Here is a 130,445-nt window from a genome sequence, read left to right as displayed (position 1 = left end):
TCGAGTAGTTTATTTTTGCTTCATGTTCCAGCATCTACAGTCTCTTGTGTCTTCATGAATTGGTAGATGTTTTCAAATAATTTATATTAAGATTTATTGAAGCATCCAAACACCTACTTGTCTAGCTCACAGGAATCAGTGATTCAAGCTCACATTACCTTCTCAAGGACAATTAAAGGACAGACATTGCATATCAGCCTTGTCATTGATGCACAGAGTTATCTAGGACTCAAAAGGTTTGTGTGTGGCTGCCTGACACATTCTCACAGTGAATTGTCACAGCAAGTATGAATTAAGTTTCCCTTTGCCTGACTTTTTTATAATCAGCTGTCTTAACTTTATGGGAATTTGTCATGTGCTGACAAGTCATCCCAAGCTGAACTAAAGGATAAAGATACATTAAGTCCTCTAGCCACTTGATGCATGTCCTGATGTGAAATTGTTACAGGATCAGAGTCACCCACTTCGCAAATGAAAGGGGGAATGTAAGCAGAATATTGTCCGTTTACCATGCACCTTGCCTGTGCATCAGATAAAGAATGAGTTGGAAATGTTTCAAGAGAGGTTGTAGAGCTCATACTATGTTATTGAGGTATTCATGGGGAAAAACACAGAATGAGTAAAGACTAACATTAGAGCTCCATATTGGGGGCAGGGAGTGGGGGGGAGGGGATGGATTTCTGCAATAGAGTCACTGAGCAATACAGCATGGATACAGGCCCTTTAACCCAACTAGTCCATGCTGACCACAGTGCCCACCCTGCTAGTCCCAATTTCCTGCTTTCAGCCCATATCCCTCTGGGCCTTGCCCCTCCATGTACCTGTCCAAGTGCTTCTTAGATGATACTATTGTACCTGCCTCAACTACTTCCTCTGGCAGCTTATTCATTATACTCACCACCCTCTGCCTGGAAAAAGTAGCCCCTCAGGTACCTTTTAAATCTTTCCCCTCTCACCCTAAATCTATGCCCCCTAGTTTTGGATTCCCCTACCCTGGGGAAAAGACTGTTACCATCCACCTTATCTGTGCCTCTCATAATTTTAAACATTTCTATAAGGTCACTCCTTATTGTCCTACATTCCAAGGAATAAAGACCTAGCCTGGCCAACCGGCCAACCTCTCCTTATAACTCAGGCCCTCTAGTCGTGGCAACATCTTCATACATTTTTTCTGCACTCTTCCCAGTTTAACCAAGTCTTTCCAATAAGTGGGTGACCATAACTGTACACAGTACTCCAAGTGTGGCCTCACCAACGACTTATACATCTGCAACATAATGTCCCAACTCCTGTACTCAGTGCCCTGATTGATGAAGGCTAGTGTGCTAAACGCCTATTTCACCACCCTGTCTGCCTGTGACGCTGCTTTCAATGAACCATGCACTTGTACTCCTAGGTCCCTCTGTTCCATTACACTCCCTAGTGCCCTACTATTCATTGTATACGTCCTACGCTGGTTTGACTTTCCAAAATGCATCACCTCACACTTAGCTGCATTGAAATCCATTTGCCACTCCTCAGCCTGATCAAGACAACTAATCTACAATAATCTTCTTCACTGTCAACAAAACACAACACCTTCTAATTTTGTATCATCCACAAACTTACTGATCAAGCCTTGTGTATTGGCATCCAAATCATTTATATAAATAACAAATGCAACGGTCCCAACACCGACCCCTGCAGCACACCACTAATCACTGGTCTCCATTCTGAGAAACAACCTTCAACCACCACCCTCTGCTTCCTACCTCCAAGCCAATTTTGAATCCACCTAACTAGCTCTCCCTGGATCCCATGGGACCCAACCTTCCAGATGGGACCTACCACACACTTCACAAAGCAATGCTTCCTTTGAATTGAAAATTACTTGACCTAGTCTTTTGTCCTGGCCAACCCCATTCTTTACCAGGATTGCTCTAGTCCGTGGTCAAAGTCAGCACTGAATAGTTAATAACTGAAATATATACAGTTGAAATTGTGTCTTCCGTAAAGGAACAGTGATGTACATTGCTATTCCTCCAGCAGAGATGTTACATTCACACTATTTTAGATTGTAAATGTCAAAGACAATGTCAAGTTTATTGTTGTATGTACAAGTGCATGCATGCACAGGTGCAATGAAAAACTTACTTGCAGCAGCATCACAGGCACATAGCATCAGATAAGCAGCATTCACAAGAAAAACATAACGTAAACACAATTTTTACAAGAAAGAACACAATTAGAACAAAAACAGTCCATTTTAGTGCAAAGTGATCGAAGTGATCAAAGTGTTGCTGAACTCTGGTGATATTGTGCTGGTTGGTTCAAGAACCAAATGGTTGAAGGAAAGTAGCTGTTCTTGAACCTGGTGTTGTGGGACTTCAGGCTTCTGTCCGTCCTGCCCGATGGTAGCTGCAAAAAGATGGCATGGTCATGATGATGGGGTTCTTTGATGATGGATGTTGCCTTCTTGAGGCAGTGCCTCCTGTAGATACTATCGATGGTGGGGAGGGATGTGCCTGTGATGTATTGGGCAGAGTCCACTACTCTCTGCAGCTTCTTACATTGCTGCACATTCGAATTGCCATATCAGACCATGATGCAACCAGTCAGGATACTTTCAACAGTACATCTGTAGAAGTTTGTTAGAGTGTTCGGTGACATGTCTCCTTAACCTCCTAAGAAAGTAAAGACGCTGGTGTGCTTTCCTTGTGATTGCACCTATGTGCAGTGCCCAGGACAGGTCATCTGATATGTCAAGGTACTGATCAATACCAACTTTTGAAGGAAAAAAGTAACTCTTTGGGCAAATGAATTTGGCCCAGTTCATCCTGATGGATTTTTTGTATGATGGAAGCAATAATTAATACTTACATAAATGTCAAACAGGAATCCCCCCCAAACCCCCCCCCCCCAAGGGCATTTCCTTGGTGCTGTGACCTTGATAAATATAATCCATATTTTCTTACAGCCACAAAGTTTAATATGAGGAAATGCAAACTTCAGATGAGATATAATTTCTAATGCTCACCACCAGAAAAAAGATGACAATCTTTAAGCGAGAGCATCTAGCAATCCATGGTAAACGAAGATAAATTAGAAATATGGTGACACACTTAAGTTATGGGGAAATGGTGTTTCCTCTGTTCCCCTCTGTTTTCTTCTCCTTATAGACAATAAGAATTAGTTATTTTGCTCAATATCAAATTGAAGCAAGTGTACAATTTGTTATCAGGAATGCACTAAAGGAAAGCTTTAATGAAGAAAATGTATTTAATTCTACTGAGTTTGCATGATACTAAAAATGAATTAGAACCTAGGATGATAAGAAATAGAAACTGTCCCTCACACCTGCTCCGCCATTTTATCTGATCGTGATCTGTTATCTCAACGCTACCTTCCCGCACTAACCTCATAGTCACAATCATAGAGTCATAGAATTATACAGCATGGAAATAGGCCCTTCAGCCCAACTCATCAATGCCGACCAAAGTGCCCTCCTGAGCTAGTCCCATTTGCCTGCATTGGACCCATGTCCCTCTAAACCTTACCCGTCTTTGAACCTGTCCAAATGTCTTTTAAACGTCGTTGTACCCACCTCTACCACTTCCTCTGGAAGCTTGTTCCATATACCCACCACCCTCTGTGTGAAAAAACTGCATAACAGAACCTTCACGTAACAGTATTTGATCTGCTTTAGTATATGGTTGTAGTTGTTTATTAGGCCCAACAATACCTTCCCAGAGCAATTATTTGGGAAATAAATGCTGGTCTTGCAAGTAGCACCTACATCCCAAGAATGATTATTTTAAAGCAAGCCTATGTCTCTTCCCTAATCAGCATGTTGTTTCATTGTTTGATTTAAACAATCTTCCTTTTTGGTTTCTCTCCACCACAAAATCTATTTTATACTTACTAATGAATTGTAGCTACTGCCCCAATAACTAAATAGATCCAATTTTTTTCTGGAAAAGGTTGAGTTCGCTGTTAATATTTTCTCTTCTTATTTTGTTTTTTGAACACTTGAAGATTTCAGATCCAAATTATAGTTGGCATCAGTTGATTCTGAATTGTAATAGTCTTGTCTCTACATCAACAGGTTACATGGTCGAGACTTACTATAAGCACATAATGGGCTATTAGCTAACTTCTGCGTATTTGAAACCTCAACATCCACTGTTCTTTCAACCCTCACTCTCCTTATAGAGCTCCATCTGTAGCTTGGCCATCAGCTTGTCTGGGTGTCCTGCATTGCATAGATATTAGTGCACAAAGACTATGTGCCCGAAATTCGTGCACACTGAAATAATCTTCATTTTTGCAGGCGATTTACATGAAAACTTTTGGTGCATTTCTTAGCTGTTGTTTTATGGGACAGGGGCTGCGTATGAGGGCAGCCCTGCTTTGCTCAATAAAACACCCCAGTGAGGTGAGAAAGCCAGGCACAGCTCAAGGACCATTCTGAAAATTCTGAGGAAGGAGGAATTTAAAGAAATATTCAAGCCTAGCTTCAATGTCCATTTAATTGCTTGTCCATACTCACCTCACCTTAATCAGCTGGTCACTTCCTAGTCTTCCCTCTAGAGATTCCCCACATGAGTTTCATATAACAACAACTGAAGATATAGTTAAGTTTCCTATCAACTGATCACAAACTTTACTTCAACTTAAACTATCACCCAACACAGACTATAACCCCACCCCCTCACCACCACTGCCATTCCTAGTTACAGAACAAGCCAGAGATACCTCCATGGGAGCTCAGTGGTAAAGCAGAGGAGCAACTTAAACTGTGCATGAGGCTGTTGAAAGACTGGAGAATCAAGTTGGGGCCATCTATCTTCAACCCCAAAAGCAAGCAAATACCAGCTAACCTGTCCCACTTCTCCAGTTCATCTATAGCATGTCATAAACTTAGATAATTTTCTTAACTGTCCACTACACCACCAATGTTGGTGTCATCCACAAACTTACTATAATTCCTTTATTCCTGTGGCTCCCTTCTCCCACCTTGATGACCTGCCCATCTCCTCTCCTCCCTTCCTCCATCCTTTATTCAACTGCCCTCTCCTACCAGATTCCTCCTTCTTCAACCCTTTGCCTCTTCTACCCATCACCTCTCAGCTTATTACATCTTCCACCCCCTTCCCCACCCACCTACCTTCCCTCTCTCACCTGGACTCACCTACCACCTTAACTCACCAATTACTTGCCTGCACGTGCTCCTCCCCCCATCTTTTTATTCCAGCTTCTACCCTCTTCCCTTCCAGTCCTGATGAAGGGTCTCTTCCCTCCATGGATGCTGCCTGACCTGCTGAGTTCCTCCAGTACTTTTTCTGTATTGCTCCAGATTCCAGCATCTGCAGAATTTCTTGTGCCTACTAACTGTGTTAACAACATTGTCATCCAAATCGTTAATATCGATGACAAACAACTGTGGACACTAATCCCTGTGGCACACCACCGGTCACAGGCCTCCAATCTGAATAACAACCCTCCACTACCACCCTCTGACTCCTACCACCAAGTCAATGGTGTATTCAATTGGCTAGTTCACTTGGGATCCCATGTGATCTATATTTCCAGATTCACCTACCATGTCGGACATTGTCAAAGGCCTTGCTAACGTCCATGTAGAAAACGTTTACTGCCCTACCCTCATCAATCTTCTTTGTCACCGCTTCAAAAAACTTGTATCAAACTTGTGAGGTACAATTTCCCATGCACAAACCCATGCTGACTATTCCGTCAGTCCTTGCCATTCTAAATATTGGTAGATCCTGTCCCTCAGAATAGTTAAGACTTATTCAGCTCCTGGTTAATGGCACTTCATGAGACATTGATCTGGAAACTACACTGATAATTCTTAAGAAACTAAAAGTAATCCTTTTGTCAAAGTCCATGTTTTGTGAAGTGATACTAAAAGGTTTTAGCTGAGACTGCAGATGCCTGAACCAACTTTTCGTGTTGATAGTCACTACTTGTAATTTATTTGCTAATTAGCCAATGCTTAGATGATATCCCTTTATGGCTTGGTAGGGGCATACAGCAAATTGCCTACCCTTGTAATGGGAGAAGACGGTGAAGCAGCTGAGGATGAATGGAAGTATTCCAATTATTGTACCTAGCTCTTCTGAGTTTACAACACCCAGGCTTAAGTTCTGACAACCATCTTCCTTTACGTCAGCTACCAATGGCAAAAAGTAACATCACACCCTTTTGTTGTAGTCATCCTATTGTTTCTTGGGTGATAATAAGCTGCTGTGGCCTACAAGTTATTCAGAGGATTTTGAGTGAAATGTGATTACAACTATTATTTCAAATATTCATTGTGGAAGTTTGACTAAATACTTCCAGGAGTGATTTCCCCCTTTCATAGACATAGTTTCAGTGTCATTTTGTTGTGGATGTCATCAATCCCCTTGTACAACATTCCTTTTGGAGAACTACAGTTGTTCAAAGTTAATCATCATCAATCACTCATACAGCTCAACTTGTCCACAAAGACCAAGATGCCTACCTGAGCTAATCCCATTTGCCTGCATTTGGCCCATATCCCTCTAAACCATTTTAAATGTAGTAATTGTACCCACCTCTACCACTTCCTCTGGCAGCACTTCCCATATACCCACCATCTGCATGATAAACCTGCCCCTCAGGCCTCCTGTAAATCTTTACCCTCATCTTAAACACATGCCCCCTAGTTTTAAATTTCCCTAGCCTGGGAAATGAACTGACTATTCAATATACCTATGCCCCTCATGATTTTATATTTAAGGTTACCCCTCAACCTCTTTTAAGCTAGGCAACCAGAACGGCACACAGTATTTCAAGTGCAGTCTCACCAATGTCTTGCCATTGACAATGCTGTAACAATCCACTGCTAGCACCCTCTGATTTCTACTGCCAAGCCAATTTTGCATCCATTTGGCTAGCTCATCTTGGATCCCATGTGATTTAACCTTCTGGACCAGCCTGCCATACGTGATCATGTCAAAGGTCTTACAGTGGAAAAACTTTGTTTTGCATGCCATCCATAGTTTCATCACATCAATGCAGAGATAGTACGAGGGAAAACAATAACTGAATGCAGAATATAGTTTGTACATTCTCCCCATGACTGCATGGGTTTCCTCCCACATTCCCAAGACATGAGTTAGCAAGTTGTGGGTATGCTATGTTGGCACCAGAAGCGTGATGACACTTGTGGGCTGCCCCCAACATATACCACGCAAAGACGGATCAATGTACACGTGACTAATAGAGAAATCTTAGATAAAAAAAAAGTGCAGTACAAGCAGACAATAAGGTGCAAGGCCATAAAAAGGTAGACTGTGCAGTCAAGAGTCCATTTCATGGTACTAGGGGACCATTCAATAGTCTTTTAATAGCAGAATAGATCCATATACTGCCCTGCCCCTCCTTGATCCTATTGGTCTCTGCTTCAAAAAATTCAATTAAATTCATAAGATTTCTCTTCCCTGAATTCCATAGCTTCCATGACCTTCTCCGTGGTAAATACAGATGAGGAATATCCATTTAAGACCTCACCCATCTCCTGTGACTCTACACAGACAACCACATTAATTCTTCAGAGCACCCATTCTCTTCCTAGCTACCTTTCTGCTCTTAACTATAGAACCTGAAGATATTCTTTTAATTTCTCAAAAGCTATCATATCCTCCTTTTTCCTTCTGATTTCCTTTGTGTGCTCCTACATTCCTGATAGTCAAGGAATTTGCTTGATCCCAGCTGCCTATATGCAACACAAGCCTTTTCATGATCAGAGCCTCAAATCCATTATTGTACTAGAAGGAATATTAAGACTAGTGCTGGATGAAACCACTGCTACATGATGTCTATTTTGACCATAGATGCCAACCCTCCCTGACCCCACTAACAGATCCCAAACTCCAAATGCACTTCCACACCCACTGGTGCCATTTGCCTCTCTACTCTCAAACCCTAACCCACTTAACTCCCAACTCAACCCCACTTCCTCCCCACTCCTTTCCAGTGATCACACACTAATCCTTTGCCTTTGGCTACTGGCCCACGGAAAACCCTGGACCTGGTCAGTCCTGAGTGACACATTTTGCACATAGCAGCAAATGTTAAGGCTTTGCAGAGCAGAGATGATGATTTGGCAATTCCCTTGTCGACCAAGCTTGGCAAACACACAGTATGCGGGAAGCTTGATATCAAACAATGAAGTTATCCTACATTCTAAGTTACCCTGCCTTTGAGAGATGAAGTTGCTGTAATTTGTTTTCTCCATACCTTTTTGGTTTACAATAAGGTCATGGAGCCCAATCCAATCTCTAACTTATTTGCTTATAGTGTTGTCAATTATTCTGTTCAGGTATCCAAGGTATTCATTTGATTTTCAGTATCAGTTGTTCAAAGGGGACTGTTGTAAAGATAATCAAGCACACCATATGTGCCACTGAACTTGATCAAGCTCCGTTACCTTAAAAGAAAGTCATTAAGTCAGATTAGCAAGGCTGCCTACCAATTCATATTTCCCTTTAAGTATGGTCAAAGTCAATTTCACGTTTCAATAACCATAGGAGCTGTAGTAGAAAGTCAGTGGTAGCATTCTTTAAACAATTACTCTTGGATTTATTTCATTGTGTACTGATGTTGATGAGTATGGTCCCTGCTGTAAACTAAAACCTTGTACAAAATGAGTGCCCAAGGCAATTTGGATTCAATGGCATGTATTTTTGTTTGTGGTGGGCACTTTATTTTTAAAAAATTGCCATTTCATTCAAACAAATAATGTAGAAGTATACTCTTCCTGATAAGTAGTTGTCACTTAAACCCTATTTACGCTATACACTAAGCTCAGACAGGAAATTCTGAGTTATGATTCCATCCTCTCCTGATCTGCTGAAGCTTCCTTTTCAGAATCCAATTTGAATGCTTTATTTCAAAGACATCAGCAAATGCTATCATCATTTCTGGAATACTCCAATTCTATTTATAATTCAGAATCCAAAATAAGAATAACAGAATTTAAAAAGTAACACCATGCAAAGTAAAATTTTGCAGTTTCAAGAATTTATTTTCAAAATAAATACAAATGTGCAAGTCATTGTCAATTTAACTATTCAAAACTGTTCCATGCTGCCCTTTGCAAGATCAAAAAGGATCACAACCTTTCAAGCCAAAATCTGTTGATAAATTGGATCTATAGATGGTGACATAAAACAGCAAGAAAAACTTTTTATTCAATATAGGTAGCAAATATGGCCTCAGAACACTGCAAGGCCAGAAAGAGCATTTCCCTATCTCTGATGCCATTCCCAAACTTTGGTGAAGCAAATACAGGTGGAAGGATATCATGTTTGCCATCTGATGTCCCAAAATTTCAGCAGTTAATATCCAATTTAAAGAATGAATAATAAAATTGTTGTAATACGAGACCCAACTTCCTTGCAGCTAAGACTGAAATGGCAAACCCAATAAATACTAATTGCAGTTTACCTTTGATGTCACTATGGTTTAAAATTAACATTGTGCAGCATTTATTCCCCTCCACCCCACTCAACACTCTGGTACACCTCTGTTGTAATTTTGTAATATTATTTCCAGTTAAGCTTGCTGTTGGAGGCAATCTTGCTATGCAAAGGAGGGTGTATGGTTCTGTGTAGGATAAACAAAAACAAGCTTTCTTGATGCAAGTGTTTAAGCAGGCCTCCAGTGTGTTCTCTTTAGGACACCACAATAAGTAATCACACTAGGACAGCATTCTATGATATGACAACTTAGACTACATAAAATTATAAAATTTAGTTCAAGAGTTATAGGACTTTTTAAAAAAAAATGCATCTAAAGAACATACATATACCTAATTAAGCAATTAGTAAAGTAATGAATCTAGTGTTTAATGACAATTTCACACCCCTATAAACTTTCTTCCACTCTTATTTGCAACTTCCACATCATTGATTGAACAAGATAAAGATCAGGAGGAAGCTCTTGTGTGGACACAAAATATCCATAGACTGCAGATGTTGGAAATCTTGAAATACAAAATAAAGTCTGAAAATAGCACACAGGTGACATCATTGAAGAGGAATTTGTCAACGTGGTATCTTAACCATTTCTCTCCAGAATTTTTTGGCATGGAATTTTACAGCACATTGAGTGGGCCTTTTGGCTAATAAGCTTTATGTAATATGCATCATCTGCTTCACTTGGAAATCAGGATCATAGGTAGCAAGGGAAAGCAAGATACATTTCTGGGCAAATAAATGCAAGTGTGGCAAACACAGCAGTACCATACTTAATGCTGTCGATATAATACATTTTCAGGTTATAACATTTATCTTGGTATTCCTATTTGTCCACAGATTTCAGGATAATGTAAACTGGCTACATGCTCAGAAAAAAATTCCAGTTGAAAAACCTTGGGATATGAAAATTTACACCGTATCACCAAGCACCCAATCAGAATTCATATTTTGGCTGCAACTCTAAGTACTACCTCAAAGCATTAAAAATTTGCTAGAAATCACAATGTCATTCAAAAGGAGACTTGGGAGGGAATCCAAAAATACAAATTTGCTGTAATATAAACTTCAAAATAATCAGAAACTATGAAGTAATATTCTAAACATTTTTTTAAATTTTTTTAAATCAATATTTTACTTGCCTAGTTCCAAATCTAAGCAGACTAAAGACAAGTTTGCACCAGGAAGCAACAGCAGCATTAAAAAAAAGCAATATTTATACTTATGGTTTAAAAAGCAACAGCACATCAAGGTGGAAAAGTCAGTCAATTAAAGTTTTACAAAAAGTTGTAGCAACTAAGATTTAACATTTTTCATTAAGAAATTAAACTATATACACATCTTAAGATTTAACTCTAGCTTCACATGACATGTGACCAATGGGCATGTTTGGAGAACAGTGTTACCCATAATGCACTGCTTCCAAAGAAAATTCAATTTCTATGCATTTTGTCATATCATCAAATTTTGGACCCTTTGTATTCAAATATGGCACCAATTAAAAAGTTCCAAACAGGAAAGTATGCACAAAAATTACACTTGCTGCATGTTCCCCCCCCCCCCCCCCCCATATGTATCATTTCTAGTCCTTTATGACATGCCCATAGAATGCATTGAGGGTAACTTTACAACAGGTTTGATTTTTGTTTAGGATGGTGGTCAGAAAAGGTTTTAACATGAAATCTCTGCTGACTGAGGACCAGAGTGTTCAACACTTCCCACATTAGCATTTGGGTTAGCATTAGCATTTGTGTTCTGGTGCAACCCCATAGCTGGATGACTATAAAACTTCGCAGCCTCACCAGTGTGAGCTCGGCTTCTATTACCCTCTGCAGATGCTACACTGGATCCTGACGCTGAACGGGATCTCATTAGTCGGGTCATGCTGGCTGCAGGCACTATAAATTAGTGATGGCAAAGAAAGAGCATTAAGTATGTGACAGTACAACACTGTTGAACCAAACTCAGGAATATTCATTCTACTTACTGTAGCCCATTCCTTGCACAAAGTATTTAAGAGCTTCTGTAAGTTTTGCTGGCTGTGAGAGAGAAAACGCTCGTAAATGTAACTGGTTTTAAATTCTGTATTAAAAAAAATCCATGTTAGTCATGGACTGAGTATTTCCATAATACTGCAAGTTTAATTTTGGAGAGAGAAGGGGTGCGAATCCAAATGCTTTAGCACCAAGGACACATTTCCAGGAATGAGAGTACTAATAAATAAGTGCAAAGGAATCATTATAAGTGTCAAGAACTTGACATGAACCACTGACCTCCCTTCTGTTGCACACAGCTATGTTGGGAACTCGACTGAGTGCTCAGCCCTCCACTGGCACTTCTGTAGCAATGAAATGGTGACCACATCACCGCACAGCTTGGAGTGGAACAAACCACTGAGGCAATATGCAGAGGCTGCATCAGGACTGATGTTGAGTGGGGTGGGGTTTACAGTACCACCACTCAATGCTCAGATGCAGGGCTCCGTTGTGCACTTTGATCAACCCAGTAAGAGTGGACCATTGCTAGGGAAGTAGTGGCTGCTCTGTGTTGACAAATTGGATCCCAAGGTCTTTCTCATCACCTCCTGTTAGACACAATAGAAGCTGTTGCTGTTTGGCTACACTACTCTCTTCAGCCCAGATTTCTCTATGGTAACAATCTCAACTGTGGTTGCTGGCCATGGAGCCAACCAAAGTGCAGCCCACAAGTCCTTAATCTCAACAGCGCCACTCACCAAGCTACCCAATACCACCAGCCCTCATAGGCAGCCTCTGTATATTGTGAAGTGAACCACTAAGGCATCAAGCCATGTGATGATGAAGGCACTAGTTCATTGCTGCAGGAGCACCAAAGAGAAAGGGATCAAGCCAGGTTCCCAGCAAAGCAGCACACCACTAAAGCAGATATCTTTCTTGAAGTATGGAGGGGTACATATCTGCATGTAAATGTTCAGATTCACTATAGCAAATCAACACTTCAGCTTTGTACTAAGCAGCATACTAGTGTACTTGCATCTGCCCATCTTCCTCCCCCAAAGAAAAATCTACTGAAGGGAGGCAAATCCATAGTGAATGCAGCCCTAGGGAGAAGGCAAAGAAACAAACTACAGGTCCTCCGCAGCTTATGGCATGGTTCCATTCCTGTGAATGGTTTGCAACCCAGAGAATTTGAAGTCAGAAAGGTGGCCGTGAGGCAAGGACCCACATGGATTTTCTGGCTGCAGCAACCAGCAAATCCATTCTGCCAGTCTCTCAAACTCTCATTCCTATGTATGGGCTGTACACAAGTTGGAGGACCTATATTACAACAATTATTTTTACAGTTTCAAACACACCTGAACAATTTGTGGCAGTCCTCCACAATCAGACATCTATTTCAAATGAAGAAGAAAATGGTTAAGCCAAAATATCATACCAAAATTAAAAGGGCTGATACAACTCAATTAGGTCATATTAATTACTGAATTAATGACAGGAGGGGGAATTGTCAGTGAAAAGCTGTTCATTTATTTAATTTGCCAGTCCTAGGACAATATTATAATCTACAAATATTTTACTGGACACAGTCATTCAATTTTAGATTCAAAATAATTCCACTTCGACGATTTACTTTATTTTTGAGAATCATTATTAGGCCTAAACAAAACATGCACAGCCATTAGGGTGATCAGTTGCTCAGGATGTCAGTATCACTCTAACCGATCATGACCTACATTGTTCCACAAGGCTTTTCTTCTGATAGGAAAGCCATACACGAAAAGGCAATCATATGGATATAGTCAGGAAAAATCTTATCAAAACTTGAATGAGCTCCTATAATATTAAATTCAACAATCCGCAGAACTACTTTCCTCCCTCTCTTAGTAATTGTTATCAGACTTGTGTGCTTTTGATGCCATTCATACAATACTGTGCAAGTATGGTTACTGAGAGTGATTTTTGTGTATTTTCTAACCTGTGGACAAAATCAACTTAAGGACATCTGTAAAAATTGAACTCTTTCATTACCCGGGGACAGTCTGTACTATCTTGTTCGCCCTGAAGACCAAAACTAATGGATGTGATTTTGAGATAAGCTTGAGACTTTAAGATTACAAAGGGAGACCATCAGCATCAGAATTTTGCTTTAAAAGGGTTTGTGTGCATTTTGGTTCAAATGGAAGATAACAATGGCTTTCTGTAAACTTAACTTTTGCAGCAAGGAAAGCTTTACTTATCTCAAACTAGTTCAGTCTAAAACCACAACTTTTTGTCCAAAGGAAGTCACACTGTTACCTTTAGCAGAGTGGTTTTTGTTGGATCAAGCTTAGTATTACAGTCAACCTGAAAACAAAACATTTCAACATTTAGCACTTTTATAAAAATGAACAGCACTACAAACAACCAGAAAAGGATCCCAATTTAAATGCATCTTGCCCAATATCAACAGATAAAAATAATGCACAAGAGAGGGATTACACTATTTTGTTGTGTGGGAAGGCATTTTAAAATACAAATTCAACTTGTCAATAGCCTCTTGCTAAGTTTCACTGCTCAAAACACCAGCATCATACCTTTGCACCGGTAACATCTGCTCTAATAACAGATTAAATATGAACCACGCCAGCACCTATTAGCAAGTTACCCAAACGATGAAAGGATAGCTTCAAACTCCAACAAAAGGAGGCTGAGAGGTGACCTTATAAAAGGTGTATAAAATGAGGGGCACAGATATGGTCACCGTCTTTATCCCCCCCAGGAGAGGGGAATCTAAAACTAGAGGGCATAGATTTATGGTGAGAGGGGAAAAATTTGAAGGGGGCCTGAGGGACAACTTCTGCCACACAGACTGTGGTGGGTACATGGAATGAGCTGCCAGAGGAAGCAGTAAAGGTGGGTACAATTACAATTATAAGACATTTGGACAGAAGACATGGATATGAAAAGTTTAGAGGGATATGGGCCAAACATCAGCAAATGGGACCAACTCAGGTAGGCACCTTGGCTGGCACAGACAAGTTGGGTCAAAGGACCAATTTTGTGCTGTACAATTCCAACTCTTGAGCATGCACAAGATGTCTCTTTGCATTCCTAACTGGAACCTTCTTAGTCCACTGGATAAGTGAAATGAGCTACTTAGTGAGGGGAAGAGAATAAATCTCAGAATTCCAAGAGAATCAGTGTTCAGATAAGGGGAAAATACAAGTTGCAGGATATATTCCTAAGAAAACAAAAATTAAAGTTTCTCAAATTTGTGTTTGAAACATTTCAGCATATACCTACTGTGAATGCCATCCCAGCTCAAGCCACTCACTCACTAGATCAAATATTTCAGTGACAAAAAGTATTGCGTCAATCTACCTCCATCCATGAGAGCCATTCTTGGCCCTGTATAGTTTAGTGAACAAAATTAGTTTCACCATGCTTGGTGAACCAAACTAATGTTTGACAGATTTAACACATGGCTCAAAAAACAGGATGAATCTATTTGGCCCACTGAGTCTCAGTCAGCTTTCATAGCAATCTCATTTCCCCATTACCTACTTCTCACAACTCCCCCGATTCTTCTACCACCCACCTACCATAGGAGTGATTTAGAAGAGCAAATTAAGCTACCAGAGTCTCTTTGGGATGTGGATGAAAAACAGATTACTCAGGGAAACCTACAGAGTCCAAGGGAGAATGTGTAAAACCACAGATGTCAGAATCGAACATGAATTGCTGGAACAATGAGATAGCAACAGCTATGTACCGCACCACTGAACCCATTTATTACGTGGCCACAATATTTCAGATATCCAAATGTGAATATTAAGGAAATACACATTCTGCCAAGAATTAGTTTATCTCCACAAGTAGCACAGGTTTGAACTACTATTTAAATGCTCTAATGAGTAAGTTATAAGACCATTTAAATAAATAGTTGAAAACTCTGGATAATCCCTCAAACACAACTTAAAAATATGAATGGGCTCCATTTCCTTTCCTAATAAAATAACTGCAGTGTATCAACATACCACAGCATCCACTGCAGGTGAACTGTCTCCAACCACCAACAAGGCAGGACATCTACAAGGAAAGAAAAAAATGTTAATTATTTCATTGACTCCAATAAAATCACTGTTTCATTAATACTTGATGCATTAAAAGACACTAAAAAAAATCCTGACTAAACTCTGCAATTAAGGTATGTCCTGAAATGTAACTGCATAATGCTAATTTTCTCACATTCCTTCACCAATCCCCAAATACAGACTGACATGACAGCAATATTTTCTCAGTATTGAGAGAGACGAGACTGTAGATGCTGGAATCTGGAGCTCAAAGGCCATCCATAAATTCGCTGATGTCACCACTGTTGTTGGTAGCATCTCAGATGACAATGAGGTGGTGTACAGGAGTGAGCTAGATCGGCTGGTTGATTGGTGTCGCAACAACCTCAACGCCAGCAAGACCAAGAAATTGATTGTGGACCTCAGGAACGAGAGGTCAGGAGAACACACAGTCTTCATTGAGGGGTCAGCATTGGAAAGGGTGAGCAGCTTCAAGTTTCTGGGCATCAACATCTCAAAAGGATCTATCTTGGGCCCAAACACATTGATGCAATCACGAAGGCAGCACGCCAGCGGCTCTACTTCAGTAGGAGTTTGAGGAGATTTGGTATGTCACCAAAGACTCTTGCAAATTTCTACAGGTGTACGGTGGAGGGCATCCTGACTGGTTGTATCACCATCTGGTATGGAGGCTCCAATTCGCAGGATCAAAAGAGGTTGCAGAGGGTTGCAGATTCAGCCACCTCCATCACATGCACAACCCTTCCCACCATCAAGGACATCAAGAGGCTGTGCCTCAAGAAAGGTAGCATCCATCATAACGGACCCTCACCATCTGGGACATGCCCTCTTCACATTACTACCACTGGGGGAGGAGGTACAGGAACCTGAAGACCCACACTCAACATTTCAGGAACAGCTTTTCCCCCTCTGCCACCCATGAATACTACCTCGTTATTCCTCTTTTACACTCTTTACTTTTGTAACTTGTAGTAATTTTTGAGGTCTTTATGATTTGCACTGTACTGCTGCCACAAAACAACAAATTTCACATTATATGTCAGTGATGATAAACCTGATTCTGATTCAACAAACAATGTGCTGGAGAAATTCAGCAGGTCATGCAGAATCTGTGGGAGGAAGGAAGTTGTCGGCGTTTTGGGTTGAAACCCTGCAGGATTTTCTCAGTGACGTTCTACGTCACTGCAGAAAACAGACTAGCCACAGGTCACCCTTGTGCTTCTAATACAAGTTCAACCTCAGCAGCACATTGGATGACATTGATCGCTGTGAAATGCTCCTTTTGGAGCATTGTTGGGGAACCTCAACCCATGTTGGACCCCGACATGTAGGTACAAGTCACCAGTTAAATCAACTATTTACCCAGCAGCCTTAAACATCCCCTACCCATCTTCATTAGCGTGCACTTAAATTTTTAACGAGCAGTTATTTTAGTCACAGAAGAAAAAGCAGGATATGTAAATGGCTATCCAGACTATGTTCATTTGTACCACTGACAATCCCAAATATCTAACACTACTATAAACTGAAATATACAAACCAACTTTCACCCAACATTTCTAAACTTAACACGAGATGTTATAAAATGACTTCAATTCAACTCACTTTAAAGTAACTCTTTGATGATGCTGTCCAGGAAGAGGTCGCTCAATTTCCAAGTCTCTTCGACTGCAGAAAAAAATTGACTGAGTTAATTATACAGTTAATGTATGATACAACATTTGATGGTTTACTCTCCCCCACCCCCACACCCCAAAATGGGTGCAGGGTAAAATGCATATACACTTTCTTCCCACTAAGTGATAGATAGACTTAACACAAACTTTACCTGTTAAAACATTTCTAGAATTACAGCATCCATAAAGCACCAACTGCATTGTACAATGTGCAGTCACAACAGAAGGACCTACAACTGAGTGATAAGTATCAACTAAAGCCAATGTTTTCCTTTAAAAGTAACTGATGCTGTGTGTTATACAAGAGGGTAGTAAAAAAGATAGAATGTTTTCGGACAATTCACAAGCCTTGGCAGAAAACGTAGAAAGTAGGACAGATAACCTGACATCCTAAGAGCGAGCATGCCATGCCCAGAGGTGGTCCTGACTGCAATGCTGCAAGTGGTTCAATTTCCTTAATGAGTGTTCATATTCAGCAAAGGCCTCATGAAATGTTATATCATACCAAGAGCCATGGGAACTGCTCATCTCATCAAATCCCCATTTTTGCCCACCAACCAAACTCATTCATGGGGGAAAGGAACTGTTGATGCTTTGGATTGAAATCTTGCACAAGGATAAGAGTGGAGGGGGAGATAGTCAGTATATATAAAAAAAAGGGAGTGGTGAGACAGGAGTCCAGGGTGATTGGTGGACTAAGTGAAACATGATAGTCAGATTGCACCTGTTAAGGAGGGGAGATGGGAGACAGTGACAAGTGAATGATAGATAAAAGCAGACAAAAATAAAAGACAGATAGAGCAAGATGTGGAGGGGGGTGGAGGAGTGTGGGGTTTTGACCCAAAACATTGACAATTCCTTCCCTCCCCCACCCTGCACAGATGCTGCTTGACCTGTGAGTTCCTCAGATAGTTTGTTGCTCCAGATTGCAGCATCTGCAGTCTAGTGTCTCCAAACTCATATTCGTGCCCTTTACTTCATTTTTGTATTTAAAATTGCTGCAAACATGACACCCACACCTCAGCTTGGGCATATAGGCAACTATGCAACATGACAGCCAATCACTGTTAGTGAGTGTTGTTTACATTTAAAGGACAAAATGGAGAGGGCTCAGGTGACAGTCAGGAAGACATGTCTCCAGGTCCTCAATCTCCACAAGTGACACTGCTGACCATTATTGTAGTATCTGTAACCAAGACCATTAAAGCATCAGAAGAGGTTGAAGCCAAAAAAAACTCATTTAAAAGCTGCAAATGCTAGAAATCTGAATTAACAACAAATAATGCTGGAAATACTCAACACATCAAGCAGCAACTATGGAGAGAGAAACACAGCTAAACTGCCAGGTCAATGACCTTTCATTAAAACTAGGAAAAGTTAGAAATGAAGTGTTTTAAACCACAAAGAGGGGTGGAGAGAACGAACAGAACGCCCATAATAGGTGTGGCAATCAAGAGAAACTGTCAGTGTTGGCTGAGAGAGGGTGGTGAAGGTTTCTCAGTCACAGTTACTCTGTCAGGAAGAGATACAAAAGAACAAAGGAGACAGAAAGTAATGTTGGAACTGTGAGATATAAAACACTGCAGTTACTGCAAATCTGAAATGACAATACTACAACTGTTCTGCATATTAAACAACCTCTGTAGATAGAAACAATTCAGTTGGTAACCTTCATCAGGTCAGAACTGGCCAGATAAGAACTGGAAAGGCTGGTTTTCTGAAACTATAGAGATTATTTTGAGCCCCGAGGACTGTAACATGCTTAATGGAAGAGACGCTGTTCTGACCATATGCTGAACTTTGATGGAACACTAGTAAAAGCCAGACAGAGGTCAGACTGGGAGTGGAATGGAGAACTAAAATGACAGGCAACTGCAAAGTTAGGGTCACCTTTGCTTCAAAGCATTTACTCAATTAACATTTAAATTCTCCAATATAGAGACAACATCATGAACATAGAAATTTGGACCAGGAGTAAGCCATTAAGCCCTGCAAGCTACTCTACCATTTAATAATATCATGACTGACCCAACTGTAACCTCAATTCCACATTCTCTTTCTTCAGTAACCTTTTATCCTATTGCTAATCAATTTATTCATTCGCCTTAAAAATATTCAAATACTCCCCTTCCATTGCTCTCTCAGGTAAAGTTCCAAAGACTCACACCTCTAAGATTAGCCTCATCAAGTTAAACGGGCAACTGTACATTTAAACAGTGACTTAGTTCTAGGTTCCCCACAAGAGCAAACACTCTCTCCCTATCCAACCTATCAATGACTCATCATCTCCTGAGGATCTTGTATGTTTCACTGTCACCACCCAATTAAGTACACAAGTGAAGCAGCATCTCACATGGAAAGATTATGTGGCTATTCAGATGGTGAGAAGGGCAGGTGTTGCTTTCCTTGCTGCTGCAGGTGCTCAGAAATCCTGACCCAGCTGCACCCCCTCTCTGGCCTCTTACTCAACCTACATTCATTCATTGCTAATTGCTATAAGTGAAATTTACTGCAATTTTTTTTCCACTGACCTTATTCTAACCTACACCTCTCAGGTCACAGAGGATCAATCCCAATATCATCATCAAGTCTGCTGACCAAGGTGCTGCTACTGTTCGGCAAACTGACCTCTGCAACTCATAATCACAAATACACAGCACCCAGTTTGTGAGAAACTCTGTTACAAGAGGGAAGCATGATCAAGTCAACAGGGTTAACTTGAGATAAAAGAAAAAAGTGAACTTACCTGCAATTTCACACTTGACTTTAAACCCGTGCAGTGGACCCCTTTGACCATTCTGCACTCTGCTGTGGCTCAAACTCTTGTCTGAACACAAACCTTGCAAGGCACTGAGCAAGAGCACAATGCTCAGGCGAAAGCTGTTTACATCACCTGGGTGTGGTGATTGGAAGCCTAGCTTGGGCGAGTTTGAAGTTTCTTTGTGGAGAGTTGAGCAGGACTGTGCCTGTTAATGCCAGTAATGTATCTGACCCTTTAAATTAAGCTGCCTTAGGGCCTTTAACATAAGTAAATTGTGTATGAAAAGCTCTAGCCATTGATAATCTCTCTGGAGACAAATGCTGAACATGACATGAATCATGATGTTATTTCAACATGCCAGACATCAGAGAGAGGAAAAAAAAATCAAGAACATTTTGCAGCATAAAAACTATAGGATATTAACTACCAGTGTTAACTCCCCAAAATGTGGGAAACAGTGCTTAATGCCCTGTAATACAGCTTTTTTCTATGCAATACCAGCTTTTCAGATGTTGCTCAGATATTTCTGTTCTCACATTTATCTCTTTGTGGCTAAGAGATATGAAGACTTGCAGAACTGTAACAATATCATTGACATCAAACATCAGTTTCTTTCACTACAGGAGCTCCAACCTGTTGAGTATTTCTAATATTTTGTATTTAATGTGATTTCCAGCATTCCTGTCACTTTGATTTTGTGGTGTCACAATTGCAGTCTCGAACTTAGTAACTTTAGGTCCACGTGCCTGTGCCTTCAAGAATTATGGATTTACATTAGATATATATTGAAACATAGAAAGGAGTATGCCATTCAACCTTTCAATCATGTGCCATTCAATAGGATAATGGCTGATCATCCAAATTCAATGTTCTGTTCCAGTTTTCTACCCATATCTCCTGATCCCTCTAGCTGCAAGAACAAAATTACCTCCTGAATGAATATGTTCAATGAATACATTTAATTATTTGGCTTCAACTGCTGTGGTAGAGAATGCCACAGGGTTTAGCACTCTCTGGGAAAAGGGTCCAAGTCACAGTCCAAGAATAAGGGAAAATTCTCAGCCTTAAATGGCTTATTCCTCATCCTCAGACTGTGCCCACTGGACCTGCACTACCTGGCTATCAGGAACACATCTCCTGGATTTTATCTGTTCAATCCTGTTAGAATTCTGTTGGTTTCTACAAGACCGTCCTCTCAATCTTCCAAATTCTAGTGAATAAGTGAATATAAGCTTATTGATTGATCCAATCTCTGTTCATAGATCTGTCGTTTCATCCCAGGAATCAGTTTGGCAAACCCTTCTTGAATGTCCTCCAATGCATGATCATCTTTCCTCAGATAAAGAGAACCAATACTGCACACAATATTCATGAAGCAAGACATCTCTGCTCCCGTGCTCAAAACCTCTCATTGGTACCTGATCCAGGTATTTGTACTGTTTCCTGTCAGCCAACCAGCTCTCTATCCATATAAGCATCTTGCCTTCAAACCCATGTGCTTTAATTTTGCATGCTAATTTCTTATATTAGAAAGCTTTACGGAAAGCTTTTTGAAAGTCAAAATACACCACATTCACTGGTTCTCCCTTAGCTATTCTGCTAGTTACAACCTGAAAAAATTCCACTAGATTTGTCAAGCCTGTTTTCCCCCTCACAAATCCATGTTGACTTTGTCTGATTCTGTCACTCTTCCCTATGTACTGTGCTATTACGTCTTTTATAATGGACTCTAGCTTTTGCCCCACCACAGATATCAGGCTAACTAGTCTATAGTTCCCCATTCTCTTTCTTTTTTTTAAAATGAGCTACCCTGCAATCAATTGGAACTAACCAAAGCAAATATAATTACTTGAAAATTAATGTGAAGAGAGATCCAGTATTACTTTACCTGTTGTACGAGTTAACAAAAAGCTGTAGATTGTGCTGATTAAGCCCAGTAGAAATGTGAGTACGGTACGTCTGGATCAAATTAGGATTAGAATTTATTTCATCCTAAAATCGGATTACATACATGTTAGGTAAATGCCAACTACAATCATAACAGTCCTAATCAAAGGATATTTTATTATCTTAGCACACAAACAAAGTGAGAAGTGGTCAAGGATTAAGAAATCACAAAAGAGAAAATGCAATTTGGACAAGTATTTGCTGTCAACAGCAAACATGATTGCTGTGCTGCCAAGCTTGGTAAAAATTCCACATTTAGCTTTGGTGATCCTCCTAATGGGAACTTTTGGAAAACATTTGGTGTATTCCCTGGTAGTGAAGCATAGTGTACTGATAAGACCTTGTTTGTCATAGGTTAGCCAAATCAAGTCATTCCCTCAGGAGGAGAAAAACTGACCGCCAGCCATGGTTCTTCAGTTTAACTCAAACCAGTGAATCAAAATGATTTTGAATGTCTCAAATAATTGAATCTGTTTAAAAAGTTAAAGGAACCAACAAATTAAAACCTTTAAAAACATTTTATCATTCTGTTCATGCAAATTTAAAAAGGAAAAGGGCAACTTTGGCACTGGAGAATTGCTGACAACAGTTTCCTGGTTTCCATGGTCCCATGGGAAGCCTATGTTAGTTACATAGAGCAGTGGTGTCAAATGCTCAAATCAGGAAAGTGATGAAAGTTGTTGTCAGTGCCATCAAACCTACATCAAAGAGCTGAATTCCAGAGTCAAGGAAAGAGTGACCTTCAACTTCAAGACAGCATTTGACCAACTGCGGCATTCAGACACTGGTAAAACAGAGATTAATAGCCATCAGTGGAAACAGACTCCTGTTGAAGTCACATCTTGCATAAAAGTTGGTATGGTTGTCAGCATGGATGATGTGGACCACAAGGGCCTACTTCAGCGTTGTACAATTCTACGAAATCAATCTTCCAACCCCAGGACATCACTGCAAGAGTTCCTCCGTGTAATGCGCCAGGCCAAACCATCTTCAGCTGCTTCAATGATCTTCCTTTCATCAAGGTCAGAAGTGGAGATATTTATAGTGCAATTATCCATTTTCAATTCCACTCACTAGTCCTCAGCAAAGGAAGCAGCATGCCTTTATGCAGCAAGACTGAGACAACATTCAGGCAGGACTGATATGTGGCAATACATGCCACAAAGGTCCCAGACGGTGATCATCTCTAATGAGTGAGTCTAACCATCTGCCCTTGATATTCAATGGAATTACCATCACCAAGTTTCCCATCAATAAAATCATGGGGATTAACATTGACGAGATACTTAACTGGACAGTTACACAAATACCATGGTACAAGAGTAAAGGAGATGCCCAGGGCAAGTTTTTTTGGTACACAGAATATTAGATGCCCAAGACTTGCTGCTGGGGAAGTGGTAGACAAATACACGAACAGGTAGAGAAGAGGGATATGGACCACATACAGGCAGATGGGATTTGTTAAATTGGCAATATGGTCAGCACAGACATGGTGGGCCAAAGGGCCTGTTCTTGTGCTTGCACTGTTCCATGTTCCAATGTGTCTGGGGGGAAAAAAAGACCTCACTGGCTGTCATTCCATTCTAAGGTGTGGCCTGCCAGAGAAGGCGCTGTAGCAATCTGGGCAATAGATCTGCTAGGAGATGATTCCCAGCTCAAAACTGCATCCAGGGACAAATGAATGAGAACATGCTCCAGGATAGGTCACCAGATTACCAGTCAATGGATGACCCCTGCCCCTCCATCACTGTAATAATTTCAGCAATGTTGTGTTGAATACTTGTACCTGGAAGTGTACAATGTATTTTTAAGAAAACTTAGAAGCAAATTACTGACATTTGGTTACCAATCCATATTTTGATTACTGCCAGGTCAGGTCCTGGAGCAGAGCAACTCTGGCTGGACTGACTGCTAGTGATCACGTGCAACTTGATTACACCTTCCATCAATTATACCCAGCTGAAAGACAAGCAGGTTTATTTACCCACTCTGCACTTGCAGCTGAAGTCATTGGTCCTCTCATTAACCTGATTTCTTGAAGCTCTTTTCCAAAAGGTTCTGCATTTGAACACTCTCCTATTAGTTCTCAGTTCTCAACTGAATGCATCAAACTAGAGATTTACTCAGATTCACAGGCTGACTGGGCCTTCCGCTTTCATAAAAATAAAAGCACACAGATGGTCTCACAACATAGCTTTTAGGATGGCACATCAGTTTAGGTATGCCCAGTGCTATTCTTCGCACATATTTCTGAAAACCTACTGGAAGAGCTTTGATCATGGAATCACTGGTGATGGAAGAGCAAAATGCTGGATAGTGGTGGTACACAGATGTACTGTCCCACAGTATCTCACAGAAGCTCAGCTTTGAGTTTCTAGGTGTGCTAGAGTGGCAGAGCTACACCAATAATAGTAGACAAACTGAAGACAAGGCAATATTTACAAGAACTGCTGCAGTCATTTCTGCTAAGCCATCAGATAGCCAAGTATGCAACAGATATCGGTGAGATCAAGTTAATAACTTCATATGCAGTGTCATTTATATCCTCCAGAAATCAGCTAATACCACAGACTAAAATCACAAAGCGGTTGTCCCACCCCCACCAGCTCCTCCTCCATACAAGGCCAGATAAGTTCCTGAGAATGTGTGCATTAAGTCCAAAGAAAATGACAATTCCCAGGTGGTTCAACTTAAGTAACTTCTACTCTACATGAGTAGAGACAAACTAGGCTAAAATAGTATCAGTGTCATGGTCCAATATTATGCAAATGAAATGTGAATACTTACCTTACTAAACAGATGGCTGATCACAACATCTGTCAAATTAGAAGTCCAACCAGTAAACTAGGAGAAAATTGAAATCAAAATCACTAACAAGTGAATTTACACCTATTACTTTCTCCTCTGAAAAACAGTTGAAAAATGTTTTACAACACCCTGTTGCTTATTATGCGAGGAAGACAATAGTAAGAGGATAAGGACCCTCATAGGCACAAATCCTTAAGGTTATCAGAACAAAGTCTTTGGCTTTATAAACTATGGCACAGATGACAAAACAGTTCATCCTTATCGTCTAGAAGTACAGCACAAATGTCATCCAATTTGCTATTTTTCCATTTCTCAGCACCAATCTTCAGAAAAATATCAAGTCTTGAAGAAGAAAATGATTTACCAGCATCGTGGCAAATACGAGTCATCTCGGTAATTTCCACAGAATGCTTTATTTAACAATTAGACGGTTACAATGTACTTATTGTAGATTGATAACACGATTCATCACAAAGCACACCTACATCAGACTGGACAGATGGTTGCCTTGCTCACTGATAAGCCTTTCACCAATTGCAAATAACTGATTTTGTTGCGTTACCTGTAAAAATTAGGTCATTGTCCTTCCAGTGAATCCCATCGCATTTATACACAAAAAAAATCTTTAAGTCGGAATGCTCTCAAAGCATGATTCAGATTGCCTTGTTATTGAACATAATTGGCACCTTCTGGCTTCACATTTCATTTTTTACTGTAAAAAGCATGAACCTTTACGAACATCCTTGAAGGATCTTCAACTCTTGAAGATGAACATAGTCAACAGATTATTACCCATCTTCCATCACGCTTGGATAACATTTAGCTTAACTTCCTTTTCCCTTGTGTCCCATTTATTACCATGTTCTCTTCCTTTACCATGCATTTGAATTACTTGATGGAAGGACCAATGAATGTGTAATGTTATCTTTCCTGGGGCCTGGCAAGTCAGATTATTGTACAAGACAAAAGCTTCAGGTTAAAAAAAAATATAGGTCATAGCCATTTTTCCCCTCCATCATCTCTCTGCTTCCATTTTGACCTTACTAAATATGGTGAAAGTCAAATGAAAGAAGAGCCCCAAATTTTCAACTTTTAGACATGGAAAGTTGAGCTGTCATCTATTTCATGATTTGGTGAGCTACTAACATTTCTAGATACTTCCAAAAATTAAAAACTTGTTTAGGAAAATGCTGCTTCTCAGCATTTGCAACTACTAATGATGTTCTTTAAGTGTGGAGTTCTCTAGTCCTAATGCAAACAAATGTACATGTGACAAATAAAGAAATCTTATACTAGATAACACAACTTTCAATAAAATTTGGTAAAATGCAAGTGGTGTCATAAAAGAATTTACTGCTCAAGGTCATATTAAACAGAAAGCCTCCAGTCTTGCATTACCTTGGTTGCTGCCCAGTCCATCCATCCTTCAGCATTGCAATTAATATTAATGAGACACAGTCCCTCAACAAGATCAGGATAAGTCAACTGGAAAAGAAAAAGAGATCAAGTTAATTATAACATCTGCATTTTTGTTTTACTCGATCACCGAAATGAGAAATCGAATAAATGATCCTATTTAAACAAAGTTTTAATGCTAGCACACAAGACTCAGAATCAGGTTTATTATCACCATCTTATATGATGCGAAATTAGTTGCTTTGTGGCAGCAATACAGTGCAAAGATAAACTACTATAAATTGCAAAATAAATAGTGCAAAAAGGTACAATGAGGTCGTGTTCATGGACCATCCAGAAATATGGAGGGGAAGCAGCTGTTCCTAAATCATTGAGTGTGGGTCTTCAGGTTCCTGTACCTCCTCCCCGAGAGCAGCAATGAGAAGAGGGCATGTTCCAGATGGTGAAGTCCTTTATTGATGCATGCTGCCCTTGAGGGTGCCCTGGATGGTGGGAAGGGTTGTGCTGGAGCCAGCTGAATCTAGAACCCTCTGCAGCCTTTTGCGATCCTGTGCATTTGAGCCTCCGTTACAGGGTGTGGTGCAACCAGTCAGAATGCTCTCCACTGTAAATCTATAGAAATTTGCAAGACTTTGGTGACATACCAAATCTCCTCAAACTCCTAACAAAGTAGAGCCGTTGGCATAATTGCATCAATGTGTTGGGTCCAGGATAGATCCTCCGATATGTTGATACCCAGGAACTTAAAGCTGCTCAACCTTTCTACTGCTGACCCCTCAGGACTGGTGCGTGTTCTCCTGACTTCTTCATGAAATCCACAATCAATTCTTTGGTCTTGCTGACATTGAGTGTGTGGTTGTCACTGCAACACCACTCAACAAGCTGATCTATCTCACTCCTATACCCCTCCTCGTCGCCTTCTGAGATTCTACCAACAAGAGTGGTGTCATCTTTGAATTTATAGACTGCATTTGAACTGTGCTTAGATACACAATCATGACTGCAGAGCAGAGCAGTGGGCTAAACACACATTCTTGAGGTGCGCTTGTGTTGACTGTCAGTGAGGAGATGTTGTTACCGATCTGTACTGACTGGTCTTCCGATGAGGAAGTCAAGGATCTAGTTGCAGAGGGAGGTACAGAGGCTCAGGTTTAGAAGCTTGGTGATTAATACAGAGGGGATGATGGCATTGAGCACCAAACTGTAATCACCATGGCTGAATACACCCATAAAGTTACTATTAGAGCATTTCAGAGGAAATGGAAGTTGTGTCACACTTACTGCTAATCTGGTCAGGATATATGCACCAGCTCCAACTCCTAATCCAATAACACTCTTCAAACTGGAAGACAAATCAGGCTATTTTAGACAAAATATCAGGGAAGATGTATGCCCCTAAAAATTGGTCTAACATTCTCTTTTATCCATACAAAGACTTGGTTAAAAATTGTTATCACATCAGTGATGTAGATAAATGAAAGTACATCTATTTCAGCATACTGATAAACACACAATATAAACAAGGGTTTAAAAGCAAGCTAGAATGACTTTTTGTGATTTTAGAATGAAAATATTACTTGGAATTGTGGCCACTTTGTTGATGGGTGATGGAATGGTTCAATGTATACATTAGCCTAGAAATTTGTCAACTGCTTTTCTAGCATTAAGACACCATTTTCCTGAATACTGCTTTAAAAGGCTATGAAAAATTTGAAAAAAAAACAAGTTAGCACCAATTGCAAGCCAGGACTAATGAACCTCAAAGGTTAACAGTACTGTTTCAAGAACACTAGATATTAGGAGTAGAATTTCCCAGTGGCATCCCTTGTGACAGCTCAGATTCAAGTAGTAACCCTCAAGAGACAAAATACAATCAGCCCTTATTCAACTCGTGGGGAGTATTGGCAAGGAATAAATGCATACAGGAAAGTTGGGAGGAGCTAGAAAGGAGAGGGAAGAACCTACACAGGCCAAAGAACATTTTGGCATCTTCCTTGTGCAGGAGCAATTTTGGCAGGGACATTTCAAGAGGTATCTACAGAACCCCCAATGAATGTCAGCCCCTTTGGAAGCCCCACAGTACCACCAAATATCTTTCCACATGCAAATACAAAAGTCACGACACCCATCAACTCTCCTGAAACGTGCACAAAAAATTAGTTTACGCTACATTTTGTCTTTGTATTGGCCTAGAAATGTTTTAGTGCATTTTCTCTTCTAATACTATTTTGTACAGACAAAACATTGCAGGCTTCATTTCTGGTTTCTACAGAGCTTAGCACACCTCTGCTACATCGATTTCAATGATGCCAGGCTTAACAATAGAACTGGGAAGATTATACCATGGGGAGGAAAAAAAAACAAACAAGGTCAATTGCCCAATTTTTATGCAATTGCTGTTCAAGGCAGCACTCATATAGAACAAGAACAGGGATTAGCCTCAGAAATTCATACCGTCAGGATAAGCAGATACAGCAGATACAGTTCCTCAGAGGAACACAAGAATACCAGGTATATAGGAATAACAACCCAAATAAAGATTCCTCTCCAAGGAACCCTGTTTGGACTTGGAAATATTGCCATTCCTTCATCACTGGGTTTAAAATCCTATCCAACATCACAATGCTTTCACTGTCTACAGGGACAATAAATGCCAATCTTACCATCTTTACTCTATCACTAGGAAAAGTGCATAAAAACAATTGCAAAGTCACATACCAGGGTACTAAATAGGAGTTTTTTAAAAAAATGAAATCTCACTAACACCGTTGAGAACTGAACGCGTTACTAGGTTGCTAATTACAGTAGTGATCAAATGCATTATGGACATTGTAGGCTTATAATCTTACCCAAAATGCTTTAAAACAGCTGGAATTAATTCTGCCATTTGGTCCATTGATGGGTATTCATATCTGCAAATCAGATGCAAAGTTAGAAATTATTTTTGGATAATTGTTAAATTATCCACTCGCATCTGAAACAAGGATTATGAAATGATCGGCAGAAATTATGAAGTAATTTGCCTTGGATGCACCAATTATGAAATATGCATCAAGTTAAAATGAGCTGCTTAGCAGTCACTGCAGAGCAGGTGACAATTCCCAGTCACCTGGAAATGCAACTTAAATTACTACAGTAAAACATGAAATGAATACATTTCACCCAATAAATATGCATTCTAAATGCCTAGTATAATGTTTTGAGCATTTAATTACTCAGCATTCTCCTTGGTCTAAAAAGGAAAGCTGCTTCACATTAGGCAAACTTGAAGTGAAAACAGCAATAAGCAAGCTTACTAGTATGTTGTGAAATAAAATTAGCTGTTGATATAACGGTTCAGGATTTTAAGAAATACTTACAGGTCCTCCCTGAATTACAAATGTCTGACTTATGGACACCCCCCATACATACGACCAAGCACTTGGGAGGCCAGTGGGATAGATTTACTAGCTGCTGTAGGCCCGCAGTGATCTTCTATCAGGTGTGAACAAGGTATTTACGCATGCTTTCTCTACCCTCAGTACCACTCCCCAATCCCCAAACCACAATAATTAGGGGCTGGATTGAGCCAAGCAGAGCTGGGAGTGCTGAGCAAACTCACTCGCTCACTCACTGAGCTGCTCTTCCCTCAAAGCTGTTTCTTTGATCCACCCCCAAACACTGTTTTTGTACATTTCCAACTACAGTTCAGATTACGAACAGTTCTCAGGAATGGAACCCTGGGCACTGTCTGTCTACATGTGAAAAGTTTTCAGCTTGAATATATTGCATTACTGCTTTATACCTATGGCTCAGTTACTTTACATAGTTGAAGCAAACTGTCATGCTAGCTAAATGACCTTTGCTCTAGTAAAGCAAAATACACCAGAATTTAAAAAACAGAAAGCAAGTCAGTTTCCTTATTATGTGGAGAAGAGAACAAGGCTTAGACTCAGAGTGAGACAGCATTTAAATGGGCCCTTCGGCTCACCACATTCATGTCAACAACTTCACCCATCTTCACCAATGTCATCTGCTCACATTAGTTCTGTATCCTTTCATGCCTTGCCAATTCATGTGCCCATCAAAATGCTTCTTAAACACAGTAATTTACCTTATTCCACCACTGCCTCTGGCAGCATGTTCTAGATAATATAATCACTCTGTAAAACTCCTTCCTCTCAACTTATAACTATGGCCTCTTGCTTTTGATACCCTTTCCATGAGAAAAAGATTCTGACCATCTACCCTATCTATACCTCACAATTTTATATACCATGATCAAGACAACCCCCAGCGTCCTTCGGTCCAGGGTAAACAAGCGCAGACTATCCAATTTCTCCCCACAGATTAAACCTTCCAATCTAGGTGGTGAATCTTCTCTGCACTGTCTCCAGCACAATCACATCCTTTCCATTGTGTGCCAACCAGAAATGAACACAATACTCCAAGTGCAGCCTCACCAGCTTTTTGGTGAAGTTGCAATAAATGTCCCAACTTCTATATTCTGTGCCCCAACCTATGAAGGCAGGTATACTGTATGCCTTCTTCACCATACTATCTACCTGTGTTGCTACTTTCAGGGAACTTCAATCCAGAGGTCTCAATTCATCAATATTCCTTAATCCCAACCATTTAGGGTACATTTTGATGTCCCAAAATGCATCACGTCACACACACATCAGGATTAAACTCCATTTTTCAATGCTCCACACAACTCTCCATCGGTTCTATATCCTGCTGAAGCCTTGGACAGTGTTCCTCACTATCCTAAAACAAAACACCAATTTTCGTGTCATTCAGAAGCTTACTAATTATACCTCTTACATTTACATCCAAGTTGCTGATATATTTTAAAAAATCCAGGAGGTCCCATCACCAATTCCTGCAGTACACCACTGGTCAGACTTTCAGAAAAACACACCTCTACCACTTTTGTTTCCTATGGAACCCTGCAATAGATCTCATCCAACCCTGGGCATCATTTTATCTACACTTACGCATTCCAATACATCCAACACCAGACGATCAATGAACACCTCCCCCGCCCAACTACCAACTCACTATCTTTTACATCCTTCTCCTTGTAAATACAGATAAGTATTCATTTAGGACTTCACCCACAGCCCCCGGCTCCACAGGTAGATCACCCATTTGATCCCCAAGGGGATATACTCCTTCTGTAGCTATTCATTTGCTCCTAATAGAATATCTCCTTATATCTTACCTGCCAAGAATATTTTAAGGCCCCTTTTTGCCTCTAATTTCTTTCTTAACTTCTCTCCTCCACCGTCTATCTTTCTCAAGGGACTCACTTGATTACAATTGTCTGTACCCATCATATGCTTCCTTTTTTCCCCCCCGATCAAACCTTCAATGTCCTTTGTCATCCTTGCTTCCCTCATCTTGTCATCTTTGTCTTTCACCCTTCTATGTACTGCCATACCAATAGCAGCAACAAATTCATAAACCAACAATTATATTACACATGTACAGTGGTCATCTTACCCAGATGGAAAAGATGGAGCACCTTCATGCTGGCCTGGTAAATCAATATGGTAAATTGCAAAATGCAGTATTATTTCTTGCATGTCTTCAGAGTTGAAAAGAGTGTCAAAACACGATTTATCTGCAAGAAGAGGAACATACTTCAATGGCTAAATGAGGTGGTCCGGATGATGCAGCCAATTTCACAAAGGCCAATTGCTAAGTGAGCATCATTCAATGCCTACATATAAAATGTAGGTAGAAAGCCACAAATGATTTCAGATTCAAAATTAATGGGCAAAGGAAATCCCCAAAGGCATTCTACCTGAAGTTTTCTTAAATGCAAAGCCAATTGAGACCACATTCATAAAAGTGAAAACAAGAAGGCTACTTTCATGAAGCTTCCTAAAGTTTAAAAACTTTCCAATTATAGTCAATTTTCCACTTCAACATAGCAATTGAAGAACAATGCCAAGAAATGTAAACAAAATCATACAACATGTTTGTTTTCAGGATTATCCTGCTATTTTCAATTCATCCTCCCCAATCCCACACAAAATAATAAAGCTATTTGCATCTTTCCACACTACTCTGCTTACTTAACCAAGCACATATTATGCTTGTGGCTCTGAGGCAATTCTCACACCATTCCTTATGCAATGCTCTGGAGCATTGGAGGTGGACATGAACTTTTGATGTTCTGGGAACACAATCATTGAGCACTCCTGGGACAACACTGTCATTATCAATTTGGATGAGAATGTCATTGATGTGGTTAGCAAGCTTGCAGATGACACCAAAACTGGTGGAGTTGTGGATAGTGAAAAGGGTTATCCAAGATTACAACAGGATTTAGATCAACTAGGAAAACAGGCCAAGGAATAGCAGACGGAATTTAACTTAGACATGTGCCAGGTGTTGCATTTTGGCAAGTTAAACTTGTAGAGTGAATGGTAGGGCTCTGGAGAGTGTTGTAGAACAGAGACACAAAGGGGTATAAGTACAAAGAGTGGCAACACAAGTAGACAGGGTGGTGAAAGCGTTTCACAGGCTTATCTTCAAGCAGTTACGGCATTGAGTACTGGGACATTATGTTACAACATCCAAGATGTTGGTGAAACTACATTTGGAGTATTGTGCACGCCTAGCTATAGGAAGGAAGTCATTAAGCTGGAAAGGGTGCAGAAAAGATTCACAAGGATGTTACTGGGACTGGAGAGCTTGAGTTCTAAGGAGAGACTGAATAGGTTGTTTTTTCTCCCCAGAGCTTAGGAGGCCGAGGGGTGACCATATAGAAATATAAATTCATGGGGAGCATAGATAAGATGAATGGTCAGTCTTTTTTTCCCAGGGTAGGGGAGTCTAATTCGAAAGGCATAGATTTAAGGTAAGAGGGGAAAAAATTTAAAGGGGACCCGAGGGGCATCTATTTCCACTCAGACGGTGGTAGGTATGTGGAACGAGCAGCCAGAGAAAGTAGTAGAGGTGGGTACAATTGCAAAGTTTAAGAAATATAGACAGGTACATGGGTAGGAAAGGTTTAGAGGGATATGGGCCAAATGCAGGCTAATGGGACTAGCTCAGGTGGGCATGGATGAATCAGGGTCATGTCCATTTCCATGCTTTGTAACTCTATGAACTCTTTCTATCACTCTGCAATCAATTGAGTCCTAAATCTTTTTCTATCTGCAGCCCCAAGTCCAGCATCAAATTAAAACTGTTAAACAGTTAATTGAAAACACACAAATATTGGATTTAAGAGGAGCATCTGTAAGATTACAGATTAATCCTAGATTAGCGTACTATTAAAACTATTCGATTGAGCCTAATGTGACCCATTTACTCCTATTTGAAACAGTAACCTGGCCAACAACTTACTGTTATAGTTTATACACAATACACAAGCTGGTTTAGAAACTTCCCAAAAAGGCCAGATAAAAACTAAAGGTTTAACGATTGGCTTTGAAAGTCAATTAGGATAGATGATGCTCAATTATGCCAACTTCACCTATCCCACCTTCAATCTGCTGGCCCTCCAGATTGACCAGCAAGGATTGGTGCATGGTTTCCCCAATTACACAATCTTCTACAGCAGTATTAGAACTCCCATGCACCAATCAGATGGTAAATGCAGCCAGGAGTGCATTCTTGATTCAATAGCAATGGTGTATGAAGTCCACTATAAAAAAAAGAGATCAAGGCCAATGGCAGACAAAAACCAGTGTTAGAAAGGGCAAGAATGAATGATCGATTGATCAGAGGACACTTGAGGATTCCAAGATACTTGAGGAATATAAAGGAAGCAGGAAAGAACAAATAAGAAATTAGGAGGGCTAAAAGGAGCTTTGAAATGCCCTTGGCCAGTAGAATTAAGGGGAATCCCAAGGCATTTTACATGTATATTAAGAGCAAGAGGGTAGCTAGGGGAAGGTTAGGTCCACTCAAGGTCAAAGGGAATTTATGCATGGAGCCAGAGGAAATGGGTAGGTCCTTAATGAGTACTTCATATCTGGATTCACCAGAAAGGGGGAAATGGACAATGGCAAGATTAGGAAGCGGTATGTTGATATTCTAGGGCACATCGACATTAAGAAACTGGAGTTGGGCATCTTGAAAAATATTAAAGTGGACAAGTCCCTTGGGTCTGATGGAATTTATCCTGGGATACTGAGGGAAGCAACGGATTGCTGCGGCCTTGATAGAGATCTTTCTATCTTTAGCTGAGGGAGAGGTGCCAAAAGACTGGAGAATAGCCAATGCTGTTCCGTTAAGAAGGTCAACAGGGAAAAACCAGGAAATTATAGGCTGGTGAGCCTGACTTCAGTTGTAGGGAAATCTCCCTTCGGGACAAGATATACTTGCATTTGGAAGTGTTGACTTAAGTATAGTCAGCATGGCTTTGTGCATGGGAGTCCAGAGTTTAAGAAGTGATGAAGATGATTGATGAAGTTTGGGCAGTGGATGTTGTCTACGTGAGCTTTAGTAAAGATTAAGTCACGTGGGATCCACAGTGAGTTGGTAAATTGGATCCAAAATTGGCTTGGTCATGGAAGACAGAGGGTAGTGGTAGAGGGGTACTTTTCTGACTGGGAAAGTGTGACTGTTAGTGTTCTGCAAGGATCACTGGTGGGACCTCTTGTTTGTAATGTATATTGATGACTTGGATGAAAATGTAGGTGGTCTATCAGTAAGTTTGCAAACGCAACAAAAATTGGCAGAGCTGTGGATATCAAGGAAGGTTGTCAAAGGATGCAGCAGGACATAGATCTGTTGGAAATTTGGGCAGAGAATTGGTAGATGGAGTTTAATCTGAATGAGTGTCAAGTGATGCATCTAGGGAGATCAAATGCAAGAGTAAAGTACAGAGGAAATGGCAAGACCCTTGGGAGTATTGATATATAGATGGCTGCAAGACCATAGATCCCTGAAAGTGGCAATACATGCTGAAGGATGGCAAAGGTAACAAGGTCATGCTTGCCTTCATCAGTCATGGCATTGAGTCTGAAAGTGGCAAGTCATATTACAGTTGTAATAATCGTTAGTTAGGACATATTTGGAATATTGTATGTAGTTCTGGTAACCACACTACAGGAAGGACACGTAGGCTTTTTGGAACGACTGCATAGGAGGTTCACCAGGATGTTACCTCGACGGGGGTTGCACAAACTTGTGTTGTTTTCTCTGGAGTGTCAGAAGTTAAGGGGGCAACCTGATAGACACAAATAAAATTACGAGAGACAGTGTAGATAGTCAATCTTTATCCCCAGGGTGGATAGTGTTAAATACTAGAGATACTCGAGGTTTAAAGGGAAAGTTTAAAAGGAGATTTAAGAGGCAAGATTTTGGTTGTTTTTGTTAGAAACACAGACTGCCTGGAATGTGCTGCCAGGAGAGGTGGTAGAAGCAGATATAATAGCAATATTTAGAGGCATTTAGACAGACATGAACAGTCAGGGAACAGAGGGATATGAACCACGTGCAGGTAGATGGGATTAGTTAAATATGGCATCATGGTCAGTGCAGACATGGTGGGGCCTAAAGGTCTGTTCCTGTGCTGTACTTTGTTTCTGTGTAATAGTTGGTGACAATTTGTGGGAACACTAATAGCAAGATTTAGTTCAAGGTTTTTGACTTCTCATCCTTAAGTAACTTGGACTATAAATGCAGATATAATTTACCACAAGTGGGAAGGCATATAGAAAAACTTGAATAATGAGACAAAGCTCAAATCTGATAAATATTCAGAGCTACCATTCTTAATGTTAAACAAATTCAGAAATATGATTTATCACTATGTGGACACATCTAAAGTATCATTTAGGACAAAATCCAACATTTCTAAACGCATTAAAAATTTCATGCAACCCATTGAAAACATTGCAGCCAGAACTGCATGTGGTTTGGACAGCCACAGTTAAAATTAGTTCATCCAAGAATCAACAGAACAACAAGACTGATCCCATGTTAGGGAAGAGCTAGTTAACATCTTAAACAACTAAGAGGCAATACAGTCAACATATTGGATGAGCAGAAACTGTTGCACTACTTACGATTCATTCCAATATCATGAACAGTGAGTATAACTGGCCGAGTTCCTTTAGATGCACCACGCACTGCAATGCGAATAATACCAAATGGCGTTTCAACATCATGCTCCTGCGAAAGAAATATGGATTAGCAGCCATTCATTGCATGCTTCTTCAATGTGTGTAAAATTCTAAAACAGCCAAAATGAATAAACTCAATTGTTAATAGATCACTATACTGAGAATTGTTCAATTTGGCCAATTTGTTTCTGAAGAATGAGCATATATAAATATGCAACTAAATTCACAGCTTTACAGCAATTTTCACAACTGCTTCAAGCAAGTACTGCAACCCAATGTCCAAGAGATGGTAATCAAAACCTCAAGGCTTATTACCCAAGTTTTTTTTCATTAAATTCAACAATAGTGTTGGCCACCTTGGTTTAATTGCTAAGCCAGAGACAAACTAATGATTCAAGTTCTGGACCAAACCATCTTCCCACTATTCTAGTACTAATGGAATGGTGCATTACCCAAGAGATCTCTTTTGGTTTTACTCTTGTAGATAAAAATTGAACAAACTAGTGTACATCAGTAACTCATGAAAACATTAACCTTACAAACAACAGCAGAAACTAGCTGGCAGATATATCTCTAGATATATTTCTACCATGATCCACCACCAACCCAACATGTATTCACTGGGAACATTAATTTTGTCACATACTTTTCTTAATAATGTGAAGTTACTGTAATACTACATGACAAGATCAAAATTTGCTCTAGCAATCAGTGAAAAATACTCCAGTTTTTTTTGTGGTGGAGAAAGCAGAATTTTATGGCTTACTTGGAAACAGGTACACAAATTCCAATATATCAAACACAGAAGTTCATTCCTGAAAATTAATTCTCCAATTGTATCTTTTGAAGAGATGTTTATTATGATGATTGAACATAGTTTTAAGTGGGATCTAACTAAAGCATTGTATAGCTATAACTATATATATCCAAAAGCTTTTCCGATATTGAATTGTGGTCTTCTCATATGAATGAAAAGGCATTAAAAAGGATTAGAGGAGAGTCATTACATTAACTTCTAGCTTAAAGAAAATGACCAACCCAGAAAGCAGGGTCATTTAAGAGTGGGTAGAAAGGACACTGCTGTTGGTCCAGAGGGAGTGTCTCTAAATAGGATTCACAGAATGGACATCAATGTGTTAACCAGAATGTATTCTTCTTGGGTTTGATGTGGCAAAATTCCTGCCAGTGTCAAGAACAGTTGCTTGCAGCCCCCTAGCAGGCAGCAAATCCATCCAGTCAGTCTGCCAAAGGTTAATTCAAGAATACAGGCTGTACTTAAGTCAGGTGTTCATAAACCTGAACCACTTTTGGAGCATTCCAGGAGAACTTTCATAGCCTGGGGAGCCTATTGTATGGCCTTTTTGTGAAAGCAAGGCTCTGCTCACATTGCACCAACTTGGAAGATTTCCAAGGCAAATAAGATGCATATCTACATCCTCAGAATTCAACCTGCCCTGTGCCACCTCCCCAGACCTCTCAGTTTCCATTCGTTCCCCAACCCCACCAATCTGAGCCTACACCCACCCCTAATGTGGGCTGCCAGTCCTCAAATCCCTCTTGCGAACCACCACTGGCTGCACATTGGGAAGTGGGGTAGGTAGGTAGGTCTCCAGACTTTCCCCAGCTGCCACTGCCTCTCAAAAACAATGTCCTCCACCCAGTGACCAAGTTAGGAAGGAGGTGGGAAGACATATCTCAAATGCAAAAATACGCCAGTATCCTGCCTCATCAAAACTGAATTTTGATGCATCTATACCTCTGGAGTGTACTAGAATTTCTAAGCAGCCATTCACGTGGACAAAATAATTAAGTATAATTGGAGAAGGAGTCAACAACTAAAGGGTTAAGAAGCATTTCCACCAAAAGATACATGGTCAGAATGTTTCATTACATTAAGTCAAAAAAAATTACATCACAATGCTTTTAGTCTGTGTTTTGGATTTTCTCCAATTTCAAAATTTCTGATTTTTTTTTTATTGTGATAAAGATTGCCAGTGCTTCACCCTGCACAACAACCTTGTCTAAAAAAAACTGTTCTACATTCAACTTCTTTTTGTTTATCACTTGTATTCTGCGTTATTCTTAACCTGAATTTAACTTAATGAGTTAACACTAGACTCTGCAGCTTGTTCCAACCTTCCATCCGCTCCTAGATCATTTGTTTTTCTGCTTCAAGACCACACTGATGGGAATGAGTATTCAGCTCTCTTGGTCTTACACAGCTGTGACCTGTGTCATTCTCATCTCTACTTCAAATGGCTTTGGTCATTCTCTTCCTGGACTTGAATATCCAAATGAAAATAAATAGTTGTAATTGGCATTTCTTGCTAAATGCACGATGGGCAGCTTAAGCTACTTACAAAGGGTAGTAATCACAAATAACAAGTGTTGACTGTCTGGGTCAATTAAGGATCTGTGGCTTTTGCTTCCTAATTCCTCTCCCAACTAACCATCTCATGAAATCAGCTTACAATATCCAATCTCATTATTGAATTATAGACTATCAAGTTGTGTACATTCAAGAAAGGATGAACATATGGTGGCAGTATCCAAATGTCAACTGTGTCAGGCTATACCACACTAATCAATATCAAGCATTATCTTAGGAGCAGGAAGTGTTAAGGGCAATAATCCAATGTTAAGAAAGGTCACCAGGTGTCATTAACCCACTTCCATCTGTTCTCAAAATCCTCAAAAAGTTAAGCTGCAGCCTGACATGTCGGTAAAGAATTTCAAAATGAGAACCAAATGGAAAGCCAAATGAACTGTAGTTATCAGCAAGAAATGGAAATTAGAATAGCCAAATCAGCCTCCAAAAATAAAATCAAAATTAGTTTCTTCAGCTTTTCCAGTGGCTAAACAGATGCAAAATTAAATATTTATCATCAGCTTGGAATCAGCAGTGTGGCTGCCAATATAGATCATATTTTTGCTACAACAGGTCTACAGCAGGTGCAATCTCACTGGCTCTCCACTCAGCTTTGGAGCACCTAGACAACAGTAAAACATACATCAGGCTTCTATTTGTCGATTACAGCTCAGCATTCAACACCATCATCCCCTCAGTACTAATCAACAAGCTTCAAAACCTGGGCATCTGTACCTCCGAGACCATGATCAGTGCAGATCAGTAGTAACATCTCCCCCTTGCTGACAATCAATACAGACACACCTCAAGGATGCATGCTTAGCCTACCGTTCTACTCTCTCTCTACACTCATCACTAAGCACAGTTCAAATGCCATCTATAAATAAACAACCACTGTCATTGGCTGAATCCTGGACGGCGATGAGGTGGTGTACAGAAGCGAGATAGATTAGTTGGCTGAGTGGTGTCGCAACAACAACCTCGCACTCAACGTCAGCAAGACCAAGGAATTGATTGTGAACTTCAGGAAGAAGTCACACACCAGTCTTCATTGAGGGGTCAGCAGTAGAAAGCTTGAGCGGCTTCAAGTTCCCAGGTGTCAACATCTCGGAGGATCTATCCTGGGCCCAACACATTGATGCAATTATAAAGGCAGCATGCCAACGGCTCTACTTTGTTAGGAGTTTGAGGAGATTTGGTACGTCACCAAAGATTCTTGCAAATTTCTACAGGATGTACGGTGGAGAGCATTCTGACTAGTTGTATCACTGCCTGGTACGGAGGCTCCAATGTGCAAGATCAAAAGAGGCTGCAGAGGGTTGTAGACTCAGCCAACTCCATCACGGGCACAACCCTCCCTGCCATCGACAACATCTTCAAGAGGTGGTGCCTCAAGGCAGCAGCATCCACCCTTAAGACCATCATCTGGTACATGCCCTCTTCATGTTACTACCATTGGGGAGGTGGTACAGGTGTCTGAAAACCCACACTCAACATTTCAGAAACAGCTTCTTCCCCTCTGCCATCAGATTTCTGAATGGTCCATGAATATGACCTCGTTATTGCTCTTTTGCACTATTTATTTTTGTAACTTATTGTAATTTTTGATGTCTCTATGTCTTGCACTGTATGCTGCCACAAAACAAATTTCATGACATATGTCAGTGATAATAAACCTGATTCTGCTTTGCTGTATTCCACAAGGAACAACAAATTTATGGTTAGTCTTTGCCACTTATCCCATCATTTCTATACAACAATCTTACATGAGCCCAGCAAAGCCCACTGCAAAAATGCAGCTAGCTAACTTCACACCACTTCATGAAACTGGAAGTATAACTCCTGCAACTCTTTCTCAGAGATTTAAAAAGTAGGTAGGAACAATTTAACTTGAGCTGCAGAAGGGAAGAATATATTCCTCCCAAAAAAAATGTCCAATAATTCAAAAGGGTTGAATTCAATGCAAAAAGAAATAAACTGGAAGTGGGCCAGTAACCAACCAGGTGTGAGAGAGTACAAAGACAGTTGGGCATTTGGATCAAGTAATAGTATTGAAATAAGGTACCCTCACACTTAATACTAGCACATCAAAACATTCCTAGAAAGAGAGACCAGCCATTTCTATTCACACCTACCAAGGAAAGAAGATTGACCTGATAAGAGGGATTGCTAGACAGAATTCTGTACACAAGCAGCAGAACAGTACAAATACAAGTGATGTAGAAGTAAGGAGGGAGGATGTCAAGAAAGACCTCCATTGAAGTACTACTTTGTTCTGGTTAGATCACAATGAAGCAACCATACCCTGATTATATCCACCAAAAGAAATATTCAAACCCTGGATGTCAGAAAGACCTTAAAGGTTGACAGTCAGCATCCAAAACTCTAAGCTACGGAGGGATTCCAAACAAATGCAAGGATAATTAGATTCAAAAGATCATCAACAACTGTCAGGCCAGGGAAACTAAAACTATAGAAGCATCAAACCAAGTGAATATGAGGCTAACTATTGAAGAAGAAACAGGGCATCATGGGTTTGAAAAGCAAAAAAAGTTTAAATTTATAATTTCGTTAAGTTGAGCCAGCAGAGAAATAGCTTTCAATTTTCTTGCAATCTTAGTGCTCTTTGTTGCACAAAGGGCAGAGTACAATTTTTAATGAATAGTGACCACTCTCAGCTCTACCTTTGGGAAAGCAATTGCCACTAAAATTGATACATGCTGCATTAAAATAAAATTAAATTCAGCAATCGAGTTAGTTTAAACAAAATAGGTCACATTTCCAATCTCAGAAACACAGGGCAGATCTTGCTCCAGCATTCAATAAGTTCATGGATCTTCCATCCCAATTTTCTTGATTGATCTAATAGCCATTAATCTACTGATCTGAGTTTTAAATGCAATTATTGACAGAGCCTCCACAGCCATCCAGGGTAGAGAATTCCAAAGATTCATCACTTTGTGAAGAAATTATTCATTAGTCCTAATTGACCCACCATTTACTTTGAGTGACCTCTTAGCCAGGGGAAACATCTTCTCATTTATCCTGTTGAGCTCATGTGCCACAATGAAGACATCTCACATTTTACTAAAATCTAAACAAACTTCAATACTTGATACTACAATGATTTTAGCAGAAAAACCAAGCAGCAATTTGGAAATACTCACGTCAAACAGCATCTCTGGCACAAGTTTCAGTTCAGAAAGTGGTCTTTCATCATGATTGTAACATTAACTCAATCACCACAAATGCTGCCTGAGAAGTTGAGTATGTCCAGCATTTTGTTTTCATTGAATCACCTTTATGAATGAAGTCACCAGCACTTGCCATTTAAGACCAACAGCATATCCTAATTGTTTTAAGATTTTGGGACAGAATAGATACAATAAGATCAGGATCCAGCAGTGTTCTCCTCTTTAAATTGATTCTCCCCTCCCCCCATACTAGATTTTGCAAATTTACAATCCCTAACAAGAAATCACAGAGCATTCTACAAATATAGAAGGAGATCAGGTGAAACAAACAAGCAGATCGACATTGGAATCAAAAATCCCAACCTCTTATAATGGAATAATTTCAAACATTCTGTACCAACCTAGTCAAACATCTAATCTGTAATTCAAATACAATATAACAGTGAAACTTCAAGCAAGGATAGAATACTGATAGACAATAGAAGTTTAAACAGAGACATTATGATGCCAGCATTTCTTTTAAAGTAGGTATAGTCCACAAGCTAAACAGATGTATTTTTCCTTTCTTGCTCACATTGCTGGAGGGATAAAAGCAAAAATCATCCAGATTTTCCTAATAGTTGCATTCAGTAATTCCTCTTACAGAAGCAACTTTAAACTGTAAAGGCTTCAATGGTCATCTCACCTGCTGATATTCAAAAATAATAAATATAAAATGCTGGAAACAAAACCTGATGCAGCCTTTTTAACCTGAAATGACAACTGTTTCTCTTTCCACTGATGCAGCCTGACAGGTTAAGTGTTTACAGCATTTTCTGTTACTATGTCAGATTTCCAGCATCTGCAGTTCTTTGGTTTTCATTCATAGCTGCTATTCAATTTGGGCTCATATGAGCCCAACTTAAATTACTGAATAAAGCCAAATATCCATGGAATCAAAAGAAATGAGTGTAATTCAAGTAAATGTCATTCATTGATTAACAGTCACAAACTATTGATTTATTCTACATTAGCCCAGGTTTTATAAAAATCATACATCTACTTCAAAGCAATCAACAAAAAAATTAAATATAAAGCAGAAAATGCTGGAAATACTCAACAAGAACATATGAAAAGTCATTAATTCAGTTTCACTCTGCACCAGATGCTTGCCTGGCCTGCTGAGTATCAGCAACATTTTCATTTCAGGTTTCCAGCAGCTGCAATTTTTTGATTTTCAATTATAGTACATGTAACTATCCAACTGATTCAAAATACCACATAGATTTCAAACATAAAAATTACCTTAATATCAAGTGCGTAGAAGCTGTTAGCATTTGCCTGTTGCAAGAGAAAAAATAAATGTAGAATTCATAAGAGGCAAGTAACAAAGCTCCTGGATGAAGTAATTTGGATATTAGAACCAACAGTCCCAGGTTCAATCCTGGTTTGTGCCGGTCATCTATGATGCAAATAGTTCTGTACTGGACCAAATGTGATTCTTGTTAGGTTTTCCAAGGCTGCTCTCGCCTACTCTTCAAAATAAAATCTTCTCCATTTATTTTCCAGAAGTACCTATCCTTTTGCTGATGGTTGTTTTCTACTTAAGATCAACTCATTGGATTGTTTGCTCTCCATGCTCACGGTAGTTAGTCTAGCAAAAGAATGGTAGAATCACTCTGTTCAAGGATCAATGAAAAACTAGTTTCTTTCAATTTGTTCTTTTGATGACTTAAATGAACGTACACATTAGGAGCAGTAGGAAGGGGCCTCTCAGCCCAGAGCCTTCACTATCATTCAATAAGGTCACGGTTGATCTGACTGTAACCGACACATTCCCACTTATTGACTCCTCCTTCCAGTAAGCTTTCAAACAGCTGGAGATTCAGGAATCAATCTACCTAGGACTTAAGTATTCAAAGGCTCTGCTTCCATCACTGAGGAAGAGAATTCAAAAGACAAGGTAATTTGTTGAAGAACATTCTGTCTTGCTATTTATTCCATCTTTAAAAGGATTCCCACCTCTAAAGATTCTTTCAAGAAGCCTCGTTTACTCTCAGCATTAATTCATGAAGAAGTAGGGCTTAATAACTGATCCAATTTGAAAACCTGTTCCCAGCCTACAAATTCCCTTTTAGCATCAGAAAACCAGACAAAGTACAAGCACCAAGTTCTCTGCTCCATTCCTTTTTCCAAGCTCTTAGTCTGCCTATTTTATTGTTAGTGCTTCCAAAGATTCTCTTATCTTCTGATCTTTAAATGTGATGTTCTACATGATCTTCACTCAAATTCCAAGTGTTGAAATTCACATTCTTCCACAAATTTATTCTCTTGGATATCAAAACAGCTGGATATCTTTTAGACTCTTCCCTTTTTATTAGTCCGTTTTGGTATCTTTTTTGAGAAAACATTATTACTTGTTGATTGAAATTTTCTCCCAATGGTGACGCTTTCAATTACTGCTTTGTTGTAAAATATAAATCCATCCTTCAAATATATCAAGGGCTTTCAAACAGAAGGCTTTTAGATGAGTGGCGAGTCATTAGACATTCTTAAATGATGAGCAAATCCAACATTTAAAAGGTTCTAGTTACAAAGCAAATGAACTTCCAGGTTAAGACAAGAGGTTTCTATCTGCCACTGCAGAAAGCTTGAAGAGACCCAAGAAGAAAGTCACAATGATTTCTCTGGATTTCTAGAATTTTGGGATTGGTCCACATTCAAGTGTCATACCTCGACTTATCATGTCATACTGCAAGCTTCATCAGCAGAACATATAGATAAGCACCAAGATCTCTAATTTAATCAATATTTGCAAAGAGTACAAATTGGAATCTTTTTCAGTGGGACTTTTAAAACAAACATAGCAGAAATATGAAAACAACAAATCTTGAGAAGCAATGTTGGATTTGTAGAAAAGGAAACAAAGATAAAGGATTGGCAATACTTAATGGCTTATTTCAACACAAGGGTTCCAGAAATAAAGATAGTGAGCAAGGTGCAGAAACACGAAGGTATGACATCATAATTTTCATTGAAAGTTGACTTAAAAGAAAGGATGGTAATTCAACCTTCTTGGTTATTTCCTCTCATTCTTCTAACTCAAGAGGTCTACTCAATCCACCCTCTCCTGATACAACAGTCCCAGCTATCAGTCTGGTGAACGCTCATTCTGCACCATCCATGGCAAGTATATCCTTTTCTTGGGCAAGGAGACCAAACTGCACACTTATAACCTAGGTGCAAGCTGACCAAGGCCCTATATAATAAATAAATCTCTTATAGGAAAGATGCAATATTACAAGGAGGGTGAAGAGCCAATTTGAGGATGTCGTTTCAAGTTGACTTAAGGTCAGAAAAGTTTAATTATCACAGTAAAGGATGGCAAGGTGGAGGTTATTTTCTTCAGAAATGGAGGCCGAAAGGGGTTTGAATTAAGGGGGACTAGATATCACAAAAATGAGAGACTATTTCCTTTTGCAGAGGGGCCAATGATTGAGGTACAGAAATTTAAAAAGGAACAAGGGGAAGGATTACAGGACAAGGAACTATTTTAACCAGAGAGCAAAGCTCTAGAATGTACTGCTTGTTAAAAACAAAAGTGTCAGAAGCTGAAAACACCACATTTAAAACAAGAACCTGAATGAGCATTTAAGGTTCTGTAATACCTTGACCAAGATCTGGAAAGCAGGATTAGTCTTAAAGCTCATTTTAGGCTGACGTGGTCCAAATGGCTTCTAGTGCCGCATGAGCCCAAGGCTCTCTACATTTTCCTCAATTTTAGACTAGTTTTTAGAAGCTCCAGTTGAAAAGCATTCATTTTAAACCTTAGGTAATACCACAGGGTATTGTACTTGGTTCTTGTTTCCCTTATCATGGAGGCACCAGGAAAACTGCAAAATTGATTTAAAACTACTCCAGTTGACAGCTTTCTGTCACATTTTATCAGAAAAACACTTACTCACCATTTCAGAGAAACCAGAATTCTCCACTAGGAGCTGTCTGACTTCAGAGAGGGTGATATCTTGTTCAGCCATCGTGCACACTTTCTGGAGGAACTACAAAAGAATCACAAAATGGATGACAATTAAATGAAGTGGAAATTTCTACAGTATTTTCATTCCTATACAAATTTTGTCATGAAGTTAGAGGTTGACCACTGCTACTTGTATCTAGCTGCAAGATTGTTCATGACAGTTATACAGAACAGTATAATGAAGCATAGTATTAAAAATATCACTCAAGTTTAGCTTATTAACTTAAAATACTAGGATTTAAAATATTGCTGCAAGCTAACGCAGTAAATAGTTTCAGAAAAATTATCAACCTCACCTGACACATGCAGAGCATAGAGATGTTTACACGAAGTTAGAACTGAAAGGACAAGACTTGAAGGCAATTTAGAATAATTATGAGAAAATGCCACAGAGCAACTCCAAATTATATTTAACTTGGAAGCATTGAGATGGCCACACCAGTTAGCCATGAAATCAAAATTTACAACTGTCCTCCTGTAAGAAAAGTGCAGAATCAATGAGGGCACCAGTTTTCCCCTCATAGTAGACACAGAGAAATTATAGCTACATTCCAACCTACTGAACAGCCTGCTCAAGTTGATGGAAGCAGTTTCTGCTTTATCTTAAATGGAAGCATGAAGGAGAAAACTGGCCTAGAAATTCACATCTACCCCTCTCCTCCAGAACTGTAATGCAAGTTAATTTTACCTGGGAAGTATCATAACTATTTCCAGATTGTTTTGCATCATTCCAAAAAAGTCACTCCACTTGAGCACTTGATACCAATTCCTTGTTCAACCACACTTGGGATGACATTATGTCCTGCCTAACACTCTTTTCTGAAGCACTGTAGGGCAAATTTGTCTGCTTAAGGACCACTGGGTACTCTCTGGAGAGCTTGGTTTTAAAAATCACAGTGAAGGATTGGGAACCTTACAAGCTTCATACTTCTGGGCTCTCCACTCACATCATCAACCATCACCCACAGGAAGCCCTTAGCTCCATAGTACACTACTCCCCAAGAACATAAGAGACTACAAGCCTCCCCCACCCAAACAATTCCCCCCCCCCCAACAATTAGTCCAAGAACATGACCGTGATTCGAAAGGCCCACTAAAGGAAGCCACATTCTCCACCACACCATGCACCAAAGCCACCGATTTTCCATCGTTAATCCTTTTTGAAGAACTCGACTCCTACTATAGGTCCTAATATCACCCCACCTCAAAATTCACACGCCATGTTTCAGAAATCCCAAAGACCATCCACAACATTCATATGGATGCACCAGGATATAGGCCATTTCACCCTCAAAAAACTTGATTTTAAGTTGTCTAGAAATTTAGTGCACACAAATTGGTGCATTTGATGAGCCATTATACAAAAGGATATTAACAACTATTTCAATCATGTCTTGCACACACCTCCCACGAAATCCTATGCTGTATTATTCTACGTTCTACAAAATGTCCAAATCACTGCTAATTGAAGAAAACTGACTGAGTAGATTTATTTAACTGCACAGAGGAAAATGATTTTAAGATAAATTTTTAGGAAAATATTTAATTGTGGCCTTCATTTTTAATTGGACCAGTCTGAATAGACAGTCTGTATCTACCAATGCATGTGATAAAAAGATAATAAAGAATTTCCTCATTTAAAATGAAAATGATTGTCATTTATTTTAAGTATTTTGACTGAAAATAGTTCAATAAATAAAACAAAAAACTAATTGTGACAAACAAGGAACTTTCAAACCCAATTTAGAAAGTATTATTAAGATTAGAATTATTCTTTAGTCAAAAGAAAATCACCTCTGCATGTGGCATGCACTGTCAAAACCAAAGTACTCATTGTTCCATCATGACAAAGGTAAAACTACAGATTAGTCAGAACCACCATACATTTGATTCAAATTTACCCTAAAAATTAATTTTGGGGCTCTGATTTCAGGGCTTACTTCTAGTTTGAAGTAAAAAGGTACAGATGTTCCTGGTGATCAAAGTAAGGCAAGAAAAACTGGTCTGTGTATAAAAACCTAATTGACTACCCATGATAATGTTCTACTGACACATTACTCTAACTTCTGCCAGCAGTTTTTGTATACAAAGAAAGAAAAATGAGGGTATAGTTAAAACCTTTGTTAAAACAGCAAAAATTTAATTATATAAAGAAAATGTCATCATACACATTACAACAATACTATGAATTACCCTTCCATATCAGTATAAATAGTCATTTGCTAGTCATGTACCACTGCCATAAAATTTCTTTTGTTGAATGTGCTGAGATTGCAATACCAAAAGTAGACACTGTAGATAGTAAGTATGAATTGCCTCTGAGAAACTAGATACATCCCCTGTTGCCATTACTGTATAGTTAGCCACAATGATTTTATCAAATGAAGTTTAGGAATACCACAATCATTCAATAGCTATTTGGGGGGGGGGGGGGGGTGTGGGAAGCTGTGGATAATTAAATCCTTCTGCAAATCATAAAACACTCAAACTTATGGGTCTAGAAATTATTTTACATCAAGCTATGATGCCATGTTTCATGTGCAGTGCAAAGGAATTTAATCCAAGCGTAACATTTAAGCGCAACTTGGTCCTTGTTTTTTTTTGTGAGGTGGATACAGGGGCTGAAATCACATGTTAATGCTCAAGTTTAATTAAAACCTGGTGGTCTATCACACTCTTGACTCAAACACTTCAATACCCAAACAAGAAATTCTCAGTCTGGTCCCATCTGACTCAGATCTAATAGCAGAATTCTATGGAGGCCTGCTTCAGGATTAAAATAGGCCACAATTACTTACCTTGTTATGCTCTGCTGCAAGTCAGAATATTCTTGAGTAGGCCAGCAAACAATTTACCTGTTTGCTTCCCACCTCTACTGATGTTGTTAACACCTACTATCCTCCATACCCAATTATGCATGCCCCAATCACACCCCTTGCCAACAACAGACTGATGATCCTTCCCCATTCATACAACTCCAGACCTAGAGCTTCTACTCACACTTGGCAATTTGCCCAATTTCCTTCCTTGAACTACAATGACAGTAGGCAGCACATTGAAAATGTTTTCAAATTGAAGGCCCATTCCATTGCACTTGACTCCTTGGGTCTGGAAGCCTTACATAAATATGGCATGAGCTGCCAGGATTGTTTTAATGTACTTTCCTGACACAGAAGAATCAATGTCCCAGGTCTCCCAAATTAGGTATGTATTGCAGCTCTGTTGCTTTGAAACTTTTGTTCAAAAAGAGATTTTACTACTTAAAATATGGAACATATTCCAAGTATTTCAATTTTAGCTAGATCCTGACAATTTATGTTGAGATGAAAGACATGTGACATTTTTCATTCACCCATATTTCAAGGTAGAGAAGCAAGAGTAGCTCAAGATGCATTAGATGGATGGTTGAAATGGAGATGGTTAGTAAATTGGTTTACTATTGTCACAGTCAGAGTACTACAGCCAGAAACAGGCCCTTCGGCCCATCCAGTCCATACTGACTGGATCTTCTGCCTAGTCCCATTTACCTGCACCATATCCCTCCAAAACCCCTCCCATCCATGTACCTACCCAAGCCTCTCTTAAATGTTACAATTGAAGCTGCATCTACTAGTTCTGCTGGCAGCTCGTTCCACACTTGCACCACCCTCTGAGTGAAGAAGTTTCCCCTCAGATTTCCCCTTTCACCCTAAACCTATAACATCTAGCTCTAGTCTCTCCAACCTTAGGCAAAACAGCCTGCGTGCACTCACCCCCTCTATACCCCTTATAATTTTGAATACCTCTTATAAAATCTCCCCTCATTCTCCTGAGTTCCAGGGAATGCAGCCCTAACCTATTCAACCTTTCCCTATAACTCAGGTCCTCAAGTCCCAGCATCATCTAAATTTTCTCTGCACTCCTTATTGATACCTTTCCTGTAGATAGGCGACCAAAACTGCACACAATACTCTAAACTTGGCCTCACCAACATCTTGTACAACTTCAACATCCCAACTCCTGTATTCAAAGCCCTGATTTATGAAGGCCAATGCACCAAAAGCTCTCTTTATGACCCTATCTACCTGTGATGCCACTTTCAAGGAAGTATGGATCCGTATTCCCAGGTCCCTTTGTTCTATTGCACATCTCAGAGCCTTACCATTCACTGTGCAAGTCTTACCCTGGTTTGTCCTCCAAAAGTGCAACACCTCACACTTGTCTGCATCAAATTCCATCAGCCATCTTCCTAGCTGGTCCAGATCATGCTGCAAGCTTTGATAGTATTCCTCATTGTCCACTACACCCCCAATCTTGGTGTCATCTGCAAATTTGCTTATCCAGTTTACCAAATTATCATCCAAATCATTAATATAGATGACAAACAACGGACCCAGCACTGATCCCTGCGGCACACTACTAGTCACAGGCATCCAGTCAGAGAGACAACTATCTACTACTGCTCTATGGCTTCTCCCACTAAGCTAATACAGAATCCAATTGACTACTTCATCCTGAATGCCAAGCCACTAAACCTTCTGGACCAGCCTCCATGCAGGACTTTGGGAAAGGCCTTGCTAAAAGTTATGCAAACAATGTCCACCGCCTTCCCTTCAACCACCTTCTTGGTAACCTCCTCAAAAAACTGATTGGTTAGACATGACCTACCACACACAAAGCCATGTTGACCATCCCAAATCAGGTCCTGTCTATCCAAATACTCAATTATCCTGTCCCTTAGGATATTTTCCAATAATTTACCCACGACTGACATCAGGCTCACCGATCTATAGTTTCCCAGTTTATTCTAAGAGCCTTTCTTGAACAAGGGGACAAGATGAGTTATCCTGTTATGTACTGAGGTACAGTGAAAAATTTGTTTTGCATGCCATCCATACAGATCATTTCATTACAACAGTGCATTGAGGTAGTACACAGAAAAACAATTACAAAACACAGAATAAAGAGTTACAGTTACAGAGAAAGTGCAGTGCTAGCAGACAATAAGGTGCAAGGTCACAACGAGGTAGATTGTGAGGTCAATCTTATTGTACTAGCAGGCAATTCAATTGTCTTATAACAGCAGGATAGCCGACCTTGAGCCTGGTGCACTTTAGGCTTTAGTATCTTCTGGTCAATGGGGGAGGGGAGTGAAAAAGAAGAGAGTATGTCCAGGGTGGGTGGAGTCTTTGATTCCGTTGGCTGCTTTACTGAGACAGTGAGAAGTAGCGACAGAGTCCATGAAGGGGAGACTGGTGTTCATGTGCAGAGTTGTGCCCACAACTCTTTGCAGTTCCTTATGGTCTTGGGCAGAGCAGTTGCCATACCAAGCCGTGATGCATCCAGATAGGATGCTTTCTCTGGTGCATGGATAAAAATTGGTGAGGATCAAAGGGGACATAGCAAATGTTTTTAAGCCTCCTGAGGAAGTAGAATCACTGGTGTACTTTCTTGGCTGTAGCATCTATGCGGTTGGACCAGGACAGGCTATTGGTGATATTCACTCCTAGGAACTTTAATTTCTCAACTTCAGCACTGTTGATGTAAACAGGAGCATGTGCACTGCCCCCCTTCCTGAAGTTAATGACCAGCTCTTTTGTTTTTCTAACATTGAGGGAAAGGTTGTTGTCATGACACTATGTTACTAAGCTATCTCCTTCTTGTACTATGACTCATCGTTATTTGAGATACAGCTCACTACAGTGGTATCATCTGCAAATTTGTAGATGGATTTAGAGCAGAATCTGGCTACGGAGTTGTGAGTGTATAGGGAGTAAAGTAGGGAGCTGAGGACACAGCCTTGTGGGGCACCAGTATAAGAGGATAATCGTGGTGGAGGTGTTGCTGCCTATCCTTACTGATTGAGGTCTGTTGGTCAGGAAGTCAAGGATCCAATTGCAAAGGAAGGTGTTGAGTCCCAGGTCGGAGTTTGGTGATGAGTTTGCTTGGAATTATAGAATTGAAGGTAGAGCTGTAGACAATAATCAATAGTCTAACGTAGATATCTTAACTGTACAAATGCTCCAGAAGAGTGCAGGCCAGGGAGATGGCATCCACAGTGGACTGTTTCAGCAGTAGGCGCGAGGTTGTCTGGGAGGCTGGAATTGATGTGTGCTGTGACCAGCCTCTCAAAGCACTTGATGGTGGATGTCACAGCCATCAGGTAAGAGTCATTAAGGCACATTGTCTTATTTTTCCTAGATACCAGGATGATAACACTCTTCTTAAAAAAGGTCAGAACCTCAGATTAAAGTAGGGAGAGATTAAAAATGTCTGCAAATACCCCTGCCAGCTGATCTGTGCAGGATCTAAGAACATGGCCCGATAAACCATCCAGGCAAGATGCCTTCTGTGGGTTCACTTGCTGGAAGACCGATCTGATGTCTACAACAGTGACTGTGGGTTCAGGTGCATTGCAGGCTGTTGGGGCAGTTGTTTCTGTTCAAATAGTGCACAGAATGCATTAAGCTCATCAGGAAGGAATGTGTTATCATGGCTCCATCAGAAATATCATGGCAATCAAAGGTTATACTTGCCTTGAGATTGCACAAGATAAATTCACCAGAATTATTCCTGGGATGAGAGGTTGTTCATATGCGATAGGCCTGGAACAGTCTGTGAATGTTGGAGAATATTCAAGGCTTAAACAGACATGTATTTTTTTTTAAAAACAGCAAGTGAACAGGGCTTGGAGGCAAAGTGGATTCAAGAGGAAAGTTCATGATCTTGCTGAATGAAGCTTTAGAGAGCCATATGTACACGCCTACTCGCATTTTGTGTCTTACAATATATTGAGTTTTTAATTTTCACGTCCGAAGGCAAAGAAATAGAATTCAAAGTGGAGCACAAGGCACAGCTGCTCCAATATGAAGAATACAAATTTGTACTTTGCTGTATTTCAACTGGGTAGTTTGCAGTTTAGATTCGTTTAAAAAAATCTACCACTGAATGCCATCATGTGATCTCAAAGAAGTTTCACTCAACAAACTCATGCTGATGAAATTAGGCTCTACAAGCAGCCATTATACAAAACAATATGTGCTTGAAATCTATATTTGAATTATGCTTATGCAACATATTTGATAAACTAGCAAACACAGTGTGGTGGTCAAAGCCTTTATAATTTTTCTGCACATTGACTTGGCTTCGTGCTTCCAAGATGATGATTCAACTAGTGCCTCATTAGGCACAAGAGACCTCAATGATTTAGCAGCAGAAGAATTTCCCTTTGCCCCCACCCATTTTATTCCAAAACAACCTGCTTAACTTGCAGGTTGTTTTGGTAACTGAGTAGATGCATTTAATTTTGCAGCTTTGCTGGAGCTTTATTGTTGAATGTACTGAAATTCGAGGAGTCCTGAAGAAATATATTCTAGGTGAGGGTACTGTTTAACTTGAGCACAGATCAGTTGCTCAAAAGGAAGAGCCATCAAGTCCACCACATCAGGCTGCACCTCCACATTTTTGGAGTAAGACAATGAATGCACCCTCGGAGCAAAGATTAATATTCTGATGCTGAATTGTAGCAATAGCTTCCATCTAATGAATCAAATCCCAACCACAATCCTTTGTCTCATTTGAATTTTAAGGTGCATGTTTTGGTTTCAAAACAGGAAAACAGTAATAATTAGTCGCAACCACTGCTAGATGTTCAGCTGAGGGGGTATCTAGGAAGGCAAAGGGAAGGCAATAGTGCTGGGCAATAAGAGTTATAACAACCAGACCATCGGGAAAGAACAGAGCACACTCATGTGGAAGTTGAAATAAGGAAAAACAAAAAGATAACATTCAAGAAAAAAAAGGATTAAAGAAATTAGGTCACCAAAGATTTTACTGGGATCAGTGAAAATGGAAATGAAATAACAACTAAATTTTGTTTATAATGCATGTGAATGTGCAGTGGGTGAACTACAGGTACAAATAGTCAAACATAAATATGGCATCAAGAGAAAAATATTCCTAGATGCAAAGTGTTCAGGATGGAAAGGAAAGGCAGAGATGTAACAGTACTGATTGAAGAGAATACTTATTTGCTGGAGAGTGGATGTCACAAAGGAGTCAAAGACAGAATCAGTTTGGTTCAAGCAAACTGAGGAAACATTACATTGCTGGCTGCTTTCAGTACCTCACCACAAATATAATGCTAGATTTTAATTACTCCAATGTAAACTGGGTTAGCAACAGTGTAATACTGTTAAGGGTAGAGAGGGTGAAGAATACCCAAAATGTACCCACGATAAATTTTTCCCAAAGCAGACCATCAAAACCATTTGGCAGATTGCCTCATTGCCAGAACTCAGTTACAAGCACCAAGACATCATTTGGTTGGCTGTTGAGACCCACCCTAACAGATCCTTCCTGAACAGTCAGAGTCTCACTCCCAATACACACTGCCCTCTAGATGGCTATGACGTGGAAGAGACAATTGTCCACCGCCTTAAGGACAGTGTGTTGCCAAGAACACCTGGAAAAGGATGCAAGGTCTTGAACTTTGCCCTGAGCATCTGCATAACAGAGGACGCTCTAATCAATGGACTGTTCTCAGGGAAGCACACCAAGACAAACATCAAGTGTAACACACCAAGAGCTCAAGGAACTCAACAGGTCAGGCAGCATCTATAGAGGTAAATGGACAGCTGATGTTTTGGGTCAAAACCCATCATCTGGACTGAAAGATAGAGGGGAGATAACCAGTATAAAAAGGTGGAGGGAAGTAGTGGAGCAAGAGCTGGCAGGTGATAGGTAGATCCAGGTGAGGAGGAGTGATAGGCAGATGGGGAAGGGGAGAGAGGGAAGAGCATCGAAAGCCAGGAGGTGATGGGTGGAAGTGACAGAAATGGCTGAAGATGATGTAATCTAATAGGAGAGGAAGGTGGGGGCATGGAAAAAAGGGAAGGAGGTGGTGAGGGCAGAGGCAAAAGAGACAGCGTGATGGGGACTGGGTAGATCAGGAGGAGAGAGAAAAAAAGGACAGAGTGGGAGCAGTTTACCAGAAGTTGGAGAACTCCGTGTTCATACTGCCAGATTGAAGACTACCCAGGTGGAATACAAGGTACCTGCCATCCTCCCACTGGTTCCGCTCCCCACTCTCCCCTATCTGCCTATCACTCCTCATGTGGATCCACTTATCGCCTGCTAGCTCTTGCTCTACCCCTTCCCTCCACCTCTTTATACTGGACACCTCCCCTCTATATTTCAGTCCAGGTGAAGGGTCTCAACCCGAAACATTAACTGTCCACTTCCCTTCTTAGATGCTGCCTGACCTGCTGAGTTCCTCCAACTTTTCAGTGTTGCTCCAGATTCCAGCATTTGCAGTCTCGTGTAAACACAGTGCTACTCGACAATCAATTTGTTGAAAGATGCATTTTTGTCTTCAGAAATTTGTTGGTTTTCCATTGCAATGAGATGTCTATAAATGAATGCTGCCGACTGGCACATTCAACCTGTTTTCCAGGAAATGTGCTGAGGAACACACTGAAGCTTGGTGCAGCAAATGCAGAGATTGCAGTCCTTCCCCCATAAAGCTCAAATCCTGCTGCCACCTGACACCAAGGGGCTGAGTCCAGTGTAACAACCTCTAACACTTGGTGGGTGTGTTGTTCAGAGGGGCCATATGGGAGGCATTTGTGGCTTTGTAAATAGTATCTACTGACTTGATGACCCTATGAATGTAACAAAAGGCACACAGTTTGTATTGTACTTCCTGTATACTTTTTTCAAAAATCAACTTTCATAAAAAAATGTATTTTTCTGAAACAGTACGCTTCTGATTCAGTGCTGGATCTGGTTCTGGGAAATCAGGTAGGTTACATGCACCATGTTTTGGTAGGGGAACATGAAATAGCGATCATAATCTCATCAGATTTAGGTCAGCTCTTGAAATGAGAAGCAATCAGTAATATTAATGAATTGCAGTCAGGCCAATTTTAAGGGGATGAGAGAGGATCTGACTGATGCAAATTGGAACCAAACGTTAATAGGCAAATGAATAAAACAATGGGCTTCCTTTGAGGAAGATATGGTTCAAAGAGTTGAAGCAAAAGGGAGGACAAACAAATTTAGAATTCCCTGAATGATGAAAGATTCAGGAATTAAAAGCAAAAAAGGACATGTGTAACAAATATCAGGTTGCCAAAACCAGCAAGGATCAGCTTGAATATAAAAAGAGAATCATTTGGGAAGGAAAATTAGAGAGCATACAAGATTAGACGTCAACTTAAATGAAAATCTGAGTGTTCCATAGGCATTCAAATTGTAAAAGGGTCCCATTATGGGCAAAAATGAAAACTTGCACATAGGTGTTAAAGGAATTGTTCAGATAGTAAGTACAGGTCATCACTGGATAATGAACAGCTTCTATTTTTCAGATGTCTGCAAGTCAGAAAATGCACAAAATTTACTTGATGTAGTTAACCATACCTCCACGGCCTGTACTTTGCATCTGCCTTTGCCAGGGAAAAAGATGCTTCCAAATAGTAAAGAAAGATGATTGATATAGGGAATATAGGCAGCACAGTGGTGCACCTGGTAGAGCTGCTGACTCAATTTCATCAACTTGTTTTGAACTAGGAGATCCACTCCCAACTGAAGTCTAGGACTGCAGCATTCAAATCAGGTGATTCTGACCTTTACAAGAAATCAAGATACGACCTCCATAAAGCTATCAGAGATGCCAAGAGGCAATACCAGTCCAAAATAGAGTTCTAGACCAGCCATCAATTGTGGCAGGGTTTACATCGTATAACAGGCTATAACACAAAGTCAAGCAGCATAGCTGACAACAGCCCATCCCTTCCTGATGAGCTTAACGCATTCTATGCGCAATTTGAACAGAAGGGGATTGGTATGTCACCACCCACCCGACAGCCTCCAATGCACCTGAACCCATGGTCACCATTGAGGACACAAGATCAGTCTTCTTGAGAGTGAACCTGCGGTAGGCATCTGGCCCGCATGGGGTCTCTGACTGTGTCCTCAGATCCTGTGCAGATCAGCTGGTGGGGGTATTTGCAGACATTTTTAACCTCTCCCTGCTTCAATCAAAGGTTCCCATCTGCTTCAAGACCACCAATATCACCCCAGTACCCAAGAAAAACAAGGTAACATGCCTTAATGACAACTGCCCAGTGGCTCTCACATCCACCATCATGAATTACTTTGAGAAGCTGGTCATGGCACACATTAACTCCAGCCACCCAAAAAACCTTGACCCACTGCAATTCACCTACCACCCAAAGCAGGTCTACAGCAGGTGCCATCTCCCTGGCACTACACTCATCTCTAGAGCATCTGAACAGTAAAGACACCTCTATTAGACTACTGTTTATTGACTACAGCTCTATAATTCCAAGCAAACTCAACACCAAACTCCAAAACCTGGGACTCAACACCTCCCTTTGCAACTGGATCCTTGATTTCCTGGCCAACAGACTGCAAATCAGTAAGGATAGGCAGCAACACCTCAGGCATGATTATTCTCAACACTGGTGCCACACAAGGCTGAGTCCTCAGCCCCCTACTCTACTCCCTATACACTCACCACTGTGGCCAGATGCTGCTCTAACTCCATCTACAAGTTTGCAAATGATACCACCAAGGGCTGTATCTCAAATAACGATGGGTCAGAGTACTGTAAGGAGACAGACAGCTTAGTGACATGGTGTCATGATAACAACCTTTCCCTCAACGTCAGCAAAACAAAAGAGCTGGTCATTGACTTCCTGTCTACATCAACAGTGCTGAGGTAGATAGGGTTGAGAGCTTCAAGTTCCTGGGACTGAACCTCAAATAGCCTGTTCTGGTCCAAACCATGTAGATGCCATGGCCAAGAAAGCTCACCAGTGCCTCTACTTCCTCAGGAGGCCAAAGAAATTTGCCATGTCCCCTTTGTCCTCACCAATTTTTAAATTGATGCACCACAGAAAGCATCCTATATAGATGCATCACAGCTTGGTATGGCAACTGCTCTGCTCAGGACTGAAGAAACTGCAGAGAGTTGTGGACACAGCTCAGCACATCACAAAACCCAGCCTCCCCTCGGTGGACTCTGTCTATATTTCATTGCCTCGGTAAAGCAGCCAGCATAATCAAAGCCCCCACTCACCCAGGACACTCTTCTCCCCTCGCCCATCAAGCAAAAGATACAAAAGCCTGAAAGCACATACACAAAGCTCAAGGAGAGCTTCTTTCCCACTTTTACAAGACTATTGAACGGTTCCCTTGTATAAGATGGAGTCTTCACCTCACAATCTACCTCATTATGACCTTGCACCTGCCTGTCTACCTGCACTTTCTCTGTAGCTGTGACATTCTGTACTGTTTACCTTATACACCCTCAATGCACTGTTATGAATTGATCCGCTTGAACGGTATGCAAGACAAGTTTTTCCAATGTATCTCAGTACAAGTGACAATAATAAACCAATTCCAATTCTTTACTTTGGGTACTGTGTGGAATTTGCGCATTCTCCTTTTGACCACGTGGGTTCTCCCCACAGGTACTCTGGTTTTCTCCCACATCCCAAACACATGCGATTGGAGAGATTTACAGTGGCCAAATAACCTAAGCAACATCCATCCACCCCCCCCACACCCCACCACCTGCATGTAGGCAGGTAACTGAATTTGGGGAGAGTAAGTTAATGTGAGACAAATAGGTTGGCAGAGAATATTAGTGTGGGATTGCTCTGTGAACCAGCATAGGATTTGATGGTCCAAAATAGCTTCTATCTACATCTGAAAAGTTCATAGCATGAGGAGGTATTAGAAAAGGTTGGCTTACCTTAAAAGTAGGCAAGTCATCCAGATCAGTTCAGTTGCATCCTAGGATTGTGGGGAAAGTTTGGGAAGCAATTATGGACCATAATCTTACGACATACTTTGGATGTGGGGGTGGCACCAGAGGGCTGGAGAATAGCATACATTACTCAATAAAAGGTAGCAAGGATAATCCCAGCAAATATAGGCCATTCAATTTAAGCTGATGGTAATAAAAATTTTGGAAGTGAAAATGAAAATTAAAAAGTCACCAGATGCTGGAAATCCAAAATAAGACAAAGGCTGGAAATACTTAGGTCAGGGAGTATCTGCAGAAAAAGAGTGAATGATTCAGGTTAGAAACCCTTTGTCAATACTGAGAAAGAAAGATAAAAGGGAAATTTTAAGTTTGAGAAAGTCGTAAAGACAGAACTAAACAAACATCTGTAACAGAGTGAGACCAGGTCATATGGGTTAATGTGGCAGTTAAAAGAAACAATCATCTTCTAACTGCAACTTCTCCACAACTTGAAATTAATGTTTTTACTTTGCCCAGTCTCTGATCTCAAACATTAACTTTGTTTCTCTTTCCACAGATGTTTCCTAATCCAATGAATGTTTCTAGCATGGTCACCTGGAAAAATTTAAGGGCAAATTGTGTTTAACCAATCAAATTGAATTTTTTTGATTACGTGACAAAGATAATGCAGTCAATGGACTTTGATAAAGTATCACATTACAGCCTTATCAGCAAAATTAAAGTACATGGCATAAAAAGGACAACAATTGCAAGGATACAAAGTTGGCTAAGTAACAAATACAGGGATGTAGTGAATTTGTTTGGACTCTAGGAAGAAAAATAGTTGTATTAAGATAATGAAATTAACCTTTTTAAACAGCATATGGAATGCACTGCCTGCAGAAATGATAGAGGCAGGTCCCTGTATGGCCTTCAAGGAAATTGGATAAACATATGGTGGAGAAAAATTGGCAAGACAACAGAGAGATGGCCATTGGGTAGAACGTGAGAGTTGCTTTACTGGAGCACCAATGCAGATATGGACCAAATGACCTCCTCCTGTGCTGTAACTTCTGATTTTTAATTGTGGTACTGGATTACAGGCAAGCCCACGTTTTTTTTTGGGGGGGGGGGGGGGAAAAGAATGTCAGGTTTCTGGAAAACAGTCCATATTGTGATTTTCCATAACATGAAGTTGCATCATCTGCACATGCATCAAGAAACACGAGTTGGAAAAAAGTGTTTTTGCTTCAACCCGCCCCCCCCCCCCCCCCACACACACACACAAATTTCAAGGGAGTGAATTTTATACATCAAATTTTTGGGAAGCAGTATAGGAATTCTGCAAGGACAAATTTCCATTAGCCAAACAGCCTGTATTTGGGATTAGAAGGAAGAAGTTTGCAAATTTGATGTTATTAGAATAAATAAGCAAAATAAGAATATTCAAGCAATCCTTAAAGCATTTCAAATACAACACGAGTGATACATTTTCCTAAGACAAAAATTTGAAAACATCTTAGAACAGAACAGGCCCTTCAGCCCACAATGTTGTGCTCATCTCCAATTAATCTATCCCCCTCTCTACTTCAGCTCCCATAACCCTCTTTCTTTCATCCATGTGCCTACCTAATAGTTTCTTAAATGACCCCATCTTATCAGGCCCTGCAGTGCATTCCAAGCACCCACCGTTGTACAAAAAACCTACCTGACATCTCTCTTGAACTTTCCTCCATGCACCTTAAATGGGTGACCTCTAGTATTAGCCATTATCACCCTGGGAGAAAAAAAGATGCTGGCTGTCCACTCTGTCTATGCCTCTCAATCTTATATCTCTATAAAGTCTCCTCTCATCCTCCATCACTCCAAAGAGAAAAGCCCTAACTCACTTAACCTCTCCTCATAAGACATGCTCTCCAATCCAAGCAGCATCCTTGTGAATCTCCTCTGCAAAGCTTCCACATCCTTCCTATAATGTAGTGACCAGAACGGAACACAATATTCCAAGTGTGGTCTAACCAAAGACTTATAGAGCTGCAACATTACCTCTTGAACTTAATCCCCCAGCTAATGAAGGCCAGCACACCATACACCTCATCAACTTGCACAGCAACTTTGAAGGATCTATGTACTTGGAGGCCAAGATCTCTGTTCCTCCACACTGCTAAAAATCCTGCCATTAACTATGTACAGTTCATTCTTACCAAGTGTATCACTTCACACTTCTCCATATTGAATTCCATCTGCCACTTCTCCAGCCAGTCTAAATCCCATTGCAACCTAGGACAAACTTCTGCACTAAGACACCACCAACCTTCATGTCATCTGCAAACTTACCAGCCCATCTTTCCATTTCTTCATCCAAGTCATTTATATATTTAAAAAAATCAAAGAGCAGGGGTCCCAGAACAGATCCTTGTGGAACACCATTAGTCACTGACCTCCAGGTCAAATACTCCCCTTCTACAACCACCCTCTGCCTTCAGTGGGTAAGCCAATGTCAAATCCACACAGCCAATTTTCCACGGATCTCAAACCTCATGGGTTTCTGAATGAGCCTACCATGGGGAACCCTGTCAAACACCTTGCTAAGATCCATATATACCACATCCACTGCACTACTTTCATCAATTTGTCTTGTCACTTCCTCAAAAAACCATAAGGCTCGTGAGGCATGATCTGCCCTTCACAAAGCCATGTTGACTACCCCTAATAAAACCATGCTTCTCCAAATGCTCATAAATCCTACCCAAGAATCCTCTCTAATAGTTTGGCCACCACTGACGCAAGACTCACTGATCTATAGTTCCCGGGATTATCCTGTTTACCTTTCTTGAACAATGGAACAATGTTTGCCATCCTCCAATACCACTCCTGTGACCAGGGAGGACTCAAAAATCATTAATGCTCCAGCAATCTTTCCTTACTTCCCATAGTAACCTGGGGTATACCCTGTCCAACCCAAGGGACTTCTCTATCCTAATGCTTTTTAGTAGCTCCATCACTGTCTTTCTTAACCTCAAGATACTCCAACATATTTGCCTGTTCTATGCTAACCTCACATTCATCTAAGTCCCTCTCCATGATGAACACTGAAGCAAAATATTGATTTAGTACCTCCCTTACCTCCTTTGTCTCCAGACACATTTTCCCCCCTTATCCCTGAGTGGTCCTACCCTCACTATTCATCCTTGTAAGGAGATTATGTTTTCAGTAAAATATTACCTGTATACCAAGAAATGTACTTCAGCATTACCCTTATGAAAAACAGTTCAGTCTCATGTTAATCTCAAATGACAGGATGCAATTTGCCATGTTTTCCTTGTAGTGCTACATAATTTTTTTTAAAAATCAAATTTCTTTCTTTAATGAATAAAAAAAGAGATATCAAGACCATCTCAAAGCAATAGACTGCTTAAACAAAGGAAATTTTGGTTGTAATTCCATCCCCTTTTACAGAGGGCTATTATGTGCAGAGTTGTTTGGTCTCAAACATCCATATTGGCATTTGGATTCCACAGCAACTTGGAAAATGGGCTAAAAATTTGGCAAAGAAATTTAGCACGCAAGGCTAGGTTAAAATTCTCAAACTCAACCTGCCCATTTCTACAGAGAGACAAGTCATGGACTGGTGACCAAACTGCTGAGGTGCAAAGTTGGTTACAAAAGGTCTAAGAAGAATAATGTGCGCTTCTATTTAAATTTACTCCCCCCCAAAAAAACATGGAAGCTGGGATTCCTACCTGCTCCAAGAGCTTTACTGGCTGTTTATCTATGATTCATCCTTTTCTAAAAAAAACAAAATGTCTGACATTCAGAAACGTAAAAAAAACAAGCAGATAATGAAGGTTCAGGAGTTTTTGAAAGAGACCATAAATAGTGAGAAAAGTTATTGGGTCACAACAGGGAATGGCATTTTGGCAACAGAACTGAGGAAGATACAATTTTGAATTTCAGGAAAACTAAGCTTGAAGCCTAGGCCTCAACATGAACATTGGCCACTGAGTAAACTATAAAGCCTACAAGATACTTGTTATTATGATGAGACTTGCTAACGAGCTTTAAATTACCTTTAAAGAGACCTTCTCCCCACCCATCCTCTCACTGTAGTTGCATGTTCCTCATAGAATTATCAAATTGCTTGGTGCTTTTTTTTAAAGAAATCAATGAGAAAATAACAAGTGGAAAATGAAAACCAAAAGCTTTGAGAAGATGGATGCACAATTTGAATTTTGAGAAAAGCTATGTTGGAAGAACAGAAAATGTTTTGCTCCATTTCTCAAGTTGCTCGAAATACCTTTTGCCATCAGTAGATAACAAGGGAAACTGGTCTTTTGAGAGAAGGCTGGAGAAAATTTTACCCAGCATTATTGTTATCGACATATATCATACAGCAACATCTGCCAAATGTTTATAAAGGCAATCCAGCCAAGGCAGAATCAGTTGCAATTTTGAAAGCTGCACCCCTAACTTGTTGATACTCACCTTCTGGGCTCTGACAAAAGTGCACATTTTTTAGTATTGTAATATAAAAATAATACAACTGTTCTCCAGCTGCCAGGAGATGACAAAGATAATTGGATCAAGTGGGGAAAAGAAACTTAGCTGAATTATTGACTGCTATTGAAGTTGGCAATAAGTTACAAGTTCTTCAATGCCACACTGGTCTTATGCCAAAATTAAAATACAAAAATCCTGCAAATACTCCTATCAGTAGATTCTTTTTTGTGGGAAGACAAGTTAACACTTCAGGCTGAAAACCTTTCAAATTCTCTCTCAGTTGCTTTTAAGTGACATTGATCCAAACATTAAACCATTCTCTCCACAGATGCTGCTTAACCCAAATATTTTCAGTGTTGCTTTTATGCTTGAGGCCAGTGATACAAACTTCCCCTGCAGATGTTCTCACATTTCCTGTCAAGGGATAATGTAACCAAAAGTTAGTTACAATGATGTAAAAGAGAACAAAATGGATGTCTACAATGTTTTACTGGTAAATGCATCAGGTTCAGTGTAATTAAAGCCTGGAACCAAAGTTTCACCAAGCACTCAAGCCAATAACTATTTAATGATATGGAAAATCTACTGGCTTTGCACAAAAATCAGAGTTCATGAGTAATTTCAACGTGTCATTTCTGCTTCTATAATAAATTAGTTTGCATGTGCATTGAACAATGTAAACAACATCGCCCGTTGATAAAATTGGTTAAGAGTTTAGTTTGGGTCACTGAATTCTCTTGGCAAAGAAGACACAGCTGCCAATTATTCATGCAAGAGCCATCAATAAACAGAACAGTCATTCTTGTACTCAGTGTGTTTAATCACAACCATATTTGTTGAATCACCAACATGTCTATTGTCTACATTTAATGCCAACTGAAACACAAGGCTACAAAACATACCAAGGTACCAAAACAAAATCTCCAAAGATGAATTTCTGCTTTCATGTTATTTGGTGTTGCAATATAGGACTTGCTCTATTGATAATTTGGCATAGTCTACTACTCTTCCTATAACAGAGTATGTTTTGATTGTGTTTCATCATTCAACAGCATCATGCTCAAATATACCAAGACCATTTCACTGCCTTCAAATAACATTCTGCTGTGTTCTTACCTTGGATCCCCAAGTACTAGATTACACACCTCATTTCATTTAAAACATCCCAATTAAAAATCAACTTTCAAGCCTTCTACACTATCTAAGGGAAAATAAGACAAGTTTATACCATTTCATTCTTTATTAGCATGTATCAGCACTTTACCCTCAAGCCCTTTTTTATAAAAACAAAAACTCTTTCAGCTGCAGGGACAAAAGCTGGGTCTAGCATTTTAATTTTTGCTCATCTTTATATAGAGCTACATTACAGAAAAGATTGTCAGTCTTGTTTACACCACTGCACGCTAATTTCATGACAATCCATCCACTTCATCTTTCAGCATGTCTTCCTCAAGACTGTTTTCTGTTTGAAATGATTCAAGTTATTTGACTTGATCGCTTCCTCAGGAAGTAAGTTCCACATTCCATTAGCCTTTCTGACTAAATTTAGTAATTTTATACTAGACTTCAATACTGTGCTTCAGGACAACTTTTGCTTGTTTCTCAATATTAAGGAAGAGTCATTGCGAATAATATACCAGCCATTCAGATCTTGAATCGTAGTCCAGAAGACCTGGAATAATGGTTCAGAATCATGAGTTCCAAAATAAAATCTACTGGTGACTGAAAAACCCTGTCTTTTATAATTAAAACTATTTTACCAAAAAATCCAGTGCATAATGAAACTGCCACATTGTTGCATTCACCCAACCATTTCCCTATTGTCTTATAGTCAAGGAAATAGGACATTCTTACCCAGTGTGCCACATGTACAACTCCAGATCCACAGCAAGGTGATTGACTCTAACTGCCCTCTACAAAATGGATTGACAGGGGACTCACTTAACCAAAACAACAAACCTACAGGCTCTCCCAATACCAGATTCAAAAGAACAGTGACAGAGCTGGGTGTGCACAAACACCAAAGTCCTTCTCATGAACTGCCAGTCTAGTCAAGCAAATTAGATTCATCTCTTTCAACTAGCTTCTCAGATGCTTCCATCACAATCCCTGTACATTCTGCCTCATCTCTGAGACACAGCAGCTCTTGAAGGACACAGCATTGGAGTAAGTAATTGGCAGAGAGTGCTCCAAAGTTCCTCATATGGACGTTAAACTGCATTAAGTATCAAAATGAGCAAAGGAAATCTGATCATCACCACATGCTATTCGGCTAATAAATCTGTAATCTATGTAGAACACCACTTAAGAAGCCAAGCCTTGTACAAAGTATACTCTGCATGCTAAAATTTTCTATCTTGACTTGGTAATATTGCCACTTTTAAAAACTGAGGTGGAAGAGACCAGGACAAAGCTCCCAGATTGGATCCTAGGGCGTTTTGACAGAATCAAAGATGCATTTCATAATTAGCCATACATTCAACCAGGCTGTTCCAGTAGCCCCAATATACTGGATTAAATTACAACATCTAGTTACTCTTAATCACAATAGTGATGTTTTGGGTAATGTTATCAATGAATCATGAATAACCTGTTCAGCCATGCCAAATACAGGTTCCATCAGCATTACCTAGCTCTAAACATCATCTGACCACTGAATTCCAAAAAAGTGTGGAAGACCAGGAAGTGACTATCCCAATACCAATAGCCCAGTAAAATTGAAGTCAATGGGGGAAGTGCCTGCAGTCATGCCCAACGTAAAATGGACTTTGCAAGTCAATCATCTCAGAAATTCTTTAGGACACAGTCCAATGCCCAAACACCTTTAGACACTGCAAGAGCCAGTAGTGGGTATTTGCTAATGTTAACAAAGTGTTCTGTTCCCTTCACATTTCTTGGAAAAGGGAAATTTCCCAGCTGTTGCTGCAGCTAGGTATGGACAATATACAGAGTAATATACAGTTGATTCCCAAGTTATGGAAGGTGGATTGCCTTCCTAGAAAACAGTGCATATTGAGATTTTCCTGACACAAAGCCTCATCATCTGTGCATGCATCAAGAAATGCAATTTGCAAAAATAGTAAGAAATTGAAACAAATTCCATGAGACCAAACTTTTATTCTACATCAGGTTTTTTGGGACTGATTTTTGAATTACATAAGGGCAAATTTCTCTTACCTAAACTGCTGTAGAGGTCACTTACAGTAATAATCATACAACAATCACTTCCAACAATAAGATCTTACCATCTCCCTTTGATGTCATTCCAATTGGCAATACTTTGATGTCCTCCCATCATAACTGGTGCAAAAATTCTGAAAATCCTAACCTAACAGATCCACCATGGGTACCTTCACAAGGGCTACCGTGGTACCAGGCAGTAAGCAGCTTGCCACCACCTTCATGGGTAAGTAAGAGTAGATATTACATGCTAACCTTCCCATGGTCTCCCACTTTAAATTTACCAATACCTTCATCATTTCTTGTGAAAAGTTTGGCAATTATATCTTGTTATTTGGAGACATGAGAATGGAGATGGTGAACATGCAATGGCCGTCTTGAGCTCCCAGTTGCATGCCATTTCAATTCCTCTTCCCATATCAACCTCTGACCTCAGCCAGGATGATGCCAAACGCAAACTAGAACTTTACCTCATATTCCACCAGGGTAGTCTACAACCCAATGGCAAGAACACCGAATTCTCTAATTTCAGAGTAACTTGCATCCCTACCCATGCTCCTTTCTCTCCTTCTGATCCACCCAGGTTCTCTCAACCTACCCTTCTTTACAAACCTCCTCACCACAACCCAGTTTCTTTTGACTCCCCCACCTGGTTCCATCTGACCATCACCCACACACTTAACCCACTGGGCCTCCTATCGCCTCATCCATCCCTCCCTTATCTGGTTCCACAACACCTGCCTTACCAAAAAAAATTCCACAATCTGCAACCCTCTGTTTTCTCCACTTCCAGCCTCTGACTCTACCTCCACTGGCTCCATGTGCCCATCATCATCCTCCTCATGTGGTTCCACCCATTACCCATCTCACCCCTTTAAAGTGGCTATCCCCATCTACTCTCTGTCCTGATGCAAGGTCTTGACCCGAAACATTGGCTATCCCTCTGCCTCCACAGATGCTGTCTGAGCCAGAGTTCCTCCAGCTGTTTTGTCTTTTTACATCTTGTTATTTCTTTTTTCACCTTTTGGTAGGATTACAAATCCAGGCTTGATAGATTTCAGCTTTTCATTTTTGGAAGTCTAACATTATACTGTAGTACCTCATTTGTTGATCATTCTTAACAGGAGTGCATTTAGCTATCAACACTACTGCCCTATTTACTGCCATTTATTAATAATGTATACTGTTTCAGTTGCATGCTTCTTGCATCTTATTTCTGCCACTCTATCCATAAAACTCATAACACCCAAATACAATATTCTATTTTCCTACCCATCACTTTCAGTGCCTTGCTGAAATCCTCTGAATTTCTACTGCTGTAATTCCTCATTAAGCCCTCATTATAGGAAGGATGTGGAAGCTAAAGAGAGGGTGCAGAGGAGATTTACCAGGATGCTGCCTGGATTAGAGAACATGTCCTATTGAGTGAGCTACAGCTTTTCTCTTTGGAGCAACAGAGGATGGGAGGAGACTTGATAGAAATGTACAAGATTATGAGAGGGATAGATAGAGTGGATAGCCAGCACCTTTTTTCCAGGGCAGCAACTGGAGAAAAGTTTAGGAAAAATGTCAGAGGTAGGTTTATTATATAAAAAAAAGTGGTGGGTGCCTGGAACACACTGCCAGGGTGGTGGTAGAGGCTAGTACAATACAGACATTTAAAAGACTCTTAGTAGGCACATGGATGCAAGAAAAGTGGAGGGTTATGGGCTGTGTAGAAGGGAAGGGTTTGATTGATCATATAGAGTAGATTTATGCAAGTCAGCACAACATGGTTGGCCAAAGGGACCCGTAGTATGTTCTAATTAGTCTTACCAATTTTGAAAAAAAGTTCAAGTTTAAAGAGTGGAGTTTACATGTTCTCCCTGTGACTACATGAATTATGCCTGGGTGCTCCAGTTTCCTCTCACATCCAAAGACTTGCTGGTTGGTAGGTTAATTCACTATAAGTTACACCTTGTATGAGTGAGTGGTAGAAGAATTAAAGGGAAATTCACAAGCATTTGAGAGAGAATAGTTTTTGGGGGGAAAAAAAAAGAGGAATAGGATTACTCAGCATAGAATCAACAGGCCAAATGTTCTCCTTCCATGTTGTAAAGAAATCTAAAAATATGGTATCGATAAACAATCCACAAAATAAAAAAAAGTACAGAGCTTTCTGCAAAATTTGCCGATTCATAATCATTTGAATAAGCAATAATCAAAAGCCACCACAGACTGAAGGCTAAAGTAATTTAACCAAATTGATTTCCCACAAAGGTTGATGAGAGCAATATAGTTAATGCACGTTAGGAATTCTAATTAGCTGCTCTCTGTTAGACATGCATTGCCCATAAGTGGCATACTCCAGCTTCAGGTGGAATGCAGAAGTATACTCATGTGCAACAGAGCATGGACAAGATGGTGGTACATCAAAGACTTGGCAACAAACTCAGTTCAGCAGGAACACAAACTAGAGGGCATAATTCCAAAAGGGTTAAATGAATAGAAATCTGGGGTGTACATGAATAAATCCTGAATGTGTCATGGTAGGTTGAGAAAAGAGTCAGGGAAAGTGAAAATGTTAGGTATAGAACCAATTCTTTTAAAAGTGAGAATAACAAGAACTCAATATCTGTATGTTCCTGTTAAGAGTGAAGAGCAAGGCTGGTAGGAGTAGGAAACCCTGGAATGACAAGGAATATTGAGGTGTTGGTCAGGAGAAAAAGGAGGCATGGGCCAGGTACAGGCAGCTGGGATGAAGTAAATCCCTGGAGTATGTGGGATGCAGGAGTATACTTAAGAGAATCAGAAGGCCGAAAAAGGGCCATGAGATAACTTTGGCAGAAAAGATTAAGGAGAATCCAATGAGATTTTAAGTATATCAAGGAAAAAGAGTAACAAGGGAGAGAATAGGGCCTCTCAAAGACCAAAGTGGATATCTGTGTGTGGAACCGCATGAGATGGGCGAGGTCCTCAATGACTATTTCTCCTGTTTTTACCATGGAGAAAGACCTGAAGACTTCAGAACCTGAGATAATTGATGGGGATGCTTTGGGGATAGTCCACATTTCAGCAGTGGTGGTACTGAACATCTTAAAATACAAAGGCAGTTAAATCTCTGGGACCTGTCTAAATTTGCAGATAGAGAGAAAATGTTCTCACTGGCAGAAGAGTGAAGAAATAGAGAACAGTGAGAACAATTGGAACCAAAAGGACCATAAATAAAAATCCATATAAAATTATATAAAAATCCAGCAAGTGGTTCAGATCGGGGATGCACTGCAGGAGGAGGTGAGGGTTATTGGAGACCGATTTAAATGCGAGATTCAAAAGGGAAACTGTTTAGTACGCGAAACAAAAAAAAATTCTGGAAAACGATCCTGCATGGAGTCAACGCAGACTCAATCCCCGAACAGCCTCCTTCCGTACTATACACTACGATTCTGCGGGTTATTATCACCGAGAAGAGATTTTTCATGTCGTAATTGTTAATGTTAAAACTTTTAAACGCTTTTGGTTAACTTGCCTATAAATGCAAGCCTCATTCAAGCTATTATACTTTAAAATCAGAAATAGTTGATGATTAAGTGCGACAAATAGTTAAGAATTACCTCCCCGATTCGCACACTTGCCACACAACGTGCCCCGCTGCTGCCCGTTCAGTTTGACTCAGGTAAGTCGGTTGCTTGCAAGGCACTGCCACCTGGACAGAGTAGGCAAGCGCACTGACGACCTTTTGTCGCCCGTCCTCCTGCAATAACCAATCGGACACTTGGGCACGTTGCAGTGGGCGGGGCTAACACTTAACTGACAAGTTTGTTGCGCGCGCCCGGACAATCAACAACGGCCGAAAACGGTTGGAGGCGGGACCTGGGCGAAGCGGATTGGTGACTGGGATTTGAGTGACGTTTCATTTCAGCAACACAAAAATCAGATTCATGCACACCCTGAATTACTCGTTCAAAATACCACCTCTGACTCTAAAGCTTCAAGAGATGCCTTTTAATCATAAACTCAGTTGCACCCAGCACTACTGTTTTGTAAAACTCCCCGGCCTTCCATCCGAGCGGGAGAGAGCAATTTGCCAACGTTAGGTTTAGTGACAAGAGTTCAACGGACTGTCCAGTTAAAACTGCGGTCCACACACACAACAGATTGGTGTGGGGAATGAAAAGGTCGAGGCAACAGGATCTGCAGAGCATGGGTCTCCATCAGTCAGTAAATGCTAGTAAAACATGTTCTCATTTCCTCCTTTCCCCTAAAAAAGAACAAAACATTTGAAAAGGCAGGCGGAAGAAACTATTTTATTGTCGTAGGCTGACCGTTTTATACAACTGTCAGTCAGGTTTGCAGCGACTGCAGATTTTTTAAATTTTCATTTACTGAACAGATCTGGTTGGGAGAAGAGAAAGGGATTGTCCAGTTGAAGAAGAAGAGTACGGTCAGCATCCTCTCCATGCAAGACATAAAAAACAGCTGGTTGGTTCGCGAAACAACCATCAGGCATCTTACAAAGATCTCTGGATAGAAAGGAGCCACCACTCACTCACTAAAATTCCCTGCTATTTAAAATTCACCAGAAAAGACGCCTCCTTTCAGCTTTATTGTGATATGAATGCTATCATTATAACAAAATAAAATGGCCTTGCAACCAACAGCGCCAATTACACCAAAAAAAAAGTCAATCCGGTCTTTTGCTGCGTATGGTGGTGATGGGAACTGCAATTCAAACAATCATTGGGGAGGAGTTTTAAAACACCTTAAAAAACTTCTAATAGTTGAAGCCCCAGCGGCCCAGAAGTCTGTCCAAACTTTAAAACGAAGCACCACGCAATCTAATCGCAGCCATCTACTTTTCCCATCTGGTTACCAATTAATCTCTTTCTTCTCCAACTAGCCACGTACACATTAAAAATACAGCACAACATATAAACCACGACATATAAATTACGTCTGGAATCAACGTCGGGGCACAAGCCGTTAATCGGCACGTGTGACATTTATAACGTGTCCTCAGAATATTATCAGGTTTACTTTGTTTTTAAACGATGACTAGGAAATCACCCCTCATACATGAGTGTCACCCTTTTCGGGAGGACACACTGCTGAAGCAACAAGTGTGGAGGTCTACTTCACATTTCAGGGCTCAAATAATCCTGTATTTACACATCCACTTCGTGTAATGTGCTCCTGAGGGGCGTGGGTGGTTCAAATACCAGAAGTTGGGGGGGATTTTTGCAATGTATAAAAAAAACGAGGGAGGAGCTGAAATATCGCCAGATATTTACATAACACATTTATAGTTTTATCAATTAACACGGCGAGAAGATAACGAGGCTGGAAAAGGGTTTAAAGTGGTTGACGAAGCCTTCATGTGACAACCGCAAGAAACACAAATAAGTTATTTCGCTCCACCCCCAAATCTCATTTTCGTTTCCTAAATATTACGTTGCTGACCCTCCCCTTAAAAAAACGAGAACACTTATATCACGATTACCGTACTCGGAAGAATTTACTTTCCTCTAGATAAATACTAATGGCTTGAGAAGAATATCGCCGCTTTTGCCATCGTCAGTTGAAAGTAATGTACCCAAAACAAATCAAAATTGGCACGCTGCAAGAAACAAGAGTTGTCAAAATAAAGTTGTTGCAAACTTACCTCGAATTAAGAAAGATCTGCACTTAAGCAGAGTCTGCTAGCAAACGCAGCCCGTTTGTTTTTTAAACCTATCTCCTTCAATGTTCTCGATATTTTGTTCTCTGTTTGTTACTGTTTTGGTTATGAGCGGATGTGGGAGGTTTTATAAAGCTTTCAGTTACAGCCCTGCCCACTTTTTTTTCATCTAGCAGACACGTGTTTTTCATTAGAAAAGAAAAACGTTTTAATTTTATAGCTTTTATTTTATAAACAAAGATAATTTATTTACAACACGAACGTTTTGAAAAATGCATTAAAGAATCCGTAAAATCACTGTACGGAAGTTGTACTTGTAAATTATTTTTAAAATCTCGAACTAGTTGCAATGGCGTATGTGCTGTTGAGCACATGCACGTACTAGGGCAATTAAGGCTGTCAGGAGGCAAAATACAAATTAAATTTTGTTGCCGCGCCTAAAGTAAATTATTTTCTCAGATTACAGCAGGCACATGACTATGTGCACACACACACACTGCAATTCCCTCACGTAGTCGGGATGATGCAATTTGGAATAGATAACTAAAACCCAGGATGTTTGTGAATTCTCACGTATGTATATCTTGCATACAATAAAACATTTACCATACAATTAGAAGCAGATACTCGCAAAAGTGGGGTTATTTATCTAAGTATCACTACCGTGTCTAAACCAGAACTCCCTGGTTTGGGATATGTGTGGTTGTGTGGCACGGGTTGTGTCTATCCAACTCCCTATCAGAATTTTAAAAATAGTGTACACCATTTTAAAACGACTTTACAAAGAAACTATAATGAAGAAACAAATAGACTGTGCGCCCAGTTGGATTATACTGGTATTACACTGCATGTTTTCACTCTAATTTTCTTCTTCCTATCTGTTTTATATTATTTATTTTTCCATAATATATGCATCAAGTTCCCCTCCCTTTAAAGAATCAATCACTCCATATTCTTGATACAATTTAATGCTGCATTCACTCCATTCTGTAAATAAATTCTTCATTCAATTTGGTATTTTTTATGCTCCCTTTTTGTGAACTTGTCTGCCTGAATTGTTTTTCCACATTCCCTCATCAGATCACAATAATTTATCATTTTTACTTCTGGATGAAAGTACCCAATCCCAAAGAAACTGCTAAGTGAATCATTTGCGCAAGCGTTCACAATAGCATTGCAGGATTCTCTGATGGAATGAGTGCTTCCCATATCTCTTCCTTACTTAATGCTGTTACCTTGTCAAACACACAGTTGCTCAATCTGAGTAATTCGTTCCAATCCATACCTCTGAATGCTCATGCACACTCCTGTTTTACAATAATGATAGGTAACTTGGCAACCATAAGACTTTACCTCCCCTTGGCTCAGAGAATCCCTCCTGCGTAAATGCCCACTATAATTATTTTCTAGAATGAAATCTTTCTTAAACTTTCACCAACAGTTATGTGAGAATGTGGTTCCTTTTCGCCCCTGAATGGTTGGTTCTGTTTTCAAGCTTGTCGAGGATTTACTCACCAGAGAAAATTGTTTCTCCTCATCTAGTCTATCAAATCCTTTTATCGTTTTAAACACCACAGTTAGATCTTCCTCATATTTTTGTTCTCAAGGGAACAGAAATCAATTTAATACAACCTGTTCAATCTGTTCCAACTGGCTGGTGATTGCTTTGGTAAATTAATGAATAATGTGCTTTATTATTCAATGATTCAATTTATATGTGCCATATGAGGAGTGAAGGTATAGTAAATTGAACATTTAAACATGTCTTTTCTTTAAAGGAGCGTAGAAATTTGTTCTTGGTTCCATGAGCCAAAACATGTTGTATAGCAAGTGGACATTGTACTCTGTTCAGAACTCCGGAAATAAATTTCAATAGCAGAGCATGAGACATATAAGCTACAATATTGCATCCAGCCAAGAAACAGATTTATTCCCTTTTGTATGGAAAAAAACCTTAGTAACATTTATTACTTGCCTGTGATGATGATGAAAGGCAATATGGTGGTGCAACAGTTAGTGCTGCTGCCACACAGCCCCCAGTGACCTAGATCTGAACCTGACTTTAGTTGCTTGATGGAGACGCAAGATGCTGGAAATCTGGAGCAACTCACAAAATGCTGGAGGAACTCAACGGGTCAGGCAGCATCTATGGAGGGAAATGAACGGTTGACATTTCAGTTGAGTCACTTCTTCAGGACTGTCCTCAAGTTCAGGTACTGAAGAAGGGTCTTGACCTGAAACATTAATTGTCCATTTCCCTCCATAGATGCTACCTGACCCGCTGAGTTCCTCCAGCATTTTGTGTGTTGCTTTAGTTGCTTGATGTGTGGAGTTCTTCCAGTGATTGCTTGGGTTTTCCCCCGGATGTTCAAGTCCCCCAGTAACCCCCCCAACCAACCCTCATTACAAAGGCAAGCAAGATGGTAGGTTAATTGGCAATTGTAAATTACCCCTATTATAGATGAGAGACAGGAGAATCAGGGAATATTGATTGGCACATGAACAAAAGAATAGGTTTCAGGAAACAAGTGGGAGAATGAGAAGGCTAGGAAGGTTCTGAGAGCCAGCATAGACTCAGTGGATCAAATGGCCTTCTTTCATGTCATAAGAAAATATAAGAACTGTCATTGCATCACCAAAACCACTTACAGCTGACGTACTGTAAGTGATGTGAATATCCTTCTAGAGTTTCACAAGAATTTTAGTTCTTTAAAATGGTCCTAAAAACCTTTCTTTTTCAGTGAAATTGAACTTGAAATCTTACTCTACTGAGAGTTTTTTTAGTAAAAATATGTGAATTTTAAATAAAGGCTGATATCCACAAAAGTGACCTACGTAAATCCACTTTTCACTTTCCTTTGCACAAAGGACAACAATTACAACTTTCTCTGTCTCTCCACATAACTGAAATCTGTCACTTCTGGCACCATTATGGCAAATTTCCCCCTGTGCTCTCTCCAAGACCGTGACATCTTTCTCAAGGTGTAGTGCACAGAATTGGACAACCATATTCTATCTGCAAGCTAACAAGTGATTTATAAAGGCCTTATTAACATCCAAAATGCATTATTTTTTACATCTCAGGATTAACCTTAATTTACCATCCCGTTTGCCAATTTCAGATAGCTCCTGAGTCTAGTAGGATTCTCCCTCACTACTTACCAGAAGCAACAATACAGTGCAAGACATAAAAATTACTATAAGTTACCAAAAATAAATGAACAAATAGCGCGAAAGAGGAATAACCAAGATAGAATTCATGGGTTCATGGACTGTTCAGAAATCTGATGGCAGAGGGAAGAAGTTGTTCCTGAAGCATGAGCATGGGTCTTCAGGCTACTGTACCTCCTCCCTGATGGTAGTAATGAGAAGAGGGCATGTCCCGGATGATGAGGTCCTTAATGATGGATGTCACCTTCTTGAGACACTGCGTCTTGAAGCTGGCCTCGATGGTGGGGAGGATTGTGCCCATGATGGAGCTGGCTGTGTCTACAACCCTCTGCAGTCTGATCCTGCACATTGGAGCCTCCATACCAGGCGGTGATGCAACCTTTGAAATTATAGCCCATATCGATTCAGGTTATTAATACATTTCAAAAAGAACATTGACCATCATACTCTAGTCATCTTAAGCAGTCCCCTCAGGATCAAGGGATGACTTATTCCCACTCCAATTCAGTGGATTCTCAGATGACTTATGAGCCTCAGATGAGCTGATGTGGGTTCCACAGTCAATACCACAGGCTGGCAGGCGGTATATTTGGTGTAATGTAAGTGAGGAGGTTGCGGTTAGAAAGGTGGTGTATTCCTTCTGCCATATGCCAGACTTCTGGTTTATTCCAATGGATGAACTTGAGATTCTGAATGACATCCTTGAACACTCCTTCTCCACTTTGAGCATTCATGGCGCGGGTCTTCCCATACATTGATAGGAATAAACATACAATAACATAATTGAATTTTTTTCCACCACCATCCAGTAATATCTTGCTGTGCTGGAATTTAGAAATAGAATATCTGTTTCAGCAATCTGTTGGACAAGGAAACGATGTGGCCTGCATATATTCCATGTTCTTCCTTTGGTTCACACTGCGAGAAAATCTTAAACTATTTTTTGTAGGATGGCATGTTCAAACACAGTCAGCTATTCCAGTCTGTTATAGGAAGCTTACTGATACATCCAACTGGTTAGAACTTGCTATAATTGCGTAATTTTGAAGGAAACACTTACAAAAGTGGTATCTAATGCTAGTTTTCTGCGACGTAGCATTTGGACACAATACCACTTATAATTCTACAAATTTACTGATGGTAACAGGTTTTTACATAAAATGTGACAAATGATTGAATCTTATAGCACACAAGGAAACTGTCTGAGCCATCTGAAGCTCACTTACGGAGCTATCCATTTAATCCAATTCCCATGGTCTTTTCTCTCGCCTTGTGTTTTTATTTTTCAAATATTTATGCGCTTCCCTTTGAAAAGCTCTCTTGAATTTTACTTCTCTGCTTAACGCCTTTTTACTTCATTGCAGCTCCTGAGGTACCACCCTAAACATTCATTGCCAGCACCACTGGCATACAGTGGCTACAGGGTGTATCATCCACAAGATCTACAGCTGTTGCTCACCGAGGCTACTCTGGAAAGCACTTCCCAAACCTGCAACTCTGCCACCAAGAAGGAAAAGAAACAGCCATACAGAAACATCACCACATGCTGGCTCCTCTCCAAGTCATCCACCTTCCTGATTTGGAAATATAGTATACCATAAGCTAGTATTCATCAGAGTCTAAATCATGCATATCCCTGTCAGACAGAACTGCTTTCGACATAACGAATGCAATGGTTCAAGATCGTGTCTGTCCACCATTTTCTTAAGGCAACACTTCCCAGATGCTGAAAATGAATTAGAAATTTTTTTTTTCTTTTCAAATCCATCAAAATTCTCTAAAATGAGCAATGGCACAAGAAATACTTAATTGTTTGTCAATTGTAATTTTGCAAATTATATGTATAAAAGCTACAATAAACCAAAGTTCAGGAGTGGAATATTGCTGTCCTTGTGGAGAACACCCACCAAATTCTAGAGCAGAAAAGATGGATTGGCAGCAAAATCAGCTGCCTCACCAAAAAGTTGCACTTGTAAAACTGCCTAAACGTTGACAGAAACAGCAAAAGGTGTGTTTTGTGTGTGTGTGTGTGTGTGTGTGTGTGTGTGTGTGTGGTGTGTGTGTGTGTGTGTGTGTGTGTGTGTGTGTGTGTGGAGGGGGGAGGTCGTGGGGGGGGAAGAGGATGTGCTGGGGGGGGGGGGGGGGGTTGGGGGAGTTGGAAATCAGCAGATATCATATAGGCCAGGAAGAGGAGTGGTGGATACCTCATGTTGGTATTCAAAAGTCACAAGTAAAGTCATCACTTGAAATTTGAGTGGGTTCAAGCAAAGAAAATCCATATGCAAGGGTGGACAAAGATATATATTTGACTTTGATGATTGATTTCAGCTACATTGTTGAAGCCTTTCATTTAAGGGAGATGATTGTGGTTAGAAAGTTATCCTTGGCCTTCTTTCTTCCATCTTCTAGCGATCGAATTATCAAAGGTCTTGGAGTTTGTTGCACCGTTCAGATGAAAGTTAGGAGCAAATGGCTTATTTTTATATGTTTTTTTAACATAAAAGTTATAAGCCACTTGAAAAATCAAGATAAGGATAATTGACACAGGCAGAAAATTAGAAAGAATGGATGAAAATTTAGCTGAAAAGATGACTTTTGCAAAGATTTTTAATTGGCAAGCCTAGGCACAGAAAAATATGGTGGTGAGGTGAAGAGTGTAAAATATATAGAATGCTGTCATAAGTGGAACATGTACTGGGCAGAAAAAGAGGACTGGAGAAGATTACTAAGGTTTGATATGGAAAAGCTATGGTTATATTTTTAGCAGGAATTTGAATGCAATAAGTTTATGAACAAAACTAATTTAGGACAGTGAGGAAAAGGCAATAGTGCACAACAGCATATGTGATCATTGACTTGCTGCATTTGAGAAACCCATAAATATGGTGGGCCGAAGGGTCTGTTTTGTGCTGTATGGTTGTATGGTTTTGTGCTGTATGGTTAAAGCAATAATAGAGTCTATAAGAAATAGGTGAAGTAGAAGGAATATGGCTTAAATAAAAGTTACATTTATATACCATTTTTAACATAATAAAGTGACACAAGGCTCATCATGGGAACATTATCAAACAAAATCACCATGGATACAAAGAAGAAAAGATAACAGAATAGTGAAGTAAAGCCATGGTCAAGGAAGTACCTTTCAAGGAGGGTTTTAAAGGAGAAGTGGTTGAGTTGTTAGGGATGCACTACAAAGCTTAGGCCTTTGGATTAGAAAGCATGGCTACCAATGGTGGAGTGATTAAAATTGGGTAAATGCAACAGGCCAAACATGGAAGAGTGTTAGAGAGATTAGAGACAAGGAAGGGCAAGGCTATGGAGGATATTTATCTGAACAGTTTGTTTTATCCTATCTGTACTTGAACTTTGCTCCAATTACTGGACTTTTCCTTAGACATAAGAAAAGTCCTTTTCCTTAAAAATAAAACACAAGATTAAAACACCTCCTCTGAAGATGTTCATTCACTGAACTGAAAAAAAATCTTGAAAAAGGGAAGTAAATTATTTGCTTCCACCCACAGCATGTCCCTTATTCAAAATTTGCTTATGAATCTCATTGATTTGCAGAAGTTATTTTTAGTCATTAAGTGTCACCAACTGGCTTTAGGATGCAAAGATCACTTTATTTAAGTTCCCTTTATGAAGTGCAAATATTTAAAGACTACTTAAGTAATATATCAATATCAGCTTCTGACATACTGGAAAATAGCCAGCAAATAAAATGTGTTATTAAACAAAAGAACAGTGAGGGGAGGGAAATGGAAGGTGGGACAGGGGGAGAGAAAGAGAGGGGGGGAGAGAGAGAGGGGGTTGTGAGAGAGGGGTAGAGAGAGTGGGGGGGAGAGAGAGAGAGGGGGGGGAGAGAGAGAGAGGGGGGGGAGAGAGAGAGAGGGGGGGGAGAGAGAGAGAGGGGGGGGGGAGAGAGAGAGAGGGGGGGGAGAGAGAGGGGGGGAGAGAGAGGGGGGGGAGAGAGAGTGGGGGGAGAGAGAGGGGGGGGAGAGAGAGGGGGGGAGAGAGAGTGGGGGGAGAGAGAGGGGGGGAGAGAGAGGGGGGGAGAGAAGAGGGGGGGGAGAGAGAGGGGGGGATGAGAGATGGGGGGGAGAGAGAGGGGGGGGAGAGAGAGGGGGGGGAGAGAGGGGGGGGAGAGAGAGGGGGGGAGAGAGAGGGGGGGGAGAGAGGGTGGGGGAGAGAGGGGGGGGGAGAGAGGGGGGGGGAGAGAGAGGGGGGGGAGAGAGAGGGGGGGGAGAGAGAGGGGGGGGAGAGAGGGGGGGGAGAGAGGGGGGGAGAGAGGGGGGGGGAGAGAGGGGGGGGGAGCGAGGGGGGGGGAGAGAGAGGGGGGAGAGAGGGGGGGGGAGAGAGGGGGGGAGAGAGGGGGGGGAGAGAGGGGGGGGAGAGGGGGGGGGAGAGGGGGGGGAGAGAGAGGGGGGGAGAGAGAGGGGGGGGAGAGAGAGGGGGGGGAGAGAGAGGGGGGGGAGATGAGAGGGGGGGGAGAGAGAGGGGGGGGAGAGAGACGGGGGGAGAGAGAGGGGGGGAGAGAGAGAGGGGGGAGAGAGAGGGGGGGGAGAGAGAGGGGGGGAGAGAGAGGGGGGGGCGAGAGGGGGGGGGAGAGAGGGGGGGGGAGAGAGGGGGGGGAGAGAGGGGGGGGAGAGAGGGGGGGGGAGAGAGGGGGGGGAGAGAGGGGGGGGGAGAGAGGGGGGGGAGAGAGGGGGGGGAGAGAGGGGGGGGAGAGAGGGGGGGGAGAGAGGGGGGGGGGAGAGAGGGGGGGGAGAGAGGGGGGGGGAGAGAGGGGGGGGGAGAGAGGGGGGGGGAGAGAGTGGGGGGAGAGAGGGGGGGAGAGAGAGGGGGGGAGAGAGAGGGGGGGAGAGAGAGGGGGGGAGAGAGAGGGGGGGGAGAGAGAGGGGGGGGAGAGAGGGGGGGGGAGAGAGGGGGGGAGAGAGGGGGGGGAGAGAGGGGGGGGAGAGAGGGGGGAGAGAGAGGGGGGGAGGGAGGGGGGGAGAGAGAGAGGGGGGAGAGAGGGGGGGGGAGAGAGGGGGGGGAGAGAGGGGGGGAGAGAGGGGGGGGAGAGAGGGGGGGGAGAGAGGGGCAGAGAGAGTGGGGGAGAGAGGGGGGGGAGAGAGAGGGGGGGAGAGAGAGGGGGGGGAGAGAGAGGGGGGGAGAGAGAGGGGGGGAGAGAGGGGGGGAGAGAGAGGGGGGGGGAGGGAGGGGGGAGAGAGAGGGGGGGAGAGAGAGGGGGGGAGAGAGAGGGGGGGAGAAAGAAAGAGGGGAGAAAGAAAGAGGGAGGGGGAGAGGGAGGGGGAGAGGGAGGGGGAGAGGGAGGGGGAGAGGGAGGGGGAGAGGGAGGGGGAGAGGGAGGGGGAGAGGGAGGGGGAGAGGGAGATGGAGGGGGAGATGGAGGGGGAGAGGGAGAAAGAAAGAGGGAGAGGGAGAGGGAGAGGGAGAGGGAAAGAACAAGAACATTTCTATTCTACTGCCAGACAGGCAATTGGTTCCAGCTCATCCAACACTAACGATGGGCTGGTCTGTCCAAATGGATATTTGGCTGTGGCTCCCAATAACTTGCAGCAGCAACATGCACAATTTGCTGTCCGATATTGAAAACTTCTGAACTCCTGGTCTGAAAAAAACATGTTTTTTGAAAGTGTTAAAAAAATTATGTAGATCACACAGGTAGATAACATGGTAACAGGTAGATAACCACAGATAGATAATGTGGTTAGGAAGGCATATGCATACTGGCCTTCATTAGTCCAAGGCACTAAATACAGAAGTGGAAAAGTTATGCTCCAATTTTATAAAACCTTAGTCAGACATCAGCGGGAGTACTGCGTGCAGTTCTGGTCACTATGCTATTGGAAAAATTTGATAACACTGGAGAGGATGCAGAGGAGGACTCACCAGGAAGTTGCCTGGGATGGAGTAGTTCAGTTCTGAGCAGAGACTGGAGAGACTATGTCTGTTCTCTCCAGAGGGGTAGAGGTTAAGAGGGGGGATGATTGAAGTATATAAAATTATGAGGGGTATAGATAGGGTAGACTGAAGGAAACCTTCCTCCATATCAGAGGCAGGTAAAACTAGAGTAAAGGAAAAGAGATTTGGAGAGGATCTGAGGGGAACTTCTTTTGCCCAGAGAGTGGTAAGTACTGGGTATGCAATACCAGAGAGGAGCAGTTGAAGCTGGGTTGCTGACAACATAAGAACCACTGAGGCATAGATGATTTCAAGTCTCACCTCTTGATTATGAGAAAAGAACTGGTTAATGGTCATCTGTTCTTCTAGACAAGTTGCTGTCGGCTTGTAAGGCATCAAGTGCATTCTCCAGGGTTTCATTTGAGGGCTTTATAGTACAGTATAATTCTCTGCCTTGGGGCCAAAGAGGAAGTTCCAGTACATGTACCCAGCAATGCATTTCAGGTTTATATGGTGTGTAATGTGAGGGAATTTTAATGTGGGGAAGTTCCCAAGATCTTGCTAACCTTGCCTTATATGACAGAGGTATTGTGTTTGGTATGCGCTGTTGAAAAAAACAATGATGACCATAAAGCCCCTGTATGCCTACTCCTGCTCATATTTTTCATGAGTTTCTTTTTGAGCCTGTACATTTTGTAGAGAGTATACTCTTGGAACCATATTGCATGAATGATGGCAAGAGGAATGTGCAGGGTGGTATATGAGGTGCAAATTAAGTGGTAAATGAAAACTGAAAAACTGCAGATACTGGAAATCTGAATAAAAATAGAAAATGTTGGAAATTCTCAGCAGGCAAGACAGTATCTGTAGAAAGAAAAACAGAGTTAATGTTAATGGTCAAATCCTTTGTTCTTATTTCCAGCAACTTAATTTTTATTTGCAAATTAAATGGATTGCAAGATGTCAAGCCTCTGAATTGTTACAATGTACTTAAGTGATGAAAATTCTGTCACACTTCTGACGGGTGGCTTGTAGATATGGAAAGATATGGGGACCAGAGCAATACATTGCTCATCAAGCAATGCACAACTTTTGTTCCACTTGTGTGCTGTGAACATTACCTGCTAATTGTTAGCCTGTTCCCAATTGTTGTTCATGCCCTGTTGCATTCTGGCACAGACTGCTTTGTTCTCTGAGGTGTAACGAGTTCAAACTTCTCTTCACAGAAAATGCAATGCTGTTGTTCTCTAAACATCAGCCTGGCTAAAAAGAGCCCCTTAAAAGCAAGAGAATTAACATCAGAAGTGGTGTACTATGCACTGACACCATATAGTGCATTTAGTCCTTCAATGGGGAATGAATTTCTCAACTTCTATAGGACTATTCAAAGAAGAGGAGGAAACTTCTCCCATTTTTCCAGCCAACCTTGTTCTCTGTGACTAACTAGATAATTGTAAACATTATTAGCTCAATTCCTGTAATTCATCAATACATATGTCTCATTCATTTTTGTGGTACTGTTAACTGAGGAAAATATTTTAGTATTTTACCTTCTTGTGTTGTCAGCTCTGCACAGTTAAACAATAAGGGTTTCACAAAGATTCCGAGTGCTTTTGGCTCTTGGTAGTGCTATCTCTTCCATAGTGAATTCCCTTCTTTTATTACAGTGAAATGGAAATCTTTTAATGATTTCAAGTCTCAGCTTGGATACCAGAACTATTTAATCTCCTCTGCTACAATATGGTGGTGGAAGATTGCAATCAGCTTTTTAAAACCTGAAGGGATGTGTGCTCAAATTCAGGCAGACTAATCCAGTAAAGTACCTATTTAAGTCTTCTGTGAAATGTCGGGGAAAGTGATGAGGGAAATATGTCACTGAATGTCTTGCAATTTGGTCTGGGTGATGTAAGGACTGTGGTTGAATAAATGACATTGAAGTCTGAGATGTGGGTGAATGGCTGGGAGTGGTTGTGCGTGGGGAGTGGGGGGAAGGGGGCATGGTGGAATATATGAATGCTAGGTATGCACCCTGATGGAGATTGTCATTCAGTAGTAATGATAATGTGTAGCATGGAGTAGGCTGTGAGACTAAATGTGTAATTGTTTGGAAATGGGCTTTGGTGACAGCACTACATCCATTGCAAGTTGTAAGTATGATATGGATTTCACCACCTGAAAGTGTCAAAAGATATTCACACAATGGAAGAGAATTGGTTCTTGAATAGAAAAAAAATGTATGAACATTGGGAATCAAGAAATTAATTAAATAGCCCTTTCAAAGGACCATTAAAGACATGATGGACAAATGGCTTCAGATTGAACTCTGTGGATTTATGTTGCTGGTTTGTGTTATGACTGCTGATTCACTGTATACCATGAAGACTGGGTTACCATTGTGAAGTTGCTGCTACACAAAATTTGAAAGGTGTTGTTCTGCCGCATTGTGAGAGCTGGTGCCTGGGAGAATTTTGTCCTTTTATTTGGATTCTCCTGTAAACTTAAACATCAAAAACCCTGCCACACAATGAAACACTTCTATGGACCAGGTCTTTTTTTATCATATAGATATAATAATAGCTCCCACTGTGTAATTTGAAGAAGCACGGGAGGAGTTCTACCTGCTACCCTGGACCACAATCACTACTTTAGAATATACAGTTATTTTGTCATTGCTGTTTGTGCCTTTATTGTGTGAAAATAGAATGCTGCAGTTCCCTGTATTACAACAGTACAACATTAACATTTAATTAATTGGATGAGGTTGTGAAAAGTGCTATATAAAAGTAAAGAAACAATTAAAAAACCCAATTGTTTGGTTGTGAAGTGCTTTGGGACTACTTGAGGACAAGAAGGGTATATATAAATTCAAGTTTTCTTTCTTTAGTGACAGAGATGCTGTTCCAGATTTAGCGTTGCAGCGAGATTAAACAAAACAGCTTTTTTGATTGGCCATGGAGAATGTCAGAAGGCTTTAGAGGCTTTTTACAACATGACACTGTAGGTGTCATTTGGAGAGACAAGGAAGCTTTAAAAGAATCTTAACAATATGAATGAAAATACTTAAACCTATCCTTACACCTGCCAACTTATTTGCTTAAATTTTGGGCCTTTTCATTTTTAAATGGCGTCAGGTTGTCCATGGCAACAAACTGAACCAGAGCAGCAGCAATTTCTGATGTTTGGATTGCTACAGATAGGTCTACTATTTGAATTTAATTTTAATTCTCCCAAATACTTACAATGCAAGCATTTCAGATTATCAAGTGGCAATCCATTAGTGGTAAGGCATGACAGGCAATGTAAGGAAGACCATTGTCATAGCAGGCAGTCGCTCTAAGGAGAAGAGGAGCAAAGAATATGATAAGCCAAATGAATGCAAATAAAGGAACTGAATCGTGGTGCTGATAAAACCATACATAGGATCAGCCCTACACTTCATTCCAAGGTACATTGCCATCAAAGAAAAAAAATTGTTCTTGATACTAGCCTCCGTATCCAGCAGATCATCCTTTGTCATTTCCGTCAGCTGCAATGGGATCCCACCACCAGTCACATCTCCCCTTCCCACACCTTTCTGCTTTCAGCAGGGACCACTCTCTCTATGACTCCTAGCATCTAAAATCTCTTGAGTCTTTCTCTGTGATACCTGGGTTTGCTCAACCACCCCTCACCGTCCCCTGGCACTTTCCCCTGCAACTGTAGGAGGTGCAACATTTGTCTCTACACCTCCTCCCTTACCACCGTCCAGAGACCTTCCAAGGAAGGCAAATTTTCACGTGCACCTCATCCAACCTCGTCTACTGCAGTCGGTGCTCTCAATGTGGCTCCTCTACATCAGCGAGACAAATGTAGACTAGGTGACCATTTTGTGGAACAACTTTACTCTATCCACAATGGCCACCTTGAGCTCCCTGTTGCATGCCATTTCAGCTCTCCTTCCCATTCCCACACCGACCTGTCTGTTTCTGGGCATTCTCCACCGCAAGGGTGAGGCCAAGAGCAAGCTAGAGGAGCAGAACATATTCTGCCCAGGTAGTCTACAACCCAATGGTATGAACATTGAATTCTCCAATTTGAGGTAACACGCCACCCCCGAATCTTTTCTTTAGATCTACTTAGGTTCTCTCATCCCCCTTTTTCCACCTGTTTCACCAAACTGCTATCACCCAGTTTTGTTGCCCTCTCCCACCTGGTTCCATCTACCCATCGCCCACACTCTTAACTTACTGGGTCTCCTATCCTCTCCCCCAATGGCTCTATCTGCTCATCATGCCTCCTTATCTGGTTCCACATCACCTTCCTTACTTATCAGATTCCAGCATCTGCAGCCTCCTGCATCTCCACTTATCACCTTGCAGCCTCTGTCTCTGTCTCCACCCTTTCCTTCCCCCCCACCTCCATCTGCTCCTGTTTTTCTCTCTCTTTATCCATCTCTACCTATCATTCACCAGCCACTGTCTCCCAGGTCCAACCTTTCCCCCTCCCACCTGGTTCCATCTTCCCCCTCTTCACCTACCACCTGCCAGCCCCTGCCTCACCCCCCTCTCTCACCTCTTTATAGTGGCTATCTCCCCTCTACACCCTGAAATATCGATAATCCCTCTGCCTCCACAGATGCTGTCTGGCCTGCTGAGTTCCTCCAGCAGTTTGTTTTTTTTGCCGTAGAAAGAATAAACATATCTGATAAATATTCCTGATAACATAATGTACTGTATCATGATATCAATGACAAACACCTGTTGATATTATCTACTGCTGACTGAAGCCATACTTCCAGTTTGCAGAATGGTACCCATTTCTTGCAATTACTAGTGAATATCCTTCCAGTGGTTTGGATAGCTTGTTGAAAGCCATACTGAGCAGAAAATTGAGAGGCATTAATTTTCAGACATAGCTCTAGATGCCTTGGCAGTGACAGCAAGGTCTTATTTTGTAATGTATACTAATAACATTGTCATAGAGTCATACAGCACGGAATCAGACCTTTGGCCCAACTGGTCCATGCCGACCAAGATGCGCATTTAAGCTAGCCCCATTTGCCCCTGTTTGACTCATATCCCTTTAAGTGTTTCCTATCTATGTACCTGTCAAAATGTCTTTCAATTTTTGTTAATGTATCTACCTCAACCACTTCCTCTGGCTGCTCATTCCATATACAGACCACCCTCTAGATGAAAAGGTTGCCCCTCAGGTTATGATTAAATCTCTCCCCTCTCGCCCTAAACCTATGTCCTCTAGTTGTTGATTATCCATCTCCGGGCAAAAGACTGTGTGTATTCACCCTATCTATGCCCCTCATGACTTCATACACCTCTTTAAAAATCATCCCTCTTCTCCTACACTCCAATGAATAAAGTCCTAGCCTGCTCAACCTCTCTCCATAACTCAGTCCCTGGTGTCCTGGCAACATCCTCGTAAATCTTTTCTGTACTCTTTCCAGCTTAATGGCATCTTTCCTACAGCAGGGTGACCAAAACTGAACACAATATTCCAAATGTGGCCTCACCAAATTGTCTTGAAGACGTCTTCTTCATTTTCTTAGACAGTCCCTAAAGGTTAAGAAATGGCTTGCTTCAACACATTGAGTGTTGTCAGAGATGATCTAGTATGCCACCAGCAGCAGCAGCAGCTACAGGAAAAATATTCTAGATAGATAGAAAAATATTCATTGGCTTTGCAGCCTGGAGAAGAGGGTGTTGGCTATTACTGAAAAATAACACCACACTGTCCATGGCCAGTAGCATCAGAAAGCTCACTTAAAGGAATGATGTGCTCCAACTTTATCTGCTTTCCAAAACACCATTGCCTCTTATTCCATGATGCCTCTTTATTTACAAGATGTCGATAGGGTAAGCATGTACTTCTTACTTGCCTCCCACCAGGAATCTACCTGTGCCTTCTTCATCCAGAAGGTCAAGAACTTTTACATGGGTGTACCGTGGATGTTTAGCCAAGCAGGTGAACATGAAGACAATGCGCCATCCAATCTGGCCCTCACATTTATCAGCTCACATATATTCTCACTTCTTGTAATCTGGAAAGTAGTTTAGATTTGCAGATCTGCAGCACCATCAAAGTCACTCCATACTTGCTAATTCACACGATAATGTAGGGTAGTGTAGTGGTTAGCGTAACGCTATTGCAGCGCCAGCGACCCGGGTTCAATTCTGGCCACTGTTTGTAAGGTGTTTGTACATTCTCCCCGTGTCTGTGTGGGTTTCCTCTGGGTGCTGCGGTTTACCCCACATTCCAAAGATGTACGGGTTAGGAAGTTGTAGGCTTGCTATGTTGGCGCCAGAAGCGTGGCGACTCTTGCGGGCTGCCCACAGGACACCCTATGCAAAAGATGTATTTCACTGTGTATTTTGATGTACATGTGACTAATAAAGATATCTTATCTTATTAAAAAAGTAGTATTCAAGTGATCAAAGTACCATCCTCTGAATTGTTAATCCAGGCATCCTAACAAGTTCTGAGAAAGACATATACTGTCAAAGGTGCTGACGTCTAGTAAAAACTTCAACTCTGGCCCTGACTACATCCTGTTTGCTTTTAAAAAATTCCACATATTTATTTTGAAGAAAAACAGGGGAGTTCTTCCCAATATTCCAGTCTCTGCTTATCCTTCAGCCAACATCACTGAAGGAAGGAATGCTGCCATATTCCAGACTGTTGTGTGTAAATTTGCCACTGTTTCCCATATTGCAAACAATGATGACATTTAGTGTATAATTGATTACAGAGGCATTTTGGGGTGTCAGAGTAGTGAAAGGCGTTGTGTAAATACAACTCTTTCTTTTACTTTGACTACATTACCATGCCCTGTTAGCAACACTAGGCACAAAGGTACTTCCACGATGGACGTGGTCATCATCGTGACTCTGTCTCTGAACAATTCCTCTATTTTGCTAACAAACATAGGCATATTTTGTTGGGTGTTCTGTTTTTCAGATTATGCTCAGCCTTCACAAAGTCCTGTTCATCATCAACCCCAAGCTCACTGACCTACATTAACTCATGGTTAAACAGTGCTATGATTTTAAAATGTTCTTCCACAGACACAGAAGATCAATTAACCTCCTTCTGTGTTCTAAATTTTCTATAATTCTATGCATCTTCAATTCAAATCCCTTCTGTCTTCCACTCCTTGGCAATTCTTGCCAACTCATACATTAGGCACAAAGACACACAGATATCTATCCCACTTTGGCAGACATTATCCCACCTGTCCGATTATAAACTTCACTGTCTTAGCCCTTAATATAATATCCATCATATTAACAATCGTGACAATTCTACCATGACATCTGTGTCATCATAGAGATTTGTAATTAACTTTACCTGTTGTCCTGAAGGGTAAGGTGCTGCAGCTGTGAATGTAGCAGGTATAGAAGGTATGAAAACATCTACAAGATGTTTAACATCCCTTCATCCATCATGGCAATGTATGTTCTATTAGCATTTTGTAAATGTGAACATCTGCTATGGATTGTTCCTACAGTTTAAGGTAGTCCACAGGACCCATGTGTCCAAAGATAAGCTAGCTCATTTTTATGACCATATAAATCCTATATGTGATAGATGTAAATCGAATGTGGCTTCTTTGACACATATGTTTTGGTCCTGTCCTCTTTTGGAAAAATATTGGAAAGACTTTTTTAACATTATTTCAAACGTATTGAAGATTGATTTACAACCTCACCCTATCACCGCAATTTTTGGATTACCAAGGATAGAGTCTGGTCATTTATCTGCTTCAGCTAACTGTATGATTGCTTTTGTTACATTAATGACCAAACGATCCATTTTGCTTAAATGGAAGGATCCAATACCCCCTACTACTTTTCAATGGTTTTCTCAAACTATATCATGTTTAAACTTGGAAAAAATTAGGAGTGGTACTGTTGATCCTTTGCTTAAATTTGAAGTCCATTTATTCAATATTTTCACATGATATAGATCCCCTTTCAATAACTTTCCAACTTAGAGGAATGGAATTGACGACATAATATTGCTCTGTTTCTACTCAGAAATTTAAGCCCTGTTTTTTTTCTTTTTTTTTGTTGTTTGTTTTTTTTTGAGATTATTTTGTATAGTTTAGTTTATATTGTTTACAATTCTTCTTATTGATTTGGGTTTTTTTTAAAAATTTATATAATAAATCTTTTTCTGTCCTTTTATATTACATTCATTTACTAAGAGATCATTGGATCTACAGATTTTTTTTTTATATTTTTTATCCTTTATGATTATCTATGCTATGATTGTTATCCTGATCTCTTTGTATTACAAGTATAAATATTGATGTTATATATCAATCTGTATTAATTTGAAAACTAATAAAAAGATTGAAAAAGAAAGAAAGGATTGTTCCTGAGAGAGCTATGCACTCACCATCACAGTGTTCTTCTATTTGTCCTCATCATTGAGTCTTAGGAGATACAACCCATCATCATCCCCAGCTTCATGGAGATGTACCACTCCACTGGAGAGGAGAATGAGGAGCAGAAGATAAATGCCACAAGGGTTGTATAGTCTGGATAAAATTTAAATTGTTTTATTATTGTCACATGTACCAAGGTACAGTGAAAAACTTTGTTTTGCATGCCATCCATACAGATCATTCCATCACAGTACAATGAGGTAGTACAAGGGAAAAACAATAACGGAATGCAGAATAAAGTGTTACAATTACAGAGAAAGTGCAGTGCAGGCAGACAATAAGGTGCAAGGCCATGACAAGGTAGATTGAGAGGTCAGGAGTCCATCTTATCGTATAAGGGGACTGTTCAATAGTCTTATAACAGCAGGATAGAAGCTGTCCTTGAGTCTGGTGGTACATCTTTTCAGGCTTTTATATCTTTTGCCCGATGGGAAGGGGGAAGAAGAAAGAATGTCTGGGGTCGGTGGACTCCTTGATTATTTTCACTGCTTTTCCAAGGCAGTGAGAAGTGTAGACAGAGTCCATGGAGGCGAGGCCGGTTTTCAGGAGGTGTTGAGCTATTTCCACAACTATCTGCAGTTTCTTGTGCTCTCTTGGCAGAGCAGTTGCCATACCAAGCCATGATACATCCAGATAGGAAGCTTTCTATGGTGAGCCTATAAAAATTGGTGAGGGTCAACAAGGACATGTCAAATTTCTTTAGGCTCCTGAGGAAGTAGAGGTGCTGATGAGCTTTCTTGGCCATGGTGTCCACACTATTAGTGAGACTTGGTTGCAGGAGGAGCAGGACTGACAGCTTAATGTTCTGGGGTTCCATTGTTTCAGATGTGATAGAGGGGAGGGATGAAAGGGGGAGGAGTGGCATTACTAGTCCAGGTGGAGCTGAGGAACAGGAAAGGTATGACCACACTAATAGGGTTGTATTATAGACCACCCAATAGTCAGAGAGAATTAGAGGAACAGATCTGTACAGAGATAGCAGACTGATGTAAGAAACAGAAAGTTGTAATAGTAGGGGATTTTAACTTTCCACATATTGACTGGGAGTCCCACACTGTGAAAGGGCTGGATGGCTTGGAGTTTGTCAAATATGTTCAGGAAAGTTTTCTAAATCAATATATAGAGGTACCAATAAGAGAGAATGCAATACTTGATCTCCTATTAGGGAACCAGACAGGTCAGGTGACAGAAGTATGTGTAGGTGAACATTCTGGGTCCAGTGACCATAATGTCATTAGTTTCAAGTTAATTATGGATAAGGATAGGTCTGGTCCCTGAGTTGAGGTTCTAAATTGGAGAAAGGCCAATTTTGTGGAAATGAGAAAGGATCTAGGAAGAGTGGATTGGGATAAGTTGTTTTCTGGCAAGGATGTGTTCAGTAAGTGGAAGGCCTTCAAAGGTGAAATTTTGAGAGTGCAGAGTTTGTATGTTCCTGCCAGGATTAAAGACCAAGTTAACAAGCATAGGGAACCCTGGTTTTCAAGGGATATTGGCAATCTGGTTAAGAAAAAGACAGAGGTGTATAGCAGTTATAGGCAACTAGAAACAAGTGAGGTACTTAAAGGGTATAGAAAATGTAAGAAAATACTAAAGGAAATCAGGAAGGCAGAAAGAAAACATGAGGTTGCTTTGGCAGATAATGTGAAGGTAAACCCAAAGGGTTTCTACAAGCATATTAAGAGTAAAATGATAGTAAGGGACAAAATTGGTCTCCTAGAAGATCAGAGTGGCCATCTATATGTGGATCCTCAGGAGATGGGGGAGATTTTAAACAATTTTTTGCATCAGTATCTACTCAGGAAATGGAAAGAAGGGAAACAAGCAGTAGTGTCATGGAACATATAGAGATTAAAGAGGAGGAGGTGCTTGCTCCCTTGAAGTGAATAAAGGTAGATAAATCCCCCTGGGCCTGACAAGATATTTCCTCGGACCTCGAGAGAGACTAGTGTAGAAATTGCAGGGGCCCTGGCAGATATATTTAAAATGTCCTTAGCCACAGGTGCGGTGCCGGAGGACAGCTCATGGTGTTCTGTTGTTTAAAAAAGGCTCTAAAAGTAAACCAGGTAATTGCAGGCCAGTGAGCCTGACATCAGTAGTGGGTAAATTATTGGAAGGTGTTCTGAGAGATCGGATATACAAGTATTTGGACAGTCAAGGGCTGATTAAGGATAGTCAGCATGGCTTTGTGCGTGGTAGATAGTGTTTAATGAATCTTGTAGAGTTTTGAGGAGGTTACCAAGAAAGTAAATGAAGGAAAGGCTGTGGATGTTGTCTGCATGGACTTTAGTAAGGCCTTTGACAAAGTCCCACATGGGAGGTTAGTTCAGAAGGTTTAGACACTAGTTATCCATGGAAAGGTTGTAAACTGGATTCGAAATTGGCTGGGTGGGAGAAGAAAGAGTGGTAGTGGATGATTGTTTCGCAGACTGGAGGCCTGTGACTAGTGGTGTGCCTCAGGGATCTGTGCTGGGACCATTGTTGTCTATATCAATGATCTAGATGATAATGTGGTAAATTGGATCAGCGAGTTTGCTGATGACACTAAGATTGGAGGCATTGTGGACAGCGAGGAAGGCTTTCAAAGCTTGCAGGGGGATCTGGACCAACTGGAAAAATGGCCAGAAAATGGCAGATGGAATTTAATGCAGACAAGTGTGAAGTTTTGCATTTTGGAAGGACAAATCAAGGTAGGACATACACAGTAAATGGTAGGGCACTGAGGAATGCAGAGGAACAAAGGGATCTGGGAGTTCAGGTACATAATTCCCTGAAAGTGGCATCACAGGTAGACAGGGTTGTAAAGGCGGCTTTTGGCATCCTGGCATTCATAAATCAAAGTATTGAGTATAGGAGCTGGGATGTTATGGTGAGGTTGTATATGACATTGTTGAGGCCAAATTTGGAGTATTGTGTGCAGTTCTGGTCACCTAACTATAGGAAGGATATCAGTAAGATTGAAAGAGTGCAGAGAAGATTTACTAGAATGTTGCCGGGTCTTCAGGAGTTTAGTTACAGGGAAAGATTGAACAGGTTAGGACTTTATTCCTTAGAGCGCAGAAGAATGAGGGGAGATTTGACAGAGGCTTACAAAACTATAAGGGGTATAGATAGAGTTAATGCGAGTAGGCTCTTTCCACCTAGACTTTGCCTCAGTCGTGAGTGAATAGGGAGTAGATTTGGGGGCTGAGGACGCAGCCTTGTCGGGCACCAGTGTTGAGAATAGTCATGGTGGAGGTGTTGCTACCTATCCTTACTGATTGCAGTCTGTTGGTCAGGAAGTCAAGGATCCAGTTGCAAAGAGAGGTGTTGAGTCCCTGGTCTCGGAGATTGGAGATAAGTTTGCTTGGAATTATGATATTGAAGGCAGAGCTGTAGTCAATAAATAGTGGTCTGATTAGAGACACAAGTTTCATGTGGAATGACACTTAGTTCTGGTGAACTTCAGATGGACCAATGGGATAGAGAAGCTGATGTGCTAACTTTTCAGAGGACCTCTCTCAGAAGACTTGGATGAGGATTGCAAAATGAAAGCATACATAGAAAGGCTGATGCAGATGCATCTGGAAATGCTTGGTGCATTATCCAGCTGCTTGATAAAATGCAGGAGCTGTCAGGGGGATGTTCATTTTCAGCCCCTCACAGAGCTTTATATAACCATAAGCAGGTCATTTTGGCCTTGGCTGTACCTCAAAGAGGAGAGGCATTGACACTCCCAGTGTTGCAGCTGATGCAGCAGATTTCTGCTTAAATTGAGGGACAATCAGAATACTGATTTCTGGCACCCAGCCAAAGACAGCCGTTCCATTTGAGCAGAGAAATTGTTAAATGAGTCGATCTGCAGAGAGCAGCTTGCAATGAGTCACCACGCTCCAGCACCATCTTGCATCATAAACCACTTTAGAACAGAATATTGCGGGGGAAGCAGACCACTGCTATGTGAGAATTAGTCATCTGTGTTGGTAAGGGTTTGGAAGCATTGACATCAGGTTAAACTGATGGTTTACGGTCTTAGAGGATTTGCACTGGCATTGAGTAGCAGCTCTCCTCCATCATTAGTCCTCAATGTCCTTGCAAGTGGCCGACATCAAGCTGCCCAAGGCCCCATACCCTCAGCCCGAGGCGCTGCAGCAGCCAGCCAACATTTCCAGGGCCAAACCTATTTAGAGTTGTTTCTCACAGCCATCTGCAGTCCACCATCTGAAAGGGAGGAGCTTTCTACCAACCTGGCTGAAGCCATGTGACAAAAGTGGCACACTAAATGAGAAGGCTTACACTTAGGGTAAACACAAGGCAGAATCATTCATATCATTATATAGTTAATAAAATTCCTTTGACATTAATTCTGAGATTTGCTTCATTAATTTCTTTTGTTCAAATTATACCAGCTTAAGCACTTTAATGAAAAGTACAGTTTGGGTTAACAAGGAGGCTTTAGAAAGATGGGTCAATGGTCTTTGTCTAATCTTTATCCTTCATCCATTGTGTTTAAAAGATCATCATTTGGTTCAGTGTTTTAGGGGTAGAGTGTTATCTGGCAGATGAATATAAAGTGATCAGAGTCAGCAAGTTTTACCGTTCCAACTTAATCACTTTGTCTCTTTATCTGAGTCAACGTAATTCCTTCCTGCTGTTTATTCAACCAGGAGTGGAATCAGAGCATTATAGGAAGTACATGCTGCAGGGTCTTGGACACAAATTGTTTGAGGATTTCATTGCAAATGTTAACAATAAAGCAATTGAATGGGTTGGGCAGGTTAGTTGATTGTATTATGAGCAAAAATTGAAACTTTTCCATTTAACAATCACTGTTTTAGGAAAATAAGCCCCTCAATTGAGAGGGAAAATGCTTCAGTAGAATGAGCAGCTGTACTTATTTCCCTCTGTGGATTGTTACTATGTTTGACTGTTATATGGACACCATCAAGTCACTGATTTTGGAATGTAGTCTGCAGAGGTAGTGAATGGTTTCCAGTGACTTGCAAACATTATTAACTCCAGTCCTAGCCCTGGTAGAAATGAAGGTTTTGGACATCTGCTCTTTGAGTGCCTTCTTTGTATCGTAATGGTCAATGTGGTAACTGTGATATACCACAGTCAAGGATTAGCAAAACATGACACACTTGTTCTTCAGCTAAGATATTCTTCTCAGCTCAATGCTGCACCTCAACAGCTGGTGAAATTATGGCAAATGCAGTGCTGAGTACATTTTAACTTCACACAGTAAAAGCTTTCCTGGCTTGAACAGTTCGAGGATAGACAATTTTGTGGATGGATCAGGTCAAGATACTAACTGAAAACTCAGTTAAAATGATAACTGTGGGTAGACTGAAGACATCAGCTGATGAAAGTATACTCATGGTGCCTTTTTATTAACTCAGAACCCTAGAGACTGATTGGCTGCTTGGGACAGACTCCTTTGGAATAAAAGGAAACCATTTCTTTCCCATGGCCTTTAATGTCCACAAAGTGCTTTGTTCCATTGTACATATATAATAGACCTTTGGGTTTATGGTAACAGGATATTCCTGAAGAAGCAGCCAAAAGTGTTAAAAGTAGCAGTGTATGTACTAGCTACACTTGCATACTTGGAGAAAGATCAGCATATGCTTTCAAGCATGATTGCCATGATATCCTTGTTCATGAAGGTGGAATCCTGTATGGAGCATCAAATGAGTAGTCAAATACTTTCACAAGCCTTCACCAATGGTCTACATACTACAAATACCACTTTAGGTATGATGTAAACAGTTTAACCTTGACCATACATCACCCCTTTGATCTGCAACAAAGTTCTCACCTCAACATTGTAAGCAGTAAAGTACAGCTGGCACTTAATAGGATTTGTTCTTATTTGGGATATTACATTAGGCTATACAAGGCAGTGGCAAAACATGGTGATACTAATGAGATTATGTTAAACAAAGCTTTATAAAGATGTCCAATATGACAGTTGTTCAAAGCATTGATTGGTGCTAAGTATAGTAAACAAGGGTCACATCCTTGCCTACTGCTTGAGGTTGAATCGAGCTATTTTCAACATTGGCATTCTACTTGACCCTAAGATGAGCTTCACTGGATCCTGTTAAGCATACCTTAATTTTAAAAGTCTCACTCATTCCTTCAAATCCCTCCATGGCCCTTCCACATCTTCCTCTTATTTCTCCTAAGAGTGCTTATTTGTCTCAGCTTAATCTATGATAAAACCCTTCGTGATACCAAGACACAACTATTCTGATGTTTTCCTGATGGGATTTAAATCTGTCTCAAGTTAATTAGTGCAGTCCTGTGGATTACCAGTGCACCAAAATAACCACTGTACTCCACAATTTAAAGAGGTGGACAGACTTCAGAAGGGAATTCAAGCTGTTAGACACTTGGCAGCTGAAGACATGCCCACCAATGACAGAGTGCTACATTTTTGGAATTTCAGGCAGGTTGGGTCATAGGTGACAGAATCTATGGTATGTAGAAGCATGTGTAACATTAGTTATACCTGAGCTGACAAAAGGGAAATAAATAGGTTTAAGAGGCAGATAGGAAACATTAAAAAAGATATAGAAAGTAAGAAGTCTGGAAACAGTACAAAAATAAAAGAATAATGACTTAAGGGAAATTTTAAAGGCTTTTATCAGTAAAAGTGTAAAAGCATAGTCAAAGTATGTGTAACAATCACCTTATGGTTAAATGTTAAAGAGGAAAGGTGCATTATTAGTGATTTGCATTAGTTCTTAGAGAGTAAGTAGGTGAAATGGAATTGGAAGATCCTTCTGGAGAAAATTATCAATACAAATATCGTATCTAAAAAAGTAAATAATCTTCAGGCCAAATTGACTGTGGGGTCAGTTCTGACTTAATGGTAGAGAAGTCACTACTGAGTCAGAAAGTTGTGGATAGAGGTTCCATTCTAGAGATTTGAGTATAGGATGAGCCTAGCACTCCAGAGATACTATTTTTTGAATGAAACAATAAATCAAAGATCCATATGGCTCTCAGTAAGTGTTAAATATACAATTTTATAATAGAGCACTAAAGTTTTCCCATGCATCTTACTTAATACTTATCCCTCAGCCAACTGAAATGGTATATAGCCTTTAGGGTATCCTGAGGTCATGATAGGCACAATATAAATGCAAGTTCTTTTCTTTAAGATTTGATTATTAATTAGATCTTAGGACAAAATATCTCAGGTATCTAGCTTGATTTTACAATCCTTTTGGAAATGTGAATTATGCTAAAGGAATGGTGTGTGTGTTCTATGAACACATGAACATAGTGCAGGTTTACAATTCAATAGGAAAGAAAGGAATAAGGAAAGCAATTGTAGCATTTATCTTTATTGTGCATAACTTCTGGACCCTATAATCGTGACAGTGGTGCAGCAGGCAGTGCTACTGTCTGATGCCCAGTTCCAGTGATACAGATCCAATCCTGACAGAGACCTAGAATACAAGTTCATAGTTTCCTGAAAATGGCAACACAGGTAGACAAGGTGATCGTGAAGGTGTATGGTATGGTTGCCTTCATCAGCTGAGACATTGAGTACAAGAGATGGGACATGATAGTTGTACAAACACTGGTTAGGCTGCACTTGGAATACTCTGCAGTTCTGGTCACCATACTACAGGAAAGATGCGATTATGTTAGAGGGGGAGCAGAAAAGATTCACTAGGATGTTGGTGGGCTTGAGTTATCAGGCTGGGTCTATTTTCCCTGGGTCAAAGGAGTCTGAGCAGTGATGTGATAGAGGTATTTAAAATTATGAGAGGCATAGATAGGTTAGATAGCCAGTGTATGTTTCCCATGGTAGGAGTGCCTAAAACTATATGGCATAGGTTTAAGGAGAGAGGGAGAAGGTTTAAAGGGGATCTGAGAGGTAAATTTTTCCCCACACAAACTGTAGCTGGTGTCTGGAACAAGCTGTCAGAGGTGGTGGTGGTGGTGAAGACAGGAACAGCAACACCATTTAACAGGCAGCTGGACAGTTACTGTTAATAAGGCTGAGGGGGATATGGAATTAATACAGGCAAGTGGGATTGGTAAAGATAGATATGATGGTCAGCATAGATGCATTGGGCTGAAGGTCCTGTTTCAATGCTGTATATATCTATGACTATCCCATGCTATCATATGTAGCTTGCACATTCACCCTGTGACTGCATGGGTTTCCTCCAGATGCTTGTTTCCTCCCACATTCCAAAGGCATGCTGATTACCAGGTTACTTGTAAATTGGTCTTAGTATAGCTAGAAGAATTAGGTGCAGTGAATGGATGTGGGAGAGAGAATAGATTACAGGGCAGTAAGTGGGGAATGGGATTGCTCTGACAGCTGGCCTAGAATTGATGGACTGAATGACCTCCTTATACGTCATAAGGAAATATGAAAATGCACTAAATTTAGAGAATTCATGGATCCAGGACATGAAAAGGCTGTGTACTCAATCATTAGTTAAGATCCTCTACACTTACCCCTTCAAAAGGATAGTAAAGCCTGTTTCTCAGTGGCATCCAGACAAGGCCCAGGAGATTTTTACTTCTAATTGCTATCCAGAAAATAGTATAGTGGGGGAGTCAATGTCATGGGCAGCTTCTGTTTGAAGAATCAATTTTTTTCTGAGGGAATAAAATGCGCAGATAAAAAGAATGCAGAGGGTTTTAAGATACAAGTCTTGTTGCAAAACAAAAATCATAAAAAATAAGTGGGAATATAACTAAGGATAGAAAGAAGGGCTAGATCTAAAGAGAATCTGTGACATGAAAGAATGGACATAAGAGAAAAGACAATAAGGTTTTCACAAGTGACCTTACTAGAAAAACTAAGAGCTTAATTTTAATGTAGAAGACACACTGATTAAATGTTGTATGAAGAAGATTTCTGGGAATTACTACAGAATGGAGGTTAAAGAGTTGGAAATAAAAATTTTCACAATAGGACAAAAATTAAAGAAATTATCTAATAGGTTGTTTTCAAAATTCTGTGAAGCATTCAGGGAATAAATTTGGATGAATCAGTAGCTATGAATCTATAAACCCAGGCCTAGCACTAGAAAAGTGGAGAGAAACCAGAAGAAATTTCTTCAAATAGAAGATTAATAGACTGAAATGCTTTCCACTAACTTCTCACTCAAATGTCAGTGGGGTTGAGATAAAGATCACATGACCCAAATGAAAGGTGTATCAAGCTCCAGGGGCTAAATGGCCTATTCTTGTTCCTATAGCAATCAGAAATGCAAACTCTGTTGACCTCTTTACCTTTATAGCCAGAGTCCTGGATTGACATTAATAAACTGAGGAGAAACACAAAGTTGTCTTTCCTTTATCTGGACTGCCCAGTAATATAACTTAACATTTTCTAGTCATGATTTCACCAATGTCATTGGGGACAATTTGAGACAAAATTGTTCAGAATGAAATTGATATCCCATGCCTTTGTTATATTTAGAGGTTTTTTTAAAAAAAATAATCACTGGTTTACAAACTTTCTGGGATTATGATGGATTAAAATGTCTTTATGCCTTTTAAATGTTTACTTCATTCTTTATGGGATATTGTTGTTGTAAACATTGATAGTGACTTCATTCACAATGTTTTATATTCAAATGTAAAAGCTGATAAGATATATTGCTTGAATCTTGGATTAAACTCAATGAGTGTAGCCATATGGGGTGTATTCAAGGCAGAGAGGTTGTGATAATTGAGATTAAATAAAGACCTTAATTTAAGTGAATTTCTCAGAGATTTGGTTTGGAGATCCTTTTATATGGTGTGGAGTCAGACAGAAGCAGCAATTTCTCTTGCTCTTCACTCTGCTCTGGATCATCTGGACAACAGAAGCTCATACGTCAGGCTGCTGTTCATCCACTACAGCTCAGCATTCAACATGATCATCCCATCCAAACTCATCATCAAGCTTCAAGACCTGGGCCTCCGTACCTCCCTCTGCAACTGGATACTTGACTTCCTCATTGGTGGACCTCAGTGAAGATCAGTAACATCTCCTCCTCACTGATCAACACAGGTGCACCTCAAGGCTGTGCGCTTAGCCCCCTGCTCTACTCTGTACATATATGACTGTGGCTAAGCACAGTTCCAATGCCATATACAAATTCACTGATGACACTACTGTTGGATGAATCGCAGGTGATGAGTCAGCTAACCAGAGTGAGATAGGAAACCTGGTTGAGCAGTGCAGCAAAAACAACCTCTTGTTCAAGATCAGTAAAACAAGAGCAGATTGTTGTCTTCAGGGATGGAAGGAGGGCAAACATCTGCCAGTCTACATTGGGGGATAGTCAGTGGAGAGTCAGCAGCTTTAAATTCCTGAGGGTTAACATATCAAGTGACCTGTCCTGGTCCCAGCACATACTGTAGATGCAATCATAAGGAAGGCACACCAGTGTCTTTACATTATTAGGAGATTAAGGAGATTCAGCTTGTCACCAAACACTAGAACTTCTACAGTTGTACTGTTGAAAGTATCCTGACTGGTTGCATTGTGGTCTGGTACAGCAATTCAAATACACAGGAACACAAGCTGCAGAGTGTAGCAGATTCAGCCCAATACATCAGACACATCCCTCCCCACCATCAGTAGTATCTACACGAGCCACTGCTTCCAGAAGGCAACATCCATCCAAGATCCCCATCATCCAGGCTCTGCCATCTTCTCAGCTACTATTGGGGCAGGAAATTCAGAAGCCTGAAGTCCTACACCACCAGGTTTAAGAACAACTACTTCCCTTCAACCATTTGCTTCTTGAACCAATCAGCACAACCTTACTCACTACAGTTTAGAAACACTGACCACTTTGCACCAAAATGGATGGTGTTTGTTCTAATTGTGTGTTCTTTCTTGTAAAAAAAGTGTATAATTTATGCTTAATTTATGTTTTTCTTGAGGATGACATTTATCTGATACTATGTGCCTGTGATGCTGCTGCAAGGAAGATTTCATTGCACCTGTGCATACATGTACTTGTGTATATGACAATAAACTTTGACCTTAGATACATGCTTAAATAATTTCCTTTTAATTTTTCTATGAACATTAAAAAAAAGTTCAATTTGTATCTTGTTTGTCAATTGTAATCTATAAAGACAATTGTCAATAACAAAGGTCTTAAAGAAGTAGTTTCAGAATTTTTGAAATCGAGATCGGCCATAATTGAATTGAATGGTTGAACAGCCTTCAGTATCTTAGTGACATTTTGGGTTTTTACTATCTCTAATGATGAAATGAAGAAGAGAGGATAGTGATGTGGAAATCAATGAGACTCCTTTAGATGTATTTGTCTTTGGAATCATTTACTTGTGCTCCTGCCATGGAAATTACTTGGGGTGGATTTCAGGATGAAATTGGCCATGCTTGCTGGGATTCACTTCAGTGAGGAAGGGTAGACTATTAGATCTAAAAGTGTTTTAGACTCTCAGGCTGCTTCATCACTGAAGTGAGATTTGCTGATGTTGGCAGGATATTTGCAACACCTTGGATAATGAAGACTGCATGACAACAAGTAGTAAGCATGGATCAACATTCAAAGTTAAGCTAAAAAGTGATGAGTGACATTGATGCCACATTAGAGATGGCCAGTGACCATCTCCAATAAAAGAGCTTAGGCATTTCTGTATGACATATAATGGCATCATCATTATGAAATCAACCACCATCAACATACTAGACATTGACTAGAAACCTGAACAGACCAGCTACATAGATCCCATGGCTTCAAGAGTTTTCTGCAGTAACTAGCTCACCTCCTGATTCTCAAAGCAGTTTCATTATCAACAAGGTGCAAGTCAGGAGTGTGATTGAATAATTTCCATTTGCCTTGATGAGTGCCGTGCTAACAACAACAAAGAAACTTGACATGATCTAGCCCATTTGACACCCACTCTTTAACCATTCAATCCCTCCACTACCAGTGGTGGAAATGTGTAGCATCTGCAAGGTACATTTCGTTGCAATTTGCCAAAGCTTTTGCAACAATACCTCCAAACCCACTACCTCTACCGCCTAGAAGCACGAGGACTTCAGGCACAAGGGAACATAATCACCTCCTAGATCCTCTCTGATTCACTTGTCACCCTAACTTAGAAACATTTCACAATTTATTCTTCCTGGAAATCCCACCTTGACATCCCTATGGGAGTAACTTTAATATAGACTACAGTATTTTAAGAGGCAGCTCACATCTACCTTCAAGGGCTATTGCAAATGAGCAATAAATGGACTAATATTGCTGTTTTAAACTGGCAATGTATTTTGAGGCAAGAATCAATACTGTACCTATTTGCTGCTCTTAGATATTTACAGCACAGAAAGTGACAATTTGGCCCATGATGGCAAAAATGTAGCTACATAGCCTAAATATTTTAAAGCCCTGACAATCATTACTGTGAATCTCTGCTCCATCTTTAGCACTATCAAGTAATATAGATATTGTACAGATTAGGACTCTTTGCAGTGTTCTAGCTCAGCCTAACTAGTGCTTTGTACAATGGTAGCATAACTGCAAACCCTGAAAGTATAGTGTGTATTACAATCTGAATGTGTCTTCCAGTTCATACTGTAACCATATTTTTTGGTCTCAGTCTTTACTAGGTCTGTTTATTTTGAATAGAGTAAACCAAGTAAACAGATTCTGGAGAGCAGGAGTGAATCCTAACCCTACAGTATTATTTTGCTCTTCTTGGCAATTTTATTCTTCCTGGATAATGACAGCAAAATACACCATACACTGTTAGAAGCAGCTCAAATTATTTTTATCCCACCTAATTTAATAACAAAGAAAAATTGTAGCACCTTTAGAGTCATTTTGGTCAGTTTAGCCAATTCAGCATAGAAAAAATTTCATGTAATAAAGTCACTGAGCCACTGGGAGCTACTTTTTTGTCAAAGTTATAGTAATGATTAACAAGTACCGACTCTCATATGCCATGATCTTTGCACATCACATTAAATTTGGCATCTGTACCAATAATAAATATTAAATGCATACCAAAATTGGAATAAAACCATAAACTTCAAACAGGATGTTAGAAAGAAAATGCAAGTATTAAAGAGTTGTGAAGTTGTAATCCAATTTTCACCTCCAGATGTAGATTATAAATTTGCTGAGGTTCAGTCTCAGGTATCCATTAATTTATATATGTTATCTAAAGCCCTCAGTTAGATTCTCCGATAAATTACTTCCAGCTATTTATTGAATTATATATTGATCATCTTAAACTCTCCTTTAGATTCCAGCATCAGAACCCTTTTATCATTCAATTTTATAGAAATTGATACAATGAAATGAGGTTCCTGAAGTTTCTATCAGAATACATTGTCAGTTACCTCCATAAAACTGGTGTGATTATTGTAACACACCTTTGCCTTGTGTTTATTTTTTAAATCTATATTCACCTTCTCTTTAGCAGAGAACATTGCTGAGGTCCACATGAGACAATGCCCTCAGGAGCATAACAGAAATTGGTACAGGTGTAACTGAATGCATTTAACAAATAAATGACAAAATATTTTTTTAAACAAACTTCAACCCCATCTCCATAGAACACTACAGCACAGAAAACAGGCCATCTGGCCCTTCTAGTCTGTGCCAAAATGATATTCAGCTAGTCCCACTTACCTGCACCCAGTCCATAACCCTCCAGACCTCTCCTGTCCATGTATCTATCCAATTTATTCTTAAAACTCAAGAGTAGGCATGCATTTACTACATCAAATGGCAGCCCATTCTATATTCCCACCATTGTGAAGTTGCCCCTAAACTTTTCCCCTTTCACCCTAAAGCCATGTCCTCTCATACTTACCTTTTCTAATCTAGGTGGAAAGAGCCTACTCGCATTTACTCTGTCTATACCCCTCATAATTTTGTAAACTTCTATCAAATCTCCCCTCATTCTTCTGCGCTCCAAGGAATAGTCCTAACCTGTTCAATCTTTCCCTGTACCTCAACTCCTGAAGACCCAGCAACATTCTAGTAAGTCACCTCTGCATTTTCAAACTTACAAATATCCTTCCTATAATTAGGCAACCAGAACTGCACACAATACTCCAAATTTGGCCTCACCAATATCTTATACAACCTCACCATAACATCCCAAGTCCTATACTCAATACTTTGATTTATGAATGCCAGGATTCCAAAAGCCTTCTTTACAACCCAGTCTATCTGCAATGCTGCTTTCAGGGAATTATCTGAACTCCCAGATCCTTTTGTTCCTCCACACTCCTCAGTGCCCTACCATTTACTGTGTATGTCCTACCTTGATTTGTCCTTCCAAAATGCAATACCTCACTTGTCTGCATTAAATTCCATCTGCAATTTTCTGGCCCATTCTTCCAGTTGGTTCAGATCCCTCGGCAAGCTTTGAAAGCCTTCCTCGCTCTCCACTACGCCTCCAATATTAGTATCATCAGCAAACTTGCTGATCCAATTTACCACATCATCATCTAGATCATTGATATATACAACAATGGCCCCAGCACAGATCCCTGAGGCACACCACTAGTCACAGGCCTCCATCTGAGGAAACAATCATCCACTACCACTGTCTTCTCCCACCCAATTTCAAATCCAGTTTATAACCTTTCCATGGATACCTAGTGTCTGAACCTTCTGAACTAACTTCCCATGTGGGACCTTGTCAAAGGCCTTACTAAAGTCCATGTAGGCAACATCCACAGCCTCCCCTTCATCTACTTCCTTGGTAACCTCCTTGAAAAACTCTACAAGATTCGTTAAATACTATCTACCACGCACAAAGCTATGCTGACTATCCTTGATCAGCCCTTGACTGTCCAAATACTTGTATATCCGATCTCTCAGAACACCTTCTAATAGTTTACCCACTACTGATGTCAGGCTCACTGGCCTGTAATTACCAGGTTTACTTTTAGAGCCTTTTTTTAAAAAACAGAACTACATGAGCTACCCTCCAGTCATCTGGCACCACACCCATGGCCAAGGACATTTTAAATATATCTGCCAGGGCCCCTGCAATTTCTACACTAATCTCTCTCAAGGTCTGAGGAAATATCTTATCAGGCCCGAGGGATTTATCTACCTTTATTCTCTAAAGCAGCAAGCACCTCCTCTAATCTCTAGATGTTCCATGACACTATTGCCTGTTTCCCTTCCTTCCATATCCATTATGCCAGTTTCCTGAGTAAATACTGATGCAAAAAACTGTTTAAGATCTCCCCCATCTCCTGAGGCTCCACACAAAGATGACCACTGATCTTCTAGGGGACCAATTTTGTCCCTTACTATCATTTTACTCTTAATATGCTTGTAGAAACCCTTCGGGTTTACCTTCACATTATCTGCCGAAGCAACCTCGTGTATTCTTTTTGCCTTCCTGATTTCCTTACTTTTTCTATACTCTACCTCATTTGTTCCTAGTTGCCTATACCTGCTATACACCTGTCTTTCTTAACCAGATTGCCAATATCCCTTGAAAACCAAGGTTCCCTATGCTTGTTAACTTGGTCTTTAATCCTGGCAGGAACATACAAACTCTGCACTCTCAAAATTTCACCTTTGAATGCCTTCCACTTACTGAACACATCCTTGCCAGAAAACAACTTATCCCAATCCACTCTTCCTAGATCCTTTCTCATTGCCACAAAATTGGCCTCTCCAATTTAGAACCTCAACCCGAGGACCAGACCCATCCTTATCCATAAGGAACTTGAAACTAATGACATTATGGTCACTGGACCCAAAATGCTCACCTACACACACTTCTGTCACCTGACCTGTCTGGTTCCCTAATAGGAGATCAAGTATTGCATTCTCTCTCATTGGTACCTCTATATATTGATTTAGAAAACTTTCCTGAATACATTTGACAAATTCCAAGCCATCCAGCCCTTTCACAGTGTGGGACTCCCAGTCAATGTGGAAAGTTAAAATCCCCTATTACAACTTTGTTTCTTACATCAGTCTGCTATCTCACTGCAGATTTGTTCCTCCAATTCTCTGACTATTCGGCAGTCAATAATACAACCCTATTAGTGTGGCCACACCTTTCCTGTTCCTCAGCTCCACCCATATGGAGTCTGTAGACAGGACAGCCCAGAGGGCTCCTCTACACACAACTGTGATGTTTTCCCTGACTAGTAATGTCACTCCTCCCACTTTCATCCCTCCCCCTCTATCACAACTGAAACAACAGAACCCCAGAACATTAAACTGCCAGTCCCGCCCTTCCGGCATCCAAGTCCCACTAATAGCAATGTCATAATCCCACATGCCAATCCATGCCATAAACTCATCTGCCTTACCTACAATACTTCTTTCATTGAAATAGATGCACCTGAGAACATTTCTATCATGTACAAACCTTTGATTTCTGTCGATTCATGCAAGGACTGCAGGTACTTTTTTCTCCTCCACATCACTATCTGCTCTAACACTGATTCCCCTCCCCCTGCAAATCTAGTTTAAACACCCCAGAGCAGCACTAGCAAACCTACCTGCAAGAATGTTAGTCCTCCTCCAGTTCTGGTGCAAACCATCCCATCGGAACAGGTCCCACCTTCCCTGGAAGGAAGCCCAGTTGTCTAGAAACTGGAAGCCCTCCCTCCTGCACCAATTCCTTAGCCATGTATTTAGCTGCATGATCCCATTTCTAGCCTCACTAGCATGTGGTACTGGTAGTAATCCTGAGATTGCAACCTTGGAGGTCCTGTCCTTCAACTTTGCACCTAATTCTTTAAACCCTTTGTAGGACCTCCTCCTCTTCCCTATCCACATCATTGATCCCTACGTGGACCACAACATCTGGCTACTCAGCCTCTCTCCTGAGAGGAGAGAGCTTGATCCAAGATATCACAGACCCTGGCACCAGGGAGGCAACAGGTCATCTGGGATTCTCAATCTCTCCCACAGAACCTCTTATCTGTCCCCCTAACTATTGAATCCCCTATCACTACTGGTCTCTTCTTTTCCCTCCTTCCTTTCTGAGCTGAGGGTCCCATCTCAGTGGGAGAGACGCAACCACTACAATATGTCCCTGGTAGGTCATCCCCACCAGCAATATCCAAAACAGTATACTTATTGTAGATGGGAACAACCACAGGGGTGCTCTGCTCTTTTGGTCTATACCCCTTCCTTTTCCTGACAGTCACCCAGCTACCTACCTCCTGACTTTTAGGGGTGACCATCTCCCTGAAATTCCTGTCTATTTCTGCCTCACAAATGATCCAGAGTTCATCCAGCTCCAGCTCCCTAACTCAGTTTGTCAGGAGCTGCAGCTGGATGCACCTTTTTCAGGTGTAGTCATCAGGGACAAGTGTGTTGTCCCTGACTTCCCACATACAGAGCACACAACTGCCCTAACTGCTGCCATCACTACCTACTCCTAAGTTAATTAAATTAAAGGAACTTACCAGCCTTACCTCTCTGGGAGCAAGCTCTTCCTCAACCTCTGCTCACCAAAGCCTCAATGCTACCCTGGGCCACTCACACACTGGCCACTCCTCTTCAGTTACTCCTTCTTATATTTGTCCCTGCCAATTACCTCAAGTACACACTTCCTCTAATCAAGCACTCAACACTCTGTTTAACCCTTCAGTTGCCCTCCACTTATTAAACTTTTTAAATACACTCACCGTACCTGAAAGGGAACTGCTGCTCCAATGGCTGCCAGGCTCCTCCTGTAAAGGAAAAGCCCGTGAAACACACAAGCTTACATCTCATTGTGTAACTTTGTAAAGATATGGGAAATAAGCTCACATGGTCAATCAAATTCAATTACAGCAATTATGTCCACTTGTGAAACCCTGGTTTCCTTCAGATCCTTCATCCCCCATTATTTGTAGGTGCACCTTCAGCTGACTCAGCACTAAAATCTGGAATCCCCTCATTCTGCCATTCCACCTCTCCACCACTTTCTTCTCCTTTAGGATACTTCATAATCTAGCTCTTTTCCCAAATTTTTGGCTACTTGTGAAGAACGCTGGGATACTTCACTTTGTTAAACACACTATATAAATCTAAGTTGTTGTTATTGCAAGGCACTCTCAGGTTTTGTAAGTGGGTGTGCTTGTGCTTGGATGGTCAATTTGGGTGTGAAATATAATTGTTGAATACATCAAAGCCAAACAGATCTTTTTTTGACAAGGATCAATGGACTACAAGTAAGAGCATGAATCCTGTCTGATTTTCACCCTTCCTTAGTCCAGGGGGATGAGGATAAATGCATTACTTCCATAGCCAAAATGGTTGAGGGCAGCTATTTAGCAAAAGCTTGGGATTTTCTGATTTGTATGGCTGTATACCAGGCTGGCTGGTACTGAACAATTGTACGATTTAGTGCATTGTTCCTTATTCAATGGCAAGAGGCTTCCAAAAAAGTCAGCAAATTCCAGAAAACAAGCATTTTGAAATTGTGCAAAAACACACTTATCTATACAAGGTGTCCATATAAATTTCTCTCTCTACAGGCAATTTTAACTCTTTGTTTGGGAGTGATTTTGTGCCTGCCTATGCAAGAGGTCTACACATTGTAGTATACTATTCCACTGCAAATATGTCAGGGCCAATCCTATGTTCACATGGTGCCTGCAAATATTTACTTCCAGCAGGGACCTGTGGAAAGGAATCACAAGCAGAAACTCTTAATCTCATGCAAGGTATGTTAGACAGGTTCGTTCCCTGAGGGTCACTGTGGGATGGCACTCCACAGAAAACATTCCAAGCTCGAGAGTGCAGTGAGCTTCCATATCTTGAAGTAGAAATGGATGAGTTGGCGTCTACACATGTGAATATGGACGGAAAAACATAAAGAAAAGAAACAGGAGTAGACCCTTCAACCCCTTGTATGTGCTTTGCCATTCAATAAGGTTGTGGCTGATCTTTCATCTTGGCACCACTTTCCCTTGATTCTAAAGACGAAGCCAAGTGAGAGCGTAAGTAGTTATGAGGACATCGGGAAGCTAAGTTGGTGGACAACAAATGGCAGATGAAGCACAATGTGGAAAAATGAGATGTTATCCACTTTGACAGGAAAAACAGAAATGCTGAGTTTGTCTAACTAGTGAGAGACTGGAAAATGTTAATGTTCAAAGGGACACGGATGTCCTCATACACAAGTCCTTGAAATCTAACATGCAGTTGCGGAGGATAATTAAGCAGGCAAATGGCATGTTGAATTTACTGTAAAAACAATTGAGTATAAAAGTGATGATATTTTATAGCAATTATAAATGACCATAATATGACTGTAACCAGAGTATTGTATACAATTTTGGTCTCCTTACCTAAAATAATATAGCCAGAGCGAGTGTGTGTAAAATGACCTAACTGGTTCCCAGGGTGGTGGTTCTGTCATACAATGAAAGATTAAGTAGGCTAGGCCTCTAATCTCTAGAGTTTAAAAGAACGAGAGGTGACCTCACTAAAATGTATAACATTCTTGGAGGGCTTGACAGGGGGGTAGATACAGGGAGGATGTTTCCTCTGGCTATGGCATCTACAACTATGGGTCACAGTTCAAAATAAGTGGTAGACCATATAGGATTGAAACGAGAGAAATTTCTTCATTCAGAGGTTGGTGAATGTTTGGAATTCTCCACTCAGAAGAGCTGATTCCAGAGATCAGTAAGTTTCTGGATATTAAAGGAATCAAGGGATATTAAGATGGTGTTGAGATGGAAGATCAGCCATGATCTTGTTGAATGGCAGAGCCGACTCAAGGAGCAGATAGATTATTCATGCTCCCATTTCTAATATTCTACTATTCTTGTGATTCCCTTATTATCTAAAAATCTATCCATTTCTTTCTCAGAGTCTGAGCTTCCACTGGGCAGAAAATTCAAAAGATTCACTACTTCTGGATGAAGAAATTTCTTCTCATCTCACTTTCTTAGGTTTCACTGAAATCCTTTTCTTCTAAAATTAGGAGAATATTGTCCCGGACTGCATAACTTCTTCAACAAACATGCCAGATGAGGTCCCACTGGGACCCTACAAAATTCGAGCAACATGTCTCTAATCTTACACTCAAATCCTCCTGCAATAAAGAGTAACATATTGTTTGCCTTCCTCATTGCCTGTTAACTTTTAGTGATTCCTATACAAGGATTTGCAGGTCCCTTTGAACACCAACACCTTCCAAACTCTCACAATTTAATATGTACTCTGCCATCTTTTATTAACTCATGAGTATAATCTCATCCTTTTTTCATTATTATATTCCATCTGTCATTCACTTAACCTGTCTACATTACCCTGAAGCCTCTCTGCATCCTTCTGATAGCCTGCACTATCACCCAACTTTGTATCATCACTGACATTCTTGGATATATTGCACTTGATCCTTGCATCCAATTCATTGATATAGATTGTGAACAACTGTAGCACCAGCACTGACACCTGCCAACCTTAAAGTGACCCATTTATCCCCCTCCTCTCTTCTGCTTGTTAACCAATCTTCAAATCATACCATTAGATTACTGCCAATACAGTTCTTTCTAATTTTGTTTAGTAATCCCTTGTATGATGCCCCATTGAAGGTCTTCTTAAAGTTCAGGTGCACCACATCAATTAGTTCACCTTCATCTATTCTGCTAGTTACAACCTCAAAAAGAAACAGCAGATTTGTCAAACATGATTCCCCCTTCATAAATCCATGCCAACTCTGCCCAATCCTGTTATTTTTTTAAGTGCCATATTACTACTTTCCTCATAATAGATTCCTGCAATTTCCCTTCCACTGATGTCAGGCTAACTGGTCAATGGTTTTCAATTTCTTATTTTCTTCTTTGGGTGTGATTCCTTCTCAACCCCACCCTGGACATTAAATATTGAACGTGTCAACAATGTCCAGATCCCAAAAATTTAATGAATACAGCAATCAGCATAATAGTGTGTTGATACCCATGTTCCAAGATTATGCATGAAGAACAATAGCTACAAGGCCACATGATCCGGAATGTATTATTGTTTAATAAGATGCCTTCTGGCAAAGAGGAAGGGAAGAAATGACAAACAATTACATTACAAACTGAAATTGATTCCACAAGAATTAAAAAGAAAATGATAAGATTCACCATTCAGCCAGGTTCAAAATTTGAATATATTTTTAAGAGCTTAACTGGTTTACTTTAATGATTTTGTTCTAATGTAATTCAAGGTCAGGTCAATGAGAAAACCAGGCAATATCAGGACACATATCAATAAATAGTGCTATCAGTAAATTTCGAAATGTGCAAGAATTCACTGAAAGCAGACACTGCTCATCACTTTTCAGCTGTTCTTGTTTTCTGACAATTTTCTCATTCCTTTTCCTCCTTCCTGAAGCATTTAGATTTCGAAATTTTAAATTCTTTTGTTCAAATTCCTTCAAAGTCGCACCCTCCTCATATCTGAAACTGTCATCAGCCCTAAAATCTCCATGAAATTTGAACTCCTCTGACTCTAGCCTATATTATTGTTCATCCACAGGAAATGAACATCACTTGCAAGTCAAGCATTTATTGCTTTCTCTAATTGCCCTTGAGATTGTGACAGCGACCTGATTTCTTGAACTACTGCAATGTGGATGGTGAAAATATTCCCACAGTGACTTCAAGATGGTAGCGTTCCCACTTGTGTAATGTACTTGTCCTTCCAGGAAGTAAGAATGACAGATTTGAGAGGAGATCCAACAATTCTTGGCAAATTGTGGAAGTACACCTTGTAAGTGATACACAACATGGCTATGATATGCTTGTGGCGGAAGAATTGTATCTTCAAAATGGTGGATGGAGCAAAATCATGCAGGCAGTTTTCCCCTCTTTACCAGTCCAGATGAAGGGTCTCGACCCGAAACGTCGACTGTCCATTTCCCTCTATCGATGCTGTCTGACCCGCTGAGTTTCTCCAGTGCTTTTTATATTGCTGCAGACTATTTTCCCCAGACAGTCTTGAACTTTTTGAGCATTTACAGGTTTCAGAGCACAGGGATTATGTAATCCAGGGGTTATGTAATTCAGGCAACCCAGAATTAATGAACTGGAGATATGAATTCAAATCCCACCTAAATTTTCATTCAGCTAATTAAATAAATTTTGTGCAAAATAAAGATCTTTTAAAAACCCATTTGGTTTCCTTTAGGAAAAGAAATCTATTGTTTTTAACCATTCTGGTTTATTTGTGAGTTTGGACCCACAGCAATGCCTTTTTACTTCCATTTTCCCCTAAACTAGCCTATGCTGTTGCAGTAAACTGCTAAATTTACAAAGAACAAAACCAGACAACATTTTTTGAACCCAGGAGCTGGACGTAGCAAAGTTTCACTACATAGCAGCGATTGAAGTACTGCTGTTTGAGGTCAAAGTACTGGCCTTGTTGAATACCGGGCTTCAGTGAGGAGGGCAAGAAGCATTAAAGTAAGGCAAGGTCAGGATTTTCCTTTTCCTTGAATCCACTAGATTTCAAAGGGGCAGTAATGGCAGTCAGTAGAGTAGTGTAGACTGGTAAGTATATCAGAAGTAGGGAAATCATTGGAGAAGATCCTTAGGGACAGGATCTACTCACATTTGGAAAAACATGGATTTATTAGCGATAGACAGCATAGCTTTGTGTGAGGGAAGGTCCTGTCTCACAATTTTGACTTTTTTGAAGAAGAGACGAAAATGATTGATGAGGGTAGGGGAGGGGAAGGTCAGTGGATGTTGTCCATAAGGACTTTAGTAAAGCATTTGACAAGGTCCCTCATGACAGGGTGGTCCAAAAAATTTTGTCACATGGGATCCACTGTGAATTGGTAAGTTGGAATCAAAATTGCCTTGCTCAGAGGGTAGTGGTTAGAGGGGTGTTTCTCTGACTGGATGTCTGTGACCAGTGGAGTTCCACATGGATCAATGTTGCTTGTGATTTATATAAATGATCTGGATGAAAATGTTGGTGGTCTGATTTGTAAGTTTGCAGACAGCATTAAAATTGGCGAAGTCATCAATAGTGAGGAAGGTTGTCAAAGGATTCAGGATATAGTCCAGTTGGAAATGAGGGCAGCAAAATGGCAGATGGCGTTTAGTCTGGACAAGTGTGAGGTGTTGCACTTTGGGAGGTCAAATTTGAAAAGAAAGTATACAGTAAAAGGCAGAACCCTTAAGAGCACTGATGTATAGAGGAATCCAGGGGAGCAAGTCCAAAGCTCCCTGAAAATGGCAACACCAATGGATAGGGCAGTAAAGAAGGCATACAGCATGCTTGCCATTATCTGTTCAGAGTATTGAGTATAAAAGTTGGGAAGTCATGTTGTAGTTGCATAAAATTTTAGTTAGGCCACAGTTGGAGTATTGTGTACAGTTCTGGTCACCACACTATAGGAAGGATCTGGAGGCTTTGGAGAGGGTTTAGAAGAGGCTCACCAGGATGCTGCCTGCATTGGAGAGTATTAACTGTAAAGACAAACTTGGATTGTTTTCTCTGGAGCTGAGGGGTGACCTGATAGATGTATAAAAAAAATTTGAGAGGCATGGATAGGGTATATAGCCAGAGCCTTTTTCTCAGGGTGGAAATGTCAAATACTAAAAGGCATAGGTTTAAGATGACAGGGGGAAAGTTGAAAGCAGGTTTTCACAGAGGGTGAAGGGTGCCTGGTGCACACTGCTTGGGGAGATAAGTGTCATAGAGTCAAACAGCACAGAAACAGGCCCTTCGGCCCAACTGGTCCATGCTGACCAAGCTAGTCCCATTTGCCCATGTTTGTCCCATCTACTTCTAAACCTTTCCTATCTATGTACCTGTCCAAGTGCCTTTTAAACATTGTTAATGTACTTGCCTCAACCACTTCCTCTGGCAGCTCTTTCCATCTACAGACCACCCTCTGGGTGAAAAGGTTGCCCCTTAGGTTCCTATAAATTTCTCCCCCTCACCTTAAACCTATGCCCTCTAGTTCTTGATTCCCCAACCCTGGGAAAAAGACTGTGTGCATTCACCCTATCTAATGAGGAGCACAGATTTTATACACCTCTAAAATCCCAAACTGCTCATGTCTCTCCATAAGTCAGAGCCTTGAGCCCTGGCAACATCCTTGCAAATCTGGTCGATGGTAGAAGCAGATACAATAGCAACGTTTAAGAGGCATTTAGACAGACACAGGAACATGCAGGGAATAGGGGGATATGGACAATGTGCAGGCAGATGGGAATTAGTTAGATTGGCATCATGGTCGGTGCAGGCACAGTGGGCCATAAGTCCTACTCCTATGATGTACTGTTCCATATTCTATATGCGAACACAAAGCAAAAGATTCATCATATAGGGGACCTAGCCTTTGTAAGATAAGTACATTTACATACTGTTTAAAGATGAATGATCAGAAGTCACATGATCTAAATGCCTTCAACTCATCCTACAGCTGACTTCTAAGTAAATGTTGCAACCCTGCCCTGACCTAATGGTGCTATATTTATTGTAAATGTTGCCTTCAAGCTTTGCTCCATGCAGATTTTATTTCATGATTCATCCTAGCCTGTGACTTGTCCATTTGCCAAGGTATTACATTTAATGTAGACTGAAGCCAAGCGTTAAAGTAACAGAGCAAAACAAACATAGATGAGCTACAAAGAAATACTTCCAATTTATTTTCAGGCTTAAAATAAATTGAGCAATTGGGATCTCTGAGCCTAGTTTCATCAGGCACTGTTTATTCACTACATCAGAGTACATACAGATGACAAACATGTGACAAAAAGAGATGTTAAAAACAACTTGCTCATTTTGCCTGTTCCATCTAGGGTTACATGTATGTGTACATAATCAAACTCCTCCCTAAGTTACATAACCTCTTGGGGAAGGGGAAAAAGCAGAGAAGAAATAGCCAAGGTCAATTTTGAAAAACCAGTGAAGACAAACAGAGAAACTGCAGAAAATGAGTAACACTGATAGGCTTTCCTAGCTTTTGTAATTTGATCCAGGAATATGTTAATGAAATGGAAAAGATGAAGAAAGTCAGTTGTGGCTCAGTGATGGCACATAAGCCAAAAGATAATAGTTGTGATTTTACAGTTGTAACAACAGCGAAACTATTACTGTTTTCCATCATGAGATTAATAAATACTGGTGTTGAGAGAGATCTGGGTGTCTCTCTTTCAGAAATGCAGAACATTAGCATTCAGGTATAGAAAAAAAATAAGGAAGGCAAGTAGAAGGCCAGCTTTCATTTCATTTGGGATGGAGTATAAAAGTCTTGCTAAAATTATACAGACATAGAATTTGTGTCTTTTTCAGGAAAAGATATATTTACCTTAGAGGCAGTACAGATAAAGTTCACCAGAATAATTTTGTGACGTAAGATTGTATGGGTCTGATCTATACTTTCTGGAGTTTATAAGGTGATGTAATTGAAATCCTGGATTCTGAGGTGGGCTTGATTATGTTGGAGCTTGATAATTCTGGGGAGTCCAGAACTGAAGGGATCGGAGGAGTTGGGGGCGGGGAGGGGGTGGGGGGAGGTGTCAGTTGCAAGCATGCCAAAACCAGTTGGGTGGGGTTTCAGTGAGTCAGTCAAAGTCAAAGTCAAAGTCGAGTTTATTGTCATACGCACAAGTACATGTATGCACAGCTGCAATGAAAAACTTACTTGCAACAGCACATAGGCACATAGCCTCATATAAGCAGCATTCACAAGAAAAACATAAAAGAAACATATTATGCACAATTTGTACAAGAAAACACAATTAGAACAAAGGAACAAAGTCCATTTTAGTGCAAAGTGGTCAAAGTGATCATAGTGTTGCTAAACTGTAGTGATTAGGGTTTTGTCGGTTGGTTCAAGAACTGAACGTTTGAAGGGAAGTAAGTGTCTTGAACCTGGTGGTGTGGGACTTCAGGCTTCTGTACCTCCTGCTCGATGGTAGCTGTGAGAAGATGGCATGGCCCGGATGGTGGGGATCTTTGATGATGGATGTTGCCTTCTTGAGGCAGCGCCTCCAGTAGATCCTGTAGAGGGACGTGCCCGTGATGTATTGAGTAGAGTCCACTACTCTCTGCAGCTTCTTACATTCCTGTGCATTCGAATTGCCGTACCAGACCATGATGCAACCAGTCAGGATACCTTCAATAGTACATCTGTAGAAGTTTGTTAGAGTGTTCGGTGACAAGCCAAAACTCTTTAACCTCCTAAGAAAGTAAAGATGCTGGTGCGCTTTCCTTATGATTGTATCTATGTGCTGGGCCCAGGACTGGTCATCTGATATGCTAATGCAACTTGCAATTGATGGTTGGTGAAGGTTGTAAGGTGAACATGGTTGGGTCGCTAGATCATTGGGTGATCCCCCAGACCCAGCTTCTCTCCATCATGGCCCCTGTTAAGGACTTGAAAAATCAAAGATTTTTCATTATGGACTTACCTTTATGTACTCTTATGTAAGGGTGACTCAGCAAAGGTAATCAATGGGTGTGGAATTTAGGAAATTGGTGGTGCTGGGCAAGTATGGTGAGCTTTCAGAGTGGTGGGGACAAAGAAAAGCTGGTAAATAAATAGATAGATAGATAGATAGATAGATAGATAGATAGATAGATAGATAGATAGATAGATAGATAGATAGATAGATAGATAGATAGATAGATAGATAGATAGATAGATAGATAGATAGATAGATAGATAGATAGATAGATAGATAGATAGATAGATAGATAGATAGATAGATAGATAGATAGATAGATAGATAGATAGATAAATAAATAAGGGCAAACTCGTCTGAGTTGGATTTCTGTTGCCGGGATGAGGCTTGTTCAGGAATGCCAATCTTAAATTATGCAGAAACAGAGCAAATAGCTACATTGAAACCTGCTTGACTGGTAACAGCCAATAATAGACATGCTTGGGCACTTTGTTTCCTTCTCTCACTCTTAGCAGTCATTGCATAGGGAATAACATAATTGCATGCACACTGAACTCATACAAACAAAATTTAATGACTGGGGATGCCAGGTTTAATTTCGGTCACGGTACGAAATGATGAAGAAACTACTGTAATTGTATTCATTCTGGAAATGCTGATTTTCATATACTTTGTGCAAATAAAGCATGACCAGGCCACTAAATGGAACTAGGAGAATGAATTTTATAATAATCAACACGTTTGAAAGTCTTTTTATAATATGTTATTTTCCATCTTATTTTGTATGAGTTATCTAAATTTCACAGTCCATAAAATATTTAAAAACCAATATAATAGGCTTTTCTCATTCTTAGTTTTCTGCCAATAAGAATTCTTCAGTGTAGTTGGTTATTCATCCTTGACAAACCATTACTAGATACCAGAAATCCACTGGAACTTTAGTGCTGACTGCTAATATCTGAGTTTATTCTCCATACCAGATACTTGTGTACATAATCCAAGCTGACATATCTGTGCACCACTGCTGAGGTGCTTTTGGGTGGGATTCAAAACTGATGCCCTATCTGCCCTCTTATTTAGGCATAAAAGATCCAAAGGCAAATTTCAAATTAGAGTAGAAGGTTTTCTGTAAAATTTACCCTTCAATCAATAGAATAGATTAACCAGAGCAACAAACAATCTGCTGGAGGAAATCAGCAGGTCAAACAGCATCTCTGGGAGGAAAATAATTGTTGAGATTTCGGGTCGAAACCCTGCACCAGGACTGAAAGATTACCCAGTCATTGCTATTTGTGGGATCTTGAGGCAAGAAGATTTCCTCACGTGTTTTCTGTACTTCATAAAAACATCATTGTGTTTTGTAATGTTGTGAAAGATGCTAAATAAATTTAAGATCTGTAAAGCTTTATCTTATTAATCTAGATCAGCTACAGAATAGAGTGACAGAAACCAAAGGACGTTGGACTTTTTGTCCTGTGCATTTTCCAGAACCACTATTTGTTTTTACGCCCTTAATCAGATATGTAAACGCAGCTTTTGCTTTGCCACGTGGATGTTGGATCTGTACTATTATGATTTAGAACTGCACTTCTGCTCCTATGCTGCAGCAAGTCAGGAATCTGTATTAAAGGAGCACTACCTTTGTGTAAAAAAACTATTTGGCAAATAACTTTGTGGTGAGGGAAAGCCATGTGTATTTTCAAGTTCAAATCAAGTTTCAGTTCAAATTTATGGTTGTCATAGGCATACGTACACAGTACGAAAATTAGCTTTTGCTGTAAATGATGTTGAAGTTGGAATTGGAATTGGTTTATTATTGTCACTTGTATCACGGTACAATGAAAAACTTGTTCTGCATACCATTCTTACAGGTCAATTCATTACAGAAACTCGAGGTAGTACAAGGTAAAACAATACAGAATGCAGAGTAAAGTGTCACAGCTACAGAGAAAGTGCAGTGCAGGTAGACAACAAGGTGCAAAGTCATAGGAAAGTGGATTGTGAGGTCAAGAGTCCATCTTATCGTATCAGGGAACTGTTCAACAATCTTATAACAGTGGGATAGAAGCTGTCCTTCAGCCTAGTGGTATGTGCTTTCAGGCATTTGTCTCTTCTGCCCGATGGGAGAAGAGAGAATGTCCAGGGTGGGTGGGGTCTTTGATTATGCTGGCTGCTTTACCGAGGCAGCGGGAAGTGTAGACAGAGTCAATGGAGGGGAGGCTGGTTTCCATGATGTGCTGAGCTGTGTCCACAGCTCTCTGCAGTTTCTTGCAGTCATGGGCAGAGCAGTTGCCATATCAAGCCGTGGTGCATCTGGATGGGACACTTTCTATGGTGCATTGATGCTGAGTTTTCTTTGCATTTATATTGTGTTTGAATAAAAGGCCTCAGCTTAGTTGGAATCTTTTTGCTTCTGAGTCAGAAGGTTGTGGATTCACATTTCACTCTTACCCTTTAATCTAGAATGTTGCTTCAGTACAGTGCTGAATGAGTCCTATCCTGTGTTGTGACATGGAAATAGTTTGAAAGGGGTTAAACTGACATTCCATTATGTTCTCCAGTAAGACATTGCATAAACTTGGCTTGGATAGAAGAGACTTAGGGATGAGCTAAATGAAATTTAAAATATCTCAAAAAGAAATGATTAGGTCGATTTGGAGAAATTATTTCTTCTGCAGGGGAAATAAGAACAAGTCAACCTAATTATAAAACTAGAATCAAATATTTCGGGAATTAAATTACATAAAGGGCTGAATTTTAACTTCCTGGCTCACTGAACACCTGAAATTTTTGGCAGTACTCTTCTTTGCAGCAAATTTAATCCAACCATGTCATTATCATATAACATATAATTTCAGGGCTTCCTGACTGGGTTAGGACATAATAATGGCAGCACAGTTTAATTTCAGCTATACTGTTGAAAGGCACATTGCAGGTATCACATTTGTTCATCAGTGGTGTGTGGCCCATGCTTATGAAATCAATGCCACAAGCAGGTTAATAACCAGGAAGCTGCACCTAGTGGTAAAATTAATTCCTAACCCCCTTGATCTGTCCTCTAATTCCATGACCCTCTGTGTAGCCGATGTGCTTGTGTCTGTTCCTCTTCGTCTGAAGGAAACAAAATGTAGGGTTAGTCCAGGGATGGGATATCTGGAATGGGATACAGAAAAATTCTTTCTGGGTAAACAGGTATCAAAAGTGAGGGAGTGGCTGAGCAAATCAACAGCCACAGAACTATTTTGATGAATGGAAGAACAAAGGCTGTGCAGTGGAGTTTGAACGTGGTTGTTTGTTGCAGTTAATGGGATTGGCTATAATTGAAATAACAGCAATAACAGAGGCAAGGTTGAAGTTATGTCCATAAATACATGCATATGATTTATACAGAGGAAAATCTTTTGAAATAACATAAAGATCAATGAATTCAGTGTAATGATTGGTTGGAGGAGGGATTCCAGAGACAGGTACCCAAGATGAAAGAATGAAAGTGTGATGGGCAGGGCTCATGGTGGGCTAGGAGAAAAGGAGTTGTAGGAATTTATTCAGAGTACAGCCAAAGTTCTAATCTGAGGCATGCATTTACTAGGCTGATTGGTAGAATTATATACTGGTCATAAACAGAAAATCCTCTTCCTTACGCCCAGGGCTTTTTATTATCTGGGTCAATAGGGCTTGACTTGTTTGTTTTTATTTTTGGTTCAGTTTGTTTTTTTTAATTAAATTTGGCATTTTCAGTTATTAATAAAAACAGTTAACAGATGGTCTCTATAAACCACAACTAAACTACAATTAGTAAAACATATGGATTCAAAGACATTTTAACATTAACATATAGCATCACATACAGACAACTGTTTTTGAAGGTGCATGGATCAGCCATTACCGTGACATGACTGATCCATATACCTACAAAAACAGTTGTCTATATGTGTGTATTAAAAACCATATCTGGCATTCTTAAAGCAAAGTCAAAATAAATAAATTTAGCATGGTGAATGTTTAACATGAGCACATAAATTCAAGAAAAGGTTTTCTAAGTAGACCTTCAGAAGCATTTTTCCGTTTTTTATTGGTTAAAAATGAGAAATTACAGTGATCAAACATCATTACTACTATCACTTAGTTTGAAAACAAAATATAACCATTAATAATGGAAAAAGCAGGTATCCACAGAAACAGAACCTCACTGGACCAATAACCTCCTCAAATGTTAAAGCACTCTACAAAGTAAGGCCCAAATTAACCTTTCCCATTAGTGAATGTCCCTATGTGACTTCAGTTGATAAATATGTGGTTCCGTGGTATGTGCTGATTACCTGGTGGACTGTGCCGAGTGCCTTATAGTTTACTGACAAGATAACAATGTTGTATGTGAATGTTTCTAATAGAAGCTGGCTACATTGCCCAAGCCCAGGCTCAGTCTGGGCTCACGTTGTGTCAGGTTCACACTTACCTTAGAGTCATACTACTGAAAATTGGTGAAAGATATGCTTCACTTCATTTGAACTCTTAATTGCAAAGACATTGCAAGTATTAACATCATGGAGAGTATACTACCTGTCAAGACATAAGGTGATCAGTCTCAATCAGACTTGTGTCTGACCCATTTTGTGCACCTTTGTCCTTTTGTAGCTGAACGATTGGCTACCTCCATTTTCTAGATCATTAATTATAGCATCCTAGTTATTGATACTGAGCCAATCAGATATGGAGGAGCATGGAACTGATTGCTCCTGACAGTTCATAGAAGGATCTCACACCCCAAATGGATCTCGTGACCAAATCTCACCACAAAGATGTTTCACTGTCTTAACCTCTAGTTACCTCTTATTATTACAGCAGCAACCAGCTCCATTTGCCTGCCATTGAGGCTCCAGATGCCATTGAGATGTCTTAGGTTTGGCCCATTGTTTCTTATCTTATTTCAACCAGATGGTCACTTCAGAATCAGAATCAGATTCATTCACTGACCTAAATGACGTGAAATGTTTTGTTTTGCAGCAGCAGTACAGTGCAAAGACATAATATTATTATAAATTACGAAAATACATAAGTAGTGCAAAAAGAAGGAATAATGAGGTAGTGTTCATAGGTTCATGGACCGTTCAGAAATCTGATGGTGGAGGGGAAGAAGCTGTTTCTGAATTGTTGAGTGTGGGTCTTCAGGCTCCTGTACCTTCTCCCTGATTGTTGTAATGAAAAGACCTTGAATGTTAGTAAAGCAGGCTAATTTACAGCTGCTGTTTAGTGAAAATGAGAGAATATTACACTGGGTCATTGTCCCTCATCCCATACTGGATTAGTTCATTCTGTGATCAATCAATCTCTTTGCTTATATTTGTTGACATTCTGAGAAAGCTTCACAGACCATTAACTATCCTTGTATGTGGCAACCTCCAAATGTCCATTCTTATGTTCTGGGATGGGCTGATTTTAACCATTTAACTATCACATGCAGATAAGCTGTGGTCGGGATAGGTTAGCTGGATATTAATACTATACCCAAACAGATCGGTAGTCCCTAACCATTTTCCAATACAAAATTGCTTGAATTCCTATAGATTGTCCGACAGTGTGGTGAAACACTCACCATTATGATCCAAAATATAATATGTCAAAAGCTATTTGTCTTCTCGCAATGCTTTGTTAAAAAACATGGCAGCTTGTTTCATTTGTCCTTCTTGCTGGGCTGCAAATGAAACATAATAGGCAAACCAGTCTATCGACAAATGAATCAGGTACTCTTGAATGCAAGCACGTTCCTTTCTTTGTTTTTTTTCCTTAATATACTCAGTGTGAAAAATAATGATTAATGAGGTTCCGCATTCAAATGATACTTGTGCTGAGTTATTTGACCTCAGCCAAGATAATCTTGGCTAGAATGCAACTGGACTTTTCGTCCTGGGATAAAAGGGAGAAAAGAAATCCTTTTAGGAGGAAGGTTGGCTTTTCCAAGAAAACACATGGTGGTGAACTAGTATGCTAAATACTGCTGGTTGTATGAATCTGAAATAAAGAAAGAAAATGCTGGAAGGAGTCAAAAGGTCAGGCAGCATGCATTGAGAATGAAACAAAGTTAATGCTTTGGGCCAATCATCTGCATTAGCTCTGGAAAGAAGGGATGTCCCTGTGCTTGCTTTTTGTGATGATTAGAAGCCAACAGGTACTGAGATAGACGTAGAGACTGAGTCAATAATTAGTGGTATATTGAACAGGAACCATCCATAATAGTGACCACAAAGATATTGGACTGCAACTAAACAAGTAATTGGCTCATCAACATCCTTACAAAGTCTAACTGGAATGTTATTCAAGTCCCTCATCAATATGACTGACTCTTACTTGCCTTATGAAACGTGCAGCAAACATAGAACATAGAAACAGTACAGCACAGAACAGGCCCTTCGGCCCACAATGTTGTGTCAACATAGCTATTCCCTCCTACCTACAGAATGTGCATATCCCTCCATTTTCCTCTCATACCATGTGCCCATCCAAGCCCCTCTTAAAAGCCCCCAATGAATTTGCCTCTGCCACCGTATCAGGCAACACATTCCAGGCATCCACCACTCTCTTGAGTAAAAAAACTTACCCTCACGTCTGTTCTGAACCTACCCCCTCTCACCTTAAATGCATGTCCTAAATGCATGTTGCGCTAAACACTGTACCAGTACCAGAAGAAACAGGTACCAGAGGTGGAGAATTGTAGAGTTTGAATGATGAGCTAATCAATCACAAAATGACGATGTCCAAAAGGATGACAGGAACAGATGGTCATAGTTTGTCAATCACTGGGAATCTGAATGAAGGCTCTTTCACACCAGTTTGAATTGACACCAACTTTCCACAATGTGATGTCACTTCTACAGAGAAATTTCCTGCAGATGCTAAGAAACTGAATTGAAAGTAGAAAGTACCAGAAATTCATCGGGGAATGTGGCACCCCGGGGAGGGAAAAACAATTAATACCACCCATTTTTAAAGATGGAAAATATTCACTTGCTCTCACATTATCGCTCATTGGTAACAAAGCAGGAAGTGTTAAAAAAGTGGCAAGGATAAACAAAGGGTCATAGAGTTTGGTGTGTGTTGCTCCAGAATCTTGCACCTGTGGTCCCTTGAGTCAACATTTACAAGGCTTCTGGACAGGTATTTGAATGAGAAAGCCAAGTGGGATTGGTATAGATAGGCATGATGGTCGGCATGGACGCTGGGGCCAAACTCTATGACCCTTTGTTATCCTTGCCACTTTTTTAACACTTCCTGCTCCATTCATGATTGTATCAAATTTCTGTAATGAACAACATGAACTGTACTGCAGTAGTTAAAGAAGAAAAGTAATTCTTACGTTCTCAGGAACTGGTGTAGCACAAGGATATAAAATCTACTGCTACTTAATGGGAGAGTGACAGCAATATAAACAGAGCAGACAGTATCTTGGATGCATGCCTCAGTGAAATATAATGCAGAAAAGATGGATGTTTACCCTAAGTGGCAGAAGTCCCTTAATGAAAGATATGATAGCTGTCTAAAGTCTAAGTTAACATGTCGGTGGCACTTAAAACTGCAATGCAGAAAGATTTTTAACAAACAAACTGGAGTATCCAAGATTAAGATTATGCCTCTCCATTTCCTCTGAAATCATACTTTTTCTATGGGTCATGATCCCTTAGCTTTACCAGATTCAAAGAGCTATCATTTGCTTCCTTACAACTCTGTCCCCAATAGTACTTATTTCATAACTTAGCATCTCCAGGGCTTCTTCCTCTAGCTGTAATGTCATGACCTACTGCTTTTGGCCTGAGGTTTATTATTCTTATGGTCCAGAGTTTTTTTTTGTCAGAGGACTAAGACATGAATGGCAGTAACATAACCAGCAAGCAAAAAAAACATAACGAATGATGGTGTTTTCATGCGTGAAGTGGAAAGTGCCTTTTCAGGGTGCATGTGGCAGAATGATGGTGCCAAGTATTTTGCCCAGCGTTTTGAATTCTGTCCATTTCACCCATAACTGTGGACAAGATCTTCACAACACATCAACTCCAAATGCAAGAAGTGGCTTCAACCAACATACATGGTCCTTTTTAACCTCACAAAAACAGTCCATTGAAAGGGACTGTGCAACATCAAACTAGGCTGTATTATTACCCCAACACTTCCCTTAATATTTCTAGCTGAAATATGTACCTCACCTCCAACAAGCATCCTGCTAAAGAGTTAAATTACAGGACAAATGGGAAATTATTCAGCTGATGAAAAGCACGATGATGCTGGAGGAACTCAGCAAGCCAAGCAGCATCCGTGGAGAAAGGTAGGCAGTCAACATTCCTCTATCTTCTTACCTTTCACCCATCCCCTGGTGGATCTGCTCTCCCGTCCTCCCCATACCTGCCTATCACTATCTCTTACCTGCATCTACCTATCACCACCCTGTGCCCACCCTGCCTCCCCTCTTTTGTCCACTTTTCACTGCTCTGTTTTTCCCTCCCATATATTGGGCTTCCCCTTTTCCTATCTTCAGTCCTGAAGAACGGTCCTGATACAAAACGTTGACTGCCTGCTTGTCTCCACGGATGCTGCCTGGCCTGCTGAGTTCTTCCAGCATCATCGTGTTTTTCATCTGGATTCCAGCATCTGCAGTCCTTTGTTTCTCAATTGTTCAATTGATGTCGCCTTCACTCCAGAACCAAGGTCACCCTAATTTCAGTCATCCCGCTACAGTGGAGAGACGGTGGTCGTTTATGCCCACATCTGGAGGTTGAAGTCCAAACAATTATTGACCCATTCACTGAAGCATACAAGGGAAATGGCCTTACAGTTAACATCTCCAAAGCAAACGTCGTTCACCAACTTGTCCTCACTGTATGACACCGCCTCTGACAATGAAGATCCATGATCAGACCCTTGAAAACGTGGACTGCTTCCCATATTTTGGGAGCTGTTCTCAGTACAGATGGAATTCGCCACCGTCAGTGTGCCAGCACAGCCTTTGGCAATGCGGTGACAAGAATGCCTGAAGATCGAGTTCCGACACCTAACAAAAAACTCACAGTCTATTGAGCAGCTGTTATCCCTGCCCTCCCATAATCTACATGTCATGGGTTACCTACAGCACACAGCTACAAGCACCAGAGAGACAACACCAACGATGTCTGTGAAAAATCCTCCAAATCCATTGGCAGGATGTGAAACAACATCAGTGTCCTCTCCCACGACAATAATCCCAGGGTCAAGTAATTCCATTCAGTCAGCTCCGATGGGCATGGCATGTTGTTAGCATACCCAAGACCAGACTCCTGTCCAAGCTCCGTCACAACAAGAGGTGACGAGTAAATGAAAAGTGCTTAATGTTGGAAGTCTGAAATAAAAACAAAAAGTGCTGGGAACACTCAATAGGTCAGGCAGCATCTGTGGAGAGAGAAACAGGGGAAGAGAGAAAACAATGTGCGGGAGATGGTGACAGGCACATAAATTGAGTGGGAGTCTGCGGTGAGGCTTAAATTCAGTGGCAAAAGGAAGGAGAGGAGGACCTGCTCGTGAACGTACACCACCTCACTGAGGCCAGCGGCAGAGTTCCAGATAATGTTATGTTTCAGAGAGTGATGCACAGAGGGGGTGCAGCTGAGTGATAAGTAGGGCCAGGTGAGAATTTCCACTACTTTTAGACTTCAATGGTTTAAGCTAAAATAAAGATAAGGTAATTAATAGATGATTGGTAGTGCTATTTAATTATGACTATGCTTGGGGGAGGTGTCACGAGGAGCTTAATTTACCATAGTACCGCAGAACAATACAGTACAATACAGGCCCTTCGGCCCACCGTGTTGTGCCGACCTTTGAACCACGCCTATCTAACCCCTTCCTCCCACATATCCCCCCATTTTAAATTCCTCCATATGCTTATCTAACAATCTCTTGAACTCGACCAACGTACCTGCCTCCACCACCACCCCAGGCAGCGCATTTCATGCACCAACCACTCTCTGGTTGAAAAATCTCCCTCTGATATCTCCCTTGAACTTCCCACCCATTACTTTAAAGCCATGCCCTCATGTATTGAGCATTGGTGCCCTGGAAAAGAGGCACTGGCTGTCCACTCTATCTATTCCTCTTAATATTTTGTATACTTCTATCATGTCTCCCCTCATCCTCCTTCTCTCCAAAGAGTAAAGCCCTAGCTCCCTTAGTCTCTCCTCATAATGCATACTCTCCAAACCAGGCAGCATCCTGGTAAATCTCCTCTGCACCCTTTCCGATGCTTCCACATCCTTCCTATAATGAGGTGATTTTGAAGTTTTTGGTTTGCTTATGTTTATTATTATTTTTTAATTTTGGAGTTCTCTTTTCATATAATCAAATTTCTTTTCAAATTCTTTTGTATCATGCTCGCTTAGTAAGAGATTGGGAGGTTCAGATTATATATTTTACTCCCTGTGTTTGTATATGTCAACTGTTATTATTATAATCCCGATCTCTTCATACCATGAGTATAATTACTATTGTATTAATTTGAAATGTAATAAAAAGATTGAAAAAGAATTTACTTCTACTTGGATTACTTTTTAAGGAAAGGAGTTTTTTCTTAAGTTAAAAGTATGACAGGGGATCTCAGCCCCATGCCCTGCAGTTTACGGAAATTGCACGATGCTCCTTGCAGCCGGAATGACCATATCTGTAGGAAGTATGACTGGTATGACGAGATTGAAACCTGAGTTTTGGAGGTTGAGCTTCAGCTGGAGACTCTACAGTGCATCTGCTAGGCTGATAGTTCATGGATAACACATTTTTTCAGAGATGGTAACCAGTTAGAGAGGGAAAAGGTGACGTCCAGGCAGAAGAAGAGAGAATGGCAGGTAACCAGGGAATCCTCAGAGTCGATCTCACTCCAAAACCATTTTCCATGTTGAAAAACAATGGGGGCAAGTGCTCCTCTGGGACAGCAGCCAGAGTCAAGCTCATGGCACTCTGGGTGGCTCGGTTGCATAAGGAGGGAGGAGCAAGAGTCCAAGAGTGGCAGATGACTCACCTACCGGTTTGGAAGAGGAAAATATTCAAAGATGCTCTCAAAGCCCCAAAAAACTGTCACATCACCATTGACTCATGGGAATCCCTGGAACATGACCTTTCAAAATGCAGGTGGAGCATTTGGGATGGCACTGAGAACTTTGAGTCCATTCATCAGGAGCACAAAGCAGTGGTGGAAGGATTGTTCACCTCCCAGACTGTCAAGTATCTCCTGCCCAACTTGTGGTTGTCTGCAGTTCTGTGAATTTCATCAGCCACAAATGATGAAATCCACAGAACTGACGTGTAAACAACAATCACCCTTGACCCAGAGAGACTGCCAAGGAGGGAATAGAGGGAATAGAGGGAGGGAGATAAGCAGAAGTTCTTGTTTTGTTTATATGAGACAGCTTTAAGCACAAAGCAGTATCGAGAAGTAAATTGAGACACACATTGTACACTGATATTGATCCATTATAACATCTCATTTTATCCAATAATTTAGCATATTTTGAAGTAAAGAACCATAGTAAAATGTGAGCTAGAGTAGGCATTTCGGTCCTTTGAGCCTGCCCACCATGTATTACGATCATGGTTGATGTAAATCACAATACCACATTCGCCCTCTCTCCCCATACCCCACGATGTCTTTTACATCTGTAAATTTATCTACCCCCTTCATAAATACATTTATCCATTTGGTCCTTCAGTTCTCTGTGGTAGCAAATTTCACAGGTTCACCACTCTGAGAGAAGGAATTTCTCTTCATCTTGGCCTAAGTACTTGATCCCATATCCTGAAAGTGTGTCCTCTAATTCTAGATCTTCCCACATCAGCCTTCCACCACCCCCCCCCCCCAAAACTTCCCATAGTCAGGGGGAAAGTCATCCTACCCTCAATCTATTGAGTTCTCCCAGAATTCTCTATGTTTCAATCAGTTCCCTGTCATTCCTCTAAACTCTTGTGAATACAAATGTAGTTGACGTAGTTTCTTCCCATACACAAGTGCCGTCATCCCAGAAATTAGTCTGGCATAAATGTCCTAAATTACACTCAATTTGAAAAGTTTTTAACTACAAACTTGTAATTTCAACGCAAATCAGGCATTTTATTTCAATGAGAATTTTTCTTTTATGCATGTCAAAGTGGCAACTTGATTAAAACAGCTGTAAACTGATACAGTACAAAATGAAACATTTTTAAATACAGTGTTATTCCAACAGCTCTGAATAACTAGATACTTAATGATTGAACTTCACTTAAGACAAATATATTAAACTATTTTCTACTTATATTGGATTAAATGACAGGTCTCAACAAATTAAATCAAAAATCATAATTAAAACATTATAAACTGATCTCTTCAGGTCATTGTATGCAAAAGAAACGGACTAATCTTCATGAGGGCCTGCTAATGAGTGCAAATAACAAAAATTTGCATTATGGTAAATTCATCCCGGAATGTGGCCAACGCAATATTGTTCAAGCCAGCAGAGGTAATGTTCATGGGCCACCAGATTTCTGAGTGGTCCATGAAGCCATGAATAGTACCTCACTATTCCTTTTTTTGTACTATTTATTTATTTTGTAATTTTTATGTCTTTGCACTGTACTGCTGCTGCAAAACAACTAATTTCACGTCATATAAGGCAGTGATAATAAACCATTTTCTGATTCTGATTATGATTCAAAAAGTTGTGGAAACTCAAACAGTACAAGCTCAAGTTTGACATTTCATGTCAGGGCCTTCAGTTCCTCTTACATTGATTTCAGGTAAATAGGTTTGAAAAAAAGAACATATTCAAGCAGAAACTGTGAATCCACCCCTTTAATTTGTTGTGTATCTTTTGGAGAAGATAGCATAGTTTCCATTTCCCTGATTCCGGCCTCCCAGCTGGTGGCTTGAGAGGTCATTTTCCAGAGCTAGAAAAACAGGCAGGAAGCATCAATCACAACCCAGGAGAAAATACACCCAGAAATAGCCACAGCTTGACCAAATTAGCACTTTATGACGCAACTAACTGTCTGTGTAGAGGATGACATGTGTTTAATTGTGATAGACCAGAGCTTCTCAAATGGTTTGTTCAGTAGTACTCAGTATTGAGTTGGGTAATCCCTGCTGGGTTGGTAAACTGCAGAGCCTTAGAAGCTGAAACACTCATCACATTTCAAAAGTCATAGAGTCACAAAGAGTCATAGGGTTGTACAGCACTGAAATGGGCCTCTTGGCCACCACATCCATGGTGACCTTTTCGTCCATCTACACTAGAACATAGAGCATAGAACAATTACAGCACAATTCAGGCCCTTCAGCCCACAAAGCTGTGCTAAACATGTCCCTACCCTAGAAATGGCTAGGCTTACCCATAGCCCTCTATTTTACTCAGCTCCATATACCGATCCAACAGTCTCTTGAAAGAACCTATCGGATCAGCCTCCACCACAATTTCCAACAGCCCATTCCATGCACTCACCACTCTCTGAGTAAAAAACTTTCCCCTAACATCTCCTCTATATCTACTCCCCAGCACCTTAAACTTATGTCCTCTTGTGGCCACCAATTCAGCCCTGGGGAAAAGCCTCTGACTGTCTACCCTATCAATACCTCTCATCATCTTATACACCTTTATCAGGTCTCCCCTCATCCTCCGTCTGTCCAAGGTGAAAAGGCCGAGTTCCTTCAACCTTCTTTCATAAGGCATGCTCCGCATCCCAGGCAGCATCTTTGTAAATCTGCTCTGCACTCTTTCTATGGCTTTCACATCTTTCCTATAGTGAGGCAACCAGAACTGAGCACAGTACTCCAAGTGGGGTCTGAACAGGAACCTATATAGCTGCAACAATACTTCATGGCTCCTAAATTCAATTCCTGATTGATGAAGGACAATACACTTAACCACAGAGTCAACCTGCGCCGCCAGGTTGGAATCTAATATGGAACCTAATTCCATATTTTTCTATGCCTTGCCTATTTAAGTGTCTGTCTAAGTACCTCTTAAACATAGCAATTGTATCTGATTCCCCCACCTCCTTTGGCAGTGCATTAACTTTCTGTGTAAAACACATCCCTTTAAAACTCCTTCCTCTCACCTTAACCCCATGCCCCCTTGTTTTTGATACTCCCACCATGGGAAAAAGGTTTGGACTTCCTACCCTTTCTATGCCTCTCGTAATATTATAAACTTCTAACAGGTAACCCTTTAGCCTCTTTCACTCCAGGGAAATCAGGCCCAGTCTATCCAATCTCTCCCCATAACTAAAGTCCTCTAATACAGGTAATATCTTGGTGAATCTCCTCTGCACTCTCTCCAGAGCAATGACATTCTTTATTACGTCCTTGGATGTGTACTTGAAATTCTGTGACCTGGTCTTTGTGCTAGAAAGTGGGATTAGGCTAGTTAGCTCTTCTCAAAGTGGTAATGACATGTTGGGTAAAATGGCCTTCTTCTGTTTGACAAATTAGCTATGACTCCATGATACTAGGATTCTTAACTTAGGTCACTATCTAATAGCCACTCTTGAAAATCTTGCTGGTGTGGTCACTGTACGATGAAAGGACTGAGCACAATTATGATGCTGCCCTATTTCAGTAATGATATGCATCTCCTGATTGGGCATGGGACACCTTAAAACAAATTGGGATGAAGCAGTTGGCTTCCTACTTTGAAAACAG

The 130,445-nt window shown here is 40.6% G+C and overlaps 1 protein-coding gene across 2 annotated transcripts; it reads right to left on the bottom strand.

Moving 5' to 3' along the window:
* Nucleotides 1-9,031: 9,031 nt before the first annotated feature.
* Nucleotides 9,032-69,992, bottom strand: LOC127574093 (protein NDRG1-like). Of its 2 annotated transcripts, XM_052022761.1 has the most exons (16): nucleotides 69,841-69,992; nucleotides 45,743-45,835; nucleotides 43,083-43,118; nucleotides 36,180-36,285; nucleotides 31,651-31,771; nucleotides 29,013-29,075; nucleotides 27,445-27,505; nucleotides 26,146-26,232; nucleotides 24,727-24,783; nucleotides 21,881-21,984; nucleotides 17,161-17,223; nucleotides 15,499-15,550; nucleotides 13,778-13,825; nucleotides 12,838-12,873; nucleotides 11,491-11,542; nucleotides 9,032-11,401 (listed from the first exon to the last, which is right to left on the bottom strand). In XM_052022761.1, the coding sequence occupies exons 2-16, from the start codon at nucleotides 45,812-45,814 to the stop codon at nucleotides 11,175-11,177; spliced, it is 1,185 nt and encodes a 394-aa protein (XP_051878721.1). In that variant the 5' UTR covers nucleotides 45,815-45,835; nucleotides 69,841-69,992; the 3' UTR covers nucleotides 9,032-11,174. The 2 variants fall into 2 exon arrangements, with proteins under 2 accessions (XP_051878721.1, XP_051878722.1); XM_052022762.1 differs by lacking the exon at nucleotides 43,083-43,118.
* Nucleotides 69,993-130,445: the final 60,453 nt, after the last annotated feature.

The sequence above is a fragment of the Pristis pectinata genome, chromosome 9 (assembly GCF_009764475.1).
Source record: "Pristis pectinata isolate sPriPec2 chromosome 9, sPriPec2.1.pri, whole genome shotgun sequence".
In the NCBI taxonomy this organism is placed as follows: Eukaryota; Metazoa; Chordata; class Chondrichthyes; order Rhinopristiformes; family Pristidae; genus Pristis; species Pristis pectinata.
The sequence above is the reverse complement of the archived record's forward strand: the minus strand, read 5'-3'. Positions and strand labels throughout refer to the sequence as shown.

Bases quoted from the DNA above. Each gene is read 5' to 3' on its own strand.
- LOC127574093 (XM_052022761.1), bottom strand. From the start codon at position 45,814: ATGGCTGAACAAGATATCACCCTCTCTGAAGTCAGACAGCTCCTAGTG. The intron at 43,119-45,742 runs GTGAGTAAGTGT...CTCTTGCAACAG, and splicing joins ATTCTGGTTTCTCTGAAATG to GCAAATGCTAACAGCTTCTA. The intron at 29,076-31,650 runs GTAAGATGACCA...TCTGATTTGCAG, and splicing joins GCTCCATCTTTTCCATCTGG to ATATGAATACCCATCAATGG.